This window comes from Balaenoptera acutorostrata, chromosome 20 (genome assembly GCF_949987535.1).
Source record: "Balaenoptera acutorostrata chromosome 20, mBalAcu1.1, whole genome shotgun sequence".
Lineage (NCBI taxonomy): Eukaryota > Metazoa > Chordata > Mammalia > Artiodactyla > Balaenopteridae > Balaenoptera > Balaenoptera acutorostrata.
In genome coordinates this window covers 42,022,692-42,148,047 of record NC_080083.1, presented here as the reverse complement: position 1 = coordinate 42,148,047, position 125,356 = coordinate 42,022,692, and the positions used below count along the sequence as shown (strand labels likewise).

The 125,356-nt window shown below is 48.1% G+C and overlaps 10 protein-coding genes across 16 annotated transcripts; 8 read left to right on the top strand and 2 right to left on the bottom strand.

Moving 5' to 3' along the window:
• Window positions 1–3,742: 3,742 nt before the first annotated feature.
• On the top strand, window positions 3,743–8,632 carry VPS25 (vacuolar protein sorting 25 homolog). Its single transcript, XM_007177706.2, has 6 exons — window positions 3,743–3,846; window positions 4,061–4,206; window positions 4,897–4,950; window positions 5,660–5,748; window positions 6,519–6,594; window positions 8,012–8,632. The coding sequence occupies exons 1-6, from the start codon at window positions 3,794–3,796 to the stop codon at window positions 8,122–8,124; spliced, it is 531 nt and encodes a 176-aa protein (XP_007177768.1). The 5' UTR covers window positions 3,743–3,793; the 3' UTR covers window positions 8,125–8,632.
• A 1,101-nt stretch (window positions 8,633–9,733) lies between these two features.
• On the top strand, window positions 9,734–24,522 carry WNK4 (WNK lysine deficient protein kinase 4). 3 transcript variants are annotated; one of them, XM_007177709.3, is made up of 19 exons: window positions 9,734–10,377; window positions 11,864–12,036; window positions 12,855–13,075; window positions 13,381–13,538; window positions 14,036–14,124; window positions 14,209–14,425; window positions 15,968–16,232; window positions 16,464–16,585; window positions 16,809–16,867; window positions 16,969–17,086; window positions 17,359–17,475; window positions 20,866–21,003; window positions 21,864–21,918; window positions 22,023–22,606; window positions 22,696–22,756; window positions 23,252–23,660; window positions 23,747–23,946; window positions 24,108–24,205; window positions 24,313–24,424. In XM_007177709.3, the coding sequence occupies exons 1-19, from the start codon at window positions 9,766–9,768 to the stop codon at window positions 24,313–24,315; spliced, it is 3,699 nt and encodes a 1,232-aa protein (XP_007177771.2). In that variant the 5' UTR covers window positions 9,734–9,765; the 3' UTR covers window positions 24,316–24,424. The 3 variants fall into 3 exon arrangements, with proteins under 3 accessions (XP_007177771.2, XP_007177769.2, XP_007177772.2); XM_007177710.3 differs by lacking the exon at window positions 24,108–24,205 and adding an exon at window positions 11,404–11,661 and having other exon boundaries at window positions 10,238–10,377; window positions 24,313–24,522; XM_007177707.3 differs by lacking the exon at window positions 24,108–24,205 and having other exon boundaries at window positions 24,313–24,522.
• A 714-nt stretch (window positions 24,523–25,236) lies between these two features.
• LOC103014269 (cytochrome c oxidase assembly factor 3 homolog, mitochondrial) lies at window positions 25,237–26,374 on the bottom strand. The gene is made up of 2 exons (XM_007177766.2): window positions 26,122–26,374; window positions 25,237–25,769 (listed from the first exon to the last, which is right to left on the bottom strand). Exons 1-2 carry the CDS (start codon window positions 26,333–26,335, stop codon window positions 25,663–25,665), a joined length of 321 nt encoding a protein of 106 aa, XP_007177828.1. The 5' UTR covers window positions 26,336–26,374; the 3' UTR covers window positions 25,237–25,662.
• Window positions 26,375–26,556: 182 nt separating this feature from the next.
• On the top strand, window positions 26,557–35,845 carry CNTD1 (cyclin N-terminal domain containing 1). The gene is made up of 7 exons (XM_007177719.3): window positions 26,557–26,885; window positions 30,494–30,569; window positions 30,819–30,987; window positions 32,065–32,227; window positions 32,719–32,863; window positions 33,816–33,912; window positions 34,480–35,845. Exons 1-7 carry the CDS (start codon window positions 26,717–26,719, stop codon window positions 34,672–34,674), a joined length of 1,014 nt encoding a protein of 337 aa, XP_007177781.2. The 5' UTR covers window positions 26,557–26,716; the 3' UTR covers window positions 34,675–35,845.
• On the bottom strand, window positions 34,426–45,631 carry BECN1 (beclin 1). 3 transcript variants are annotated; one of them, XM_007177715.3, is made up of 14 exons: window positions 45,497–45,631; window positions 45,058–45,186; window positions 42,755–42,822; window positions 41,809–41,867; window positions 41,287–41,355; window positions 41,046–41,136; window positions 40,803–40,939; window positions 40,448–40,642; window positions 39,400–39,546; window positions 37,977–38,126; window positions 37,405–37,465; window positions 36,813–36,955; window positions 35,931–36,072; window positions 34,426–34,788 (listed from the first exon to the last, which is right to left on the bottom strand). In XM_007177715.3, exons 2-14 carry the CDS (start codon window positions 45,182–45,184, stop codon window positions 34,762–34,764), a joined length of 1,416 nt encoding a protein of 471 aa, XP_007177777.1. In that variant the 5' UTR covers window positions 45,185–45,186; window positions 45,497–45,631; the 3' UTR covers window positions 34,426–34,761. The 3 variants fall into 3 exon arrangements, with proteins under 3 accessions (XP_007177777.1, XP_007177775.2, XP_007177779.1); XM_007177713.3 differs by lacking the exons at window positions 34,426–34,788; window positions 45,497–45,631 and adding an exon at window positions 45,335–45,487 and having other exon boundaries at window positions 35,267–36,072; XM_007177717.2 differs by lacking the exons at window positions 34,426–34,788; window positions 41,287–41,355 and having other exon boundaries at window positions 35,267–36,072; window positions 45,497–45,630.
• A 6,873-nt stretch (window positions 45,632–52,504) lies between these two features.
• PSME3 (proteasome activator subunit 3) lies at window positions 52,505–59,831 on the top strand. The gene is made up of 11 exons (XM_007177722.3): window positions 52,505–52,775; window positions 53,458–53,490; window positions 53,617–53,679; window positions 53,875–53,979; window positions 55,387–55,435; window positions 55,991–56,103; window positions 56,317–56,385; window positions 56,522–56,589; window positions 56,689–56,743; window positions 56,869–56,955; window positions 57,550–59,831. The coding sequence occupies exons 1-11, from the start codon at window positions 52,734–52,736 to the stop codon at window positions 57,628–57,630; spliced, it is 765 nt and encodes a 254-aa protein (XP_007177784.1). The 5' UTR covers window positions 52,505–52,733; the 3' UTR covers window positions 57,631–59,831.
• A 143-nt stretch (window positions 59,832–59,974) lies between these two features.
• On the top strand, window positions 59,975–65,877 carry AOC2 (amine oxidase copper containing 2). 2 transcript variants are annotated; one of them, XM_007177756.3, is made up of 4 exons: window positions 59,975–62,311; window positions 64,274–64,559; window positions 64,791–64,920; window positions 65,256–65,877. In XM_007177756.3, the coding sequence occupies exons 1-4, from the start codon at window positions 60,724–60,726 to the stop codon at window positions 65,520–65,522; spliced, it is 2,271 nt and encodes a 756-aa protein (XP_007177818.2). In that variant the 5' UTR covers window positions 59,975–60,723; the 3' UTR covers window positions 65,523–65,877. The 2 variants fall into 2 exon arrangements, with proteins under 2 accessions (XP_007177818.2, XP_007177819.2); XM_007177757.3 differs by lacking the exon at window positions 65,256–65,877 and having other exon boundaries at window positions 64,674–64,890.
• A 583-nt stretch (window positions 65,878–66,460) lies between these two features.
• On the top strand, window positions 66,461–73,119 carry LOC103001659 (membrane primary amine oxidase). Its single transcript, XM_007177723.2, has 4 exons — window positions 66,461–68,200; window positions 69,713–69,998; window positions 70,416–70,545; window positions 71,282–73,119. The coding sequence occupies exons 1-4, from the start codon at window positions 66,601–66,603 to the stop codon at window positions 71,555–71,557; spliced, it is 2,292 nt and encodes a 763-aa protein (XP_007177785.2). The 5' UTR covers window positions 66,461–66,600; the 3' UTR covers window positions 71,558–73,119.
• A 5,611-nt stretch (window positions 73,120–78,730) lies between these two features.
• LOC103001918 (primary amine oxidase, liver isozyme-like) lies at window positions 78,731–86,240 on the top strand. Its single transcript, XM_028165347.2, is given in 5 exon segments — window positions 78,731–79,163; window positions 79,166–80,326; window positions 84,526–84,811; window positions 85,524–85,653; window positions 85,896–86,240. Coding segments are annotated over 5 exon segments (2,286 nt in total). The 3' UTR covers window positions 86,172–86,240.
• A 20,750-nt stretch (window positions 86,241–106,990) lies between these two features.
• On the top strand, window positions 106,991–117,988 carry G6PC1 (glucose-6-phosphatase catalytic subunit 1). Of its 2 annotated transcripts, none has more exons than XM_007177724.2 (5): window positions 106,991–107,357; window positions 109,253–109,362; window positions 112,304–112,409; window positions 113,043–113,158; window positions 114,773–117,988. In XM_007177724.2, the coding sequence occupies exons 1-5, from the start codon at window positions 107,128–107,130 to the stop codon at window positions 115,282–115,284; spliced, it is 1,074 nt and encodes a 357-aa protein (XP_007177786.2). In that variant the 5' UTR covers window positions 106,991–107,127; the 3' UTR covers window positions 115,285–117,988. The 2 variants fall into 2 exon arrangements, with proteins under 2 accessions (XP_007177786.2, XP_057393005.1); XM_057537022.1 differs by lacking the exon at window positions 106,991–107,357 and adding an exon at window positions 107,364–107,680.
• The last annotated feature ends 7,368 nt before the right edge of the window (window positions 117,989–125,356 follow it).

Below are 125,356 nucleotides of genomic sequence, written 5' to 3'. Positions count from 1 at the left end.
TGGAGAGCAGCTGGGGAGGTGAGGGGGGGGGGATGAGGGAGGACTCTTTGCTGTGGCTCCTGCAAGAAGGAAGGGGGTGCCACCCAGGAGCCCTTAATTTTCCCTTTCCTCATGCCTCAGTTTCCTCCCAGGGCCTGGGAATAGGAGCTCTGATCTGACCAACAGGAGTCCATCCTTAAGGACCTGAGGATTGAGGGCGAAGGCAGTGGGGGCTTCCTCTACTAGACTCGCCACAGGACTTCCCCTCCAGGTCCTTGGCCCTCATCCTACATTGTCCTGGACCCTGGGTGGGTGTGGCCTACAGCCTGGCCACACACTGCCCCCTGGTGTCCACTAAAGCTAACAACCAGAAGATGGACGTGGCCTGGAAGAAGCTCAAAACTGAACCCTGTGGTCAGAGACCTGTCATTCCCATAGCAACCACTAGTTCTTCACTGGATGCTTCTGTTAGCTTCTTGAGCCATACTTATGCTCCCTTTCCCACTTCTTAGGGACATACCTAAGCGACCCACCATTTCTGTATATGGACACTCCTATATGTTCCCTGGATGGTGAGGCCCAGTTCTCCCCATGGAAACTTCACCTCCAGTTCTCCCTGGGACAAACCTGCCAGGTCATCAAAAACGTCTAGAGAATAACTTGGTTCTTCAAAAAAACACCTGTTTATTCCTTGTGGCACCTGGCACCTCTTTAGGAACTCTCCTTGTTGAAATGTAAGCCTCCCTGAGTACATGCATATCTACTTCCTGGGACATGCCTGTCTATTCCACAGATATATACCTATATGCTTCTAGAACATATCTGTTTATTCTCTGAGACACACTTCTCCTCTCAGGACACATCTGTCTCTCTAGAGACATACCTATTCCCTAGGACATTTAGAGTTTTCACCAGAGAGAAATCTTTGCTCTATTTCCATGAATGCATCTGTCTTCTCCAAGGATATATCTATGCTCTTTTGGACCCATATTTGCCTTCATGCGTTTTACTAATATACATCAAAGGCATGTTGGTGTAAGACACTGTATATTGCATGTTGTGTTGGGAAGATAAGTTAGATAAGGCTTGGTTTCTGCTTTCAATGGCTTTCATCTAGTAGGGGAGCCGACATGTACACAAATAAACAAAAACAGTGGAGTGTGTGATGAGAGTCATGCAAGGGATGCAAGCCAAATGTTTTCTGAGTGCAAAGGAAGGAGGGGCCCATTTAGCTAAGGTGCAATCACAGGAGGTGAGATCACAGGAGGGTGACTGTGGAGTTGGCACCTCACTAGGCCTTAGATGGAGTACATTCCCCTATGGGAGAGAATCGAAAGGGAGGTGAATTAGAAAATTATTGCAATAATCCAGGTTTGAGAGAACAAGGGCATAGACCAAAGGAGTGGTGAATGGGGAAATGGAAAATAATTAAAAAGTAGGGAACTTCCCTGGTGGCGCAGTGGTTAAGAATACTCCTGCCAATGTGGGGGACACGGGTTCGAGCCCTGGTCGGGGAAGATCCCACATGCCGTGGAGCAACTAAGCCCGTGCGCCACAACTACTGAGCCTGCACTCTAGAGCCCGCGTGCTACAACTACTGAAGACCACGTGCCTAGAGCCCGTGCTCCGCAACAAGGGAAGCCACCTCAATGAGAAGCCCGTGCACCGCAACAAAGAGTAGCCCCCAGTCGCCGCAACTAGAGAAAGCCCATGCGTGGCAACAAAGACCCAACGCAGCCAAAAATAAAATATAAATAAATTAATTAAACAAAAAAGAAGTGAGCAGGAAAAAAAAGCAATTAAAAAAATAAAAATTAGGAAAGGTTATTAAAAATAGGGGAAGGATTTGGATATGAAGGTGAAATAGAGGAGCGGTTAGAGCTGACTCTGGCTTTGAACCTGGGTGCCATTAGAAGGAGAAGCTGGCCTGAAGAAAATGGTGTATAATATGAATAACAATGGAACAAGCTGTTATGTACTGTAGAGAGTTAGAAATGGGAGTGGTGGTGGTGCTGCTAGTGGTAGAAAAGGGTTGGAGCTAGAAATATAGGGTTAGGAGTCCCCTGCACAGAAATGCCATGTGAAGCCATGAAAGGGATGAGAGTTCCTGGAGAAAAAGTGTACTGAAAAAGGCTAAGGTCCTTTAGGAAACACACATGTAAACAATGAGGACAAAAGAAGACAAAGGGAAAGATCAAAGAGATAGCAGAACAAGGATAAAGCAGTGCCATGGAAGCAAAGGAGATGGTACCCTTTGAGAGAACTTTTTGTTTTTTTTGATGTGTACCATTTTTAAAGTTTATTGAATTTGTCACAATACTGCTTCTGTTTTATGTTTTGGTTTTTTGGCCACGAGGCATGTCAGATCTTAGCTCCCCAACCAGGGATCGAACCCACACCCCCTGCACTGGAAGGCGAAGTCCCAACCACTGGACCACCAGGGAAGCCCCAAGAGAACATAATCTATTGAATGGTTCATTCATTCATTCATTCAACAAATATTTGTTGGGCACTTCTGTGGACCAGGAACTGTACACAGTAAAGGATGGACTTTGGTGGGGGAGATGTTAGAGATCAGACAGGAAATTGAGAGGGTGGTAGAGTCAAGGAAACTACATATTTTCAAGTAGGGATGACGTCAGCATGTTTGTAGACGAGAGGAGCCAGGGGAAAGGGAAAGAGGGAATATGATACACAGAGAAGTCCTGGAGGAAACTGGAAAGGAGAGGCAATCAGCTGCCAAAGGGTTGACCTTGTAAAGGAAGAGTGATACTTATTCCTTTGAGTCCAAAAGGAAGGAGTAAAAGTGAGAGAAATTTTTGAGAGATGAATCCAGTGTGATGACAGAGAGGAAAGATTAAGAGGTTCACATGCATGGCCTCAATCTCATAAAAATAGAAGGGAAGGGCATTCTGCAGAGATGGAGGAGATGGGAACAGGTGGAATGGCATGATGAGTGTGGAAAAGTTTGAAGAGTTACCTTGAGGGATGTCACAGGGAGCCAATAAAAGACAAAGCATCACTGGGCTGCACTGATTGCCCGGCAATGAGGTCAGTCAGGGAATCTGGGGTTCAGTCAGCAGGTTCCGGTGAATTTTTTTTTTTTTCAGTAATACTCCTGGGCCCAGGCGTGAAAAAAAGAAGGTGGGGGTGGGGTGGGGAGGTGGGCAGGGATCAACGACTCTGGTTTGGAAACTGAGCAGCAGGTAGGCAGGCAAGGGGACAGAATTGAGTAGTCTAGGCTGGGGAAGGAGTCAGATAAGACCAAAAGGGGTCCAGGGACTTGAGGCTAGAAAGGTGAGGACGTGGGAGAGGTGAGAGAGAGGTGGCTGTGCTCAAATACGGCAGCCCTGAATAATGGAAGCAGAGCCATTTCCAGCGATAAAAGCTACAAATGAGCTCCTGGGGAATGATGGAGTCGAACGACACAGGAATTGAGGGCAACTGCGAGGGATTGAAGTTAAATGACACAACTGTTAATATTGAAAGAAGCCTAGTATAGTGGAAACAAGCCTAGGCTGGGTTCTGGAGACCTGGGTTCTATTTGCTGTTCTACTAACTGTGCCCACTTTGGGGGAGTGACTGCCCTTCTCTGGGGTGGAATCAGAAGACTTCTCAGGGCCCTTTCTGCTCTAGACGGTAAGGATTTGGGGATAATAGCAAGGGACGGGTTGACGAGGACGATCCCTCCCGTTGGGCCGCCCCTCTCCCCAGAGGAGCCCGGAACCTTTCTGCTGTGCTTTCTGCCCGGACGTGCCGGAGAGGAGACCGGAAGTCCTTTGCCGGCGGGTTCCGGGTTTCCTGGGCTACTACGATGGCGATGAGTTTCGAGTGGCCGTGGCAGTATCGCTTCCCGCCCTTCTTTACGTGAGGCTCAGACCCCGAGAAGCCCCGCTGGGCCTCCCTTCCCTCCCTCGGACCCCGGGCTCAGCACTGATGCTTCAAATGGGGAGGGGGAGAACGGATCCGGTCGCCGCCACCCTCAGTCCCTCACTTTCTCCCGGGAACGCGCCTCTGGCAAGTGCTGCCGCTCGCCCTCTCACTTCCTCTAATTCTGCGCCCCACCCGCTTCACCCGGCAGGTTGCAGCCGAACGTGGACACTCGGCAGAAGCAGCTGGCCGCCTGGTGCTCGCTAGTCCTGTCCTTCTGTCGCCTGCACAAACAGTCCAGCATGACGGTGATGGAAGCTCAGGAGAGCCCGCTCTTCAACAACGTGAAGCTACAGCGTATCCTCCCTCAGGCTCTTCCACACCCCACACACATGCACTTCCACACTTTCCCACATGCCCAGACTTCACACTCCTCTTCACCCACAGAAGGCAGGTTCCCACCCCAATTGGCCTTGGGAAAGAGCCAGACTGTGTAGCTGACATCCATTGTACCAACAACTCCAACCCGAATGTAGCACCAAGCCCTCTTGTCCGCGGCAGTAATGAGTACCCAGGTGTCATTCAGATCTTAGAATTTCTGCCCTGAAGCCAAGTACCAAGTTTTTCAACCTGAGCCTTTTTGACTCGTTGAAACTTTTGTCCTCTGTATGAGGCTCAAACTCTGGCATTACCTTTAGTAATTTTCTCTGCCTACTCTCCCTGTCCCAGGAAGTAAGGGTTGTTTTCTTTTGCTGCCTGATTCATCCCTAAAATATCTAGAGAATGGCTGGAGGAAGGAGAGAGGACAGAGGGTGAGAAATGATAGTACCTTTCATTCTCTAAAGCTCTTCCTTTTAATTACACTAGTTTCTCTTTACCTTCCTCCCCCCAATATGCAGAAAATGCTAGTTTATATCCTGTTGGGGCATTGCACGTCATTGTGTGTAGGTGGGAGAAGAAGGGTAGTTTGTAGCATGAGCCTGGCTCTGAGAAATTTTATCCCACCCAGTTCATTCCATTAATACCATTCCCTTAACCTTAAACCAGGGAAGCTGCCCGTGGAATCAATCCAGGTTGTATTAGAGGAACTGAGGAAGAAAGGTGGGTTCAGTTCCCCAGATTCCTTATTTTTCATCCTAGTTGGGTTTTCCTGAGGGGAGATTAGCATAAGTCTTTTCTTTCTTTCTTTTTTTTTTAAACCCTTCAGTGGCTTTTTTTTTTTTAATTAATTAGTTAATTTTTATTTTTGGCTGCGTTGAGTCTGTTGCTGCGCGGGGGCTTTCTCTAGTTGTGGCGAGCAGGGGCTACTCTTCGTTGCGGTGCGCGGGCTTCTCATTGTGGTGGCTTCTCTTGTTGCAGAGCACGGGCTCTAGGTGCGCAGGCTTCAGTGGTTGTGGCTCGCGGGCTTTGTTGCTCCGCGGCATGTGGGATCTTCCCGGACCAGGGCTTGAACCCGTGTCCCCTGCATTGGCAGGCGGATTCTCAACCACTGCGCCACAAGCGAAGCCCCCACAAGTCTTTTCTTTTAAGAACTTTTTTTTTTTTCCTCTCCTGGCTTGGAGCCCAGAGTTTTCTCTAGAATAGCTCAATTCCCTGGGTTCTTTTCCCCCATTGGTATACAAAATTGAAATCTCTCCATCTGTGCCCCAAGACCTGAAGAGGAGAATGGATGCCTTGCAGATAGTAATAGTAAAACAATTCTTGAATTTCTCTTTCTGAAAGCTGAATCTCTTACACTCTCTTCCACCTTGGTTTTTGCCTCATTGTCTCTTCTTAGAGCATGGTGCTTTCATAAGTATCTGTTTTGCAGGGAACCTCGAGTGGTTGGATAAGAACAAGTCTAGCTTCCTGATCATGTGGCGGAGGCCAGAAGAATGGGGGAAGCTCATCTATCAGTGGGTGAGACTATTCTGACGCAGTGACCCATGGCAAAGGAGAATGAATCTGTGCTCAGCAAATGCCTGGTGTTTTCAGATCCAGACTGAGCAGAGTGGGAGGGGGCAGAAAGAGGAAGTGTAGGTCTTCCAGGCAAGCCTCTTTCAATGACTCAATTTCCCTGGCTGGAAAGAACTTTCCTTTTTTTGCCTGTAGGAGGCCAGAGGCTATGTGAGGCCATGTTTGGAGAATGCAGTACTGGAAACCACGAGTACTATTGTTGGCTGGAGCCTCTGGCCACAGGAGATAAATGGAGAAAGGAAGGGAAAAAAAACACAAAAACCTGGAGCCCCTCCCCCATTACATCCTTATGGGGCTGTCCACAATATAAATGAGACTTTCTGAACAGTGTGGGTGTGGGGACAGACTCTCTCCCCTGCATTCCCTGTCACCACCAGCCCTAAACATTCCCAAGGGAGAGAGGAGGGGAAGAAGCATCAACAACCCAAATATAACAAACACACACCACCCATTCTTGAACAGGAAAACAACCAGAATGAGAGGTCACTCCTCAGACACGTGAAGGCCTGTGGTTTAGTGGTTCCAAGCATGTGTGTACATGTATAAATATAGCACCTGTAGGGTTTGTGGGTTTTAGGCCACTCCTCTGCTGAGGTGACAGCTCTCATTTGGGAATAAGTATCATTCCTGGGTCAGAGAGGTAGAGCTGGTGAGTTTACCTTCTCCCAGGAAATTCCTGGTTCTTATTCAGTCCCTGTTTTCTGTGTCCATAGGTTTCCAGGAGTGGCCAGAACAACTCCGTGTTCACCTTATACGAACTGACCAATGGGGAAGACACAGAGGATGAGGGTAATGCTTTTCCCTTTCTCCCCAGTTTTGTTATCTGAATCCTCCTCCGTCTAGATAATTTTTGTTTACTTGACATTCAGATTTCCCATTTTTCTGCCTCTAAATTCCAAATACTAAATAATACAAAGGTTCTTAACCCATGTCCAAGATTTCCATAAACCACCTGAATTCACATGCAGAGAACCCACAGATTTTGTTTGTGGGGGTGTATGTGCATTTTTCTCGGCATAGAGTCCATACTATAAGATTTTGAAGGGCATCTGTGACCCATGAAAAGTTAAGAATTATCGGTAGAGATGCCGAATGAGGAACTAGGGTAGGAGATTAAGCCTGAAATTTCATTCCTTGCTAACTCAGGCTTTCTTTCACCCTTTATTCTTATGGAGGGCTCAAGATCTGTGGTTGTCAGCTGAAGGGATTGGGCCAACACCCCCAACCCCACCCCCTGCCCTTTAGAATACTATGGTTTCTGGCCAGACAAGGATTTGTATACTGTTTGATTTTTACATAGTGTAAATACTCTTCTCAGCTCTTTTATCTCTGACTTCATATTCTGATCCCCAGGATCACCAAAAGTACCAATCTGAGCTGGGGAAAAAGGGGCACCTCCCCTTTCTGCCAGGCCTGGCTGCCCCAACAGAGTTTACAGCTCTTGGCTTTCCCCCCCCCTTTCCTGCAGGCCTCTGCTTGCTACTCCCACCATCATGCCATGACTTCAGTGCTGCAGCCTTGCCCAGCCCACCGCTCAGGCCAGGCAAAGCTGGAGGCTTCCTCAGAAAGCAAGCTCCCTGACTCAAGAGCTGGGCCCCCGCAGGGGGTGAGGTGTGCAAGCCTGTTAGGGCTTGCCTCCTGCCTCTCACATCTCCCTGCAGTATCTTGCCATATCTCCAGATACTCAGCTGGCCCTTGGCTCCCAGCCTTGTTCCTTTTCACTAGGAAAGGGCAGATATCTGTGCTGGACCTTAACAGTCTCCTGGCCAGAGGCATGGCTATACCTCTTTGTGTTAGAACAGGTCCTCCCAATGGGTACAGATGCAGTTAGGGTCAGCGTACAGTGACAAGGGACTTGACCTCCCTACACTTGATTGTCAGGGCCCCTTCTTTGTGGCCCACAAGCAAACGGTGTTACTCTTGTATATCAGACACTAATGGGCGGGGGGGTTAGTGCGAGGGTGCGTGTGGGTTGAGTCTGACAGAAGAAATAGGAAGGGGGAATAAGTATGAACTCTCATTTCATGTTGACTCAGGCTTTCTTCCACTCCTTACTCCTAAGGAATACCCAGGAAGGGTGGGTGGGGGCAGCTGTAGCAGTACAGCTGTCCTGGAAAGTTCTCAGTTTCCAGCTGGGCTGCTCCTCTCAGAGGCCTTGAGCCCCAAGGAGCTGAGTGTCCCTGACTACCCATCTCTCCCTGTCCAGAGTTCCACGGGCTGGATGAGGCAACCCTACTGCGGGCTCTGCAGGCCCTACAGCAGGAGCACAAGGCCGAGATCATCACTGTCAGCGATGGCCGAGGCGTCAAGTTCTTCTAGCAGAAACCTGTCTCCCTTTACTTCTTACCTCCCACCCTTCCAGGGCTTTCAAAGGGAGACAGACCAAGTGTCCCCACAGACTGGATCCGTGACTCCACCAGACTCCAAAGGGCTGCAGTCCAGGGGTGGGTTTCCCACTTATCCCATGTGTCTGTCCCTGGGATAGGGTGAGGCTGAGGTGCCAGGGAAAAAAGATGTGCTGCTCCCTGCCTCACCTCCTCTCGTGAGCTGGGGTCTGTAAACCTAAACACAAACTTCATTTGTGTCACACTCGTAAGTACATACACACATGCACCTGCACAAGCTTCTGTTTCTTCCCCCTCCCACCCCTTCAGCTGCTGCTGCTGCCTCCTCTCTCAGGCTGGTGCTGGATCTTTCCTAGGGGATGGGCGAAGCCCTGGCTGCAGGCAGCCTTTCAGGCAATGTGAAGATAGGAGGCCCAGGAAGGGGCCTGGCAATGAGAGGTGGGGCCGGACACTGATTTATGATATTAAAAAGCTTAACCCTACTGCCTGCTGCTGCCGTTATTACTGGAGTGGGCAAAGGGAGGGCTGTGAAGTGTTAACCCCCTGAGTGAATCCCAGCCTAGGAGAGGGGAGAGAAGGCCTATGGCCTTTGAAAAGGTCCTCTCGTGCTGGCGGGCTCCAGTGAGTCTGTGGTTTTACATCTGCTGGGTGGGCTGTGCGGGGGAGTGCCGATGGCACACAGCTTGGGGACAGACTGCTTTCTGTCTCTAAAATGGAGTAGCTTAATGACTTCCCCCTCCCTCACCATCTCCCTGTGGAAGTCCTGAACTACTCTGAAGCCCCTCCCTCCATCCATCTGCTCTGGGTGGGGTAGTTGAGGCCAAGGGGAGCTGAGGGGGGAGTAAACCGGATATGGACTTCGGTTTATTAGAAACTTTGGCAAACAGAGGGGGAGGAAGGAGAGCCCACATAGCAAAAACAGCCACTCTGGCCAGGATGCGGTCAAGGTGGGGAGGTGGAGAGGATGGGTGACCTGGTCCTTGGTTTGGGGGAGGGGCTGGCTTTGGGGTGCACACACCCATCCCTGTGCAGCCTGGAGGGACTGCGACGTTGGAGAAAACCAGATCTTTCCATTGACCTCTGTATTGTCGGCCTGGGGCCATTCCGGACGATTAGGAGGGGGTGGCGCTACCTTATCTGGGTCGTGCAGGCTGGTGGTAGCCTCCTCTTCACCACCCCCCTTTCTAGGGCCGGGGAGCCGCGGTCACTTTTCATCTCCCTGTCCCAGTACCGTGCTCCCCCAGACAGGTTTAAGCACTCGTAGTACGGGAGGACACACCGCCGCCTCGCACCCGGCTCCGGCTTCGGAATGAGACTGAGGGCGGGTGCTTCGAGAGGCCGGGGGGAGGAGGGCCAGCGGCCGGGGGCGGGGCGGTGGCCGAGGTGAGGGGCTGCGCCACGGGCTCCACTGCGCTCGCAGCTCCAAGGGGGCGGCTCGGGGGGGGGGGGGTAGGGCGGGGCGGGGGCGGGGCGGGGGCGGGGCTGCGGGGCAGGCGACCCTGGGCTGGGGCCCCAGTAGCTCAGCCGGAGCGCTGTGCACCCAGCCAGTGCTTCAGTCAGGCCGCCTCCTTTCCAGCCGCCCGGCTTACCGCCCTGCGGCGCCCGGCCCTTCCTCATGCTGGCACCCCCGGCCCCAGAGACCGAGGTCCCTATGTCCCAGGCGGAGGCCGACCTGGCCGTGCGGCCCCCGCCGCCTCTTGGCGCGGTGGGGCCGCCCCGCCTCGGGCCCCCTCGCCGGGCGCGCCGCTTCTCCGGGAAGGCTGAGCCCCGGCCGCGCTCCTCCCGTCTCAGCCGCCGCAGCTCAGTCGACTTGGGGCTGCTGAGCTCTTGGTCCCAGCCAACCTCACCCGTTCCGGAGCCCCCTGCTCCTCCGGACTCCGCTGGTTCCGGCCCCGCAATGAGTCCACCGCCTAGCTCTGAAGAGCCCACTGAGGGCACGTGGACCGCGGGCGCCCCGGTGAAGGCCGCAGACTCCGAGCGTCCGGAACTCGCGGGCTCCGCAGGAGGGTCGGGGTCCCGGGAACCGCCGAGGATCACCGAGGCGGCGGCCCGGGAGCGGCGGCGGGAGCAGGAGGAAAAGGAGGACACGGAAACTCAGGCTGTGGCAACGTCCCCGGACGGCCGATACCTCAAGTTTGACATCGAGATTGGACGTGGCTCGTTCAAGACGGTGTATCGAGGGCTGGACACCGACACCACGGTGGAGGTGGCCTGGTGTGAGCTGCAGGTGCGGCTGGGAGCCCCCTCGGTGACGCCACGGGATGGGACCCTTTGGAGGTCTTGGGATGGGAGACCCAGGGGACAGCAGCAAGAGGGATGTATTTTTCCAGTCAAATATCCAGACACTCTTGTCCCCCTTGTTCTGATGATCCATGGACCTGGCTGATTCCGGGCTGCAGAAGGAGAAACTGAGGCAGGTGGTGTATGGTGGCTCCCCTATGGATTTAGACATTCTCACTTTACGGGCTCTATACTCAACCCTGAGAGGTGGAAAATAGGATGGGAAATTGGGTAGGGAGCCAGTTCAGACCTGAGGGGTGGTTGGCCTCACCACTTTCCTGCAGTGGTTACCTACTATCTCTTCCCTTCCTCTCCCTTCCCCCTAAGTCCTGAGACCCTCAGTGTGACCCTGATCTTCCTGCTCCCTCACTCTGGATCTTTGCAGATTAGGAGGCTGGAATGATGGAGGCCAGCAGCTGAGGCAGGGTCCTCTCCACTTCCAGATGATTTAGGGCTATTGTGGCAGGATGGGGCCCTCGCACGCCCCTTCTGAAGCAGTCAGACTTCTGGACTTCTCCACAGCTGGGGGAGGGAAGACAGGGAGCTCCAACCCTGGCCTGAGTCCAGTCCTGCTCCTCATCCCGCTGCCTACCTGAGCTCTCCTTTCTCAGATCCAAAGGTGCTGAACCCCATAGGCTTTAGGGGTATGCTGGTTTGAAGGACCTTCTTCCCATAGGGGAAGAACCCAGTTAAGTCTGAGCTAGCAGCTTTGGATTCAGACTAGGAGGACAGGGCCTGGGGGAAGGGTCCTCCCCTCCAGCCCTGGCACTGGGCTTGCCCCTTGCGCCTGCCAGTGCTACGCCCCAGGCTCTAAGCCAGGCAAGGCAAGGCGGCCAAACTGGGGTGGGGGGGGGGATGGAGGAGGGAGATGGAGGAGGGAGATGGGGGAGGCGAGACAGCCATGGGGCAGGGGGCAGTCTCCTGGCACCTGGTCCTGGATCCTTTGTCTCTTTCTCTGTACCTCCCTCTGCAGCCCTCCTGCCTCCTGCCTGGATCTAGCAGTTCCCAGTTTCTGAGGCCAATCCCCTTGCCGGCCCCAATTCTCTGCCTGCCGTCTGCCTGCTGCCCGCCTGCTGCCTGCCCGCTGCCAGCCCCTGGGCGTCCCCTCCCACCCCACGGCCGGCCTGGGCGGCTACAAAGGCGCTATTGACTTCAGGGCTCCTGGACAGGGCTGCATAAAAGCGCTTGTGTCCAGGAGGGGGTCCAGGGGGCGGCCCCAGGCCCATGGCGGGTGTGTCCTTGGAGCAGCCCAGGGGGGCACACCGGGAATTAGGGATCTACAATCGGTGGACAAATGATCCCACCCACCCAGCCCCATCCGTTGGCTCCTACCCTCACTTCTCCCTCAGCCCTGCCCCGTGTGCTCCCATCCCCCCCTCTCCGTGGGGGTCCTGGGCCTGATGTGACTGTGACCCCCACCCCCTACCCCACAGACTCGGAAACTGTCTCGAGCGGAGCGGCAGCGATTCTCGGAGGAGGTGGAGATGCTCAAGGGGCTGCAGCACCCCAACATCGTCCGCTTCTACGACTCGTGGAAGTCGGTGCTGAGGGGCCAGGTTTGCATCGTGCTGGTCACCGAACTCATGACCTCGGGCACGCTCAAGACGTGAGCTCTGCGCCTGGTGGTGGGAGTTGGTGGGAGGACTGGTGGTGGGAGGTCTCCACTGCTTCTGGAGGAGCCCAGCCTCCTCAAACGCTGCAGGCAGGTCCAAAACCAGGCTCACTATCTCTCATCCTCCTCTCTTGAGCGTCTGGAGGCCTCAGCTGCCCCCTAAGGAGTCTTCCCCCACGCTGCCTCTCTCCTCTGCAAGCTATCCTATCTTCCTGCAGCCTGCAGAGATCTGGCACTGTCACTTCTTTCCTTAAAATCCTTTCGAGTTTTCCCACTGCCCTCAGGATAAAGTCCACACTCTCTAAGGACTGCTCACAAAGTCCTTATAGGATCCAGCCTGCGTTCCAGACAAACCAAATTCCCAGCAGCTCCTCGCACCCTACCCCATCACTTGCTGTCTCCGTGCCTTTGAGCACGGGTGTCCCTTCTGCCTGGAAAGTCTTCATCCCTTCCCATTTTCACCCTTGAACGCCTACTCAGCCTTCAAGACTCAACATAAAAGTTATTTCCTCTCTGAAGCCCTCCCCCACGCCCGGGGCAGTTAGTTATCCCTTCTGGCGCTTCCACAGCACCTTGGGGGCGGCCCTGTCTGTGCATTTACCGCCCGACCTCCGTTTTGTAACCTCCTGTCTACCTACCACACCCCCGACTGCGTTTCTGCTTGAGGACTGGCGGCGGTCTAGGTTAGGAGAGGCTGGCAAAAGATGCGTAGGCGGGGGAGTGGGTGGGGCTACGGGGAACTTCCCAGTGGTGGTCTCCCTCCCCAGCCTATGTGTCCCCCACCAAGACCGTGGCTATGCGCCCTCCCCCAGATACCTGAGGCGGTTCCGCGAGATGAAGCCCCGAGTCCTTCAGCGCTGGAGCCGCCAAATCCTTCGGGGGCTTCATTTCCTACACTCCCGGGTACCCCCCATCCTGCATCGGGATCTCAAGTGTGACAACGTCTTTATCACGGGCCCTACAGGCTCCGTTAAGATTGGGGACCTGGGCCTGGCCACGCTCAAACGCGCCTCCTTCGCCAAGAGCGTCATCGGTGCGTCCCTCCCGGGGGTCCTTGCCATTCTTGCCCTCCTCATGTCAGGAGAAAGCCTGGGGACCCTCTCCCCCTAGCAGTGTCTTTCGGGATCCATGGAGGTAGAAGCCCACAGGGAAGATGGGGAGACCTATGGCATTCCCTCTTCCCCACACCCCTCCCCCAATCCCCCACCCTCACACACACAGGACGGGGAGGGGTCGGTCACTTGCACTCCAGAACTGCCTAGCCTTTTGTACGCTCAAGGGGAGGGACGAAGCCATAAAGGAGGCACTGCAGCCTGATACCTGCTGTGGATCCTACAGGGACCCCGGAGTTCATGGCCCCGGAGATGTACGAGGAAAAATACGATGAGGCTGTGGACGTGTACGCGTTTGGCATGTGCATGCTGGAGATGGCTACCTCGGAGTACCCTTACTCTGAGTGCCAGAATGCCGCGCAAATCTACCGCAAGGTCACTTCGGTGAGAGGGGGCAGGGAGGAGAGGGAATTACAGGTCCCCTTTACACTTTTCCTGCTCCAGCCACCCCGCGGTCAGTGCCCTTTCCCTTAATGAAAACAGGCTGGACAAAAAGACGCCCTGGTGAACGCTGAAGGATATTGGATGCACACAAGGCCCCTCCAATACAAGCTATTTAGAATAATGTCGTGTGTAGCGCTCTCTAGAGCTTACAAACGATTTCACATCCAATCGATGTGAAATCCTTCCTGCTGCCCCGCGGGGTGAGCAGGGCAAATGTTCTGCCCTGCGTTTTACAAATGAGGACACTGGCTCAGCGAGAGACTTGTTCAAGGTCACACTGTCGATACGTGGGGGGACTGGGATTTGAAATCACATCTTCTAGTAGCAGTCGCGGTGCTTTTGCCTCTGCACGCCCTGCTGCCTCGGGCAGGGGCGGTGCGTAAAGCAGAGAGCTGGGGCGCAGAGGGCGGGAGGCCTCATGCAACCCCATTCCTCAGGGCACAAAGCCGAACAGCTTCTACAAGGTGAAGATGCCCGAGGTGAAGGAGATTATTGAAGGCTGCATCCGCACGGATAAGAACGAGAGGTGGGTGGAGGGGGCAGGATGGGGGTGGGGGCGGTTGGGGGGCGGGCGGCGGTGGGGCTCGGCTCACGGTGGCGCCGCCCTCAGGTTCACCATCCAGGACCTTCTGGCTCACGCCTTCTTCCGCGAGGAGCGCGGCGTCCACGTGGAGCTGGCGGAGGAGGACGACGGAGAGAAGCCGGACCTCAAGCTCTGGCTGCGCATGGAGGACGCGCGGAGAGGGGGGCGCCGCCGGGACAACCAGGCCATTGAGTTCTTGTTCCAGCTGGGCCGGGACGCAGCCGAGGAGGTGGCGCAGGAGATGGTGAGCGGAGGACAGACTGCCTGCCCTGCGGCTGGGCATGTGAGGGGCGTTTGGACTTGGACGTCGACTGGAGGGGCCAGTGCCTCGCTGGAGTGGTGCCTGGGTGGTGGGAGGGGGGCTCAACCCAGCCCTCTCGGCATCTCCTGCAAGGGTCACCCTGCAGCTCCGGCCTTAACGCACCCCACCCGCATGCACACCTAGTGTTCTCCACAAGCTGGAGATTTCCTTTTCCAGCCTTGGGTCCTTCCACCTCCCTGTTTTACTTTCTGCTGATCCGATTTTCCTGAAATGCCCTTCTCTCCAGCTTATCTATTTTTCCCTTTTTCATCCCCCATCCCCCCCATGTCTTTTTCTCCATCTTCCTTCATGCTCAGAACCATCCATTTCAGAAAGCCTGTCCCCTCTAGAGTCAAAATTAAATGTTTTTTTTCCCACTTCAGCAGGTCCTCCATTACTGGAGGGGCCCCCATTGGTCTTGTTTTATACCAGGATACATTCCTGTCTTTCTCTTCCACTAGACTATAAAGTCCTGGGGGCAGGGACTGTGTGTATTGGTTTTTCTATCCCTGACGGTGCTTAGCACGTGGTGGGAGCTTGTTAATCACCCACATCTGTACACAGCTTAGAGCCCTTTCCCATGCATTCGATGGTTGTTACCAACCCTGCATGGAGTGACTTTATCCCGATTTATTGATGAGGAAATAAAAGCTCAGAGAGGTTGAATATCTTGTACAAGGTCCCAAGCAAGTAAGTGGCAGAACTGACTCAGGTTGTTCAGATTTTAGGTCAGATCACCCTGCCCCACCGCCTTTACATGCCCAGCGGAGCTTGCTATTGAAATGAATAAGGACATGATGAACAGAAGCTGGTGGACCAGGAGAGGCATATATGGGAGACAGAAGACGTGGGGCTGGTCTTGGAACGCCTGAGGGGGGAAGGGAAAGAGTATGAAATTCTTGATAGAAAAATGCAGTTGAAAGGGTGGGGATCATCTCTTGGTGGGTCTGGGTCAGGAACCTGAGAATGTGTTTGAAATATGGCATAGGAGCGGGTCTCTGAAGCATAGCTCAAACCTGACCTGAGATCGGATCCTGATCCATTACATACAGAGGTTCTTGATCTTGACACTACTAACATCTTTGTTTGGGAGACTGTACTGTGCATTGTAGGATATTGGGGCATCTACTCAGTAGATGCCAGTGGTACCTACCCCTAAGTTGTGACAACTAAAAATGTCTCCAGATATTGCCAAGTGTCCCCCCCAGCCCCCAAGAGCAATTGACTTACTGTATAACCATGAACTGGTCACTTAGTTTACTTATTTCTAAAATGGGGCTGATAAGACCTACCTCAGAAGGTTGCTGGAAGGATTTAATGTTGATAATGTGAAGAGCTGCCAGTTAATGGACACAGTGGGTAATCAATAAATGTTGGTTCCCTTTCTCCCATGTCCTGGAGGCCTCAAGAAGGTGTCATGATGGGTCTTTGTTGGGGGAGGGGGAATCTCATCTCAAACTGTGTTCCTCACCCTCCCAACTCCAGGTGGCCCTGGGTTTAGTGTGCGAAGCTGATTACCAGCCAGTGGCCCGTGCAGTGCGTGAACGGGTTGCTGCCATCCAGCGAAAGCGTGAGAAGCTGCGCAAAGCGAAGGAGTTGGAGGCCTTCCCCCCAGCGCCAGGGCCTCTACCAGCAGCTGTCCCCATGACTCCTGCTCCCTCCAGTATCTTCCCCCCTGAACCCGAGGAGCCAGAGGCAGACCAGCACCAGCCCTTCCTCTTCCGCCATGCCAGCTACTCATCTACCACCTGTAAGTCACCTCTGACCTTGGGACTCAGGTCCCAGAACCCTTGGCCTCTGCCCCCTACCCAGAAGTTCAAGCCAACAGCATTGTCACTTACCCGGCCTTCCACATCTAGCCATAGCTCCTTCTGGGAAAGAACTCTGCCACAGCTCCAGGCCCCTCCTTGCTCAGGCAGCCTCCCTCCTTGGCCGCCACTCCCCTTTATTTCCACTTTTTGATCCCCTCCCTCCCCACCAGCGGATTGCGAGACTGATGGCTACCTCAGCTCCTCCGGCTTCCTGGATGCCTCAGACCCTGCCCTTCAGCCCCCTAGGGGCGTGCCATCCAGCCCCGCTGAGTCCCATCTCTGCCTGCCCTCGGTGAGAGGGGGTCACATGGGGGGCTCCCAGCCATTCCAATCCTATGACCTATCTCCCATCCTGTAAAACCCAAACCCCTGACATGGCCCCGTGTCCTTGGAAATCCACCCCTCTTGTCCTCTTCTTAATTCCCTCTACCAAGTACCCCAGCACCCTTGACACCATCTCCCTGGAGTCCAGCATTTATCCTCCCCTGACCTCATGAACCCATATCCTATTTCAGGCTTTTGCCCTATCCATTCCACGTTCTGGCCCTGGCAATGACTTTTCCCCTGGAGACAGGTAAGTTCTGGTCTGAGTTGGGGTGTTAGGGTGAAATATATGGAGCTCTGGGCTCCCAGTGTCCACTCTGACACTCCTGTCTTCTTTTCCTTTTTTTCCAGCTATGCCTCAGATGCAGCATCAGGCCTTAGTGACATGGGAGAAGGGATGGAACGGATGAGGAGACCCCCAGGGAAAAACCTCCGGCGCAGACCCCGATCCCGGCTTCGGGTCACAAGTGTAAGGAAGGGGCACAGGTGTTGGGGAATAAGCTACAGGGCCTGGAGGGAACTGTCAGAGGGATAGGGGAAGTCAGCCAGAAAAGGGAAGAAGCAGTGTGCTACTGGTACCCAAGAGTCAGCCAGTCATGTTTTTAATACAAGACTATGGGGGCAGAATCTGCCTCTCTCCAGTTGCAGTCTGGCCACTGTCATTTGGTTGGAGTGGGGTGGGGACACGTGATGAAGACAGAGAGCTTGACCTCCTCCCTCTGCTGACTTTTGACTCTGAAGGTCTCAGACCAGAATGACAGAGTGGTTGAGTGCCAGCTACAGACGCACAACAGCAAGATGGTGACCTTCCGATTTGATCTGGATGGGGACAGCCCGGAAGAGATTGCAGCTGCCATGGTGAGGGGGAGAGAGATGAAGACAGAGTCTTTGGATCTGGGACAAGAGTCTCCTTCCTGATGTCCCCTGTTACTGAACTCCCCCACCCACCCACCCCATCCAACAGCAAGGGTTTTAAAGCTGGTTGGCCCTCAGCACAGTGACACTGAAGACATCTCTGCCCTTGTTTTGGGGGAGGTTTCTGTTTATCCAGTGAGGTTTGGATCCTCAGCTGGAACAATTTGAGACTAACATAGGGTGTACATAAGTGCAGTGAAGTGCACGCTAGACACGTGATACTGTGGCTGTAAGTAAAGGATGGGTTGAGGGCAGCAGGGGAAGAGGTAGGACTTACGTGAGGTCTTGACAGATGGGTCAGAATGGCAGTGAAGAGTGGCAAGGGCATGTCCAGTGGAGGTACGGCAAAGGAAAGGCATGGAAATAGGGAGTGACTTGAAATATGGGGCCAGGAGGGCTTCATGAGGAGACTTTGTCATTGGAAGAGTTCCTATAGGAAGCAACAAGGTCCTACTGTGTAGCACAGAGAACTATATTCAGTGTCCTGTAATAAACCATAATGGAAAAGAATATGAAAAAAAAGAATGTGTATATATGTATAACTGAATCACTTTGCTGTACAGCAAAAATTAACACAACATTGTAAATCAACTATGCTTCAATTTTTAAAAAATCCAAAAAGAAAAGGGTTCCTGTAGGAGAGTTGTGGAAGTGAGGTTGAGCCCAGATCATAGACAGTCTTAAGAGTTAGAGTGTAACATGGTGAGAATAGGTTTTAAGAAGACTGTTCTGCTGTGGGATGTGGGAGAGGGTTGGGGGTAGGGAATCCAGTTGGCAGGTGGATACAAGAAGCTGGATGTGGTCCAAGGAGAGAATGGATTATGGGGGAGGAGGAAGAAAAGGGGTGAATCTGAGGGTCATTTTGGGAAAATAAATTACTCTGTAATCCAGTAATCTATTGACATGGTACAGTGTACATAGTAGATGGTCAATAAATATTTGCTGAGTTGATACGAGAGGGAGTTAGCGAGAGGGGATATCAAGGGCGAGTTGTAGCTTAGAGGAACTAATGGCAATAGGCCATCAAAGGAGAGAGGAAGTTAGAAAATGAAAGTAGGCTTGGTTTTTTTTTAGGGATCATGATGAGCTTGAATGACAGAGAGACAGGCAAGATAAGATCCTCTCGGAGAGAATACGAGTCAGGGCTGGAGAGAGCAGTGGATCTGGGAGTCTCAGCAGAGTTGAGCGTGAGAGAAGGTGGGCCTGCAAAGCCTGAGGCATAGAGGTTTGTCTTGGTGGATACCCCCAGTTTTGGAATGGGGGTGGGGGTGGGGATAGGTCATCGAAGGACAGAGATGGAGCCTGAGAGGTAGGAGGAGCTCCGGAAGATGTTACTAAAAACTGAGTAAGGAGATTGTTTCAAGGAGGCATAGGGTGAAGCCTGAGGCAAGACCACACTGGCTTTTGTCAGGAGGAGGTCTTTGTGGGAGACCAGTTTCAGTGGAGTGGGGGCAGTGGATGCCAGCCTCTGGGATGAAAGAGGGAAGGGAATGGAAGACACGTCAGACTTCAGGAACTCTCTCTAAAGCTTCTCCTCCATCATGTCATTCAGCTTGTGTCGGGGACAAAGACAAACTATCACCTGGTGTGCAGGCTTATCAACTTCTGTCAAGCCACTCAACCCTTCAAGAATCTTTCCTCCAGCCACACTGGTTTCTGAATGGTCCTCTGAAGAGGCCTGGGTGCCTTTCAGCTTCTGGCTCCATCTCCTCGGGGGTCTCGCCCTGGGTGCTTTCTCTACTGGGCTTTCAAGCCCCACTCAGATCCCACACAGCCAAAGGGACCCTGTCCCTGAACCCAGGGTCCATTGCCCTCTTTTCTCTCCTTCCCAGCCCACCCTCCACTCCTCTGCAGCAGAATTCTCCTGAGACTTAGATCTCCTCTTGTTGCTTTTTTGCCCCCAAATCTGTAGAGGCTACCTGTGGTTACAGAGTAACGTCCAAACTCTGGAGCACGGCCTTTAAAATTCACAGCACTCTCAGCTATACTCCAGTCTTCGCTATTTTGTGAATGTGCTGTGAATGTGCTGTGCCCTTTCCTGCCTCAGAACAGCGTGGAACAGAGGAAAGGGTGGACTTTCACGTAAGACCTGCGTTCAAACTTCAGCTCTGTTATCTACTGATTTGGCAAACTTGGGCAAGTTTCTTAACCTCTCGGAACTTCATCAGTAAAACGCAGGGGATAATACTTATTTTGCAAAGATGTTCTGATGTAACATATAATTTATGCGAAGTGATACAGCATGTACAAGAAGTGAAATGATGATAAAAGTATGGGAAGTGTCCACACATGGTAGGTCCTCAATAAAGGGTTGCTTTTCTTACTCATCCTTCAAGCCTCAGCTGTGGAGCCATCCCAGCTTCCCCCTATCCCCTGAGGTGGTATGAACTGCTTTCTTCTTGGAATGGAATTTTTAAAAATTGTGTTAAAAAACGCATAACATAAAATGTACCATCTTAACCATTTTCAAGTATACAGTTCAGTAGTGTTAAGTATATTCACACTGTTGGGCAACAGATCTCTGGAACCTTTTTATCTTGCAAATCTGAATCTCTACCCATTAAACAGCAGCGTTCCTTTTCCCCTTCTGGGAATAGCATTTTTATCTCTACGCCGATCAAAAACGCCTTACCTGCCATGGGCTGACTTGCAGTCTATTGAGTTATGTATGTGTGTGTCTCTTCCACTAGATTTTGGGCTTCTTCAGGACCAGGACCTTGTTTCATACTTCCCTGTTCCCTCAAAGAACCTAGCAAATGCCTGGCACACAGTATGTGCTCAGTAAGCATTTGCGGACTTGAATGTTACATTTACCATTTATTGCCTTATTTTTACTTAACTTTGTGGGGCTGTGTGTGTATGTGGATCTGTGGGGCATACTTTATAAACCCTATGAGAGAAGGAATTGTGTCCAAAAGCATGTGAGGCAACAGTGTAAAGAACTCAGACTTTGGTTTTAGACAGGTCTGGGTGCAAATCCCCTGATCTTGGGCAGACTGAACTTCACCTCGTTGAGCATTGGTTAGCATAACTCTGAAGTGGCTGTGTTAATGTAGACCCCAGAAAGCTGTTGTTGGTGTTAAATGTGATAAGATATGTAAAGATCTGGTATATACATGCACGCTGTGAATGTTACCTCCTTTTCTCTAAGCTGTATTTCTCCTTACGCCACACAGTGCCTGGCACACAATGGATGCTTACTAAATACTTGTTTTAGGTTGGTGGTGAGCACAAGCGGTGGGGTGAAGGGTTGGTTTTTAAAGACTGGGGCCGGGAGAGAGGGATGAGTGGAATAACAGAGCCCTCCTTCCCCTTCCTGCTGACTCTCGCCAGGTGTATAACGAGTTCATTCTGCCCTCGGAGCGAGCTGGATTCCTGAACCGGATTCGGGAGATTATCCAGCGAGTGGAGACCCTGTTGAAGAGAGATACTGGCCCTGTGGAGGCTGCTGAAGACCCCCTGGGCCCCCAGGTCAGACCCCTCTGGGCACCTCTAGGGGGAAGGGACTCTGCTCCAGGTTTCATTAGTCTCTGCACTTACCAGTCCCCTTGGATCTAACTTGTCTTCATCTCTGGGACCCCAAAACAATGGCTCTTCCCCCATTTGAAATCTGATGAAAGCCACAGACTCTTGTTCTAGAAAAATGTGTTCAATGCATACTTTTAGCTCATTATTTTGAAACAATTTCAGACTTACAGAGGGGACTTCCCTGGTGGTCCAGTGGTTAAGACTCCACACTTCCAATGCAGGGGGCGCGGGTTTGATCCCTGGTTGGGGAACTAAGATTCCCACATGCCTTGCGGTGCGGCCAAAAATAAATAAAATTTCAGACTTACAGAGAAGTTGCAAAAATTGAACAAAGAATTCCTAGATACTCTGCCTAGATTTGCCAGTTGTGTTTTGCCACATGAGCTTTACCATTCTCTCTTCCTCTCTCCCCTATCTGTGTGTGTGCATGCATTTTTGGGGGGAACCATTTAAGTAAGATGCAGACATCATGCCCCTTTACCACTACATATTTCTCAAATACAGTTTTTTAAAAATATTTATTTATTTATTTATTTATTTATTTGGCTGCACCAGTCTTAGTTGTGGCACGCAGGATCTTCGTTGTAGCATGCAGGATCCTAGTTGCGGCATGCGGGATCTAGTTCCCTGACCAGGGATCAAACCCGGGCCCCCTTCATTGGGAGCGCGGAATCTTAACCACTGGACCACCAGGGAAGTCCCTCAAATACACTTTTGAATCCCTTGAAACTCATCTGTGGACTCCTAGAGGTTCATGAGTCCTAAGACTCAGCTCTTCCCACTGTGACATTTCTCTCTCTCAGGAGGAGCCAGCACCATTGCCTGCCCTCCCAGGGTACCCCCCAGACCCATCCAGTGGTATGTACTACATTCTGTCCCTACGCATCCCAACCCCTGGGGTTGCTCCTGGGAAGGGCATAGGGAATGGAGGACTGGAATCTCAACATCCGCTCCCTTCCCAGCAGAGTTCCAGAGCAGCACCCTAGAGCAGAGGAGCTGGGCAGCCTTCTCCGCCTCCCCATCCTCTCCTGGAACCCCCTCGTCTCCTGGAAACCCCTTTTCTCCTGGATCCCCTGCTTTCCCAAGTGCCATCTTCCCCATCACTTCTCCCCCATGTCATCCCAGCTCCTCCTCATTCTCTCCAATTTCTCCCCAGGTCCCCTCAGATCTCTCTCCACACCCCCCCAGCTCCTCACTTCCATTCTCCCCCAGTGCATCCCAGTTTCCAGTCCCATCTGCTCAGTTTCCACTGAATTCTCCCCTCCCCAGTTGTTCCCAGGTTACTCTTGCTCCTGCCTCCTTTCCCCCCTGTCCCTCTGCTTCTCCCCTCCCCTCCACCACAGCAGCCCCTCTGCTCTCTCTGGCTAGTGCGTTCTCACTGGCTGTGATGACTGTGGCTCAGTCCCTGCTGTCCCCCTCCCCTGGGCTCCTGTCCCAGTCTCCTCCAGCTCCTCCTGGTCCCCTACCCAGCCTGCCCCCTCCAGCTCCCCTTGCTCCTTGTGGCCAGGAGAGGCCTTCACCTCTGACAGCTGAGATGGAGAGTGAGGTGAGTAGGAACCAAGAGGGATGATTGCGGGGTGTGTGTGTGGGGTCCATTCTGGATCATTTCTCTACTCATGGATCCACACTTTTTAGGCCTCTCCAAATCTTGGTTGGCCACTCCTGGGTGAAGCCAGACTGGCTCCCATCTCTGAAGGTGAGGCCTCTGACCACTGACCTTCCCCTGCCTGTTATCCTCAGTCACTTTTTTTTTTTTAATAAATAAATTTATTTATTTGTTTATTTATTTATTTATGGCTGTGTTGGGTCTTCGTTGCTACGCACAGGCTTTTCTCTAGTTGCGTCGAGCGGGGGCTACTCTTCGTTGTGGCACACGGGCTTCTCATTGTGGTGGCTTCCCTTGTTGCAGAGCACGGGCTCTAGGCGTGCAGGCTTCAGTAGTTGTGGCGTGCAGGCTCAGCAGTTGTGGCTCGTGGGCTCTAGAACGCAGGCTCAGTAGTTGTGGCACATGGGCTCAGTTGCTCCGTGGCATGTGGGATCTTCCCGGACCAGGGCTTGAACCTGTGTCCCCCTGCATTGGCAGGCGGCAGATTCTTAACCACTGCGCCACCAGGGAAGTCCCTCAGTCACTTTATATCCTGCCACTGATTTCTCTTCCTTCTTCCATGACTCCTTCCTTGTCTCACTACAGAGGGAAAGCCCCAGCTTGTTGGGCGCTTCCAAGTGACTTCATCCAAGGAACCAGCTGAGCCTCTTCCCCTGCAACCGACATCCCCCACTCTCTCTGGCTCCCTGAAGGCTCCAACCCCTCAGCTGACCTCGGAGAGCTCAGACACGGAGGATAGTGCTGGAGGCGGGCCAGAGGCCAGGGAGGCTCTGGCTGAAAGTGACCGTGCAGCCGAGGGCCTGGGGGCTGGAGCCGAAGAGGAAGGGGACGATGGGAAGGAACCCAGAGTCGGGGGCAGCCCTCCCCCCCTGAGCCATCCCAGCCCAGTGTGGATGAACTACTCCTACAGCAGCCTGTGTCTGAGCAGTGAGGAATCAGAGAGCAGTGGGGAGGATGAGGAATTCTGGGCTGAGCTGCGGAGTCTTCGGCAGAAGTGAGTCTGGGGAGGATGGAGGTCAAGAGGTGGACTTGGGAGAGCAGTGTTTGGCTAGCCCTCTCACGCTCCTGATGTGTCCTCAGGCACTTGTCAGAGGTGGAGGCACTACAGACACTACAGAAACAGGAAATTGAGGACTTGTACAGCAGGCTCGGGAAGCAGCCCCCGCCGGGTATCGTGGCCCCTGCTGCTATGCTGTCTAGCCGCCAGCGCCGCCTCTCCAAGGGCAGCTTCCCCACCTCCCGGCGCAATAGCCTGCAGCGCTCTGAGCTCCTGGGCCCTGGTGAGACAGCAGTTGCCCCACTCCCATCTTTCTGGAGACCCGTCCCTAGTGATCTTTCTTTCAGGCCCTGGGGGTCTGCCCCTTAGTTTGGGGGGGACTAGCCCCCTCTCCCCATGGCCCCTTCCCTCACTCAGTGCTCTCCCTCCCCATCCTGCACCCAGGCATCATGCGAAGGAACTCCCTGAGTGGCAGCAGCACCGGCTCCCAGGAGCAGCGGGCGAGCAAGGGGGTGACATTCGCCAGGGATGTTGGCAGGATGGTGAGGGCGGGCCCAAGGGAGGGAGAGCCCAGGGAAAGATAACTGGCTGCAGCTTCACCCTCCTCCCACCCTGGAGGTTTCTTCAGTACTTTTTCTTTTCCCTCCAGTGAATTCCGAACAGAAGCCATGTGTCTCATCCACACCAGGGCCCACCGTGGAGCTTGTGCTCTCAGAATCTGCTGACCAACACAACTCTGCAAGGAAGACCTCAACACTGAGGGAGTAGGAGGCCCCAGGGGCATGGAGAGTGCCGTTCCATTATAGGGAAGAGCCAAACATGTGGGAACTGTTTGCTGTGTGTAGAAGGCATAAATTCTGCAGCCTACCATCCTCATCCCTGCCACCTCTCCAGCCAAGAGTGAACCACTAAGCAGTCCCACCCGAGCCCGGATGCTTCTAGAAGGCACACTCCCAGCTGGGCAGGAGGAGGGGGTGTTCTCACACCAGAATTAGTAGCAGCCAATAAAAATGCTGGAACCTAGAACCTGGTGAATTTGTATGTCGGGCCTTAGGAACTGGGGGTAAGGCAGGGGAGGATTTACAAGGAATTCCCGTTTCACAACGGGAGGCAGGGGTGGAGCACAGCCTTCTGGCTTCCTGCCAGCAGTTCATGAGGAAACTGCAAGGTCAATAATCCACCTGACCAAGCTAAGAGTCCACCCAGACCCCACCTTAGGCCTACACAAGCAGGCCCCAGTGGAAGTTAAAAGAATGAAAGCTGCTTGTCCCTCATCCTTCATCTACCTCTCTCTCTCTCGAGATGGGAAAAGGCAGTAAAGTTGGAGTAGTGTGTTCCTCAGGGTAGAGGACAGGAGAGTGAGTGACCTTCCTTCCCCCCAAGACCTGGTTCAGTCTCAAACAGCCCAGTGACCCACCACGATCTCTCCCTTAAATCAGGTGGAAAGATCTCATGGAAAAAGCAATTCTAGTTAAACATTTACGGCTCCCTGGGGCCATGCCACAGCTGCAGCTACTGCCTGTGGAGCGTTCCAGCGTGAAGTGTCAGCCCCAACACACTCATTGGACTCCGAGAGAGATGACTCAGTTTATTGCTCTCAACCTGACCCCATTTTTGCCACTTTAGGCTCCAACACTGCACAGAGCTGCCACCCTCACCCCCATTAAGAGCCCACCTCTTGTCCTCCACCCTCCCAGCCAGACCCTGAACGGGATAAACCACAAAGTCAGAAAGCTTGGGAAAAGCCAAGGTCAGATACCTCGAACAAGGAAACTAGGAAAAGGAGTCAGTGGCCACACACAGTGAGTGCGAGGTGGGCATGTTCCCTTGACAATGGCCAAATGCACAAACCCGTGGTTACTTGGGCTCTATCATCGTCCAAAGTTAGTAAGAAGGAAAGCAATGCTGTGAGCAGGCTTCCATTTCTACAGGGTCGTGGGGCATCATCCATCATGTGAAGGGACTCCAGCAGGTTGGAGATGCAGGATGCCCATCTGGATCAGTGTCCTGATGCCCTTTCCTGAGCTCGGGCTCGAGCAGCTTTGGCCTCATCTTCCAGCTCATCCAGGAAACGCTCCTGGGACACCGAGTAGAAGGTGTAACCATCTGGGGAGGTGGGTTCAGGAAACCACGTGGAAAATGCACATTCCCTTTTCCCAGACTTGCTCAGCCACCCTTGTTGATCTCTCATCCTCCCAAATCAGTGATTCGATCTTCTGCCCTCTGCTCTTCTGAGCCCTGACCCCGACTCCGTTATCATTAATAAATTATATTAAAAGAGCACCTTTAAAATGACAAAGTAAGGTACACTTAAACGCTTGACTCAGCGTTACAAGTAGCCAAGACTTTCACAGCTCGGGCTCTTTCTGCCACCCCCACACTGCACTCCTACACGCCTCTGCTGCCCTTCTCCTGCCCCCAAATGCGGTCTCCCTGAGTCTACAGTCCAGACGGATACAAATTGCTAACACCAGGGCCCCGATGCCCAGGCCGGTCACGATGTTCCGGGTCCGCCGCTGTGGCAGCATCTTCTGCCACTGGGCGAGCTGCACCTGCCGCATGAATTGTAGTTGCGCAGGAGTCAGCTTCTCCCGCGTCGGGTCGATGCGCTGGGCCAGGGGGGCCTTTCCGCTCTTAGCATCCAGAGGGTCTCCAGCTCCCGGCGCCGCCATGTTACCGCTCCGCCCTCCGCAGTTCCCGGGGCGCGGGGCTTGCTGGGAATAGCAGTCCATGGTCGCCGCAGGGAACGCTGGGAGATGTAGTCCGCATTTCCTTTCACAAAGAGTGCGGCTCCCGGCCCAAGGGAAAGGGCGGGGCAGGCGGGAAGAGGCCGTGCTTTCCGATTGGCTGAAGGGTCCGCGTCCGTTGGGGCGGGGAAAAGGCTGTGGAAGGATCGAGGCTGTGCTGGGAAATGAGTCTTCGTCAGACTTGAGGCCAGGAGGACAGGCACACGGAAGGGGACGAAGAATCCAGGGTGTGGCAGAAGACTCTGAAGGGAAGCTAAGGGGGACGGATCCAGCGAGACGTCGGGGGCAACAAACAAGGTTCTGAAAATGGACCGACATGTGAGGCCAAGATTGGCCTCGCTCAGTGACTTTCAGTTTGGAGCTGTTGCCACAGAGACAATCGAAGACGCTCTGCTCCACTTCGCCCAGCAGAATGAGCAAGCCGTGCAGGAGTCTGCGGGCCGGATGGGCAGCTTCAGGGAGACCCGGATCGTGGGTGGGGATGCAGGCCGGGGAGCTGGGCTTATGGGAGACTGGGCCACCTCTCTTTGAGGCACCGACCTTGAGATTCAGTGTCCCTTATTCATTCAAATAAGTTTCGTTAGTACCTACTCTTTGCCAGGCGCTGGGGGTACAGTGATGAGCAAGACTCACCAGCACCCTACCCTTTATTTCAACACGTATAGAGTACTTATTCTCCCTGCTTCCTGGGTTAGAAAGATGAACGAGAGATCTAGTCCCCGCTTTCAAACCATGTGTATAATCTTTGGAGGGTATTAGGACAAATCTGCAAATGACTAGGTACAAGTATGGTTAGATAAGTGACATACCAGATAAAACAAGCTTTTATGGGGATTGAAAGGAGAGATGGAGTGAGGTGGGGGTAGGATGAATTAAGGAGTCCTCCAGGCATCGTGGCATTTGAGGTAGACCCTGAAGGAAGGATAACATTTTGGCTGGTGAAGGTGGTGGATACGGACCGTCTTCCTCCCGTCCTTCTTTCCTTCTTTCCTTCCTTTTTACCGTGTTTCTTTCTCTCTCTCTCTTTTTTTTTTTTTTTTTTTTAGCTGCGCCAGGCGGCTTGTGGGAGTTCCCCACCCAGGGATTGAACCCAGGCCTCTGCAGTGAAAGCGCCAAATGCTAACCACTAGACCACCAGGGAACTCCCAGGACCATGGTTCTACTAAAAGGGGATAACATGAGTCAAGCTATGGAAATAGGGACATTTTGGGTGAATGTGGGTACCATGTCATCCAGGTTGGCCAGAGCCTGTGGAAGAGTAGTTGAAATCCAGACCAGAAAGTGGTTTGGAGACATTCCACGTGGAACTTTGAATGCCAAAGTGAGGAGTTTATACCTGACTTAATAGGAAAACAAGAAGGCACTGAGGGTTTTTGTTTTTGTCTTTTTCTTTTTTTTCATATGGGAGTGATATAACTGTAACCTTTGCCTTAGAAAAAATTATTTTGGCTGTGATGTAAAGGATGGACTGGAGTAAAGAGAGATGGGAGGTAGGAAGACCAGTGTAGTCTTTGTGAGTAGTTTTTTAGGTGATAGGGCAGAGGGAATGACAAGGGAGGTTGGATTAAAAACATTTCAGGGTAAAATCTAGGGTTCTGCAATGGATGAATTTTAAGAAGTGAAGAAGGCGAAGATGACTATGCCAAAGGGTTGAGCCTAGAAATATAGTGGTGCCATTAAGAGAAACACACACATACATTAAAATAAATAAAACGGGAGGAAATGTGACTTGTTTGGGAAAGAAAATAGCTTTTTTTTTTTTTAGTCATTAGAGGGTGCTTGGGTTTTTGTTTTTCTTTTTTTTCAAGATAGTAGTCATCTTTTCTTTTAAAATTTTATTTATTTATTTATTTATTTTTGGCTGTGTTGGGCCTTCGTTTCTGTGCGAGGGCTTTCTATAGTTGCGGCAAGCGGGGGCCACTCTTCATCGCGGTGCGCGGGCCTCTCACTATCACGGCCTCTCTTGTTGCAGAGCATAGGCTCCAGACGCGCAGGCTCAGTAGTTGTGGCTCACAGGCCTAGTTGCTCTGCGGCATGTGGGATCTTCCCAGACCAGGGCCCGAACCCGTGTCCCCTGCATTGGCAGGCGGATTCTCAACCACTGCACCACCAGGGAAGCCCAAGAAAATAGCTTTGATTTGAGACCTACTGAGTCTCAAGTGCTTGTGGGACATCTAGAGGAAGGTTTCTGGCAGGCTGTTTAAAGAGTAAGTCAGAAGAGAGGTCAAACTAGAGATAAGGGTTTGGGAGTTCTCTCCATAATGATACTGTTGAAACTGTGGAAGAGGATGAGCTCCTAGAGGGAGAGAAGAGAAGCGGGTCCAGTACAGTTCCTTGGGAGACATTTTGTGTTCAGAAAAGTGGAGTAGGAGGAAGAGTCATGAAGGAAATAAATGGAATGGTTGGGGAGTTAGGAACAGAACCTAGAGACCTTTGGAAGCAAGAGGAGAGTTTCATGGTCAGCAATTTCAGATACTTCACAGATATGAACACCAGGAATGATGATTGCCAAAGGGCCATGATATTTAACAATTTGGATGTATTTTCTGACCTTTGAGACAATCATTTCAGCAAGTTGTAAAAAATAGAAGCCAAATTGCAGAACATTAGGGAGTGAATGATGAAGTGGAAGCAGCAGGTGTAAGCTAGGCTTTCAAGAAATTTCACAGTCATGGAAGCTAGAGAGATAGAGCCCTAGCTTAAGAGAATAGAAGGGGAGGGTCTTTTAGTTAATAGATCTGAGTATGTTTGTACGGAGGTGGAGCCAGTAGCAGGAGAGAGGTGTAACCCTCATCCATTCCACCTAACCCAAACTGTTTTCTCGGCAAATTAAAATGGAAAATAGAAACAATTGCCCAGGTGATTCAGATCAAAAACAAAATAAAACCAAACAACTACACACACACACACACACACACACACACACACACGAAAACAAAGAAATAAAACCTAAGTTCCAGCAAATAAAAGGACTGGCTAATAACACACATTATGTGTTCTAGGATACTTTGCTTAATTGCTCAAACTAATTATCTTCTTCATTGGACACTGTTAGCAGAGCTTTGGCCGCTGTAATGATAAGGTTTTGTACATGTATCTATGTGTAACCTCTGTCAAGTAGATTGTTAAACTGTCTTGTACTAGCTTAACTTTTACAGATTTTTTTTCCTCTAAGTCAGATTTTCTCTGATGACATATGGTAATGGAAATTTGACTATATGTAATTCTTTGCTGATCAATGCTAGAAGTTCCTAGTTCTGCAGGAGCTTTGAGAACTAACGTTTATCCTTGTTTCCACCCTCTAATGATATTGCTAACTAAATAGAATTCTATCTGGGGCTGTTCTTTCAAAGAGAAACACAGGCAGCCTAAAATCTTGCCAAGGTATCTTACCCTTCCCACCTTCCCAATGACTTCCCCCACCCAAGTTGGGCTATGTTCCCTGATTTAGGGGATGCTGCTTCCAAACAAGCCACTTCAGAGTAACAAGCTTGCTCCTGGGGAGAGGCTCAGCCACCACAGATTTACCCAACAAACTGGTGGTGGATAAGTGGTGTCCAGCTGTAAGGTGAATTGTGTTTGTAAAGCAATGGGAGTTCTCCAGTGGGTGGTTACTAAACAAACAGTGTTATAAAGAATATCAAAGCTCCAGGAGGGACCTTTCTGTTCCTATCAACATTCCACTGAAAACAGAATATAGGGGTTAGGGTTTTTATCCATCCAAGAATCTCTCTTGAAGCTGGAGGTTCCCAGCATGGTGTAAAGGCCAACTAGACCAGCTGGTTTGTTTGTGTGTAGCTGGCCAAGCCTTTTATCAGCTGAGACCCATAGGAAGGCTCAAGGGGCCCTGAGGGGGCTCAGTAAGCCTTTGTTTTTGCACGCAGTCAGCCTCCTTTTCATGCCTCTCATTTGCCTATTGGCAACAAAGGGAAACAGGTTCAGCTTGGGTTGTTTCCGTCTCATCTTTCTCACCTCCTGACCCTCTTCCCTGGGCCCCATCATGGCTTTTACACAACGCCAAGAGTTCACAGAGTCGTTTTGGTTGCACCTTATGAATTAAGGTCTTCTTTCCTGTTTTGGCAGAGTTTGTTTTTCTCCTGTCTGAACAATGGTGTCTGGAGAAATCCGTGAGCTACCAGGCTGTAGAAATCCTAGAAAGGTAAAGCCTTGAGCATAAGGCCTTTGTGAGGGGTACCTCTCAGAATGCCTAATGTACCCAGACCTTTAAAAAAAAAAAAGCTAGTTGCCCCTTACCATGAGACCTGGTTTGCACCCTCTTTTTCTTGCAAATGTAAAATTTTTTAGCCAGCGATTGATATTGGAGAAGATGAGGTGTAACATGGTTTGAAGCACAAACTCCATTTAGTTTGAGTTGGATTGTTTCCCTTCCCCTTTCCCTTCTTTATAGGTTTATGATTAAGCAGGCAGAGAACATCTGCAGGCAAGCCTCAATCCAGCTGAGAGAGAAGACAGAGCCTCAGAATTGGAGGGCTCTGAAAGAGCAGCTTTTCAACAAGTTTATTCTGCGTCTTGTGTCATGTGTTCAGCTGGCAAGCAAACTTTCCTTCCACTACAAAGTAAGGAGCTGGGGTTGCGCGTGGGCACCTGAGTGTTAGAGAGAAACCAGTTCATACAAAGGTGGCTTTGAGAAACCCACTCCTAGGCTAGGTGATACTACTCATGCAGAAATTCCGGAGTGTAATTATGCTTCCTAAGCATACCTCCTAAACACACACACACACACACACACACACACACACACACACGAGTCACACAGAAGCAGTTATTAAATAGTCTGAAGTTCTGTTCCCAAAGTATAATTGCTGGACGGATGCCATCATTCATACAGGTCACCTTTCCTCCCCTTGGACTCAAGGACAGTTAAGGTGCCTGAATTGCCAACATACCTATTAGTATTAAAGGCAAACTATTACATTTATAAAGGATAAAATGTTTCCACATCACTATGCGATGTCTGTATAGTATCATTTATTCAACAAATATTTATTGTCTTCTATGGCCAGATGCTGCACTAGGTGCCATGGCTACAAGAGTAAAAATATTGTCTGTGCTCTCAAAGAATTTATTACCTAATGGGAGAAGACACACAGGCAAATAATGTGAGCAAGTGTTCTGATTAGTGTAAATACAGAGGGCTCTAAATATACCTAATCAGCCTTGGAGAGTCAAGGAAGTGTATTTAGAGAAAATGACTTTTTTTGGGGAACAAACAACAGAATATTTATTATCTTCCACCTGTTGTTAACCACTGCGCCACCAGGCAAGTCCCTGGTACGTGCACTTTAACCAATAGAGAAAAAGACTTCTTGCAGGGGAGGGTGGGGGAGATGGGTGGATCCTAAGGAAAGAGGGAGAAGAGGTAAGGAGAGCAGTGGGGGTGTTGGGGGTGTTGGGGGTGAGGAGGGAGATCCACATACAGGAAAGAGCATGTGTAGAGGCTTGGAGAGCATGTGGGTTTGGGGAGTGCAAGTAATTCTATATGACAAGTGTAGAGTGTAAGGGGGAATTACCAAGAGAGAAGATGAGATAAAGGCATGGACTGGATTGTGAAGGGCTTTGTTTACTATGCCAAGATGTATGACCTCTATTCTGACACCCTGCTCTTTCACTCTGTTTTGGTTTTCTTTGCTCAGAAAATCAGCAACGTTACAGTCCTGAATTTCCTCCAGGCTCTAGGGTATCTACACACTAAAGAAGAACTGCTGGAGTCAGAGCTTGATGTTTTGAAGTCCCTGAACTTCCAAATCAATCTGCCTACTCCCCTGGCATATGTGGAGATGCTCTTGGAGGTTTTAGGTACTTTATTAAGTGTGTCGGGCATGTGGGTTGGAGTCTTCCATAGAAGGCAGTAAGAATGTGCCTAGGGGTTTGAGGGCAGTGGGCAGAACCTGCCAATGAGGAACAGCAGGAAGCGCGCATTGACTGAGGAAAGTAGTTTCCTCTAGTACTTGTCAGGGAAACAAACGCCAGTCTCCGCACGTGGTTTGTATTTGGCCTCATTAAGCACACTCTTATTGTAGCATCAAAGAGTTGACTTTGTAGAGAGGCGTGAGATAAGAGGGGAACAAACAAATACACTCCAGTTGTATATATACTGTAGCTGGAGGTTTTTCTACCTCTCCCTTTGTCCTTTAAAATCGACCTCCAGCTACAGAGGTTTCTTACAGTGGAACACGGCAACCAGGAAGCACATGAGCAGCTCAACAGCTTTGTGTCACATGACAACTGTGATTATGATCAGAGAAGAGGGTACATAATGCTCTTTACCATGCGCATACTCCATCTAGGATACAACGGCTGTTTGGTGCCAGCCACACAGCTGTATGCAACCTGCCTGACCCTACTTGACCTAGTCTATCTTCTCCATGAACCTGTATATGAGAGCCTGCTGAGGGCTTCAATCGAGAACTCCACACCCAGTCAGCTGCAAGGGTAAGGCAACTCCTTTACTGTAGGCTCCTTCCAGAAACAGGGAGTCGGTAACATACCACAAGAACTTGGGAAATGGAATTTACCTAGCAAGGCACCCAGTCCACAGATAACCTGCATGGGTTATCTTGTTCTAATTAATATCCAGTATGTTGTTTGGATGGATGACTGAGCCCAATCAGCAAAACCCCAAAGGCTTTTACTTTTTTTTTTTTTTTTTAAATTATTTTTATTTATTTATTTATGGCTGTATTGGGTCTTCGTTTCTGTGCGAGGGCTTTCTCTAGTTGTGGCAAGTGGGGGCCACTCTTCATCGCGGTGCGCGGGCCTCTCACTATCGCGGCCTCTCTTGTTGCGGAGCACAGGCTCCAGACGCGCAGGCTCAGTAATTGTGGCTCACGGGCCCAGTTGCTCCGCGGCATGTGGGATCTTCCCAGACCAGGGCTCGAACCCGTGTGCCCTGCATTAGCAGGCAGATTCTCAACCACTGCGCCACCAGGGAAGCCCAAGGCTTTTACTTTTAAAATTTAAATGACTTCTAGTAATTAACATACTTTCATTCCTAGTTCTTCTTTTATAGCTGCTTATAATTTTAGATTACTGAACTGCTTTTATAGCCACTTAGGAAAAAAAGCCAGTCACAGGGTTGCAACTTGGACAAAAGTGTTTGATTACTGTAAAGTCAGAATGGTAAAAAGCCTCACAGTTACATTTGTTAGGGAGACAGATGGAACAACAAAAGGTCCGTAAACCATTCAGACAGGAGGCTCATGTTTTAATCCGCTGAGTTGGGGGAGGTTGGAAGAGGGAATCAATTAGCTATTATTTGACCATTTCTTTCCATCTATAAAAATTCCATGATCAACATAACTCATAGTTGAAGTCCCATAACCCTAGGATTTGGAAGATCAAGTGTCATTCTAGCTCCAAAATTAATATGGTTTTAATCACTTAGGGAAAAGTTTACTTCCGTGAAGGAAGACTTCATGCTGTTGGCAGTAGGAATCATTGCAGCAAGTGCTTTCATCCAAAACCATGCGTGCTGGAGCCAGGTATGCACCACTGAGCAGGACCGGCATGGTCAGAATTCATTTAATAGAAAGCATTCTCCCCTCAGTTAAAGGAAAACAGAAGACAAGCTATAAAAGGTAAGTGCCAAGACCCAGGATTAGGATGAATGAGCAGGATTTGGGAGAGAAAAAACTACGGTGGGACTGAAAAATGTTCTCCAGTTTTCCTCTTATGAAACTGGAAATGGAGGCCCAAGTTCAGCTTGTTCATGTCCCATTATGATAATCTGCTACTATGTTAGAGTCCAATAAGTGTATCCTCCCAAATAGAAAAAATGTCAAGACCCAAATATCCCTCTCATATTTCACAAAATTTATCTCCAGCAGAGGGAAATGTCTACCAGAAACTTTCCATGCTAACACTATCAGGGCAAAGGTATCCTAGTGTAATTTGGCCATCGGCAAACACTGGGATCTGGATTTAATCTTCTCTGTAAGCTCAGAGAAATGAAAAAATTTACATTTGGCTTGAGAAAACAGCCCCAGCAATGTGTCTGTGCACTAACACATGTTTATTTAGTAATAAGAAATCCGTCTCTGTTTCTGAAGGTTGCGGGGCATTTGCAAAGCATCACTGGCATTGCCTTGGAGAGCATTGCCGAACTCTCTTATGCAATCCTGACTCACAGCGTGGGAGCCAGCACTCCAGGTCGACAGCGGCCTGTTCCTCCCCACCTGGTGGCCGGAGCACTGAGGGCTGCTACTTCTCCAACACATGAGGCAGGCGGAATCCACCCAAAATAAACAGCCTTCTGTCACTGCACTCATCTCTCCCTTTCCTTACTTTCATACTCAGGGTACAGGAGTTCCAAGTATCTTCTGAGCTGTGTTTTATATTCCAACTTGATGCTTATTTTTCTGCATCAGAGAAAGAGTTAAGGTGAATAAGCATGTCCTTTTCGTCGTACCAGACTGAAAATGTCCAAGAGCTGGGACAAGATATTAGAATTTCAGTGAAATTAGTTTATTTTCGTTTAACAAGATATTTATGGCTTTCCTCTTAACTGTTCATTTTATTAAGGGAGAACATCAGACATGGAGATTAGTATTAACCAGGGGCTCAAAAACTGAGACCATCTGGGTGACCTTGACTGAGCATCAAGGAGGTAGCCTTTATTTCCCCTTAAAGTTAAACATCTCTGTTCTGTTACTGAGAGCTACACAAATAGGGCTTTCTCTACAGCTGTCTACTTTTCATTAAAGTCTTTTTAAAAAACTAACACCCATCTCTAAACATGTTTCAACAGACTTTCCACATACCTGCACTTGAACTCAATTCTCCCAGAATACAAAGTACTCTATTCTAGTTAAAGAAAAACCCAACAGTGCACCTCTGGGCAGTTATCAGACTGCAGTAAACCTTTTATTACAAATAATTAAATCTCTCCATGAGGTCTCAAACAGTATCAAACACAATTTCATATCTCTAACACAGAGCAGAGCAGGCATTCAGTACTAGAATCAAGTGAGAAGTGTTAAATTTCAAGCTTCTGATCACCTCACATGGTGACCAAAGCTTACATGTCATTTTCTCACGTTATCCAACTGTGCATCTCACACATCTTGTAGTCTCAGTGGAGACAAAAGTTTCTATTTCATATTCTAAGTGCAGGAAGTTGAGAGAGATAAAATCCAGTGAAAACACATCAATCTCAATTCAACTCAGTTTAAAAAAAAAAAAAAAGCAAACTTAAATTAGTTGTTTTGCGGGGACAAAGGGAAAGGAAGGCATGGGGTTAAGAGTCAAAACTGTGACAAAGGCCAGTTACTATACATGGCATGTTGTAGCTCTGGAAAGTATCTGTTATATTTTAAAATAAAGTGGCTTTTGTGGATTTTTTTTCTTTTTTGGTATTTGTAAACATGTGCTGTTTAATAGTACCCGAATTTAATTTAACCCTTTTTTTTTTTTTTGCACACAAAACAAAATTTAAAGCCTTTAAGGCAAACAAACCCCTAAGGAAAAAAGAAAGTCATTTGTTATAAAACTGTGAGGATACCCAAGCAAGACCCCACTTAAGATTCGTCAGCATGAACTTGAGAGCTTTTGTCCACTGTTCCTCAGAGTTAAACTGGGTTTTGATGGAATAGGAGCCACCGCTGCCTCCTGTGTCTTCAATCTTGCCTTTCTCCACATCCATCCTGCAAATGAACACAGCAGAACTCATTAGTAACTGAGATCCGAGTTAAGTCAGTTCAGGCAAATGGGCAGGGACTTGATCATGGGACCATTCACGTCATTTTATCTACTAAAGAACTCTTGGCAAGGAATGGTAGTGTATTTTGGATTTGCTTGAAAGCCCAATATCAAGAAGGCTGTCACAAGAGCCTCATTGTCATTGCAGAGTACAGGGACAAGACACACCCCCAAACAGATGAGAAGCCTGGAGCAGAGGGTAAGTGACGGTTACAGTACTCCTCACTGTTTTCCTAGGCATTCCTCACTTATGGGGAGAGAAGGGAGGCAGGAGAAAAGAAATGCTTTGTTTTGGGGTGATGGAAGCAGCTCAGCCTTACTCTCTTAACTAAGGTGTCCATCCATCTCTGGGCTCCTACAAAATTTGATCAAAGGAAGCACTCCTGTATATTTCCAAGGGTGTAAGGGAAAAACCTCCCTGAAATTGGAGAGCAGGCTTGAGCTCTGCACCAAGGAAATCCCCCACACCATCTAAGTCAACATTCTTTTTCTCCAGGGACCAGGTGGTTACATTCTGTCCTGTTTGCAGTGTTGGATCAGTCTCTGCCCATCAGTGTCAATGTGATCTTACTCCATTTTCTGCTTTCCCACTATGTGTACTAGTTTTGCCTCCATCCTTACTGTCCCTTCAATTCTGCTCACTCTGGTCCTGCTCTAGGTTCATTCAGCACCGGGGGATACTGACCTGTAAGGGAGACAAAAACGTGTCTCGCCTTTCTCAACCTCTTCTTTGAACTGCTGCACACAGTCCAGGAAAGCCACCATTGCGTGGTCAAACTTGTTGTCCCAGAAAAACCGCAGCCCCCCAGAACAGTACAGCGGCAGCTCCTGCCCGAGAAAAGAGAACTGGCTATAGGTGTGGCCCTAACACAGGCTACCGGAGATTGTTCCCAATCCTATCAATCTCTCAAGTCATGTTATGTCTGTATTCCACTGGCAACAGTAACCTTGGGCAAATAACAATGCACCTGAAACTGTTTCACCATCAGTGGAAATGTATTAAACATCTACCGCCCAGTGATGCCTTCCCCATCCTGGTGCACACATTCTCCTCTGATCTGCCCATATCCCTTCTCAACAACTGTAAAAATTTAATTTTCTCTACAGGCCCCAAAGAGCTAATCCTGAACTAGATAGGACATTGAACCAGACATTGGCTCAACATGAGATATCTCAGTCTAAGAAAGAAGCTAAATAATGCCATTATCAAAACTAAACCATTCCATTAGGAGGTACAAGGATTCTGTATTCCAGTGAAAGTGGACCTTCCTGGGTACCTTAGATTTGTCTGTCAGAGACTCCAGATACGAATGGTTTCCATAGGGAACAAGTCGATACCTAAAATGGAGATGCAGACAGAGATGGATACAGGACTCCTCCTAAAGTGATTACTGGGACGTTATAACCCAGTGATTTTCAGTCTTCAGCTACCCGAGGACCTCTATTATTATTTCCACTCCTCTCTCACCTCCCCATGGGCTCCATGTTTAAAAGGTTTCGTTTCCCAAACAAACTACATTTATTAGATAATTATCTGGGGGCCTTTTATGGATGCATGTATGTCCTGGTTTAGATTTAGAAACAAAAACTGAAAAACAGCTTTAGGAACACTAAGGTTATGGAGACAGGAAGTTGGGGACCACTGCTGTGGTTGTGCAGTTCGAGGACTGCTCAGTCATTGGAAAGGGCCTGTGGTGAGGGGAAAACCAGAAGCAGACAGTCTCCATGGACAGAATACTCCCAGTTCGTTGGGAGCAAGGGCTCTTGCCATAGTGGACAAGAGTACCAGGTGGGAGATAGAGATTATATCACAGACACACCACACTCAAGAAAGAACTACATTTCTTACCTCTGAAATTTCAGGCCCATCTTATTGGCCAGGGCATGAAGCAGCAACACTGTCTGGCCCCAAGCAGCGTTGATCTCATTCCATTCCACGGGGACACTGGGCAGGCGACCCAGTCTGAAGTTATTGATTGTGCCAAACTGTCCACTGTGCCTACAGGAGAAGGGCAGGGAAAAATACAGACAGAATTTAAAACTTAGCAAATTCTGAAATTTCCTGCTCTCACCTAAAACCTGGCATAAATCTCTCTCCTTATCTCCAGATTCATATATCCAAGCCCTACTTGGTTCTTTAAACACATGTCTAAAACGTGAGTCATCATCTTTCTCCCTGCTGCTCAGACGCCAAAGTAGAAACCTGGGCATCATCCTTGAATGCTCTCTCTCTCAGCTCCCTTCCCCCCAACACCACCAAGCTCTGTTGAGTCTACCTCCTAAACCTCTTAAATCTGCCCACTTCTCTTCAGACTCAATGCTATGACTCTACCCTCTCCTGTTTAGATTCCTACTGACAAGTTTCCTTACCAACAATCTTGCCCTCTTACCCCAAGTCATTTCTCACATTACAGGTAAAGCCATCATTCACAAATGCAACTGTACTCATGTCACTTTCCTGACTAAAATGCTTCAGTGGCTCCCACTGCCTTTTGGACAAAGTCCATATCCCTTAATGAGGCCTACAAGATCCTTTAGGAATTGGTAACGCTCCAGTTTCATATCCTGTCGTTCTCTGCTTCACCCTCAATCTCCAGTCACAATAAGCTCCGTTCAGTTCAGTGGGAGATTACCACTCCCACTTTCCTCTGTTTCTTTGCACGTGATGTTCTCTCTGCCAGGAACAACCCCCCTCCTCTGCAGACTTATACTCCATATCTCAGCTTAAACATCAACCTCCTCTGGGGGAATCGTTCCACGCAGCCTCCTCAAATTGGGTAAAGTGCCCTTATGTGTTCTCACAGCACCCAGGGTTCACCATGACCACACTGCATTACAAGTGCCTGTTACCGAGCCATCTCGCCCAAGCAAAATGGATATTGCTTGCTGTTGCCTTCCTCGTGCTTAGCACAGTGCCACCACACAGTAGATGCTCAAAAGATACCATTTGAAATGGATAAAATGTCAAATAAATGAATAAACAAATGACCCCGGGGGTCAAGAAATCAGCACCAGGCAGATGACCAGATTTTCACGTAGCTGGAGAGCTCCAATCTTTCCCTTTCCTTGGAAGAATGGAAGTCACCAAGCTCTAGAATTCCAATCCCCTGACTGTGCCTATCCCGTCACAAGGAGTGAAAGAAACCTAGATGGGGTGAAAATGACACAGACCCCTATTCCGTGGGAAGTGGGCACCCTGGTGTAGCAGCCAGCAGCTAACGTCCAGGTACGTGGTGCTTCCCAGACGCTCCTCACCCTCCAACCCTCATTACCAAATGTGGAAGGTTGCGTTAAAGACGTTGGTTTTCTTCAGCTTGTCCAGCTGCATCTGGGCGTAACGCATCTGGTTTTCTACACTCTTCAGCTCATCATCCAGTTCTAGCTGTTGTCGTTTAAATTCACTATATTCCCTTTGATACCTGTGAACAGCCAAGGTGACCATGAAAGGCTGTTTGGGGGCTAAAATTTCTCTCCCACCACCCCCCTTAATGATTTCTTCTAGTGTTTATGGTCACTTCTAGTTACAGCATCTTTTACGTTTGGCAAAGATCGCACTCACAGGAACATACTTGCCCTAGATGTTTTGCCTGGGAGGAACAGAAATGTCTCAAATACCAGCTGCCCATATGGAAAACGGGGAGGAAAATAGGACTCTCCCAAACCAGGACCAGACACCTCTTGGATTTCTGATCTTTTCCAGAAACAAGGTGAGTTAGTCAATGGTGGTTTCTTCCCTGAATTGGCCATAATTGAGCGTCTATCACTTCACCTCTATATCCTTATTAACTTTTAAATGGTTAGTATACATCATTTCTAATGGAACTTGTTACACTATCCCATGAAAAAATTAACTTTGTTCAATGTCTTTCACTTGCCCACCCTTAGTTACTGTGGACACTGCCTCCTCCACTAGACAGAGGGTTCTCTCAGGTCAAGAGCACCACTGAAATTCCTGAGCTGGAAAAGAACGAACGTGGGCCAACAGGCTCATCTCTCCAGAGGAGTATGCCGGGTTCAGTGGCTGACTCAGCCAGACGAGCCCAGGTCCCTACAGGACAGAGCTGTGACTACAGGCCTGGTTCTCGGCTCTCTGTTTAACCAACGCTTTTGCCACTTAATCATGCTGACCCTTCATACGTAATCCTCCCAACCAACCTCTAGAAACAGGGCCTGGAAACAATATGCAGGATCCAGAGCAGACATGCTGCTGAATGACAGCTCACTGCAGTTTACAAACTAATCAGACACATTCAGCTGGAAGCCATGTCCGCTCCTGGAGCCTTGAGGGCAGGAAGGTAGAAGAACAGGGTGATCACTCACTGCGCTTCCTCCTGATCCAACCTCTCAGCCTCAGCCTGGACCTTCTCGAGATTTTCTGCCACTATCTGACGGTTCTTTTCCACATCTTCCAGCTCTTGGATCAGCCTCTCCTCCTCTAATGCCAGCTCCTTTAGCTCCATCTGGAGCTGTTCGCTGTCATCTTCATTCATTTGCTCTAAGATTTCCAAGCAGCGTCTGCCAAGGACACAGGCAGGGAAAGCTTATCAGAGGGAAACTGTTATTCCTTTTATCTGTGTGGAGCACAGCTCCTGGGTAAGGGCCACGCAGCCCCAGAGCAGTGAGAGCTCTAAGATTCAGAGCTCCGTTCCCGGGCCCAGGCTCTGGAGGTACTCACTTGTAGTTCTGACACTCATTTTCAGTGACGTTGAGCTGAGTGTCCAGCTGGTCTAAAAGAGTATCTGTGCATTCCTCACACAGTGGGTGATCCACATCTGTCTGGCCTGACATGATGTCGAAAAGGTCCCCAGTGACCTGGAAGTGTGGGAGAGTCAGGGTAGGGCCTGCCCCATGCTACCTGCCCAGGCACCCCCTCTACCAGCCAGGCCCACTGCCTGACACCAGAATGAGGCAGACTTGCCTTCAGTCTTCGGCTGAGGTTCTCCATGGTGCCACCGTCGGATGCCTCCCCGATCAGAGTAAAGCTGTTGGCACTTTCTGTAGACATCATCCTGCAGACAGCCCCCCGCCCACGGGCCTCATGAGGGAGCAGAGAGGCCTCCTCCACCTACTGCAGTGCCAGTGGCAGAGACTCTCAAGCACCGGCTGAGGGCCCTCAAGGCACATACCCACTCCTAGCCCGACTGACCTCCCAAGGGTACCTCTCTCCCAAGGGAAGGCCATGCTGGTCTTCCACAGGGACACTCAGCACGAAGGTTGGCCTGGATGGACTAAGGTGGGGAGACGGGGCATCAAAAACTGATATGTGTGTGTCTATAGCAGAAAAGTAAGGAGAATCAGGAAAGACCATTTCTTAATATTACACCCCTTGCCAGCCACCTTCACATGCATCAATAACTAAGAACCTGAACATCTAACAACATTTGCTACCTTAAAACTTTTCAAGGGCCCATCTCTTTTATTAGTCAATCACGCTCTCAACTTTTCTCAATTCTTCATCATGAGGGATATTGTCCTTTCCCACTGTGTGAATGGCTACAGGAAAAACTCAATCAATACTGGAAAGTGATGGGCCAGGTATAAGGGAATATGTCTTTTCTGGAAGAGCCAGAAGGCTAGGTGATGATTCATCTTCATCACCTGGCTCCAGGTCTCAATTCTGGGTTTAATTAAAATTCTACTGGCCTTTGGCAAGGAACAGGGGGCTGAGGAGTAGTAGGCACCTGGCTGGGGGGATGAATCTGCGAGAGACACCATCCTGGCGAGTTTCAATAAATGGCTCCTGGGGAGGAAATAAGAGAGCATTAGAATCCTGGCAGCTTAGAGATGGAGTCTATTTCCCCAGTGGCCTCAGAACTATTTGGCTTTACCCTTGATTGATAACTACAAGACTTGAGAAACCACAGAGACTTAAGAAATGGGTGTTATATAGCCAATCCTTGGATACTTGCACTAAGAAAGGACGCTTGGTACAGACAAACCCCAAGTCCCATTTGATTTTTTGTGGGGAACAGCATTTCCTAACCATGTGATACTCTATTATATTTGCATTTACCAGTCAAGGTAGGGGAGAGAATGCCCTAAATCATGGCACAAGGAAAAAGCCAGAGCAGACTGCAATGAAGTTTACCATGGCATAGAACAAAGTAGATACTTCGTGTTTTCCATACTTTGATATAACTTATATGTGATCAAAATCTTATGACATTGATCTCTGACAATGAAAATTATCACTCATGTTATCACGTTTAAAAAAATTACACATTCTCTAACACTGACAACCCTTTCTAACTAGTGTAATCACACAATTCAATGTCCAAACCAAGATACTTTTGAGACTAGAGAGGAGTGGATATTAATAATTAGCTAGGACAACACCAGGTAAACCAGGAATGCCCTGGGATGACCTGTGTATCCAGGTCATCCCATCTCCCACCTATAATGGCTTATAATTCCACTTCAAATAAAGAAGAGCCTCTCTTCACATTTTTGAATGGAGGCCTCATTCAGCAACCCTGTGACCTCAGGTGCACTTCTGTGTCCCCAATGATCCACAGTGGCCTGATCATGCAGAACGTCTCATGTTAACCAGAGATCCGAAACATCTGGGGGCTCTAAGAGCACCAAGTACCCTGCAGAAATCCACCTTGCATTCCAGTGTTTTCATACCTCTCCTGAGTTAGCCTCTTCCTCCTGGGTCTCTCCTGGTTTCACCTGGGCTGTGGCAAGTAATGGAGCTAAGAGCAAGGAAAATATCGAAGCTTTCAGAAAGAGTCTTCTCAGAGCAGAAGCATGTACGACAGTATAAGAATCAGAAATATCCTCCACCTTTTTCTTAAAGTACAATTTATACAAAGAAGAATCTGTTGTCTTTTTTCCCTTACACCCATTAAATTGGATTAAGGGATTGTTAAATTTTTTCCAGTATAATGGTATGATTATGTCTTTAAAGAGACACCTTACCTTTCAAAAATACTTACTAAAATATTTATGGTATTTATATGTTTGGGATTTGCTTCTAAATAATTTGGGGTGGGAGGGGAATGGATGGGGCTGTAGATGAAAACATGGTTAAATATGGATGGATAATTTTAATTAATTAATAAATTAATTTTTGGCTGTGTTGGGTCTTCGTTGCTGCACGCGGGCTTTCTCTAGTTGCGGCGAGCGGGGGCTATTCTTTGCTGTGGCACGCGGGCTTCTCATTGCAGTGGTTTCTCTTGTTGCGGAGCACGGGCTCTAGGCACGCGGGCTTCAGTAGCTGTTGCACATGGGCTCAGCAGTTGTGGTTCGCAGGCTCTAGAGCGCAGGCTCAGTAGTTGTGGCACACGGGCTTAGTTGCTCCGTGGCATGTGGGATCTTCCCAGACCAGGGCTCGAACCCGTGTTCCCTACATTGGCAGGCGGATTCTTAACCACTGCGCCACCAGGGAAGTCCTTGTATGGATAATTGTTGAAGATCAGTGATGAGTACATGGGGGTTCATCATAAACTTTGAAGTTTTCCATAACAAAAGTTAATATCCCCTTTCCCTCAGAATAAGTGGGAAGGAACATGAGAGAACTTTCTGGGAAGATGAAAGCTTTCTACATCACAATGGAAATCTAAGTTACATGAGTGCATACACTTGTCAAAAACATACAGCTAAGGGGAATTCCCTGGCGGCCCAGTGGTTAGGACTCCGCGCTCTCACTGCCAAGGGCCCAGATTCAATCCCTGGTTGGGGAACTAAGATCCCACATCCCACAGGCTGTGTGGCATAGCCAAAAAAAAAAAGCTAAGATTTGTAATGTATAAATCTTGACAATTAGGGACTTCCCTGGCGGTCCAGTGGTTAAGACTCCGCACTTCCACTGCAGTGGGCGCGGGTTCCAGCCCTGGTTGGGGTACTAACAACCCACATGCTGCACGGTGTGGCCAAAAACCAAAAAACTTGACAATTAAAAATTGTCAATTCATGACAATTTACCTTAAAAAAAAAAAGGAAGTAAAGAGCAAAGTAACTGAGTGGAGATGGGAGGTGAATGGAGGTATAGAGAAAACAAGAATGGCAGGATGTAGCTAATTGTTGAAGCTGGATGATGGATACAAGGGAGTTCACTATGCTATTCTCTTGACTGTATGTTTGAAATTTTTCATAATAAAAAGTTTAAAATATATTAAAGAGATAATTCCCCTCAGAGAAGAAAAATCAGGTATTAATAATAATAGTTAATATTTACTGAGTACTTTTCCCCAGCATATTCTTAAGTATTTATGGTCTGTCATATTTGATCCTTACAACTACCTTGAGATTGTTTTACATTTTACAGATAAAGAAAACCAAGAGACCAGGGTTAAGAGAGATGAAGTAACTTGCAAAAAGCCATTCAGCTAGTAAATGACAGGATTTAAATCTAAGCAGGTTGACTCTAGACCCATGAGCTTATTTTAACTGTCTATTCAGTCTTTTCTTTTTTTCTAGCTTCATCTCACTTCTTGGGACTTTGAGACTCTGTTCCTCTACTTATCAGCTGTTGGCCACTGGGTGAGTCACTTAACCTCTCTAAGCCTCAATTCCTCATGGATAAAATGATAATTTTACTACTACTCCATAGGGGAGTATAACTGTACTACTCCATAGGGGTTAAAAGTAATGCATGTAACGCACTTGGTATATAAGTCCTCAACAATTGCCGTTTATTTTATTTTATTTATTTTTTGCCGTTTATTTTTAAATGTACATATTCCTTTACTCTGAAACAACAGAAGCAGAAAACTAAGGACCTTTCCTTGCTATAGAAAGCTCTCAGAAGCACACAGTGTCAAAATTCTTTTATGTTCTCGATAAGAAAACAAGAAGCCAGAGAGACGACGCGACTTCTGAGGCTCACAGGGCGTGTCTGTGGCAAGCTATGTGCAGTCTTTAAGACCTTCATCTCCAAAGCTGCCCACTTTCAACGATCTTGACCACCCTCTAAGGGTCTCGCTGACCTGTGAGCTCCTGGATGGTGACACGGTCCAGGATCTTGAAGCTCGTGTCCAGTTTCAGGGGCTGGCTGCAGCGCTGACACACGAAGCTCACCTGCATGGTGCTGCTGGATGTCTTAGACCCCTCCATCCCTACGGCGGTGGAAAGGAGACGATGTTAGGGAGAATCGGCGGCCTTGAACCCCCGGCCCGGGGCTACCACCAGCCTAACTATTACGGTGAAGGGGTAAAATCTCCGCCCGCACCGTTCCCTGTAGGAGCGGTAGGATACCAGGCGGACCTGCTTCCGGGGCAGCCCCGGCAAAGGCAGTTTACAGCTCCAAGTCAGGGAGGGTCTGCAATAGGGGCCGTGAGGGTTCCCAAGTTCCCTTCTAAGGTAGCGGTTCAGCCCCCGACGCTCTTCATCTCGGGACTCGGAGCCCGCCACCCTGGTCCGGCCTACCGCGGGGGCACTGTGGCCTCGGGTCTGTCCGGGTGCGGGGCCTCCAGGACTGCCATCGCCCAGCCTTCAGCTACTTCCCGATCGGCCAGCGGAGGACTTCCGCCGTGACCGGACGTGACGTCACGACGGCTGCAGCTGCTCTGGGAGTCAATCTTGGTCCACTCGCTTCCGACCGGCTGCCATCTCTAGAGGCTGAGCTGGGAATCCCGGCAGGCGTCGGCCGGCGGGCTGATGTTGCGAGGGGAAGTGGAAGGACCGAGTTGGGAGGGAGTCAGGACACTCTCCCGTTTTCTAATGCAGTGACTTTTCTTCAGATTTGTCACTTCAGAGCGGAGCCACTTTCATTATTCACTGCTGTGTTAGTTTTTAAAGTTTCTCGTTGGGAGAGCTGGGCGCCCGAGAGAGTGGTAGACACACTTAGAGGGGAAAGTGAGGAGGTAAACTTTATTGTTTCATTTTATATTTTAAAATTTCAATTATAATTAGGGAAAGCCGAACACTTCAGATATTGAAACGTATTATGAAATTGTAAAACTAAACCATTTTTGTCTTGGTGCAGGAATATCAGTGGAACAGAATAGAGTTCAAAAATAGACCAAGTGTACAGGGGGATTTAGTATGTGATAAAGCTAGTATTTCAAATCAGTGGGGAAATTAACTACTTAGTAAGTGATGGGTGGGGCCAAAGAGCCATGTAAATGGTGGTGAGCTGAATCTTCTACTTCACTTTATACCAAGTTAGTCACAAATTTCAGTGTCAAAAATACAATGATTAAAGGTACTAGATGAAAGCATGAGTGAATATTTTTTATAATCTTGAAGTAAAGAAGGTCTGTCTAAGCATGACATGAAAATCAGAAGCTGAAAAGGAAACTACTGAATTTTACTCAAAAATTAAAACTTTCTGAACTATCAAAGACACTGTAAAAAAAAGTTATGAAAGAAAAATATGGAAAATAGTTGCAGCTCATAAGAAAGAAGGTAAGTTTTCTTAATATACAGAAGTCTATTCAATCAATAAAAATACCGATAGGCCAGTAATGAAATGGGCAAAGAATATGAAAAAGCTCACAGAAAAACAAATGGTTGATTTAAAAAATTAAAAGATATTTCATTTTACTTGTACTTAAGTCAGTGAAAATCAAACAAGTCAGGCAGCATTTCTCATTTATGAGATTGTAAAGGCTGAACCAGTTGATAACATCGAGTGTTGATGAGCAGTTGGGGAACTCCATGCGTAAACTAGCATAATCTTTTTGGAGGTCAATTTGGGAATGTCTTTCAAAAATTCAAATGTTCATAGTCTTTGATTCATAAAATTTCTTTCTAGGAATTTTCCTCATAGATATGCAAGTGATCAAATATAGATGTACAAGAAAGTTCACGGCTAAATTTCCTTCAGTAATAGGGATTGTTTAAATAAATTATGGTATTGTTCATTCAGCAGAATACTATGCAACCATTAGAAAGAATGAAGTAACTTGCTTTTTACTTGGTTCCTTTGACTACTTTGAGAATGGTCTGAAGGAGGGCAAGGGTAGAAGCAGGGAGACCAGTTGGGAGGTTTTGCCTGAATTGAGGCAAGAGATGATTATCAATTGAAATAAGAAAAATTATAGGCAGTAAACATGATACGATTCCATTTGTACAAAAAACAATGTAACATATGTGGTATATAACATGACATGTTAAATGTTATATGAAATGATGTACAGCAAGCAGTGTCCTTCACTGAACAACGGGACAGAGACTTCTACTGCATACAAGTTTGTACTGTTAGATTTTTTTTTAACAACAAGCCTATAATTCATTTACAGCAAAATTAAACTTTTTACAGAAAGAAAATATAACAATACAGGAAGTTAGGGCAATAGTGTCAGGAAATTACCCATAATCTCACCACACTATAATTTTTATGTTTTCCATTACGATGTTTTTTTCCCTATGTATTTTAACAAGGCTGTATTTATGTTTGTAATCTATATGTAGTTTTTGTATCCTGCTTTTAAAATTTAACATTACATAATAAATATTTTCCCATGTTGCTACACAGTTTTTGTAATTGTCATTCTCATGACTGCATTACACTGCATCAAGTGCGCTACCTTAATGTGTTTCTTAGTTGCTGGAAATTTCCATTGCTTCCAGTTTTGGTGATTACAATAATGCTGCAGTGAAGAGCTTACTGTTTCCTAAACGATAGAACCTCACAACTGGGATTACTGAGTTTGGCTATTTCAGGTCTCTTGATTAACATTAGCAATTGTTTTCCAAAGTGGTTGCACATAATTATAGTCTACCTCCAGTAATGTATGAGAGAGCCTATTTCACGATGCCTTGGCCCGTATTCGTCATCATATAGTTGAGGAACGAGGGCAAAAAATGGTACTTCCTTGTTATTTTAGTTGATATATCATTGGTTACTTGTAAATATTGACTCTTTTGTGAAGGTTTTCCTCTTTTGTGAAATTCGTTTGTGTCCTTTGCTCATTTGTCTATTAGGTTCTTAGTATTTTTCTCAGTATGTTTCATTAATTTGTATGAATGGTCTGTTTAACTAAGGTGTTTTCCAGATGTGCAGACGTTTTATGTTTTTATGGATTCAAATCTGCTTTTTTTCTTGATGACTTATATTGCTTAGAAAGTTGTTCCCACTTCCAGAAGTGACTTTGCTATTAATATTTTAAATGTGTACGATCCTCCTATAATTAGCATCACATGTAATATGTGGGACTAGATTGATTTTCTCCTGGTATTGCTAATTAGAGATGGTCTTTACAACCCTTATTCCTCTTGGATCTTTCAGCATGAGACCCCCTCTAGAGGAGACGGGTGGAATCATCCTCAAAGAATTTTCACCTAGGCCTTGTGTGGCGGAGTCATAGTCCTACATTTCTTCCTGTGTGGCTGCCACTAACACCATCTCAGAAAGGCGTGGAGACGTAAAGGGCTTCTAGAGAGGTAGGGCCTATAGAGACGACAACTGTGTGTTTGGAAGTCTGTCTTTGTCATTTACCAACCCTGACCTTGAGCAAGTTCTTCATCTACTCTGTACCTTGTTTTCATATTTGTAAAATGAGATTAGTAGGGAATTCCCTGGTGGTCCAGTGGTTAGGACTCCGTGCTTCCACTTCAGGGGACATGGGTTCGATCCTTGGTTGGGGAACCAAGATCCCACATGCTGCGTGGCATGGCCAAGAAAAGAAAAAAAAAGAGAAAAGATTAAAATAAGAATAATAGTGTACGTCACATAGGGTAGTGTGATGATTAAATGAACTAATAATATGAAGCACAAAGAGCAATGTCCAGCACGTAGTAAACTCTCTGTGTGCTCTGCTGCTTGGAGAATATATGACAATCAGTATGTGTAGTGCCTGAGGGATTGTGAATAATCAACATATTGTCATCAATTCAACAAATATTTATTGAAGACCTGCTATGTGCCAGTCACTCGTCTCGGTCTGGGAGGATACACTGGTGAACTGCTCTAATAGTTTATATTCTTGAGGAGAGAATTTGACAATAAACATGTAAACAAATGAATAAGGTGATTTCAGATAATGGAAGGTGTTATGAGTTGAATTGCGTTCTCCCAGGAGATGCTGAAGTCCTAACCCCCAGTACCTGTGAGTGGGACCTTGTTTGGAAATAGGGTCTTTGCAGATGATCAAGTTAATGAGGTCATTAAGTCATTAATCCAGTATGACTGGTTGTCCTTATAAAAAGGGGCAATTTGGACACAAAAGTGGACATGAACAGAGGGAGGACATGTGAAGAGACACAGGGAGAAGATGGTTGTCTCCAAGCCAAGGAACACCTGAGACTCCCAGGAGCACCCATTTGAATGTTGTGGACCTGAATTTAAAATAAGACCAGTCATCAGTGATCATGTTTGATTCATAAGCACCCAGGAATGAATAGTTTGTTAAATGTAGTGGTGCCCTCAGCAATTGTTCACTGAATAAATAAACAAATGAGTGCACATTACATAAAATACTTGGATAAGGGAGGAGAAAGGGAAATAAAAAAGGAATGTGCATCTGTCTTCTTACAACCCTACTTGAAGAAGCCAAAATACAATTATTTGAGAACAAAGCCATATTTCAACAAGCAGAAACACATTAAGTTTTCAAGCTGAAGTTATTAATTCTGAAAGAAATGCAGGGTAATGGCACACTTAAAATAGGATGTAGTTAATTTGGGAAAGCATTCCTGAAGTTATGTTCCAGATCAGAGTTGAAAAGTTACTAGGGACAAGTGTTAACAGAAAGCAGGGGTAAAAGGGGGAAAACCGTTAGATGTTAATATACAAGATGGGTAGTATGGGCTATGTTGTATGTGGTCTTGAATAAGTGGAAAAGAACTTTGAGTCTGAAAATGGGGCTGATAATAACTATACAGTTTAAGGAGTAACCTTATCATGCTAAGCATGAACAGGTAGCTTATCTGATAATGGCTACTGTTTATCTAGTGCCTGCCTTGTATCCAGGCACTGTGCTAGTTCTTTTACATATATGTGATTTCCAATATTCATAACAACCCTACAAAATTGCATACTATTTATTAATAATAATTAAAATTCCATTTTACAGATGAGGGAACTGAGACTCAGCATTTCAGTAATTTTCCCAAGATATCACAGTTAGTAAGGAGCTGAGGTGGGATTTGAAGGCAGGTTTCTCTGATTCCAGAGGCCATAGTCAGTCACACTTCATTTAACTGTGTATTCCCACCATCTCCCTTGCTTTTTTATATATTTATTTATTTATTTATTTTTGGCTGCATTGGGTCTTCGTTGCTGCGCACAGGCTTCCTCCAGTTGCGGAGAGCAGGGGCCACTCCTTTTTGCAGTGCGCAGGCCTCTCATTGCGGTGGCTTCTCTTGTTGCGGAGCATGGCTCTAGGCACGTGGGCTCTGTAGTTGCGGCTCGTGGGCTCTAGAGCGCAGCCTCAGTAGTTGTGGCGCACAGGCTTTGTTGCTCCGTGGCATGTGGGATCTTCCTGGACCAGGGCTCGTGGCTCCTGCATTGGCAGGCGGATTCCCAACCACTGCGCCACAGGGAAGTCCCTCCCTTGCTCTTAACACAGAGGTGTGCCCAGGATAAAATGTAAATCAGATGACCTGCCTTTGCACTTAATCCAAATTGTTTACTAACAACCCTCCCCAGCCGACTCCCACCCCCAACTAACTAGTCTTTCAGTTTCTTCAACTGGGCCTTCCCTGGTGGTCCAGTAGTTAATACTCCACGCTTCCACTGCAGGAGTCACGGGTTTGATCCCTGGTGGCAGTGCAGCCAATAAATAAATAAATACGCTCTTTAAAAAAATTTCTTCAACTGGACAACCACTTTCCTTCCCCAGGGCATTTGCCTGTGCTGCGCCCATACCTTTGAAGGCTCTTCCCCTCACTCTTCCCAAGCTAACCCTTTTACACCCTTATAGCTTGTCACTTCATCTGAGAGGCCTTTCATGGCCATTTGAACTAAAATAGACCCCTGGCATTCGCTATGTCAATCATTTTTTCCCTAACATTTATCAAATTTTGCAGTTATGTTGTCAGTTTACTTTCTGGTGTCTTTCCCAAGTATTAAGTCCCAAGAGACCAGAGAACTTGAGTCTTGTTTACCTTTGATTTCCCAGAACTGTGCCGTTAACCACATATGGTTACTGAGTACTGCAAATGTGGTTCCTCTGAACTGAGATGTGCAATAAGTGTAAAATTCATACTGGATTTCAAAGACTTGGTATGAGAAAAGAATGTACAAGATCTCATTAATATTTTTTATATTGATTGCATGGTGAAATGATATTTGGTTAAACTGGGTTAAATATATGATTAAAACTAATTTCACCTGTTTCACTTTTTAATGTGGCTGCTAGAAGATTTTAATTTACATAAGTGACATTATTTCTAGCCTCTGAGACACTGCTGTCTCAGAGCCTAGTCCATTTTAGAGAGAAATAACCAATGTTAAGAGACCGTATGAGGGGGCTCCCCTGGTGGCGCACTGGTTGAGAATCTGCCTGCCAGTGCAGGGGACACGGGTTCGAGCCCTAGCTCTGGGAAGATCCCACATGCCGCGGAGCAACTAGGCCCGTGAGCCACAATTACTGAGCCTGCGCGTCTGGAGCCTGTGCTACGCAACAAGAGAGGCCGCGATAGTGAAGAGGCCCGCACACCGCGATGAAGAGTGGCCCCCGCTTGTCGCAACTGGAGAAAGCCCTCGCCCAGAAACGAAGACCCAACACAGCCATAAATAAATAAATAAATGGCGGTGATATGAACAACATATGTACATATCAAACTTTAAAAAAAAAAAGACCATATGAGTGGGTGAATTAAGAGTTAGAGTCTCTGCCTTCCATGAGGAAAATGGATACAGCATCGCCCTAGAAGTTAGGAGATCTGAGTTCTGGTCTTGGGTTTTCTGGAAACACTGTGTAGCCTTGGACAAGCACTACCGGCCTCCAGGCATCAATTTGCCCATCCATCAGGCAGTTGGTCACTGAGGTCTGGAAGTGTACGAGATTAAGTGGCTAAATGGCAGAGAAAGGTGGGGAAGCCTGGTGCAACAGGACTTGTCTTCTGTTAGGCTCCAGCCTAACACTAGAGCTTCGGCCAAGAGGAGGATGCGGCAGAAATCACAGGCTAGACGCCCCAAACCTAGCGCGGGGACCGTCAAGCTTCCTCAGGCCGACGTCACTGGGGCGCGACGGCGTCATCGGTCGGGTCCCCGCTCGAGGCGGCAGCGGCTCCGAAGGTCCCTTCGGAGAAGGCGAGTGCCGGGATAACAGAGAAGCAAGTAAGCCCCGAGTCTCTTTGAGCCTCAGATCTCACGAAACCACCCTTGGCCGCACTCCCTTTTATTTCACCCGTAGAACGCACAGGAACCGGGGTATAAGAATGTCCAGAACCGAACCTCAGCGCGGCTGCGCAACGCATGTGCGCATCCTCGCCGGGCTACCGGCGATTGGCTGTGACGTAACTTCCGGCGTGAGAGGCGAAAGCCGGGAGGGCGAGCGAGAGAGGGAGCAGGCAGCACGCACAGGCAGCAGGCGGGCGGGCGGGCGAACGGACGGCCGGCCGGCGCGAAGGGAGGGAGCGAGAGAGCAGTGAGTGAGCCAGCGAGGGCGGCTGCGTCCCGAAAGCAGCCGACATTCCCGCCTGCCTCTGACGCCCTCCCCGGAGCCCACAGCGCCTCCGGTCTCCAGCGGAGCGGACACGGCCCGGCCCGGCCATGGCCTCGTTGCTGAAGGTGGATCAGGAAGTGAAGCTCAAGGTAACGGCACCGGCCTGGGCCTCCTTACTCCTCGCTTCGATCCCCGAGCAGTCTGACCGGCTACCCACTCCCCATGGCGTCTTTGTCTCCCTGGGGACACCAGCCCTGAGCTTCCGCTCGGCTCAGCCCAGCCCCCCACTCCCGGAACGGCATTGGGGGAGAGGATAATATGGGATGGCCTTCTGAACCCCGTCTAATAGTGGAGAGCCCGGGGAGACCTCCGCGGACACGTGGTGGACTTAAGTTCTTTAGGCCAGTGACAGCTGGAAGTCCCCCAGCCCAGCAGCGTCCCCGCCTCCGGACGCTGCTGCTGCCCCTGCCCTTGGCATCATGCCTGCCTCGTAGATTGGGCCAGGTTTGGGTGGTGGTTGACACGTTTGTGAGCTCACACCTCCCCCACCTACCTGTCTTTTGTCTGCTCTCAAAGTCAGACAGCTTCAGACACAGGGAGGGAGGGAGGGAAGACAGGCGGGTGCTGCCCTCAAGCCCGGCTTCCCTCTCCTGAGATGGAGAAATGGATCCTCAGAAAAAGAAAGTATTTGCAGTCTGGGGGCCTCTCAGCCTCTCATTAAATTACAAGGTGAGGGGAAGACAGTTGGATTTGGGTTTCCCCATCCTGCCCGTACTTCTGTTGCCAGGTACTGACTTACTCTTAGTGAATTGCTTTCTTTATTAATTTTAGGTTGATTCTTTCAGGGAGCGGATCACAAGTGAGGTGAGTGAAATAAATAGAAAAATGAGTGTTGGTTAATAGTCGGGAGTTCCCCAGAGGAGAGATACCTGTAGAGACAGACCTTCCTCCCACAGTTACTAATTCGGTTGTATTTTCCCTCATCTTTAGGCAGAAGACTTGGTGGCAAATTTTTTCCCAAAGAAATTGTTAGAACTTGATAGTTTTTTGAAGGTGAGAGACGCTTTTCTTTTCCTCAGATTCCCCCATTTTTTTGCCCCCGGTCTTTCTGTCAAATGGGACAAATCATGTGTTAATTCTGTTTTGTTTTGTACTGTAAAGCGCTCTCATTTCTTGCCCTTTAAATGAAATACTTCTTTGTTAATCTTGAAAAAACTAATGTTTTGGGGGTGGGCTTCTCCCTTTCAGGAACCAATCCTAAACATCCATGACCTAACTCAGATCCACTCAGACATGAATCTCCCAGTCCCTGACCCCATTCTTCTCACCAATAGCCATGATGGACTGGACGGTGTAAGTGTCCTATATTTATCTTTGTGTTCGGAAGCAATAGGTTCTCTGTTCTTTATTCCCTGCTCAGTTTGAACATATACAGAGGGAACAGTGAGATTTGGATCTGGGAATGAGGATTCTTACAGATGTTATGACTAAAGTACACCCCCTTTAGATCCTGATTTTCATTTGTAGTATGAAGTGAATATGTTAATGCTACTCTGTTAGAGTGAGTTTAAAAATAGGACAAATAGCTGCAGGTTCCCTCAGGTGATCTGGTCTGTCCCCAGGGCTCTAGGCAAGACTTTTCTTACCCGTTTCAGTGTCTTGAGTGTTGTTATGGAATGAACAGTTCTTGCTGTGTAACTGCAGTCCTAGTCTTTGTGTATCTTTAGTGCCTAGTCTTTATCAGCTATATATCCACATTCTGTTATAACAGTGATGACACTGTACTGTATTGTTCTTTGTCTGCATTACTGTCTCATTGATAGAACTTGCAATTCTGGAAAGCAGAAACTATCTTAATTATCTTTGTATCCCCAGCACCTAGCATTGTTCCTAGTACATAGCAGGTGCTAAATACATGTTTGTTGATTGAATATTGCATTTTTTTGTGGAACCAGCGGATTTGTACTTATTCCCTTAATTATCGTAACTCTGCATTCAGTGCTTCATTTTTCCTGTTTTTTATAGTATTCCCCCCTGCCCAATTGCTCAATTTTTAAATTTTTAAAATTTATTTATTTGGCCATGTCACACGGCTTGTGGGATCTTGGTTCCCCAACCAGGAATGGAACCCAGGCCTCTGGCAGTGAAAGTACCAAGCCCTAACCACTGGACCACCAGGGAATTCCCCCTAATTGCTTAATTTGTTATATTTCTTGAAAGGTTGGTCTTCCCAACTAGAGTTTAAGTTGCTTTGTGGCAAGAATCTTTTAAATTAATTAATTAATTAATTAATGGCTGCGTTGGGTCTTCGTTGCTGCACGCGGGCTTTCTTTAGTTGTGCCGAGCGGGGGCTACTCTTCTTTGCAGTGCACGGGCTTCTCATTGCGGTGGCTTCTTTTGTTGCAGAGCATGGGCTCTAGGCGTGTGGGCTTCAGTAGCTGTGGCACGTGGACTCAGTAGCTGTGACTCGCGGGCTCTAGAGTGCAGGAGTTGTGGCGCACAGGCTTAGTTGCTCCGTGGCATGTGGGATCTTCCCGGACCACGGCTGGAACCCGTGTCCCCTGCATTAGCAGGCGGATTCTTAACCACTGCGTCATCAGGGAGGCCCCAAGAATCTTCTCTTAAAGCCTTGTATGTGCTTAGTAAATTGAGTGTAAATTAATAATGGGGTCGAGGAAGGGATTAAACTTGCTCGAAGCGTAGCTTATGATGGAGATGTAGGTGTCGAGCAGGCTAATTCCCATCTTTTTGTATCTTTAGCCCACTTACAAGAAGCGAAGATTGGATGAATGCGAAGAGGCCTTCCAGGGTGAGACCTCCCTTCACTATACCCCACCCCAGTCTTTCCTGGCCTGCAGCCCTGAGATGCAGGATGAATCTTGTGTTCTCCTGGCCAGGAAGCAGGATCTGAATTTATTTCCCAGACGTTAGCATTCCCAAGTCCTCCAAGCATTGTCATTATTTAGCACTGTAAACCTAATTTTCCAGTTAATAGGGAGGGTTTGTCTTAGTGTGGACTGCCAAGGGAGAGAGGTTGGAGGTGGCTACACATCACAGATTTTTCACAGAAGTCACAGTTCCATATCATTTTTTCCTCTTCAGTAATATTGGTACATTAAGTCTATAGAGCATATTTTAATTTCCTTATTCTTCAGAGTTTTGGGATACTTTAGACACCCATTTGTTAATCCATGCGTTCTCTTTTTTTGATTTCGTTGGGGGTGTCAAGGTTTATAGATAGAGTTGTGACAGATAAAAGGCAGAGGTCATAGCATCTCATGGGTCTGGGAAAGAGAGAAAGGGGTGGAGTGCTATGTCCTGCCCTTCCATCCAAATCATTTAACCTTCCTCATGTCCCTGCCAGGAACCAAGGTGTTCGTGATGCCCAATGGGATGCTAAAAAGCAACCAGCAGCTGGTGGACATTATTGAAAAAGTGAAGCCTGAGATCCGGCTGCTGATCGAGAAATGCAACACGGTGAGGCAGGGGCTGACCCCAAATAGCCTGGCTTGAACTATGCAAGATGATGGATATGGGGCTGGAGGCACGGAGATGATGTGGGAATTGGAAGACTATCTTGGCTCCTGTGCTCCTGATATCTGGCCCCAGCAGCATGAATTGTATACTTCATGGCTTCAGTAGAAAAGGCCAAGGTCCTCATATGTATATTTTGGTCCCCTCACTCTCCAGGTCAAAATGTGGGTACAACTTCTGATTCCTAGGATAGAAGATGGGAACAACTTTGGGGTGTCCATTCAGGTAATGTGCTTGCATTAGAAACTGGAGAGGAAGGTTTGGGAGATAATCTCATCTCCCCTGCTTTTCTGTTTTCCCTTTCTCTTTGGTCTGCCTTTGGGTGATATGGAAGTGACTTTTGACTCAGTTGTTTTTTCAGGAGGAGACAGTTGCAGAACTAAGAACTGTTGAGAGTGAAGCTGCATCTTATCTGGACCAGATATCTAGGTAGGGCTGCTTGGGCTTGGCCCAGGAATTGGGGGCTGGTGAGGTGGTAAGCACTGTCTGGGGTCTCCTGCAGCTTCCTCCTCTTCTCTCTCCTTCCAGATATTATATTACAAGAGCCAAATTGGTTTCTAAAATAGCTAAATATCCCCATGTGGTAAGTAAGGGTTTTGTGGGCCGAGGGTGGAAGTGGTAGGGCAGGGAGGAGTGACTGTTCCTGGGAAGAGTCTTGTGGGGACAGTCAGGCTTTGGGAACTAGCCTTTTCTCCGCCCCACTCTCAGGAGGACTATCGCCGCACCGTGACAGAGATTGATGAGAAAGAATATATCAGCCTTCGGCTCATCATATCAGAGCTAAGGAATCAATATGTAAGTAACCTTGGTCCCTGCCCACAGTTGCTCTGGCTTCTCTTAGTTCTGGTGACCATTTTCTTGCCACTCTCTGGGGGTTGAGATGGGGGGAGCGGGGTGGAGGTAAAATGAGTGGAACAAATTCTGCCCATTAGCCGAGTGTTGAGAGCTATGAGGTCATTGAAGGTATCTAGCTGGGCATCTCCCTTCTTTCTACCTGGATGAGAAGGGGCACAACATAGAATAGGGGTGAAGATGTAGACGGTAGAGTCAGGCTTAGGTTTAGAACCAATCCTACCTGTAATGTGTGGCCTTGGGCAAGTTTAACCTCAAACTTCAGTTTCTTCATCTCTAACACGTTAAAGGACCCAGTGCAATTCTTGGTATGTTAAGTGCTCAGTAAATGTTATTTATTAGACTCTTGGGCCCTGGATATACCCAGGTCTGCCTGGGGTATAAGAGAGGTAGTAGGGCAGCCATGCTGAATTCCGATTCAGGTGAGTGAGATCCAGGTTATGTGAGTGATTGCTTGGGAGTTTGTGGCGGTGTCTTATTTTCCTAGTGAGGTAGGGGTACAGCAGACATGTGAGTCCCTGATCCCTCTTCTCCCAGGTCACTCTACATGACATGATCCTGAAAAATATCGAGAAGATCAAACGGCCCCGGAGCAGCAATGCAGAGACACTGTACTGAGGCCAGGGCCAGGGCCAGGGGACTCTGTGAGTCTGGCTCAAGACCGACATTGCCTTGGTTTGTTACATGACTATCGTGATGGGGAAACTGGCTGGAAGTAGTAATCACACCTCTCTCTGTTTTTAGTTAGAGTCTAATGAAACTCTCATGTAGTTCTGTGACGTGTTTACCTCTTTTTTCAGGCCTCAGGAACTCTTCTATTTCCTTCCCTAATACCCCACACCCCCCTGTCCTAATTTCTGGAGACCTCCAGGTTTGTGTGCACAGGATGTTGGCACAAGAATACTTGTGTTTTTTCTCCCTGGCTCCCTCCTGTGTCTTGGGCTTTGTATTTTCTTCCTCTTGATGATTAGTTGGTTAGAAGCTGAGGGAACTGGAAGGAGAGTGCTAGGTGTTTTGTAGGAACTGGGGCGGGGTGGGGGGGACCAGCTCCTTTCTTCCTGATGGGAGGTTAGTGTCCCTTGACACTGTGGGACGTTGCATCCTCCCTGCCACAGTTGACCTGGTGATGACTTTAGGTACACCTTAGACCTTCTGCCAAGTCCCTAGCTGCTTCAGATGTTTTTATAACTAGGATTTTCACATACACATATGTGCGTGATATACACACACGTACACACATGCAGCACACACATGCCTTCCTACTCTGTTACTTGATGCCCTCCCCTCCCCCCAGCCCTGCCCACCCCCCCAAACCCTGTCTCTGTCTCACACTCACTCACTCACACACTCACACACACACACACACACACACACCCTGTTCAGAAGGTGTTAGGTGTCTTAGTCCTCATCCACCAGGGCCCATTGTCTCCTGATACTGTAGCCTCTTGGTGCCCGAGGCTGGTGAGTTGGAGGACAACTGAGAGATGAGAAGCAGGGGTAGTGGGTTCCCCTTCCTCTGTGACTCGGGTCCTTTGGGGCATTTTTGCAAAGGCTGGTCCTCTGAATCCCGGTTTCCTCTTCCCAGGCCAGTTGTAAATTGGGGTGGGGGTGTCTGCAGCTGTGAGGCCAGATGCTGCTGCTCCTACTGGGTTTTCCCTTTGGGAAAAATGTTTTCTTATTTATAGTTTTGTGCTTCCAGGGAAAGCGGTCACTTGTGTGTATATGTGTGTGCATGCACACACATGCATGTACACATTGTGTGTATGTGGAAATCTGCTGGGCAAGTCAAAACCATAGAAGAGTTGCCTCTTATCTCTCAAATCTTCCAGAGATGTCACTTGTTACAGCTTTTGAGTTAACCCTCATCAACCCCCACTTTTATTCTACCACTACTGGAGAGTCTGCTGGTGATTCTCTGTGTCTGTTTCTGACTTTTATTCTACCCCCGTCTCTGTCTTGCAACCCCCAATCATATTTCCATCTGGATGCATCATTTTTCCTCCCAGTATGCTATAGAGAAGGAGTTAGGATGCTGTCTTCCCATGAATAGTACTCAGTAACAAACCAATTGCATTTTAGTTGGGCAATGCCCCTACCCACCCTCAGACCCCTTCCAGCTAAAACTGTTCCGTCCTCCCACCATGTGTTTCTCAGTTTCCCTTTTTGTTTGTTGGATTGTTCCCATGTCCCTCCTCCTCACCTTACCACCCTTGGATCGTAATGTAAAATTCTTTTACCATGTCAAGAAATTATTAAAAATACAGGTACTTTGACCTCTTTCTAAAGCTGCAGACCCTGGTGCGATGCTCTGATGGCCAGGGACATACCCACACTTACGTGTGTGCACATTGGGACACCCACCTCCGCATATACCTCCAGCCACCCTGTTGGGTGTCTATATACCAACTGAGCTGCCTCTTTTCTCTGGAATAATGGAAAGGCTGAGGCTTCTGCCTACCAAGAGGCAAGGGTGGGTCCTTCATTTGTCTTCAGTCTGAATTAAATGAAAGTTAGCTCTTCCCAAACCTAAGCTGCCTTCTACCCTCACAAGATCCCAGCTCCTTCCTTCCTTCCTTCCTTCCCCAGTGATACCCATGAACTGCCAGTAGAGGCTGCTCTAGTTCCGTGTGTGGGGAATTACCTGGTTCAAGGCACACCCGACCCCGTCATTTTCTTTGCTCTATACTAAAAGTTCCATCTGAATAATGTCTTAAGTTTCTTGCGGAGATGCCAGGGACTTCTGGTTTTTGGTTTTCAAATGAATTGGAGGGCTATCTAGGACCTTAGCTCCCTCTGAAATAAAGTTTCCTTAACTTCCACCTTGCAGAGTAGCATTTTGGTATCCAATGATCTGGTATCTGTTGTCTCTGCAAAAAAAGATTTAAGGTCTTGAACAACGGAGGAACATCTGCTCAGTTCTGTTTCAGAGATCAGTACGAGTAGCTGACAATTTTTGAATGCCTACCCCGCGTCAGACTGTTAAGCACTTTACATGCCTGATCGCATTTACTCTCCATGAATCTCTAGGGTAGTTTTATCCCTTCTTTATAGGTGAGGACACTGAGACTTATGATAAGTAACTCCCCTCAGGTCACACAGCTTAGGGACCTGCGATTGGTGTACAAATCTGACTGCTGCGCCCAGGCCTTCACCACTCCTTTCTCACCGATCAGATGGTAGAGGCCTGAGACTACAGATCAAGGGCTTGGTCTTAGGCATCTGGCAGAACACAGTGCTTACTGCTGAACTGGGCAGTGGATCCTGGAAATACTGGGGGGGGGGAGTGCCTGCCAGGAGGTAGGAAAGTGGACAGTGAGAGTGGTTGCACATAGTACATGGGGTTTGATTGGGTGTCTGAGATTTGCATTCTTCCTCAGACCCATTCTGGGTGGAAGGTAGAGTTTAGTGTATATACAAATGCCCTCTAATCTGGTCTAAATGATGGAGATCGGTAGTGGGTACTGACCGTGCTGCCGGGAGGAGTTCAGGGATGGGGAGAGGCTATGCACGTGGAAGTGGTACCTTGAGCCAAACCACAGAACAGAAAATTGGAGCAGAATTATATAAATCAAGGTCAGAAATTTCCCGTCCAGCCCACAGGGTGGAGTTTTCACTGTTCCGATCCATCCTATTGAATATAAACCCTGACTTGATGTCAGTAGCTTGAAGGAGCAGCTGGTGGGACTCTCATTTCGGCTCTCGGCGTTCACCATGAATCTCAAGGTAGTCCTCGTGTTCCTGGCACTGTCCGTCATTACCGTCTTTGCCCTGGCCTATGTCTTGCTGACCAGCCAAGGTAGCTCCAGCCAGCCTCCCCGCTGCCCCTCTGTATCCTACAGTGCCCAGCCCTGGACACACCCTGGCCAGAGCCAGCTGTTTGCAGACCTGAGCCGAGAGGAGCTGACGGCTGTGATGAGCTTTCTGACCCAGAAGCTGGGGCCAGGCCTGGTGGATGCAGCTCAGGCCCACCCCTTCGACAACTGCGTCTTCTCAGTGGAGCTGCAGCTGCCCCCCAAGGCTGCAGCCCTGGCCTACCTGGACAGGGGGAGCCCCCCGCCTGCCCGGGAAGCACTGGCCATCGTTTTCTTTGGTGGACAACCCCAGCCCAATGTGACTGAGCTGGTAGTGGGGCCGCTGCCGCACCCCTCCTACCTGCGGGATGTGACTGTGGAGCGTCACGGGGGCCCCCTGCCCTATCACCGACGCCCCGTGCTGGGAACTGAGTCTGCCCAGATGTGGAAGCATTTGAAAGAGGTGGAGCTCCCCAAGGCACCAGTCTTCCTGGCTTCTGTCTTCAACTACAGTGGCTCCACTTTGGCAGCTCTGCACGCCACCCCTCGTGGCTTGCGCTCAGGGGACCGTGCTACCTGGATAGCCCTCTACCATAACATCTCAGGTGTTGGGATTTTCCTTCACCCTGTGGGGCTCGAGCTACTGCTGGACCACAGGGCCCTGGACCCTGCCCGCTGGGCTGTCCAGCAGGTCTTCTACCTTGGGCGCTACTATGCAGACTTGGGTCAGTTGGAATGGGAGTTTAAGGCTGGCCGGCTGGAAGCGGTTAGGGTTCCTCTACCCCTGCCAGTTGGGGCCTCATCGCTGCGATCGCGGGTCTCCCCAGGTCCTCTTCCCCCTCTTCAGTTCTCACCTCAGGGCTCCCGGTACAGTGTGCAAGGGAACCTAGTGGCGTCCTCCCTTTGGACGTTTACCTTTGGCCATGGGGTGTTCAGTGGCATGAGGATTTTTGATGTTCGGTTCAAGGGTGAGCGAGTGGCCTATGAAGTCAGTGTCCAGGAGTGTGTGTCTGTCTATGGTGCCGATTCACCCAAGACAATGATGACCCGATACCTGGATAGCAGCTATGGACTTGGCCTCCACAGCCGGGGCTTGGTGCGGGGAGTGGACTGCCCCTATCAGTCTACCATGGTGGACATCCACGTATTAGTGGGCAAAGGGGCAGTCCAGCTGCTTCCGGGGGCTGTGTGTGTGTTTGAGGAGGCCCAGGGACTACCCCTCCGCAGGCACCACAATCACCTTCAGAGTCATTTCTATGGTGGTTTGGCTGGCTCGGCCCTTGTAGTCAGGTCTGTGTCCTCTGTAGGCAACTATGACTACATTTGGGACTTTGTATTGCACCCAAATGGGGCGCTTGAAGGGCGGGTCCATGCCACGGGCTACATCAACACAGCTTTCCTGAGCGGGGGCGAGGAGAGCCTCCTCTTTGGGAACCGCGTTGGGGAGCGAGTGCTGGGGGCGGTGCACACGCATGCCTTCCACTTCAAGCTGGACCTGGATGTGGCAGGTGAGTGCCCAGGGAATGAGGATTGAGAGTTGGGGTGGGCCAGAGGGAAGGGAGACCCGCACATCAAGCCAGAAGAGGCAAGGGTGGCATTCCAGCACCACAATTTATTGTGGTAACAACAGGGACTGATCTGAGTGTATTCAACTGCAGTCAGCCTAAATACTGGGCTTACTGGGTATTTGGCAAAAGGTAGAGAGGGTTCCCCCCCCAGCCCCTCTGACCCGCTGCAAGTGTGAAACCAAACGTAATGGCTGCGCTGTACTAGCTGGCTGCCTTAGCCTGTCTGTGGGTGGTGAACTTGCCCTGCCTGTCTGAGGCTGGACATGGCTGGAGTTGGGGCTCTGAGCTCTTCCTAATTCTGAGAGTCAGTGGAGGTGGGGAAAGCAGGGGCCTGAACAGAGATAGGGAGTAGTCTGTCTAAAGAGCTTCTCAGAGTGGAGGTGGTCCTGGGGCCTGAGAAAAGGAGGCGCTAGCTGGGGGCTGCTCCACAGGATTTCAGACAACTGAGGATACAAGACAGGGGCCCCATCCGCCTCCTGGGGAGGACCATCCCACTCCTGCCAGCACATGTCATCACAGTGGGCTCTGGTGACATGGCAGGCATGCAATAGGCTTGCTGCAAGTGTAGAAAGGGATTTCTCAAGTAGGGCTCTAAGCACAAAGGGGACTTAAAGCTCCTGACAGATTTTTGTCCAGGACAGAAAATAATTAACTTATCAAGTTAGACTATTAGGCCCAGAAAGAAAATTAGGAATCCATCAGACCCTCTCCATTTTACAGTTACGGAAACTAAGGAGGGTGGGGGGAGATGGGTCAGGAAGTGGCTGCCCAAGTATAATGCACTGTAATTCAGCATATTTCTTGTGAAACATTTCCATATTCTCTTGAGTATAAAGATGGCGTGTGTGTGCCTCTGTGTGTGTGCGCTGTGCGGGTGGAGGGGAGAGAGCTAAGAAAACAGCATGATTGAAATGCTATTTTAAATCATGCATTTTAACTAGGTTATTCTTTGACATATTTGGAATATGACTATTTTCTGATTTGAAGTTTTCTTTCCAGCATTTTGGCATTGAAGAGCCTTGTCTTAGGACATAAAATCAAATAGCATTTATTGGACCAGCGTGCAGCACAGGCTGGTGCTGTGGGCCAGAGAGTCTGTGTCAGGCCCCTGCACACAGGACAACCGGCAGGGGCACTGGCTTCAGGAGAGTTCCCTGTGTGCCAGCACATTCATATGAGTCATGCCAAAAGGAACTAACAGTCCGAACCTGCAGAAAGAGTATAAGTGTTCCAGGGATCTCCCAGACAATTTAAAGATATAAATCTACTTCCTTTGTAAAAAAGACAAAGTGGTACCTGCCATATTGAGAAAAAAATCAAAGTCTCAGAGCCAGGAGGAGTATGCAGGGCACCACGGAAGGGGATTGGGTTTTTCCAGCCGGCTTCTCCAAGACAAATATCCCTTTCATAGTTAGAAGAATGTTATTAGCCACCTGTGTGTGCTTTTCCATTTATAGAGCTCAGCCACAGAACAGCTTTTCTTATGCACATTGTAGCTGTTCACCAAGTGAGAAATCAGAGAAGCAAATAATTGGTCCAAAGTCTATTGGGTAGACCAGTGCCAATAGAACTTTCTGCAATGATGGAATGTTGTATGTCTGCCTTGTCCAATATGTTAGCCACTAGCCACGTGTAGCTATTGAGCACCTGGAATGTAGCTAGTGTGACTGAGGAACTGAATTTTTAAATTGAAAGAGCCACTTGTGACCGCTGGTAACTGTTGGACAGGGCAGGTTCAAAGAAGGCGGGCTAGCCTTCAAGTCCAGACCCGCCTCCCAGCGCAGAGTGCTCTCTGATGAGCTCTGCTGCCCTTTGTCAGGCCAGTGCAGGGGGCATCACGGAGAAAACAAGGGACCTGTCTCACCTGCTGTGGAACTCCTCTCCCTCCCCTCACCCTGGCAGGGCTGAAAAACTGGGTGGTAGCTGAAGACGTGGTGTTTAAACCTGTGGCAGCCCCTTGGAGTCCGGAGCACCAACTGCAGCGCCCACAGCTGACTCGGCAGGTCCTGGGAAGGGAGGACCTGACAGCTTTTTTCTTGGGGAACCCCCTTCCCCGCTACCTTTACTTGGCTAGCAACCAGACTAATTCCTGGGGTCACCAGCGCGGGTACCGAATCCAGATCCACAGCCCTCTCGGCATACACATGCCCCTGGACAGCGACATGGAGAGGGCCCTCAGCTGGGGGAGGTGAGGAGGGCCCTGGGCACTGGGTGGTAGGGAAGGACTGGTCCCCTCCCCATCCCAGCTCTTGAAGACCCCAACTCACTAACCTCGATCATTCACCCCTGGACCTCTTCTCAGATCCAAGTAGATATGGGACGGGAATGGTCTCACACAGAATCTGATCCAAAGGACTTCTGGGCTGGTAAAGGCCCTTGATGTTTTCTGACACCACCTTCCTACAACATTCCTGGTCAGATACCAGCTTGTGGTGACCCGGAGGAAGGAGGAGGAGTCACAGAGCAGCAGCATCTATTACCAGAATGACATCTGGACACCCACTACGGCCTTTGCTGACTTCATCAACAATGAGACCCTCTTAGGAGAGGTTGGTAGCCCTAGGGGCAGAGGAAAGGAGCTCCCCTAAGCCTGGTGTCTTGGCTGCCCGGCCCCTGGCTGTAGGATGGAGGGAATGGTAGGTTTCCAGTTCTTAGATTAGGGGCCAGGGAGTTCCCTGATGACCAGCATGGGTCATCCCTCCTGGGGGTGAGATTAGCCCTGGGACCACCCTACAGCTTCTCACGTGGATTACCACGCCTGTTATTTGGGCCTGTGGCTGGGCAGAGGTGGAAGCAGGGCTGAGACTGGAGATTGGGGATTGTGGCTGAGGGGGGGTTCTCTGGGTCTCGCCTCCAAAGTCTCCAGCTCTTCCTCTTCCTGCAGGACCTGGTGGCTTGGGTTACAGCCAGCTTCCTGCACATCCCCCACGCTGAGGATGTCCCCAACACAGTGACTCTGGGGAACAGAGTTGGCTTCTTGCTCCGACCCTATAACTTCTTTGATGAGGACCCCTCCATCTTCTCCCCTGGCAGCGTCTACTTTGAGAAGGGCCAGGATGCTGGGCTCTGCAGTGTCAATCATGCGGCCTGCATCCCCCACCTGGCGGCCTGTGTGCCGAACCTGCCCCCTTTCTCTTACCAAGACTTGTAGCGCTGAGTGTGTGGTGGGACATGGGCGGGGCAGAGAGGGGGTGCCGAGACATGTACCTTCCTCTGTGTTCCCACTTTCTGCTCCCCTGACACTCGACCCTTGGGAAACCACCTCCTACCACATAAACCCCCATATATCCTTTGGTTAATTCTTATTTCCAGTTCATTTTTAAAAAATGATGAATTTATACAAATGGCGTTGTTATTAAAATACTCAAGCAAAAACACCACAAATTCTACCACTCAGAGACAGCTAACATTCACATTTGGTGAATGTTATACCAGACATTTCTTTAATGCATGTGCATTGAAATGGAAGAATAGATAGAATTTTGTAAAAACTGATGGTGTGTGTAATTTATAATAAAAAGTATTACAAGACTTTTACTTGAATTTCTTCTCTTTGACTTTTGAAGTATCTAGAATCCCCCAGATAATATTAAGGACGCTGGCCAAGGAAATTAGCCATGGAGGAGAGGGGGCAAGGGGGACAGACCTGGCCAAGAAATGCTGCTTGGGAAGCTGAAGGGCTGGGGGTGGGGTTTCCTTGGAAGGAGGACAATAGTTCCAAGTTGCAGGAAAGGGAACATCTGGCCCTGAGAAATGGGCGCTGGGGAAAGAAGTGGGGTGGAGGGGAAAGAAGTGGGGTGGAGGGGAAAGAGGAGCTGCCTCCTCCCCGGCGTTTCTGCGCATGTCAGTGCATGTCTGTGCTCAGGCTGGTCAGCTGCATTAGTTTGAAATCCCCACCACCCCTTCCTCCTACCCCAGCTCTCCCCTGTTCCAACCCTGACCCAGAGAGCAGAATGTGAGTTGGAGCCTGGAACACAAAGCCATGTAAGGTCTGTGGAAATCACTGCTGCCCTGCCTTAGGCCCGCCTCCCAACCCCAGCCCGCTCCGCCCCCCTCCCCAGCCTTCCCATGCTCTTCCCATCCTCAGTCTCCATTGCGTCGGAATACTGAGAACCTCAGCCAGAGTCTAGGAGCCACCAGTACAGGGAGCAAGAGAGACCCTCTTCTGCTGGCCTGAGAATACAAGTCTCCACTTTGGTTCAATCCTCTGTCTCTATGTTCATGGGACAATGAACCAGAAGACCACCCTGGTGCTCCTCGCTCTGGCTGTCATCACCATCTTTGCCCTGGTGTGTGTCTTACTAGCTGGCAGGGGAGGAGATGGTGGTGAACACAGCCTGCCTTCCCTCTGCCCCTCCGTATCACCAAGTGCCCAGCCCTGGACACACCCTGGCCAGAGCCAGCTGTTTGCAGACCTGAGCCGAGAAGAGCTGACGGCTGTGATGAGCTTTCTGACCCAGAAGCTGGGGCCAGGCCTGGTGGATGCAGCTCAAGCCAAACCGTCAGACAACTGCATCTTCTCGGTAGAGCTGCAGCTGCCCCCCAAGGCTGCAGCCCTGGCCCACCTGGACAGGGGGAGCCCCCCGCCTGCCCGGGAGGCACTGGCCATCGTCTTCTTTGGCGGACAAGCCCAGCCCAATGTGACTGAGCTGCTGGTGGGGCCGCTGCCGCACCCCTCCTACCTGCGGGATGTGACTGTGGAGCGTCACGGGGGCCCCCTGCCCTATCACCGACGCCCCGTGCTCATGCGAGAGTACCTGAACATAGACCAGATGATCTTCAACAGAGAGCTGCCCCAGGCTGCTGGTCTCCTCCACCACTGCTGCTTCTACAAGCACCAAGGAGGGAACCTGGTGACCATGACCACAGTCCCCCGTGGCTTGCAGTCAGGGGACAGGGCCACCTGGTTTGGCCTCTACTACAACATCTCAGGGGCTGGGTTCTTCCTGCACCCCATAGGCTTGGAGCTTCTGGTAGACCACAAGGCTCTGGACCCTGCTCGCTGGACCATCCAGAAGGTGTTCTTTCAAGGCCGCTACTATGAGAGTCTGGCCCATCTGGAGGAGCAGTTTGAGGCCGGCCTGGTGAATGTGGTGGTGATCCCAGACAACGGCACAGGTGGGTCCTGGTCCCTGAAGTCCCAGGCGCCTCCGGGTCCGGCTCCCCCTCTGCAGTTCCATCCCCAGGGCCCCCGCTTCAGTGTCCAGGGGAGTCAAGTGGCCTCCTCACTGTGGACTTTCTCCTTTGGCCTCGGAGCTTTCAGTGGCCCAAGGATCTTTGACATCCGATTCCAGGGAGAACGGCTGGCTTACGAGATCAGCCTCCAAGAGGCCTTGGCTGTCTATGGTGGAAATTCCCCAGCAGCAATGCTGACCCACTATATGGATGGCAGCTTTGGCATGGGCAAGTACTCCACGCCCCTGACCCGTGGGGTGGACTGCCCCTATCTGGCCACCTACGTGGACTGGCACGTCCTTTTGGAGTCCCAAGCCCCCAAGACACTACATGATGCCTTTTGTGTGTTTGAGCAGAACCAGGGCCTGCCCCTGAGGCGACACCACTCAGATTTTCATTCCCACTATTTTGGGGGCCTTTTGGAGACAGTGCTGGTCTTCAGATCTGTGTCGACCTTGCTCAACTACGACTACGTGTGGGATATGGTCTTCCACCCCAATGGGGCCATCGAAGTCAAATTCCACGCCACAGGCTACATCAGCTCAGCGTTCCTCTTTGGTGCTGCCCGAAGATACGGAAACCAGGTTGGGAAGCACACGCTGGGCACCGTCCACACCCACAGTGCCCACTACAAGGTGGATCTGGACGTGGGAGGTAAGACATCCTGGCGGAGGTCAGGATCCCGGATAGAGGGCTGAAGGGTTGTCTCTATTTGCTTTGGGGTTGATGGAGGTTTTCCAGGAAAGGAAGATCTGAGTATGAGTATATGTTTTGGAGTTTCATGCTTCCTCTTTTGCTGGATGGGAGAGAGTTGGCTGCTGAATTTTACTGAGATCTTAGCTCATTGGCTGGGTGCAGAGCTGCCACCCACCCTCCACATGACCTCATCAGAAAATCTTGGGAAACAGCTAAGCTCAGAGAAGAGGCAGGATCCAGGCTAAGGGTCCCCTTTGCCCTCTTCCCTCCCTGGCACTTATATGGGTCCCACTTCAGTGAGGCAGCCATTTGCTTTTCAGCTTATCTGTGTCTAGCCTGCAGTGTAGGTATTGGGGAGGATCTGTTTGCATTCTGCAGAGTCCCTGGCACCTGCAGGCCAATCGTGGAATGCCCCCGGGGTATGCATTTCCCTGGGAGGTGGACCTTTCTCCTCCCTGAGTTTCCATCTCTGGGCACAATACATTTAAGTGTGAGGGGTAGAGTGGATACTGTGGAATATTCCAGATAGTTCCTGCAGTTGGTGGTCACAGAGAGCCAAGGGTTACATGATGCCTCGGAGTCCTGGTCATTTCACTGTCGTTCCCCACATTGAGTTCATCACCAGACTTTTTTCTGCCTCTGAAATATCTCCAACCCCTCGCTTGGCCCTGCTGCCGATCCCCTGTGGGCGCCAGCCCTCTCTTTGCTGCTTCGACTCTTCTTCCTCTCAGATCCATGGTTCACCCTGCGCTCAGAGGAACCTACCAGCCCATGCCAGCCTGCTCCCTTACACGCTTCCCACTTTCCCCATCACCTATAGGATCCTGTCCACAGAAGGACCTACAAGGCCCTTCCCTTCAGAGGACAGCTACTGCCTGCCTTTCCCATTCTTCCCGTGCTGCTTAAGCCACACACCCGCCCATGTCACACCACATGTGACAGTCACGCTTCTTTGCTTTTGCTCCTGTTTTGCCCCTGCCTAGAATGCCCTGCCATGTTATCTCTGCTGGTGACATCCTCTAAGGCCAGGCTGAAAAGTGGCCCAGGAAGGCCTCTCTTCTTGCCTGGACCTGTGTTCCTCTAACCTTCAATCTTGAATGTGCTCCTCTCACACTACAGTCCCTTCAGGGCTTGGCCTCTCTGGGGCTTCTGTGAGAGCAGGAGGGTAAGGACGTTGTTTCATTCATCAGTGTGTCCCCAGCGCTGAGCACAGGCCTCTCCACTAATGAGTGTGAAAGGATGAAGGAATGAAATCCTTGAAGAAATATTTCACAGGTCAACAGGTTTGGCTGAAAGATTGGGACATCTTGGGGAGAGGGGAGAGAAGCAGGGGGCACACTCAGTCTGGCTTTCTCTTTGGCCCCCACTCTGAAGCCAGATAGGGGACAGAGTCCAGAGGGGGCAGAGCAGCTGCATGACCAGCCCTCCCTTTCCCCCCTTCCCCCCACCATCTCCGCTTCACCCTGGCAGGACTGGAGAACTGGGTCTGGGCTGAGGACATGGCTTTTGTCCCTACGGCGGTACCCTGGAGCCCCAAGCACCAGATACAGAGGCTGCAGGTGACCCGGAAGCTGCTGGAGACGGAGGAGCAGGCCGCGTTCCCCCTGGGAGGCCCCTCCCCTCGCTACCTGTACCTGGCCAGCAATCACAGCAACAAGTGGGGGCACCCGAGGGGTTACCGCATCCAGACAGTCAGCTTTGCTGGGGAGCCCCTGCCCCAGAACAGCTCCATGGAGAGAGCCGTCAGCTGGGCGAGGTGGGTGATGGGGTGCGGTATGTGTGTGGGGCGGGGGAGGGGATGAGAGTGGGAAGGGAGTATTGGGAGGGGCAATTGGGAACTCAGTTCAAACTGTACACGAGGTGAGTGAGTGAGGTAAGAGCTCAAAAAGGATTTCCTGGTTATCCAAAGGCCCACGGTGGATACATGGTCCTCTTGGAAGGCTAAAGCCCAGGTGGGAAAAGTCTTTTCTGTTTGGGGGGGGGGCATGTTGTGAAATGGCAAGGGATGAACAGGAGGACATGGAATGATGTTGGGCCACCCACCAGGGTGGCGTCAGAGTGACTGTGTGAACGAGATGGGAATGCTGAGGTCCATGGGCTCGGCTCCCTTCCGTGATGATCAGGCAGCAGGATGGGCTTAGTGACCATGGAGGCCTGACCAGAGCATCTCTAGGTACCAGCTGGCTGTGACCCAGCGGAAGGAGGCAGAGCCCCGCAGCAGCAGCATCTTCAATCAGAATGACCCCTGGGCCCCCACCGTGGACTTCGCTGACTTCATCAACAATGAGACCATAGCTGGAGAGGTCAGCTGGCTGTGGGAGGCTGAGGGAGGGGTTCGGGGACACAGAGATGAGCCCCACCTTCTCTCGGGGAGGTCCCTGAAAACCATCTCCTCAAGGATGGAGCTGACTCCTGCCTTCTGTGCTTTTGTGGATCTGATCATTACCTGCTGAGGGAATCTTCCCAAGCTGGAAGTTCATTTGCAGACAGTGGCCAAGGCTCCAGCCTATCCTCAAGACTCTACAGCTCTCTAAGTCTCAGCGTCGTGGACTGCGTCCTTTAAGGGCCCCAGGACTCAGGAGGGCTGGAAGTGACCAGGGAAGACCACATCTCTTATATCTAAAGCTTCTCTGTTGCTGGCTTGACCATTAAAGCATTAATTTCCAAGTTAATTTCTGCCTCCCAAACCCTGATCTTCCCTCCTCATCCTCCTTCTGTCAGAGTTTGGGAGCTCTCGTTGAGTCAGGGGAAAGGAGCTGAAGTTGCCCGTGGGTGTCATCATTCCTCTGGGGGTGTGTAGGCTGATGGTGATGTCATGGGGAATGTCAGAGATGGAGGGTGCAGGCTGGGATGGGGGGCAGGTGTTGCTCCGAATAGGAAATTGACCATTTATGCGTTGATTTCTGGACTAGTAGGAAAAACGTTTGAAGACTTAAAATCCTCTCGAGCAAAGGTGGGTGGCCAAAGTGAATCCTGGGAGAGGCGGACGTGTCCTTAGCAAAGCCAGACCTCATGATCCTCTTTCTTCGCCCCCATTAGGACTTGGTGGCCTGGGTGACAGCCGGTTTCCTGCACATCCCCCATGCAGAGGACATTCCCAACACAGTGACTGTGGGGAACAGCGTGGGCTTCTTCCTCCGACCCTACAACTTCTTTGACCAGGACCCCTCCTTCGATTCTGCTGACTCCGTCTACTTCCGGGAGGACCAGGATGCTGGGAGCTGTGAGGTCAACCGCCTGGCTTGCCTCCCCGAGGCTGCGGCCTGTGCCCCCCACCTCCCTGCCTTCTCCCACGCGGGCTTCTCCCACAACTAGGTGGATGGGGAATGTGGTTGGGACCCCAGTGCCAGGGAGTGTGGGGAGGGGAGGGGATGGGCACTGGGCAGGGCAGCCTATGTCTTTTCCCTCCTCACATCCCGGGAGTCCTCTTTCTCCCATCGTCCTCCCTTCCCTCCCCCTCCCTTCTGGGAGCATCCTGAGTCTGTGATGCCTGACACAGGGGGCTCTCAGCTCTGTTGACCCCAGACCTACTAAGTTCCTCTTGCAGAGAGGAAAGGAATGGCCAGCCAGGAGCTTGGAGTCATGGTTAAACTTTCCAGAAGACTCCTGTTTTTGGTGTTTTTTGTTTTGTTTCCTTTTATTTTTGCTTTCTGGGTTTCCCAAATCTTCTTAGCCATCCCAGGTTTCTCTTGAGACTCCTCAGTCCTCACTTGGGAGGTGAGGATGGGGGCTCTGCTATAGGGATAACCGCCAGGAGACCCTGGGGCAGGGTTCCTGCCAGGCCCGTGAATCTAGGAATCAAGCTGGAAGGGGCTCTTTGGCCCATGTTTCCACTCATCCTAGTCCTCCTTCTTTCTTTCTCCCCTCTTGCCTAGCCTCCTCCTGTTCCTACCTGTTCTTATGAAATCCTGGGATTTCCCTCCCAGCCCTGAGGGGATGTTACTCAGCCCTCATTTCTCACCTCTGGTCTCCTCTCCTGGTTCTAGACCTCTGGAAGTCTCAAAATGCAAGGGACGTCTAGTTTGAGAGGACAATCCCCGTCTGTGTCCCTGTGTCTGGGAGCTGCCCCTACCCCCAGTCCTGGGGCACAATGTGTTTCCCCACAGTTCTTTCTGCCCATTTGTGTAGGCCTGCCTTGCATTCTCTGGCAGAGGATGGTCATGGAGACAGCAGCAGCTCAAGTTAGCACTTTAGATGGCTTTGCGGGCGCAGTGGTAATGAGGAGTGGGCATTTTGTGCCAAGTCTGTGCGTGACCAGTGCCCTCTGTGCTCTGCAGTAGCCAATATGGGAGGCTGGGTGGGCACCAAGGATGAGAAGCAGGAAGACCAGGGACTCCAGTCATAGGGCCAGGGGTTCAATCACGTGTGAGCATGCAAATGAGCCAAGGCCTCTGGGGGTGGAGCCTCCCTGGCAGGCTGTCCCTGTGGAGGGGTGGGTGGGAGCAGTCTGGATTGGGGGTCCCTCTACAAATAGCCAGGGATGGGAAGCAGCAGAACTGTCGTCCCTAGAAGACTGATTAAATAAATTCTGATGCAGCCTTACAAAGCAATACTACACAGCTGTAAAACTAATTATATCTCTTTATAGGGAATAATCTTCCAATGAACAAGGAAAGGCACAGAAATGTGTATAGGGCACTTCCATTTGTGTTTTACAGGGAAGGATCATATAAATACACATTTTCATATCTTATAGATGCATATTCGGAAGACACGGGTAACACTGGTTGCCTCTGTGGAGGGGAACCAGGAAGTTGAGACAGAGGAGGGAGGAGACTTAGTACTATATACCCTTTTGTACATTTGAATTTTGAACCATGTGACTGTATTACCTATTCATTTATTATTATTCAAATAATAAATGGGCCCAAACAACACCTGGCTTCTTTTTTTAAACTGACTTGTCTTTTAGGAAGGGGTTGGAGTAGGGGGGAAGGGTAGAGTGAGTTAAGAGATAGCCCCAGGGACTCAATTTTCTCAAGTATTTGAGACCCAGAGAAATGGGTGTGGCCTCTGATAACTGCTTTGCCTCCTCTTGCCTGTACATCTCCAAGAAAATGTTAAACCTCAGTCAATGTCTCTTTTGCTCTCTTTCACTCCCTCTCCCTGTCTCTCTCTCTCTCTTAGAAGTGGGGGCAATGAGAAGCACTGGGGAGGGGTGACTTCTGCCTGCTGGAAGCCCAGGCCAGGCTAGGAGGTGAAATGCAGGAAACAGATTTCGGACGCTGCTCAGCTTCTGACCAGAGGGAAATCATATCCAGGGAGCACAGACAACACAGAAGTTTCTGCTACCTTCTGTCCTGCCCCAAGCCCAGGTTCACTTCTGGGTCAGTAGAACAGCGGATAGAGACGAGTTAGTGAGCTGGAGAGAGACTAGGTTCCAAAGAACAGGGAGAAAGACTTCAGTCAGGAGGGAGGGCCAGTGATGGCTGGATGAATTTATAACACAGGCTGGGGTGGAAGCCAGGGTGACAGAGGACAGAGAGAGATTGAGGACAAGGAGAGACTGAAGACTGAGACCGAGGAGAAAAAGGCGTGTTGTGGCCACCGTGGCTCTGATACCGAGTTTATGCTTCTACTTTTTCTGACCTGAGTAATTTCATTTCTCCATTACATGCTTATGATTTTGTCTCCACCTCCTTCTGGCTCCTGTTTATGGTCAGTTGCACAACAGTCAGTGTTGGAGGGAAAAGGAATAAAGGAATGCTGGTGTCCACCCCTCATCCCATCCTGTTTTTACAACATGACACTCACTGCCTTGAAACCCATCTCCAGACCAAGAGTGTGAGTGTTTGCAAGCGGTGAGTGTGCGTGTGAGTGTGTGTGAATGCTCGCTCACAAGCTTTGATCTGAAAAAGGGACTGTGGTGTGCCTCTCAGTCACATCATGGAGATGACATGGAGATGACAACCCTGGCCCAGGCGTCAGTGGACATGTAGATCGTGAGCTCATCAGCCCAGCTGGGGTCAGGAGGGCTGCAAGGTGGACCTCCAGCCCCCTACTCCACCCGCTCTCTTCCTAAACCCCTGAGGCTGGCTGGATTGTTAGCCTCAGACTTCTGGTCAAGCCATAGGAGGGAATAGTAACCCAGGATGTCAGGTTCTGAAAGAACTGGTGTCTCCAAGGCCAAGATCTTTAGGGCTTGGGCCCATTGCCCTAAGCGGAGCTGGACAAGGGGACGCCTGAGGCTTAGGTCAGGGGCATAACTGGGACTTCCAGGAATGTAGACATGGGACGCCCCTGTGAGGAGCTCAAGATGTGCTCGCCTGCCTCTGCTCTCCTCCGGTAGCCCCCGGGAAGGGCTCCCTCTGAGGGTGCAGGAGAAGGATTCCTACATGCATTCAACAAAGATTTCCCCAGTGCCTCCTACATGCCAGGTACCTTGGAAGGCACTAGGATACGTTATGGAATAAGATGCACAATGTCTACCCTCAGGGACGAGAGGGGCCAGTAAAGGGTCCATTGCATCAGGGAATTTTCCAGGGGAGGTAGGAGGAGGACATAGCAGGGGCTCCTAACCTGGACTTAGGGATTGGGGAAGGCTTCCTGAGGGACCTGATGTCTAAGCTGATCCTGGCAGAGGAGTAGTAGTTGGCCGAGGGAGAAGGAAGAGAGCGGAGATAAGGTTCCAGGAAGAGGGAACAGCATGTTCAGAGGCCAGGAGGTGACAAAGTGGCCCCATCCAAGTACCCAAGTTCATTGACATGTGTGTGGGCTGTGAGCAGAGCCTGGAGGGTCAAGCAGGGGGCAGAGGAGGCAGGGCCTTGCAAGCCACAGTTACCATAAGGAAAATGGGGAGCCATGGAAGGATTCTAAGCAAGGGAGTGACAGGGTCAGTGTTACCTTTGAGGACATTGCCTCTGGCCCAGATACAAAGAATAGAGTTGACAGAAGGCTTAGGCACAGGGAGGTGGGTCAGGGGGAAGAAATGATGGTGGCCTGAATTCTGGGTGAGGCTGGGGGAGGACTCCTGTGAGAATGTGGCCCAAGGAATCCCTGTTTGCAGAGTGACCGGATCAGAACCCCATCCTGGATAACCCCCTCCCACCTCCCAACTTCTGCTGAGATCACAGGGAAAGTAAGAAAGGATGCCTGGTCACTGACTCTGGTCCTTGCTTCTGTGCAGCCCCTGACCTCCTGAACGGAGGAACATTGCTATTTTTTTTTTGGCCTGCGGGATTTAGTTCCCCTGCAGCAGAAGCACGGAATCTTAACCACTGGACCGCCAGGGAAGTCCCCTGTATGTCATTCTTCTGAGGAAAGTCTCCCACCATCCCAAGTCACCCAGTGCAACCTTTGTGTCCTTGTGTCACCTAAGAGGCTGTGCCCTTTCTCACTCATCCACCCAATCAGACACCGAGTCCTGTCAACTCCACCCGCCACATCGCTCAGACCCCTCCCTTCCTCTCTGTCTTCAAGGTCACTGGCCTCATCCTGGCCCTTTGTTTCCTGTCCAGTGTCCTCCCCCCTGTCTGTCCCACACCCGAGCCCCACTGCACACTGGAGCCAGAGCCATGTCCCCAGAATGCAGGTCAGAGTGCAGTGACCTGGGTGTCCGGGATGGTCCCGCTGGCCGCACAGGGCCTCTGGGGCAGCAGCCCGACTCAGGCACCACATCCCGGGGCCCAGTCCTCAGCCTGTGGGCTGGGGGGTGCGCTCCGGCTCCCAGGGATAAACGCATCTTCAGCACATTCACAGAGGCAGGGGCCAAGATGGTCCAAATGAAAATAAGACCTAGTGGGGGGAGCAGGACGTGTGGTCCTGTCTCCTGAGTAATTCTCCAAAAGGGACACCTTTTCAACACGTTTTTAGGGTGTTTGACATGATGATTGTGAAGCCTAGGATGAAAAGATATCAGAGGAAGCGATGTGACAGTGAGACACTTAGGGAAGGTGGGCAGAGGGGACACCTTCTTCTGTACCATTTCCCCCAGCAGGCAAGGCAAAGGCTCTCCCTCCCACTCCCTGATCATTACCCACCTCCCATAGGAGAGCCTGGGGATGCTCCACCAGAGTGGACTTTCTTGACCTGTGCTTGGTAGCATGGGTCGGGACATAAAACATTAGCCGTCCTTGTAAAGGTGTGTTCTTAGCTGGGAGGTAAGACCAGCACTTATGAAAGGGCCCAGAATGAAGTTCCCAGGCTGGAAATGCCTGCCTTGTGGCCAGGGCTGGGTTTGACCCTAGATTCTGCTCCCCCTTATTATAAAGTCCACATGGCCCATTTCAAATTGAGACAGGCTGGGACCTGGGACCCTTTACCGGAGTACTTGCACTTGCACCTGGATAAATGCTTCCTGGAGCTACAGAACACAAAGATACTACAAGGGACTAAAAATACCTGCATGCGTGGGCAATCGGGGCAATTATGAACCATAAGATACAAAAAAGCCACAAACCAACTGCCACTTCTGAGGTGCCGGGAGCAAAAGCAGGGTACTGGGCATGACCCCTGCACACAGCACCACCAAGGGGGTGGGCAAAACACCTCAGCCACCCCTCGGGCCCGACCCACTGATCTGCCCCCAACCTCACCCTCACCCTCACCCTCACCCTCAACCCACATAAGGAACCAACCCAACCTCCACAGAGAGCAAACAAGGGAACTTGTGTTTGTTTGTTTTTAATTAATTAATTAATTTATTTTTGGCTGCATTGGGTCTTCGTTGCTGCGCGCGGGTTTTCTCTAGTTGCGGCCAGCAGGGGCTACTCTTCGTTGCGGTGCGTGGGCTTCTCATGGCGGTAGCTTCTCTGGTTGTGGAGTATGGGCTCTAGGAGTGTGGGCTCAGTAGTTGTGGCGCACGGGCTTAGTTGCTCTGCGGCATGTGGGATCTTCCTGGACCAGGGCTCAAACCCGTGTCCCCTGCATTGGCAGGCGGATTCTCAACCACTGCGCCACCATGGAAGTCCTGGGAACTTGTGTTTTGTTCTTACTCCTTCCTGCTGCAGCAAGAGTCCCAGTAAAGCCTTGCCTGAATTCCTCCTCTGGCTTCTTATCAATTCTATTGATTAAAGAGTCCAAGGACACGGGTCAGTAATAAAATGACCCCTTATGTGGAATTCCCATATCAAAATAGAGCTGGTTGCATAACCAGATGATATTTGGAGAATCTGACCTTTCTGGTGTTGATTTCCCTGGTTTCACATGTTCTGAGATTTCTCACTGTCTTCCCGCAATTACTACTTTGCTTAGACACACACCTCACAAGGCTTCCTGACCTGACCTCTTCTGCCTGCCCCCCTCCCGTCCCCACCTCACACCCCATAAGCTGGCCTTGGCCATTCCCTGCCCAGGCCCAGGCTGTTTCAACTTTCTGTACCTTTGCACCTTCTGTTCCCTTCGGCTGGAATGCCCTGTGCAGTCTCCTGCAGGCACACGCACTCTGTCTACAAGGTTGGTCTAACATGGCTTCCTGGGGAAGTGCTCCTGGACATGTCCAGGTTGCAAAGGATTCTCCTCCAGGCTCACGAGGGATGCATGTCCTCTCTCCGGATCCCTCAGTCTCTCCTAGCTCCCCTCAGGACCTGGTTGCACAGAGGATGGCAGTCTCCCACACATCACCTGCCCAAGAATGGAGGCAAATTTGCTCTCTGCCTCTGCAATATTTTGGAGGCGGGTTTCCCGGAAATGAGGGTTGTGGGCAGCTAGGTTATGTTCACAGCCAGTTTCCAGGCACCCTGACCTCTGCCGTGCTCCATCAGTCCTGCTCAAGTGGGGAGGGATCTCTGTTACACTGAAACTCCCCACTCCCTCCAACTTTGGACTGGCTCCACAACCCCCCCATGCTCCCCTCCAGTGATTTAGGGTGCTCAGGGCCTCCAAGATGTTGACCTGGCTCAGCCCTTCAGCCCCCCCAGCTCCTCCCAGGTGCTTTATGTTCTCAGCATGACTCTCCAGTCTCCTGTGGGTGCCAGTAGGATTCTGGTTGATGGGGGAGCCGTAGACTGTGATGAGGGCTTTGTCAGCTAGAGGACGGAAGGAGGGAATCCGGCTGGAGGGGTGTGCACAGGTGAGTTTTGCTTGCGGCCTTGTAGCCAGGAGAAAGGCTGCATCAGGAGAGTGGAGGAAGAGCCCAAGGACAGTCCCTTTCTGTCCCTGTCACTTCTTCCGCTTGCCTCTCTCCAGCTGTATCTCCCAAACTGATCCCTCCCCCACTTCGTTCCCCAACCTTGAACCTGTGTGTTTGTTTTGGAAAAGGAGGACAGAGGCTTACATGGGCCACTTAAAGTCCACGTTCCTACATCAGCCCCACCTCCCGAGCCTGGCCTGACCCCTGCCTGATTCCCCCAACCTCCACCCCCTGCCAACCTTCTGCCCTTGGCTGCTTGTCTTGAATGTACCCATCGTGCCATTGCCCAGAAGCCCCACCCAGAGCCAGGAACCTCCAGAGACTGAAAGGGGCATCCTGCACCCCGGTCCTGTCTATCTGTCTGTCTTTCTATCTTGCATTCCGATTCAAGAGCCTGGAGGCAGCCAGGAGCTTTAGCTATGGCTGTCTTTATTCTTTCATCCCTGTGGAGTGTTCTGGTGATGGGCATGGGTGAAGGTGGTGCTGGGAGTGAGGAAGGAGTTGGGAAGGAGTGTCATCCTGGCCTGCCTCCCTTCTGCCCCTCCGGATCTCCCAGTGCCCAGCCCTGGACACAGCCTGGCCAAAGCCAGCTGTTTGCAGACCTGAGCCGAGAAGAGCTGACGGCTGTGATGAGCTTTCTGACCCAGGAGCTGGGGCCAGGCCTGGTGGATGCAGCTCAGGCCAGACCCTCAGACAACTGCATCTTCTCGGTAGAGCTGGAGCTGCCCCCCAAGGCTGCAGCCCTGGCCCACCTGGACAGGGGGAGCCCCCCGCCTGCCCGGGAGGCACTGGCCATCGTCTTCTTTGGTGGACAAGCCCAGCCCAATGTGACTGAGCTGCTGGTGGGGCCCTGCTGCACCCCTCCTACCTGCAAGATGTGACTGTGGAGCATCACGGGGGCTCCCTGCCCTATCACCGACGCCCCATGCTCATGCGAGAGTACCTGAACATAGACCAGATGATCTTCAACAGAAAGCTGCCCCAGGCTGCTGGTCTCCTCCACCACTGCTGCTTCTACAAACTCCAAGGACAGAACCTGATGACGATGAACTCAGCCCCCCGTGGTTTGCAATCAGGGGACAGGGCCACCTGGTTTGGCCTCTACTACAACATCTCAGGGGCTGGGTTCTTCCTGCACCCCATAGGCTTGGAGCTTCTGGTAGACTACAAGGCTCTGGACCCTGCTCGCTGGACCATCCAGAAAGTGTTCTTTCAAGGCCGCTACTATGAGAGTCTGGCCCATCTGGAGGAGCAGTTTGAGGCCGGCCTGGTGAATGTGGTGGTGATCCCAGACAACGGCACAGGTGGGTCCTGGTCCCTGAAGTCCCAGGCGCCTCCGGGTCCGGCTCCCCCTCTGCAGTTCCATCCCCAGGGCCCCCGCTTCAGTGTCCAGGGGAGTCAAGTGGCCTCCTCACTGTGGACTTTCTCCTTTGGCCTCGGAGCTTTCAGTGGCCCAAGGATCTCTGACATCCGATTCCAGGGAGAACGGCTGGCTTACGAGATCAGCCTCCAAGAGGCCTTGGCTGTCTATGGTGGAAATTCCCCAGCAGCAATGCTGACCCACTATATGGATGGCAGCTTTGGCATGGGCAAGTACTCCACGCCCCTGACCCGTGGGGTGGACTGCCCCTATCTGGCCACCTACGTGGACTGGCACGTCCTTTTGGAGTCCCAAGCCCCCAAGACACTACATGATGCCTTTTGTGTGTTTGAGCAGAACCAGGGCCTGCCCCTGAGGCGACACCACTCAGATTTTCATTCCCACTATTTTGGGGGCCTTTTGGAGACAGTGCTGGTCTTCAGATCTGTGTCGACCTTGCTCAACTACGACTATGTGTGGGATATGGTCTTCCACCCCAATGGGGCCATCGAAGTCAAATTCCACGCCACAGGCTACATCAGCTCAGCGTTCCTCATTGGTGCTGCCCGAAGATACGGAAACCAGGTTGGGAAGCACACGCTGGGCATGGTCCACACCCACAGTGCCCACTACAAGGTGGATCTGGACGCGGGAGGTAAGACATCCTGGCGGAGGCCAGGATTCCAGTAGAGGGGGCTGAAGTCTCCATGCCTAGATTTAAAAATTGTCATTGAAACATTAAAAATGTAAAAGTATAAGAAGTAAATGTGAAAGTCATCAAACTCCTCAGAGATTTTCACCCTTAGATGGTTATTCTCTCATGTTTAAAAAAAGTCTTTCCTTTTTTAAAATCGTGCATCTGCAATCTAGAATATATTACAGTGTATACTATGTATATATGATATACTGATATACATATTTAGGATTTTACCACCAAATTTCAATCATAATGTACATATATTTTGTCACTTCTAATTTCTCACATAACAACATATTACACTCACTCAAGCAACAAATATTTACCAAATGCATATTTGTGCCAAGCACTGCACTAAAACAATGTAACAAAAGAAACAACATCCCTGCTCTCAGTAGGCTTATGTTGTGATGGAGGAGTGGAGAGAACGTGGAGGGCTCCTGGAAAGTGTGAGAGAAACATTTTTTTTTTATTGAAGTTTACTTGACTTAACAATGTTGTGTTAATTTCTGCTGTACAGCAAAGTGATTCAGTTATTCATATATATATTCTTTTTCATATTCTTTTCCATTATGATTTTTTTAATTAATTAATTAATTAATTTTGGGGGGCTGCTTTGGGTCTTCGTTGCTGTGTGCGGGCTTTCTCTAGTTGTTGCAAGCTGGGGCCACTCTTCGTTGCAGTGCGCAGGCTTCTCATTGCGGTGGCTTCTCTTGTTGCTGAGCACGGGCTCTAGGCACACGGGCTTCAGTAGTTGTAGCACGTGGGCTCTGCTGCACAGGCTCAGTAGTTGTGGTGCACGGGCTTTGTTGCTCCGCGGCCTGTGGGATCTTCCCGGACCAGGGCTCAAACCCATGTCCCCTGCATTGGCAGGCGGATTCTTAACCACTGCGCCACCAGGGAAGTCCTCCATTAAGATTTATCACAGGATTTTGAATACAGTTCCCTGTGCTATCCAGTAGGACCTTGTTGTATATCCATTCTATATATAATAGTTTGCATCTGCTAACCTCACACTCCCAATCCATCCCTCCCCCCGGCAACCACAAGTCTGTTCTCTATATCTGTAAGTCTGTTTCTGTTTCATAGATATGTTCATTTGTGTTGCACTTTAGATTCCACATATAAGTGATATCATATGGTATTTACCTTTCTCTTTCTGACTCACTTCACTTAGTATGATAATCACTAGGTCCATTCATGTTGCTATAATGGCATTATTTCATTCTTTTTTATGGCTGAGTAGTATTCCATGTGTGTTTATGTATATGTACATATATATATATGTATGTATGTGTATACCACATCTTCTTAATCTAATCGTCTGTTGATGGACACTTAGGTTGCTTCCAGGTTTTGGCTATTGTAAATAGTACCGCTCTGAACACAGGGATGCATGTATCTTTTTGAATTACGGTTTTGTCCGGCTATACACCCAGGAGTGGAATTTCTGGAACATATGGCAACTCTATTTTTAGTTTTTTAAGGAACCTCCATACTGTTTTCCACAGTGGCTGCACCAATTTACATTCCCACCAACAATGTAAAAGGGTTCCCTTTTCTCCACACCTGAGAGAAATATTTTTATACTTAACCTCTCTGTATCTCAGTTTACTCAAGTGTAAAAATGGTGTAACAGTGCATTCCTCATAGGACTGTTGTGAGAATTAATGATGACTATTTAAAAACATTTTTTTCTTTTGAAATAACTTTAGACTTACAGAAAAGTTGCAGACATTATATAGAGTTCTCATATGCCCGTCACAAGCTCCCCCTAATGTTAACATCTTGCATAACCACAGGACAATCACAACCAGGAAATTAACATTGTTACAATACTATAAACTACAGACTTTATGAGAATTTCATCAGTTCTTTACTGATTTCCTTTCTCTGTTCCGGGATCTAAACCAGCAACCCACATTGCACTTAGATGTCCTATCTCCTTATGGTCTCCTCCAATCTGGCATTTCTTTAGGTTTTCCTTGTCTTCCAGGAACTGACACTTTAGAAGATACTAGTCAATCATTTTGTAGCATGTCTTTCAATTTGGGTTTCTCTGATATTTTCTCATGATTGGGTTGAGCTTGTGTTTTTGTTTCTGTGGAGGTTTTTTTGGTAAGAAAACCACAGAAATGACTTTATACCCTTCTCAGAGCATCATATCAAGGGGTATTTGATGTCCATATGTCTTATTACCAGTGATACTGGCCTCAAGCACGTGGTTAAGGTGGTGTTTTCCAGCTTACTCCATTGCAAAAGTTACTGTTTTTCCATTTTCAATTAAGAAATATTGGGGGGAAAGTTTTGATGCTATGCAAATATACTATTTCTTTTCATCTCAAACTCTTTCTTCTCAAACTCTTGCCCACGAATTTTAGCATCTATTGGTGGATTTTTCCTGCAACAATTATTATTGCTGTGTCATTTACATTTTTTCCTCTTATTCTTTATACATTTATTAGTTGGAATTCTCCGTTAAGAAAGTGTTATCCCTCCTTTTTACTTTATTTATGTATGTAATTATTTATTCATAACTGTATGGACTCATGGATATTTTATTCTAAGGGTTATAACCCCACACTATCATTTATTTCGTTCCTTAAATTGTTTCAGCTTTGGCCATTGGGAGAGCCTTCAGGTTGGTTCCTGTATCTTGCTGACATGCCTCCATCCTTTTTTGAGCACTTCTTTACTTTCTGGCACCGCAAGATGTTCCAGTTCCATCTTGTATTTTCCCTGCTCCAGCCCTGAAATCAACCACTTCTCCAAGAATCTCTGGTTCCTTTTATTGGAGAATAGTATTTAGAAACCAAGATCTGGGTACCAGGTGTGCTCATTATTACTGGGATGTCATTGCTTTTAGGCTCTCTCATCGGACTTAGCTAGAAAATATATGTATGTATTCTAACTGACGCACACATCTCTCTTTATCTCTACATCTAAGCTATGGCAACTCTTAAAGCACTTGGAACGGTGCCTGACACACACACAAAGAAGTATTAGCTATTATTGTTATTATTATCCACATGAGCCTGCTTGTGTGGATGTACCGGAAAGGGAACTCTTGGCCTTTAATTGTCATCTACAAGTAGAAACTGTGGAGTGTGGCCTAGGAGCAGTAATTCACAAAGGGAAACTGAGGGTTTGCTTAATCAGTCTCTGCTCTCTTTGATCTTTGGAAGGTATGGAGGGAGCTTCTGGCATGTTTTGGTTTACTGCTCTTTGGTCTCAGATCACTTAAGTTGAGTCCTAATATGGAACCTAGTTGGACTCCAATAAAATCATTCAAAACTCCAAATATTCAGGCAACAGACTGTGTCTTTGGCCTTGCCCCTTATTCCTTGCCAATCCCCAAGCAATAGAAAACACCGCTAAGCTCCAGCAGTGTTGGGCCTGGGGTCTGACTCTCCTTCCCTCTGACCTGCATGTCTGCTGTCCATGTGTGATGGAGCCCCTTTGTGTTGGTTTCCTCTGGGTACTGATGTGTAGGCAGTGTAGAGCCAGACTGAGACCTGGGTCCCCGGCACTGCCATGAAACTAACCACGTGCCCTTGGTGACAAACCGGGGCACATTATTTAAATTCTCTAAGCCTCAGTTGTCCCATCTGTAAAATGGGGACAATTATAGTTCCTCCTTCATCAGGTTGTTGTGCAAGTAAAGCATCAATCCATGCAAAGCCCTCAACACACTGCCTGTGCAGAGCTCCTCCAAGTTCAACAAATATGAGCTACTGCTGTGATTATTTTCATGAGAAGGCGGTTCTAGTGATGCCAGAGGGCTTCAGATATGAGGTGCAGACCCTTGCCTCAGGTCAGAAAGAACCTGGCCCTGCACGTTGCCTGCTAGACTGCTCCAACCTCAGGTAAACCACCCTCCCTTCAGCTCCTCAGAGGGGGAAGGTCAGTGGAAGCCCAGTCACAAGGCATCTGGGATTATTACCAGAGATGATATCAAGAAGAAAGACCTTCTCCAAATCTCTGGATCAGGGACATCTTGGGGAGAGGGGAGGGAAGAGGGGGCACACTCAGTCTGGCTTTCTCTTTGGCCCCCACTCTGAAGCCAGGTGGGAACAGAGTCCAGAGGGGGCGGAGCAGCTGCATGACCAGACCTCCCTTCCCCGCTTCCCCCCACCATCTCCGCTTCACCCTGGCAGGACTGGAGAACTGGGTCTGGGCTGAGGACATGGCTTTTGTCCCTACGGCGGTACCCTGGAGCCCCAAGCACCAGATACAGAGGCTGCAGGTGACCCGGAAGCTGCTGGAGATGGAGGAGCAGGCCACCTCCCCCCTGGGAGGTCCCTCCCCTCGCTATCTGTACCTGGCCAGCAATCACAGCAACAAGTGGGGGCACCCGAGGGGCTACCGCATCCAGACAGTCAACTTTGCTGGGGAGGCCCTGCCCCAGAACAGCTCCATGGAGAGAGCCTTCAGCTGGGCGAGGTGGGTGATGGGGTGTCAGAGAGGCACTGGGGGAGGCGGACTGTACAAAAGGCTCCATGTTGCTGGGAACACAGGTTCCCCCACCTCCCATGGGTGTGTGTACATATACACACTCACGATCACACATTCACACACACATTCCTGCAGCCACAATCTTAGGCCGCTCAAAATGAAGCCTCCTGCGTGGATGAATGAATGGAAAGATACGTGCTGAATCAAATATGACAAAATGCTCCAGGTAGAATCTAGGATGTGGGTATGTGGGTGTTCACTAGACTATTCTTTTAACTTTTCTGTATGTTTAAAATGTTCACAATCAAGGTTGGAGGGGAAAACAAAGAGAGGAGCACAGATCTGAGGGAATATTCCCTAAAATGCAGGCACATGAGATACTGAAATTCACCTAAGATGGGAATCAGGCCATGTCTGTGCATATGCATCTAGGTCCAGACTCCCATCTGCATGGATGCGTGAGCGACAGTCCCACCTGAAGTCTGAACAATGGGCCGGTAGATGTCTGAGATACGGGATATTGAGCAAATGCGGGAACTTTGTGTGAGAGAGAGAGAGAGGGAAGTGGACAGAGAACGATACAGAGACTGGACAACGTAAGACCTTTATGCTCCTTTCCCCTTTGTGTCCTCTCTTCAGTGCAGCTTCAGGCAGCAGGATGAGTCGATGACCTTGTGGGTCTAATCCAAATCCCCTGCAGGTGCCAGCTGGCTGTGACCCAGCGGAAGGAGGAGGAGCCCAGAAGCATCAGCATCTATAACTTGAATGACCCCTGGACCCCCACCCTGGACTTCACTGACTTCATCAGCAATGAGACCATTGCTGGGCAGGTGAGTTGAGAGGGAGGAGGTGGGCACGAGGGGGGAGGCATGGGGAGCAAAGATGAGCCTCTCACTCTCTCCCAGGCCAGATTCCTCCAGGGGTCTTTAGAGCCCACTAAGGAAGAAAGCGCTATGATTTCACATTTTTCCTGGGCTGCTGAACTCAGTCCTCCCATACAAGGCCACTGGGGGAGGCAGACGTGTCCTTAGCAAAGCCAGACCTCATGATCCTCTTTCTTCACCCCCATTAGGACTTGGTGGCCTGGGTGACAGCCGGTTTCCTGCACATGCCCCATGCAGAGGACATTCCCAACACAGTGACTGTGGAGAACGGCATGGGCTTCTTCCTCTGACCCTACAACTTTTTTGACCAGGACCCCTCCATCGATTCTGCTGACTCTGTCTACTTCCGGGAGGACCAGGATGCTGGGAGCTGTGAGGTCAACCGCCTGGCTTGCCTCCCCGAGGCTGCGGCCTGTGCCCCCCACCTCCCTGCCTTCTCCCACGCGGGCTTCTCCCACAGCTAGGTGGTTCCTGGGATGGGGAATGTGGCTGGGACCCCAGGGCCAGGGAGTGCGGGGAGGGGAGGGTATGGGCACTGGATGGGGCCGCCCTCCCTTCCCTCCCCCTCCCTGCTGGGAGCATCCTGAGTCTGTGATGCCTGACACAGGGGGTTCTCAGCTTTGTTGACCCCAAACCTCCTGGGTTCCTGTCGCAGAGAAGAGAGAAATGGCCAGCCGGGAGTCTAAAGTGATGGCCATACTTTTCCCAGAAGACTCCTGGTTTTTTTTGTTTTTTTTTTTAATAAATTTATTTATTTATTTATTTTATTTATGGCTGTGTCGGGTCTTCATTTCTGTGCGAGGGCTTTCTCCAGTTGCGGCAAGCGGGGGCCACTCTTCATCGCGGTGCGCGGGCCTCTCACTGTCACGGCCTCTCCTGTTGCGGAGCACAGGCTCCAGACACGCAGGCTCAGTAGTTGTGACTCACGGGCTTAGTTGCTCCACGGCATGTGGGATCTTCCCAGACCAGGGCTCGAACCCGTGTCCCCTGCATTGGCAGGCAGATTCTCAACCACTGCACCACCAGGGAAGCCCCTGTTTTTTTAATCTTATTTTTTAAATGAGATGTAATTCATATACCATAAAATTCACCCTTTTAACATGTACAGTTTAATGGGTTTTAATATATTCATAAAGTTGTGCAACCATGACTACTATCTAATTCCAGAACAATTTCATCACCCCAGAAAAAAACTCCAAAATCTGTTAGCAGTCACTTCCTATTTCCCTCCAACCCATTCCCATTTCTAGGTAACCATTAACCTTTCTGTCACTACAGCTTTGCCTAGATTCTGGAAATTTCATATAAATATATTCATACAATAAGTGGTCTTTTGTGGTTGGCTTCTTTCACTCAGTGTAGCGTTTTTGAGGGACATCCATGTTGTAGCATGAATCAGTACTTCATTCCTTTATGGCCGAATAATATTCCATTGTATGGATAGACCATATTTTGTTTCCACTCTTTGGTTGTTACGGATAGTGCTGCTATGAACATCTGTGTACAAGTTTTCATGTGGACAAATGCCTTCATTTCTCTTGGGTATATACCTGGGAGCCGAATTGCTGGGTCATATGGTAATCTATGTTTAACGTCTTGAGGAGCTGCCAGACACCATTCCAAAGTAACTGTACCATTTCCTTTCTTTCTTTTTTTTTTTTTTTTTTTGCATAACATAACATAAAACTTAAACTTTTATGCAACATACTTATACACAACCTAAAATGTACCATTTGGCCGTTTTAAAATGTACAATTCAGTTACCTTAAGTACATTCAGAAGCTTTCTTGGGCCTCCCCAGCTCCTCCTTTGCCCTGGGTCTTGAATATGAAGGTGAGGCATCTAGAGACTAGCTGTTCTCTGGAGCCCCAGGACAGGATCCCCACTAGGCCTGTGTCCCAGATCTTCAGCAGGTGTTTCCCTCAATTCCCTGTCACCCTAGCTTTCTCCTTCTCTCTTCTTTCTTCTCCTCCTCCTTCCCCTCCTCTTGCTACTTCAGCTTTTACTCCCCGGTATTTCCCTCTGAGGTCCTGGGGGGAAGTCTCTGCTGCCTCAGGTCCTATAATCCCCCACCCCAAATCCCCTCAGTTTTGGTGTCCTCCTCTGTCCCTGGGATGGGGAAGCCTTAGGCATGCAGGGCACTGTGGAGCCAGGTGTGTCCCAGTGGGACAGTCCCCACCTAGTCAGGCGACAGCCTCCAGGGCCTCACATCCCTGCTGCCCCTCCTGGGGTGTGGACTTTGGATGGCTATAAATAAGAACTGGGACATTTTCCAGAAAGGAGTGTGGGAGCAGGAGTAGGGTGGGGAGGAGGTAGACCTCAAAGACCGAGTTTTCTCAGGTGCCTCCAGGCTAAAGGAACCCACGTGGCGTGCGGTGTCTACTTCTATAGTTTGACCTATCTTGTCAGTGTCTTTTCTAGAGGGGGCTGTGAGGTCAGGAAGAGAGGGGGTTCCTTCCCCAGCTGGAAGCCCGGGCCACAGACACAGCCCTAGGGGAGGACACTGGGTGGGCAGGCCCTGGCAAGAGGGGAGTTCAGGGCACAGAGATTTGTGTCCAACTCAGCTGGTGACCAGAGGGAAACCGGAAGCTCAGACCACACGGAAGTCCCATCATTTCCTGCAGGAACTGCCTGGACCCAGGCTCAACCAGGTGAGCTGGGAAGGAATTAAGTTCTGGCAAAGGGACCTTCACCTAAAGACTAAAAGCAGTAGGAGACACATTCTCATCGAGACTAGCAGCAGCATATGGTGAAAAGTGCTCAGATGGGGAAGGGGTTAAGGCAGAGCTGGGTGGCTGTTGCTGATTCTTATTTTTATTTTGCTTCTCAGCTCAGTGATTTAACGTCTCTTTATCCTCTCATCCAGATAAATATCATATTTTCACTTTCTTGTGTTTTCTTGTTTAAAGAAATTTGGACCATGGTGGGTGTAAATGCTCTCATCTTGCCCCCCCAACAAATGCTTGGGGTCGGGGGAGGGTCAGGGATGCTTCTCTTGGCTGTTCCACCTCTGCTTGTTCACATGCACGGGTAGAGAGAGGGGACATGTGGTCCTAGGCTGATGTCTGCATCGGGAGCTCTGGTGCTGAGGCTCACTTGCTGACCAACGGGTGTGCGATGGGGTTCCCCACTGGGGTCAAAAGGCATAGCTCGAGCCACCCCAAGGGAGAGTGTGCACAGGGAACGCTCAGGCATAGACCCCGACGTGACCCCGTTGGAAGGCTCTCCTGGGAATATACCCTTCCAGCCACAGAGAGAAGCAAGCACACCCTGAAGAATGCAGCCCTGAGGCATCCAAAGGGTCATAGCAGCAAAGTTCTAGGGGAGCCTGGAGAGCGTGAGGGAAGATTGGGAATGTGGCCCCTCCGGGACTGTTGGACCTACAGCCTCAAGCACCACACACTGCACACAAACACAAGCAGTGTGAGCTCCCTGGCCTGGCCTCTTAGTGGTGCCCGCCTCGTGTCCCCGCCCTGCCACTTGGCCTGTGCCAAGTGTTTGCTCCACTCAGGCCTTGCAGGTGGGTGTCTGCAGCTTCTGTCCCGTCCCTCCTCCCCACACCTTGGACCCTGTGAAGGGAAATAGACTATAGTGTTCTCAGTGGAGCTTGAGTCTCAGACACCTTCCCACTGCAAATTATTTTTCTTTAACCAACTGTCAGTGTACCTCATTAGGAAGGGCTTATATTCCTCTTTTTTTTTAAAAAAAAATTTTATTTATTTATTTTTGGCTGCGTTGGGTCTTTGTTGCTGCGCGCAGGTTTTCTCTAGTTGCAGTGAGCAGGGGCTACTCTTTGTTGCGGTGCGTGGGCTTCTCATTGTGGTGGCTTCTCTTGTTGTGGAGTACGGGCTCTAGGCATGCAGGCTTCAGTAGTTGTGGCACACGGGCTCAGTAGTTGTGGCTTGCGGGCTCTAGAGCGCAGGCTCAGTAGTAGTGGCGCACGGGCTTAGCTGCTCCACGGCATGTGGGATCTCCCCGGACCAGGGCTTGAACCCGTGTCCCCTGCATTGGCAGGTGGATTCTTAACCACTGCGCCACCAGGGAAGCCCAGGGCTTATATTCCTAATTCTGGTACACATATTGTTTAGCATATGAACTACTGTACATAAAATTGATTAGCAGAAGAAAAATGAAATTAACACTATGATTAAAGCCATTCTTGATGTTCATAATTAAAAAAAAAATACTCCTTGGCCATAGTCTGTGGGTCAGGATATGATAGGGGACCCCCCCCGCACTTTCTCAAGGACCCTCAAGGAATATGATGTCTTAGTCTCTCCCACTTCTCGCATTGAAATGGAGCCAGTATGGTGGCGATGACTCTAGGCTAGCTGATTTCCATCTGCTGCCTCGTTAATTCCTCACAACTGCCTTGAGAAGCAGATATTATTATTCCCACTTTATAAATCAGGGCACGAAGATTCAGAGGGATTAGGTAACTTGCCCCAAGTCACCTGGCTGGGAGGCGATGGCGCTGGGATCGAACCCAGGTCTCTGTGGAATTATACCTGACTCCTTCCCTCTGCACCACTGCTCTTCTTCACTGCCTGGCGGGCCGGGTTAAAGAATTAAACAAAGTCATGCTTGAGAAGTACTTGGCACCTGATCCATGGTAAGTGACCCTCTAGGAGAAAAATCAGCATTCAGTGGACCAGAGCAGAGATCTGCAGTTGCCTTAAAGCAAAGGCTCTCAACCTTGACAGGATGTTGAAATCACTGAGGAGCTTGTAAAACTCCACACACCCACGCTGCATTTCAGCCCAATAAAATCAGAATTTCTGGGGGTGAAGCTCAGACATTAGCAGCTTTTAAATTTCCCCCAGTTGATTCTAACATGAAACCAAGGCTGAGAAAACCCTGGGATAGCAGTTCAGTTCCAAACCTGCCAGAGGAGCCTGACCAAGAATCTAAAAAAGAATGTGGCTGTCAGAAGGCACAGAAAAGGGGCATTACAGAGCCTGCCCTGGCACTGACAATCCACCCGTGTCTGCAGCAGGGGACCCGGCCCAAGGCCAGGACTGCCCAGCCCTGGAGGCACAAGAGCCACGTGGATGAGGGCTCCAGGCCCTCTCAAATCTCTCTCATGACTCATGACCAACTGCTGCCTCTGATTCACAGCTCAGTGGGCCAGCTTCCCACCACATCTCAGTCATGGAAAGAAAATGGGCAAGTCCGTTATAGCTCTTGTGTAAATGATTATATAGATATAGATATAGGTATACAACATATATATATATCTTCTGTAAACTGGTATCCTGATAATTGCTTTTGCTTTGACAGTTACTGGAAATGGAGATTAGCCTTCAGGTGTTAACTCTGGTAAATTTACTTATTCACTTTTTGCCCCACCGTGAGGCTTGAGGGATCTTAGTTCCCTGACCATGGATCAAACCTGGGCCCTCGGCAGTGAAAGCACGGAGTCCCAACCACTGGACCGCCAGGGAATTCCCAGGTGTTACTCTGGTAAATTTAGATCTTCCCTAAAAGACCATGCCCCTTGGTGAGCTGACAAATCTGGTTTCTGACTTAGGCCCCTCCCTTGGACTGTGGTGAATTCACCAGGAAACCATCATGGGGTGTCCCGGGGGACATCAGCCAGACTCTCCTGACACAGCACACACCAGCCTCGCCACTGACTGAAACTATATTCCCGAGCCCAGACTCACTGTAAACGAATTCCTACCTTCCTTCCGTCCCCCTCCTATAGTTTTCCTTGGCCAACTGCCCTTTATAAATCTTCAGAGCGTCCCACTCTCTCCAGAGCATATTAGGCCATTCACAGACCAGGTTCAGCAGCTCCTGCCATCCTGATGCCCTGCCCACCAGACGCCCCCAACCATGGGACCTTCCCCAAACAGGCCGTTCCCATCCACTCATGCCTCTGCCCATGTGCTCCCCTCCTTCCTTCCTCTGGTTCCTTCCTCCCTTTTTCATCTGGTGAAGGCTTATTCATCCTCTAAAGCCCAACTCAAATATCATCCCCGTCCCCCTTTCCCTGCTGGTTGCTTTGTTCTCCCTGCATCCTTGGTTCTTTGGAAAGAAACCTGCAATGGAGGTTCACACGCTGAACTCTAGTTCATTATCTACACGTGTCCTCCCCTCGCTTCCCTGGGGCAAGAACCATGTTCTGTTGGCCTTGGTGGCCTGATGCCCAGCATGGTGTCATGCCCATTAGTGCTTAAATACATCTTTGTTGAAACAATGACAGTTGTTATATTCAGGTAATTCTTTGTCTTGTAAAAAAACATTTCATATCCATTTTCTCCTTTGACTACCTCAAAAAGGAAGATCTAAAGAAGCCCAAAGATCCTGAGTGAATGATCACCCTGGCTGCACAGGTTAAGCTGGGACACAGGGCCAAAGGGCAACGCTGACACACTAGCCTGAATATTTCCTTTTCAGATGAGACCTGCACTGCTGGAACCAGCAGCCCAGCCAAGGTTGCAGGAGGGAGGAGTTGGGACAGAAAAGTTTCTGAGTAGGTGGACATTGGCAGGTCTGTAAATCAGTTCCCCACACTGGGTTTTCAGGGACCCGGAGCCTGGGGTATGCCCAAGGGCGCATGGTATGGGAGGGTTTGAAGCATAGACTGGACGTTGGACCCCAAAATGCTATAGAATTTGGCATGTATGTAAGGAAGGGTATTTCTGAGGCAGCAAAGCAATGAGTTAAAGTTTTCCTCATTCTGCAACGTGGTATAGTGTTTTGTAGTATGGTTTCTGGAGCTAGATTGCTGGGGTTTGGGACTGGCAGGTGTGGCCTTGGACAAGTTATATAACCTCTCTGTGCCTCACTTTTCTCACCTGTAAAATGGGAACAGTAATAAAATCTACCTCAGGATTTTTATGAGGATTAAATGAATTAGTTCATGTAATTTTCCAAGACTAGTTCTTGACATACAGTAAATGCTAGTTATTATTTGATATTTTTAATATTTTATTTTGGCCATACCACACGGCCCCCTGCAATGGAAGCTCAGAGTCTTAGCCACTGGACCACCAGGGAATTTTCCCTTATTTGATATTTTATTAACCAGCATCTATTGGGTGTTTCAGTTACTGCACAGCAAGCCACCTTGGAAAATAGTGGCTTAAAACAACAAACCATTTTATTTGCTCATTATTCTGTAGGTCGGCCCTCTGGGCTGGGCTCACTTGGCAGTTCTGCTGGAGTCTCCTGGGATCACTCTTGTGGCTGCAGATACCCGGCAGATGGAGTGGAGCTGGATGGTCTAAGATGGCCTCACTCACAGGTCTGGAGCTGGGGCCAGTTGTCAGACATGCCACACACTACAGCAGTGTGTCTCCAGCACGCCAGCCTGGACTTCTCCTCTTTGTGATCCAGGGTTCCAACTGTAGCCCAAAGAGAACAAATCCTAGTGAGCAAATGCTTTTCAAGCCTCTGCTTACATCACATCTGCTAATGTCTCATTGGCCAAGACACAAGATCAACCCCAGATTCAAAGGATGGAGACATAAACTTCATGTCTTGACAGGAGAAGAGTCAAAGTCACAGTGCAAAGGGATATAGATCAGCAACGGGAGGAACCACTGCAGGCATCTAACCAAGCTACCATACTGGCCCCAGATATGCAAGCAGAATTCTGTTCTGGGTGCTGGAAGGGATGCTTTCTTGGCCCTCAGGGCTCAGGATAGCAGGAAAAGGGTTAAGAAATATGCAAACAACTGTAATGCAAGGTTTGACCATGCTGAGTGACCTAAGGTAGGAATGGCTAAGGACTAGGGGAGTTCAGGTCAGACTGATCCTTTATAGCTGATGAGGGGTGGGCATCAGTGGGTTGGGAAGGCTTTATTAGCTTGGCTTTGAAGTATGTTTAGAATCTGGACATGTGGAGATGGGAGGAATTATATTCCAGATGGAGGAAAGAGCCAGGTTAAGCAAACCAAGGCATGTTTGGGAAATCCAAGACCATTAGTGTATCTGGAATGAGGGGTCCATGAAGGGGAGCTGCAAGACATAAGGCTGAAAAGATAACGTGGGGTCGGATTGTGGGTGAGCTTGAGTTTGAACTTCATTCTGAAGGCAGTGGGGAGCCACGGAATGTTTTCTGGGTGATAAGTGGAAAGAAATGTATTGTAAGAAGGCTCCTTTGGGGGCTTCCCTGGTAGCGCAGTGATTAAGAATCCACCTGCCAATGCAGGGGACATGGGTTCGAGCCCTGGTCTGGAAAGATCCCACATGCTGTGGAGCAACTAAGCCCATGTGCCACAACTACTGAGCCTGTGCTCTAGAGCTCATGAGCCACAACTACTGAAGCCCGTGTGCCTAGAGCCCATGCTCCACCACAGGAGAAGCCACTGCAGTAAGAAATCTGCGCACCTCCACGAAGAGTAGCCCCCACTCACCGCAACTAGAGAAAGCCTGTGCACAGCAACGAAGAACCCACGCAGCCAAAAATAAATAAATAAATAAATAAATAAATAAATTTTTTTAAAAAAGAAGAAGGCTCCTTTGCCTTTGCCAGTGGTCTGTAGGATGGCTCAGGTTGGAGAGTGAGAAGGGGCGTAGGCCATCATTAGGTAACAAAGGGACTTGCAGGTCTAGGCAGAGGGATTGAAGAGTGGCCACCAGAGTAGAAAATCAAACAAGACCTGATAAGGAGGCATCAAGAATGACTCAAAGGTTGCCAGGCTCAGTGCCTGTAGGATGGCAGAGGAGGAAGAGATGCATTTACAAAGCAGGGAAGTCTGGAGGAAGAACTGGTCTGGAAGGAACTCATAGATCTGGGGCATGTATACAGCAGCCAGGTGGTGGCCAAGGGGGGCCTAACATCATGCTGATGGTGGGAGGAGGAAGGGGAGAAAGGAGAGTAGAGCTTGGTGGAGGGACACTGGAAACAGTGAGGGTGAGTGTGAGTGTTTCATCTGTCCAAAGTGTCAGATGTGGCCAAAAGATTAACAAAGAAGAAGGGTGAGAAAAGGTCAACCAGCAGACCTTACAGCGAGAAGGTCATGTTTCCTTCCCAGTAGAGCAGAGGAGGCTGAAGTTGCACAAGGCTGAGGAGGGAGCAACTCACATCCTGCTCTCTGGAATTCAAGGCTGGAGAGATCCCCTGGACTTACATGACCCTGGCACTTCCCTCCTTCCACTTCAAACCTACTAAAGTGAAGAAAATCTTTAAAATCTTAAAAATAAAACAAGCTTTCCTTTCTATCCTAAAGGAGGGAGGCACACTAGGCTCTCCTCGCCCTTCTCCCTGTCTCTCCCATTTGCTGGCTAGAGATCAGACACTGTCAGGACTCGTGTCCAGGGAGACAGGCGTTGGCGGGACAGACAGCTGTTTATTTCCTAGCAGAGCCCTGCTGTGTTTTCATAGCTCAGAATAGTTCCTTGGCGCTCTCCAGCCTTGCAGGGTGAGGAAACCTCACTGTTTGTTTTCATGACAATTCTGGGTCTCACCTCTCCCTCTTTCTCTTCATCACAGTCCACATTTGGGAGCTCTCAGAGGGGGTAAGGTATGGGTTAACAGAGTCCGAGACTACTAATTTCCTAATTATATCCCCCAACTGGAATCCGGAAGAGGGAAGGACTAATAACTGACTATACAACATGGGTGTTTTGGTTGGGATGAAAATTCTGAAAATTAAAGAGTTGATTAAAGGACTACAGGGCAGAGCTGGGGGAGAAAAACAGTAGGTGGAAGAGAAGAGGGTGGAAGGGATGACCCCCTCTCCCAATCTGAATCACAGCTGGATGCCAGGCTCTGTGCAGGGAGCTGACTTCCACTTGAGAATTGTGGGGGGCTTCTCTGACTCCCGGTGTACCTCAGGTCTCAGCTGGGTCTTGGGAGCACCGATGTTTGGAAGATGCCCAGAGGTGGAAGGAAGAACTGACTTCACTGAATGATCTTTCAAACTCTGAATATTTTTTTTTAACCATGTGGATACATTACTTATGAAAATATTTTAATTAAAAAGATATGCAGTGGGCTTCCCTGGTGGCACAGTGGTTGAGAATCTGCCTGCCAATGCAGGGGACACGGGTTCCAGCCCTGGCCCATGAAGATCCCACATGCTGCAGAGCAACTAAGCCCGTGAACCACAACTACTGAAGCCCACGTGCCACAACTACTGAAGCCTGTGCACCTAGAGCCCATGCTCTGCAACAAGAGAAGCCACTGCAATGAGAAGCCCGTGTGCCACAACGAAGAGTAGCCCCCACTCGCCGCAACTAGAGAAAGCCCACTCTCAGCAACAAAGACCCAAGGCAGCCAAAAATAAATAAATAAAATAAATAAATTTATTTTAAAAAAAGATATGCAGATACACACTACTGTATACAAAATAGGTAAACAACAAGGACCTACTGTATAGCACAGGGAACTATATTCAATATCTGGTAATAACCTATAATGGAAGAGAATCTGAAAAAGAATATATATGTATTCTTAACTGAATCACTTTGCTGTACACCTGAAACATTATAAATCAACTGTACTTCAATTTAAAAAAATTTTTTAATTAAAAAGAAAGATATGAACACATTTATCTTTTTCCTTCTGGCAATAATGAATCATTTACTTCTATTAAATCATTAAAAGTCAGGCACCACATCATTGGAGCCACTTTCAAAGGAGCACCCAAAAACTTAAACAATGTTAAAACTGAAAGGCAGGAAAGGGCAGACAGCAGAAGCAAGAAGAACTACAATTCTGCAGCCTGTGGAAGGAAAACCACATTCACAGAAAGATAGATAAAATGAAAAGGCAGAGGACTTTGTACCAGATGAAGGAAAAAGATAAAACCCCAGAAAAACAACTAAATGAAGTGGAGATAGGCAACCTTCCAGAAAAAGAATTCAGAATAATGATAGTGAAGATGATCCAGGACCTCGGAAAAAGAATGGAGGCAAAGATCGAGAAGATGCAAGAAATGTTTAACAAAGACCTAGAAGAATTAAAGAACAAACAGACAGAGATGAACAATACAATAACTGAAACGAAAAATACACTAGAAGGAATCAGTAGCAGAATAACTGAGGCAGAAGAATGGATAAGTGACCTGGAGGACAGAATGGTGGAATTCACTGCCACAGAACAGAATAAAGAAAAAAGAATGAAAAGAAATGAAGACAGCCTTAGAGACCTCTGGAACAACATTAAACTCAACAACATTCACCTTATAGGGGTGCCAGAAGGAGAAGAGAGAGAGAAAGGACCCGAGAAAATATTTGAAGAGATTATAGTCGAAAACTTCCCTAACATGGGAAAGGAAATAGCCACCCAAGTCCAGGAAGCGCAGAGAGTCCCAGGCAGGATAAACCCAAGGAGAAACATGCCAAGACACATAGTAATCAAATTGACAAAAATTAAAGACAAAGAAAAATTATTGAAAGCAACAAGGGAAAAACGACAAATAACATACAAGGGAACTCCCATAAGGCTAACAGCTGATTTCTCAGCAGAAACTCTACAAGCCAGAAAGGAGTGGCATGATATACTTAAAGTGATGAAAGGGAAGAACCTACAACCAAGATTACTCTACCCAGCAAGGATCTCATTCAGATTCAACAGAGAAATCAAAAGCTTTACAGAGAAGCAAAAGTTAAGAGAATTCAGCACCACCCAACCAGCTCTACAACAAATGCTAAAGGAACTTCTCTAAGTGGGAAACACAGAGAAGAAAAGGACCTACAAAAACAAACCCATAACAATTAAGAAAATGGTAATAGAAACATACATATTGATAATTACCTTAAACGTGAATGGATTAAATGCTCCAACCAAAAGACACAGGCTTGCTGAATGGATACAAAAACAAGACCCATATATATGCTGTCTACAAGAGACCCACTTCAGACCTAGGGACACATACAGACTGAAAGTGAGGGGATGGGAAAAGATATTCCATGCAAATGGAAATCAAAAGAAAGCTGGAGTAGCAATACTCATATCAGATAAAATAGACTTTAAAATAAAGAATGTTACAAGAGACAAGGAAGGACACTACATAATGATCAAGATCAATCCAAGAAGAAGATACAATTATAAATATATATGCACCCAACATAGGAACCCCTCAATACATAAGGCAACTGCTAACAGCTATAAAAGAGGAAATCGACAGTAACACAATAATAGTGGGGGACTTTAACACCTCACTTACACCAATGGACAAATCATCCAGACAGAAAATTAATAAGGAAACACAAGCTTTAAATGACACAATAGAGCAGATAGATTTAATTGATATTTATAGGACATTCCACCCAAAAAGAGCAGATTACACTTTCTTCTCAAGTGCACACAGAACATTCTCCAGGATAGATCACATCTTGGGTCACAAATCAAGTCTCGGTAAATTTAAGAAAATTGAAATCATATCAAGCATCTTTTCCGACCACAATGCTATGAGATTAGAAATCAATTACAGGGGGAAAAAAACGTAAAAAAGACAAACACATGGAGGCTAAACAATATGTTACTAAATAACCAAGAGATCACTGAAGAAATCAAAGAGGAAATCAAAAAATACCTAGAGACAAATTACAATGAAAAGCTGATGATTCAAAACCTATGGGATGCAGCAAAAGCAGCTCTAAGAGGGAAATTTATAGCAATACAAGCCTACCTCAAGAAACAAGAAAAATCTCAAATAAACAATCTAAACTTACACCTAAAAGAACTAGAGAAAGAAGAACAAACAAAACCCAAAGTTAGTAGAAGGAAAGAAATCATAAAGATAGAGCAGAAATAAATGAAATAGAAACAAAGAAAACAATAGCAAAGCTCAATAAAACTAAAAGCTGGTTCTTTGAGAAGATAAACAAAATTGATAAATCTTTAGCCAGACTCAAGAAAAAGAGGGAGAGGACTCAAATCAATAAAATTAGAAATGAAAAAGGAGAAGTTACAACAGACACCGCAAAAATACAAAGCATCCTAAGAGACTACTACAAACAACTCTATGCCAATAAAATGGACAACCTGGAAGAAATGGACATATTCTTAGAAAGGTATAACCTTCCAAGACTGAACCAGGAAGAAATAAAAAGTATGAACAGACCAATCACAAGTAATGAAATTGAAACTGTGATTTAAAATCTTCCAACAAACAAAAGTCCAGGACCAGATGGCTTCACAGGTGAATTCTATCAAACATTTAGAGAAGAGCTAACACCCATCCTTCTCAAACTCTTCCAAAAAATTGCAGAGGGAGGAACACTCCCAAACTCATTCTATGAGGCCACCATCACCCTGATACCAAAACCAGACAAAGATACTACAAAAAAAGAAAATTACAGACCAATATCACTGATGAATATAGATGCAAAAATCCTCAACAAAATACTAGCAAACAGAATCCAATAACACATTAAAAGGATCATACACCATGATCAAGTGGGATTTATCCCAGGGATGCAAGGATTCTTCAATATATGCAAATCAGTCAATGTGATACACCATATTAACAAATTGAAGAATAAAAACCATATGATCATCTCAATAGATGTAGAAAAAGCTTTTGACAAAATTCAACACCCATTTATGATAAAAACTTTCCAGGGACTTTCCTGGTGGCACAGTGGTTAAGACTCCGCCTGCCAATGCAGGGGACATGGGTTTGAGCCCTGGTCTGGCAAGATCTCAAATGCCATGGAACAACTAGGCCTGTGCACCACAACTACTGAGCCTGTGCTTTAGAGCCCATGAGCCACAACTACTAAGCCCACGAGCCACAACTACTGAAGCCTGCGTGCCACAACTACTGGGCATGCGTACCTGGAGCCTGTGCTCCTCAACGAGAGAAGCCACTGCAATGAAAAGCCCACGCACCACAACGAAGAGTGGTCCTCGCTCACCGCAGCTAGAGAAAACCTGCGTGCAGCAACAAAGACCCAACACAGCCAAAAAAAAACTCTCCAGAAAGTGGGCATAGAGGGAACCTACCTCAACATAATAAAGGCCATATACAACAAACCCACAGCAAACATCATTCTCAATGGTGAAAAACTGAAAGCATTTCCTCTAAGATCAGGAACAAGACAATGATGTCCACTCTCGCCACTATTATTCAACATAGTTTTGGAAGTCCTAGCCACAACAATCAGAGAAGAAAGAGAAATAAAAGGAATACAAATTGGAAAAGAAGATGTAAAACTGTCACTGTTTGCAGATGACATGATATTATACATAGAGAATCCTAAAGATGCCACCAGAAAACTACTAGAGCTGATCAATGAATTTGGTAAAGTTGCAGAATACAAAATATATGCACAGAAATTTCTTGCATTCCCATACACTAACAATGAAAGATCAGAAAGAGAAATTAAGGAAACAATCCCATTCATCATTGCAACAAAAAGAATAAAATACCTAGGAATAAACCTACCTAAGGAGGTAAAACACCTGTACTCAGAAAACTATAAGACACTGATGAAAGAAATCAAAGATGACACAAACAGGTGGAGAGATATACCATGTTCTTGGTTTGGAAGAATCAATATTGTGAAAATGACGATACTACCCAAAGCAATCTACAGATTCAATGCAATCCCTATCAAATTACCAGTGGCATTTTTTACAGAACTAGAACAAAAAATCTTAAAATTTGTATGTAGACAAAAAAGACCCTGAATAGCCAAAGCAGTCTTGAGGGAAAAAAACAGAGCTGGAGGAATCAGACTCCCTGACTTCAGACTATACTACAAAGCTACAGTAATCAAGGCAATATGGTACTGGCACAAAAACAGAAATATAGATCAATGGAACAAGATAGAAAGCCCAGAGATAAACCCACGCACCTATGGTCAACTAATCTATGACAAAGGAGGCAAAGATATACAATGGAGAAAAGACAGTCTCTTCAATAAGTGATGCTGGGAAAACTGGACAGCTACATGTAAAAGAATGAAATTAGAACACTCCCTAACACCATACACAAAAGTAAACTCAAAATGGATTAGAGACCTAAATGTAAGACCAGACACTATAAAACTCTTACAGGAAAACACAGGAAGAACACTCTTCGACATAAATCACAGCAAGACCTTTTTTGATCCACCTCCTAGAGTAATGGAAATAAAAACAAAAATAAACAAATAGGACCTAATGAAACTTAAAAGTTTTTGCAAAGCAAAGGAAACTACAAACAGGACGAAAAGACAACCCTCAGAATGGGAGAAAATATTTGCAAATGAATCAATGGACAAAGGATTAATTTCCAAAATATATAAACAGCTCACGCAGCTCAATATTAAAAAAAAAAACCCAATCAAAAAATGGACAGAAAACCTAAATAGACATTTCTCCAAAGAAGACATACAGATGGTCAAGAAGCACATGAAAAGCAGCTCAACATCACTAATTTTTAGAGAAATGCAAATCAAAACTACAATGAGGTATCACCTCACACCAGTTAGAATGGGCATCATCAGAAAATCTACGAACAACAAATGCTGAAGAGAGTGTGGAGAAAAGGGAACCCTCCTGCACTACTGGTGGGAATGTAAATTGGTACAGCCACTATGGAGAACAGTATGGAGGTTCCTTAAAAAACTAAAAATAGAATTACCATATGACCCAACAATCCCACTACTGGGCATATACCCGGAGAAAACCATAATTCAAAAAGACACATGCACCCCAATGTTCATTGCAGCACTATTTACAATAGCCAGGTCATGGAAGCAACCTAAATGCCCATCGACAGACGAATGGATAAAGAAGTTGTGGTACATATATACAATGGAATATTACTCAGCCATAAAAAGGAACGAAATTGGGTCATTTGTAGAGACGTGGATGGATCTAGAGACTGTCATACAGGGTGAAGTAAGTCAGAAAGAGAAAAACAAATATTGTATATTAGCGAATATATGTGGAACCTAGAAAAATGGTACAGATGAACCGGTCTGCAGGGCAGAAATAGAGACACAGATGCAGAGAACAAACGTATGGACAGCAAGGGGAGAAAGCGGCTGGGGTGGTGGTGGTGGTGGGATGAATTGGGAGATTGGGATTGACATGTATACACTAATATGTATAAAATAGATAACTAATAAGAACCTGCTGTATAAAAAAATAAAATTCAAAAATTCAAAAAAAAAAAACCCCAAAACCAAAAAACTGAAAGGCGGGTGAGGGTGACCAAGTCTCAGTTTTACAGTTGACAAGAGTAAAACCCAGAGAAGTCTAGTGACTTGGCCAAGGTCACACAGATCTTTAACTTCTTTTTTTTTTTTCTTTTTAATCCTAGTGATGGCAATGCAGGAGGGACAGTCTCCTGGGTTGCCTGCTGGAAGCTTGAGGATGTTTCTGAATCTTCTAAGGAAAACCAAGATGCTCTTCCTGCCCCACACCCACCTCCTACCCAACAATCCCCACCTCACTTCACCCCCCCGATCAGGCTGAGCTAGCGCTGTGCAACTGATGACCCCTCAGTTTCCTCCCATCCTTTAGTTGGTGCCAGTTCTTCCAAAGAATTCATGAGTTGAAGCAAGGAGGAACAGCAGGTCGAGGCTGGACCCTTAGCTTGAGTCACCCTTCCTGTCACTCCTTAGCCAGTGCCTCTTTGTCTCTGGAGTACAGACCAGGACAAAGAAGAAAATGAGCTTTTTCCAAACAGTCCCAAGCACTTTTTTTGGAGGCTTCCTTCCTTTGCCTCTGCCTCTGCCCTGCACCATCAGCAAAGTTAACTCCTGGCAGGAAGGATCAAATTTGACAGCAAGAATGTGTCCCAGCTGCTAGGGTGGTTTGGCACCCCCAAAGGGCTGATGGAGAGTGGGAGAAATGTCTACTCTCTGGTTGTGAGGGAACTGGTTGACCGCCTGTGGAAAGAGGATAATCTCTGGAGGGAACAACAGCTTCTTTGGGGAAGGGGGTTAAGGAAGAGGGAGGAGAGGAAGAAGATGGTCAGTCAGTGCTTCCCACAATGGCTTGGATGATTCATTTGATTTTAGTAGAAGGCAGACCCTGGGGTGACAAGAGGAAGGTAATGAGCCAAGAATTCTTAACGGTTTATGATGAAGCAAATGCCCTCCAGCATTTTTCTGTGGACAAAATGTCCAGCTCAGGCTTCCCTGGTGGTGCAGTGGTTAAGAATCTGCCTGCCAATGCAGGAGACGCGGGTTCGAGCCCTGATCCGGGATGATCCCACATGCCGCAGGCAACTAAGCCCGTGCACCACAACTACTGAGCCTGCGCTCTAGAGCATGTGAGCCACAACTACTGAGGCCGCATGCCGCAACTACTGAAGCCTGAGCACCTAGAGCCAGTGCTCCGCAACAAGAGAAGCCACCGCAATGAGAAGCCTGCGCACAGCAACAAAGAGTAGCCCCTGCTTGCCGCAACTAGAGAAAGCCCGCGTGCAACAATGAAGACCCAATGCAGCCAAAAATTAATTAATTAATTAATTTAAAAAAAGTGTCCAGCTCATCTTGAGACATGCACCACGCTCCTTCCACCTGGTCAACAGATGCACAGTTCAAGGTCCTGCAGCTGAACTTTCCCATCACGCTGGAGATAAATCAGCCATTTTCACTGGCTAACAATGATTAATCCACCTCTCCCTCCACCTATTTTTACCAACATGTTTTTGTAAAAAATGATCTGGGTCACTCACGTCAAAGGTGACAGCAGCTGATCCAGCCAATTTCTGTCTACCCGTAAACACCACCTCCCCACCCCACCACTGATCACTTCGTAGGAAAAAAAAAGCACCCGAAAATAAATTTTTCAAAAAATAAAACTATACATCTTGCAGTTCAGCCTGTCACCCTTGAGAGACATCTATGCTGTTACTCAGACGAAGCCTTGGACTGAAGCTGGGTTTGGCCTCCCTGTTACCTTGTGCAGACAAGACTCTTTCTAGTGATCATCACTGAGCAGAAAGGCAGCTCTTCTCTCAATAGAACCCAGAGCCCCAGTCAGAATAGAGGATTTGGCTGTAGATAAAGTCACAATTTCTTTTTGGTAATAAATGTAATTTTTGGATGAGGTGTATGGTCAGTTATGGCTCCCTCCCTTTTGCTTTCCTGTCAGCAAAGAAGCTTGTCTGATTGAATGAGTCAACCTTGCTCTGGGAAGAAGAAGCTGCCAGATACACTGGAACCAGCTGCACTTAGTTAATGTCAGACCAGACTGTACTTTCTGGAACCTTGCCTTCATGTTCTTCCCAAATCAAGATCCCCAAGCCTCTGAATTTCTGTTTGTGGAGAGAGTGCCCAGCTAATGTGCCTGGTGAAGAGAGACCCATATGATTTTCCATCTTCATTGATTCCGAGACAGCTGTCATTTCCCCAGAGGGCATTAAGAAGTCTTGAGTCATCTACAACTAGGACAAAATAATAGGGAGCTCACTGATATTTGTATAAATGGATTCAGTTTCCATCGAAGGATCCCCCAGTCCTCATAGTTAAGTAAATGGCTTCCCTGCCCAACTAGAGAGGGTGTGGAAATCCCTAAGGACAACTGTGATTTAACTTTGAATTCCTCAGAGAGCCAATCGAGGTGATTTGCTCAAGAAATGTTTGTTGAATTAAACTGGGGAACTTCTTTTTTTTTTTTAATCTTTTTTTAAATTTTATTTTGGCTGCGCGAACTCTTCGCTGTGGTGTGCGGGCTTCTCTAGTTGTGGTGCGTGGCTTCTCTCTACTTGTAGCGCACGGGCTTAGTTGCCCCACAGCATGTGGGATCTTAGTTCCCCCACCAGGGATCGAACCCGCATCCCCTGCTTTGGAAGGCGGATTCTTAACCGCTGGACCACCAGGGAAGTCCCTGGAGAACTTCTTGAAAGGAAAGATGCCAGGAGTTGGAGGGAGATGATGGAATCCCCCTTCCGGAGACAGATTTTTTTTTTTTTTTTTTTTTTTTTGGCTGCATTGGGTCTTTGTTGCCGCGCGCGGGTTTTCTCTAGTTGCGGCGAGCAGGTCTTCGCCGTGGTGTGCAGGCTTCTCATTGTGGTGGCTTCTCTTGTTGCGGAGCACGGGCTCTAGGCGCTCAGGCTTCAGCAGTTGTGGTGCACAGGCTCTAGAGCGCAGGCTCAGTAGTTGTGGTGCACGGGTTTAGTTGCTCCGCGGCATGTGGGATCTTCCCAGACCAGGGCTCAAACCCGTGTCCCCTGCATTGGCAGGCGGATTATTAACCACTGCATCACCAGGGAAGTCCTGGAGATAGTTCTTTAAATGAGAGAATTCTCAACGAAACCTCCAGCAACTCAAATGCTTCTTCCACTGTATTCGCCACAAATATCCATAAGTCCTCTGAGGACTTGAGAGCTCCACAATTTCTCTCTTCAGTCAGTTTTCTAGTAGACTCAAGTCCTTTGGGGCCTCACCTCTTTCCACACATGATAAAATTTTGCTGGAGGCAGCAGGAAGGGGGTGGAAGTTAGAAAAGTAGGAACTGGCAAATATTCTCATGATGTATGCAATTGCCCTGATGAAGAGAGCCCCCCTGCCTGGCAGGCAGCCTGCCCGAGGGACTCCCCCACTGCCCAGTGTGCCCAGAATGGGATATCAGCTCCATCTGGACTCCTTATCGGCACGAGCATGCTCCCTGAGTTTCCTCCAGAAGACAGGGTTTTCCCCTGGCTCCCTGTATGCTGAGCACGTGACGGCACCCCGCCCAACTCAGACACGCTGGCTCCTAGCAGCCCAGGGGAGACCCAGACAGTGGCCTTTGAATATTTTGTCAGAGCATCTGGCCTACTTGCCCTTGACTCACCTCAGACCATAGAAACTTCAGTCCCCAGGGATCACACAGGAGTTACTCAATATGTTCTAGGAAGGCTTATCTGGATAGAGGGAAGGGGTCACCTCTTCTGCGGGGCCCACTACCTGTGGCCAGGCAGTCCCGACGACACAGAACACCCTCCCCCTCAACACTACGAGTACACGTGTCCTTTGCAGCCCACCAGGCCACCACCACCATCATCCCTGCTCTCCAGGTAAGGCATGGCAGGAGAGGGTTGCTTGGACCAGCAGAGACAATGTGGTCAAGGGCAGTTGGATTCTGCTTGAGCTGGGGAGGAGCCCAGCGGGGGAGGTGGGGATGAGACTCCAGATCATACCTCCTGGATGAGGTTTTAATCATTTCCAGCATGGAATGTGGTCAACCTTTGCTACAAACTCATTTGCTCTGAATTTCTTTTCCCTGTCCCCAAACTACCCCTTACAAAGCAATCATGGACTTCCTAATGGGGAATTCGTGTGGGTTTTAACAAGTTTTATTCCCACTGGCTCTTATTCTAGAAAATGCATCAGTCTGTCACCTGAGTCAGCCCCTGCTCCCTTCACAGTCCTAGGTCATCCGAGTGTGGGGTTTTGGTCTCTAGGCTACTGCAGGATGGTTTCTGTTTGTAGGGGTGAGCAGGCAGTATTTCTTCTCATAACTTGGTGTTTGTTACTTTATTCCTTGTCTACATCCATGGTTATAATAACATTGTATTTACTTCCTGGTGATTATTTGTACATATTGATATATCTGTATCTATGTCTATATCTATATCTATATCTAATCTCCAGGTACAAATGAAAGAAAGCTCAAAATACAAAGCCCTTTCCAGAGTCCCCAGTCCCCAGTTTGCTGGTGTTTTTATTTAGAACCACATATTCATCATATTGTTTTTGCATGAACATGCATTCACTCTGTTGCTTAAACTTATGTGTTAAAACCCCAAAGGGGGACTTCCCTGGCTGTCCAGTGGTTAGCGCTCTGCGCTGCCACGGCAGGGGGCACAGGTTCGACCCCTGGTCGGGGAACTAAGATCCCACAAGCCACGTGGCACTGCCAAAAAAAACAAAAAAAATTAATCAGTGCATTCAAAGATGATTATTTTCTGGCCCTAAGAGATACAGAGCCAATACTGTGAAGAGGGTTTGATCTCGCAAATCAGAGGCATTTCCTAGACCCTAATGCAGTTAAGAAATGCCCAGCAACATGACAGTTCCCAGTACAATAGAACTTACTATATTTTAAAATTAATAATTTAAAAGTTGAATAGCTAGAGCACCAAGACTTTTCTTTGTTCCAAAATAAGTGCAGTTGCACACTTAGGAAATCAGGCATCTTTGCAAGAACCATGGCAGATTTAGACTCTGTCCTGTGTCTCTGGCCGGGTTTCGGAACCAGGAGGGCAGCCCATTGCACTGTCAAGCAACAATGCCAAAGTTAATAATTGGCTGTGCCAGCCCATGGACGATCAGGCTGTTTTTGTGTGCCTGTTTTTCTATTTTACGTAAATCACGCTGAACATGTTTGCATCAACCTACTGGTGATGCACCTTTGATCAATAGATTTTAGACAAAAGTGGTTTCTGAGTCCAAAGATCAGGGTTGGGTTGACCTGCAGGCTGGATACAGAGTGTATAAAACAGAGGCAAGGCACAGGCTGATAGCAGAGCAATCACCACCAAGTCTGAAATAACTGCAAGGGCACAGCCGAAGGCTTCCTGAGTGAGGATGGAGGAGGGAATGAATGCTCTGCATGACTTTGGGATCCAGTCAACGCGCTACCTCCAGGTGAATTACCAGAACTCCCAGGATTGGTTCATCTTGGTGTCCGTGATTGCAGACCTCAGGAATGCCTTTTACGTCCTCTTCCCCATCTGGTTCCATCTTCGAGAAGCTGTGGGCATCAAACTCCTCTGGGTAGCTGTGATTGGAGACTGGCTCAACCTCGTCTTTAAGTGGTGAGTAAGAGCCAGACAAAGAGGAGCTCGGCAAGGAAAGAGGCTGACATTCTCTCTGGAAATGTCTGTCCATCAGAAGTTGCCTTCTCCATGTTATTCAAGAAGCCACAGGTTGCTCCCCTCCTGACTTTGGTCCTCTACAGAATGAGGGAAGACAGAGAAAACCCTGTCACTGAGCTGAAGATACAGGAAAGGCTATTTCATATGGATGGAAGGCCAGCTGGACCTTGTGAATTATAGGCTATAAGCAAAGAAACACCGTGTTATTACTTTGAAACAGCACAGGTGACACAAAGATAGATGTACGAAGGAAGAAAAACGAGGTATGAAGAAAGGAAACACATAGGCAATTTCAAAACTTGTTGTGTGGGGTCATGAGAAGTAATCCAGGGAACTCTCTTGTTCAACCACCTACCAGCTGTATGTCCTGGACAACTTGTAGCAACTCTCTGAGTTTCTGTTTTATAATCTGTAAACTTAGATTATCTCTGGGACCTTATTAGTACAGTTATTAACATTTGTTGAACACGTAGTATGTGCCAGGCCATGTGCTAAACACTTTAAGGCACTGAGTTAAACGACTAGAAAAACACAGGTGGTGTCGGAGGCAGGATTGAAGCCCAGGCAGGCTGGTTTCAGAGGCAAGGCTCTTACGAACTATGTTATATCCAGTGTTGGTAAACTGACTCTTGGGGGTAAAAAGCCCTGATTTTAGTATTTGCCAGTTTCTACTGTGTATGTTATCCCACTTTCAAGCTACCGTTGGGTCCAGCTTGCAAAAATCCTGAATATTTTACATTTGTTAGCCAGTACCGGATGACTCTTAACACATTACTTGTTTGGCCTCTATTGCCTCGTCTAGAAACTGAAGAGGTTGGACCAGCTGCCCTCTAAGATCTTTACCATCCCTAAAATTATCTTTGTTCACTGGCAAGTGATTCTTAAGATCTCTTCTAGCTCTAATTTTCTTTGGCCATAAACAAGAAAAGTCCTTTAGGGTAGGAAAGAACATTGTTATTGGGCTCAGAAGCCCAAGGCGTATTGATGGGATTCTGAAATTCCTGTTGAAAAATCGACTTTGTCTGTAACTTCTGGTATTCAATAGCATAACTCTAAAAAATAAAAAGATAAAATGTTATTCCAAACATCTAATTTCATGTAAAGAACCATGGATTTTCTCTGAGTTGGTAGAGGTCAGAGTTAGTGGCTAATTTTAGTGAGAAATCACTCTTCCTCCACCGCAGGGCACAGGAGGCATCCTGACCAACCCTTCACACCTGTTTCCACAATGAAAAACATGCTTTGAAAGGGAAAGCGGTTTGTCTGAGATATTCTGTTTCAAAGCTGAGAGGATACAGAACAAGCCCCTGAAGCTATGTATGTCCTTACAGAGAGTGATTCTGATGGAAACAGAGACCACATCTCCTGGTGGGGCTTGTCTTTGGGGCTGGGGCTCATTCTCTGGTGTCCGGAAGAAACCCAAGACTCTGGAGGCCAGCAGAAAGAGAACCCGTAGAATATGCAAGCCCAAGTTGCAAACTGTAGTTCCTATGCATCCTGCCAGGACAAATTCTTCTTGGGGTTAAAAAAAAAAAGTCACATAGTTGCCGTTAATACGGCTTTGAGGATATTGGATTTATTTATTTATGTTTGAATAAATAATACCTTCAAATAGTGCAAAATTCAAAAGTTATATAATGGGTGCACCATAAAAGTCTCCCTCCCTCGCCCCTCTCCAGCCATCCAGTTCCCCTTCTTGGAGGTGCCCGTGATACCAGTGTTCTGTGTAGGATCACATGGGTCTTCTCCTTGAGCCACTCTCTCTTCTCGAAGGTGTGGCGTTGGGACAAAGTGTTCCTTCAGTAACTCCAGATATCGGTTCTGCTTTCTCACAGGATTCTCTTTGGACAGCGCCCATACTGGTGGGTCCTGGACACCAACTACTACAGCAACACCTCCGTGCCGCTGATAAAGCAGTTCCCGGTCACCTGTGAGACCGGCCCAGGTGAGAGTCACAGCCCTTGTCCAGACAGAAACTGGGTGGACCTTGCTCACAGTGGACACCTGGTAACAATGTTCTGGATGAAGCTGTCTTTGAAGGGGACATGAGCAGAGCCACTCTTGCAAACTTTGGTCATGGTCTTGGATTTGGTACAACTCCATTTATTTTATTTTATTTTATTTATTTATTTTTGGCTGCGTTGGGTCTTTGTTGCTGCGCACAGGTTTCCTCTAGTTGTGGCGAGCAGGAGCTACTCTTCGTTGCGGTGCGTGGGCTTCTCATTGCGGTGGCTTCTCTTGTTGCGGAGCACAGGCTCTAGGCGCGCGGGCTCAGTAGTTGTGGCACACGGGCTCCGTAGTTGTGGCTTGCAGGCTCTAGAGCACAGGCTTAGTAGCTGTGGCGCATGGGCTTAGTTGCCCTGCAACATGTGGGATCTTCCCGGACCAGGGCTCGAACCCATGTCCCCTGCATTGGCAGGCGGATTCTTAACCAGTGCACCACCAAGGAAGTCCAGTACAACTCCATTTGAATTCACTTAAGCAAGGCATTCCTAAATAGCCCATGACTGCCACTTTGGAAATCTGCCTAATGTTTTCTAGAACCGAAATTGCTAGTCCAGAAAGGCAAGGGCTCCCTCACAGGCAAAGGGCTCGGGAGAATAACTGCGCTGTGGCCCTTTGTCCAGGGAAGGGAACATGGTAGAGGCCTGGGCCCCGGGCTGTCCTTCCCAGAGGCCTGGCCCACGAGATGTGGCCTCCCGAGCTGACTGTCCAATCCCACACCCTGTCTGTATTTTACTAGGTACACACAGACAGGCGTTTTTCAGCCTCATGATAGATTCTATTTTTCAGTAAGGAAAGGAATACTCAACCCCATTGCTCACCCGTAGGTCTCAGTGTTAGTGTCCCTTCCTCAGAGACCCTATCACTGACCCCCAGACTAGGGCATGGCCCTTAGTTATTTGTTCTCACAAATCCTTGATTCACTTCAGAGCATATCCATTCATTCAAATGTTATTTATTGGGCTTCCCTGGTGGCGCAGTGGTTGAGAATCTGCCTGCCAATGCAGGGGACACGGGTTCGAGCCCTGGTCTGGGAAGATCCCACATGCCGCGGAGCAACTAGGCCCGTGAGCCACAATTACTGAGCCTGCGCGTCTGGAGCCTGTGCTCCGCAACAAGAGAGGCCGCGATAGTGAGAGGCCCGCGCACCGCGGTGAAGAGTGGCCCCCACTTGCCACAACTAGAGAAAGCCCTCACACAGAAACAAAGACCCAACACAGCCATAAATAAATAAATAAATAAATAATTTTTAAAAATGTTATTTATCTAGCACCTGCGCCAAACACTGTTCTAGGTACTCGAAATGCCTCAGTGAATAAAACAGACAAAGATCCCTACCCGTGGGAACTCCCTGGTGGTCCAGTGGTTAGGACTCGGTGCCTTCACTGTAGTGGCCTGGGTTCAACTCCTGGTCAGGGAACTAAGATCCTGCAAGCCATGCAGTGTGGCAAAAAAAAAAAAGATCCCCCTCTTGTGGAGCTTAAATTTGAATGGGGTGTGTGTGTGTGTGTGTGTGTGTGTGTGTGTGTGTTATAAAAAAAAAATCATAATACACAAGTAAAATATTTAGGATATTAGAGGAAGAAGAAGGAGGAGGAGGAAGAAAGAAAGGCAAGGCTTTACCTATACGGTTCCCTGGAAAGCAGACTCAGATGGAGATCAGCATGCAGGAGGTAAGCTACTCTAGGGAGCAGCATTCATAGAAGAAAGGGACAGAAGCCACCTGGGCAGAAGAAACCTAGTTGCGATTCAGTCTCAGCCAACCCCATAGGAGCTCGGAATTGATTCAAGGAGACCAGGCCCTTATACCCCAATAGAGACCAGTGATTGGGTGCAGGCTCCCCCCAGGGAGAGGGTAGCTGTGATCAAGACAGCTCTTTTCAGCCCAGGGCAAGACTTCCAGGGAAGTCTGAGAGCTGAGGGCCGTCTGCAACCACACTCTCAACAAGAGAAATGGGAAATAAACTCTTCAGTCCAGAAGGGGATCTGAGCGGCACATCTCAGGACCCTCCGTCTTTCAGGGAAGAAGAATCAGGAATGGGAATTGAATGCAGTATTAAATAAGGTGGTCAGGGTAGGACTCATTGAGAAGATGAGATCTGAGCAAAAACTTGAAAGAGGCAAGGGAATTAGCCAGTAAATTTCTGAAGGAAGAGGTGTCTGGTTAGAAAGGCCAACATCACAGGGACACTGAAGTGGGAGTGTGTTTAAAGGAGAGCCATGAGGCCAGCATGGCTGGAGCAGACTGAGCAAAGAGAGTGGAAGAGAGGTAATGGAAGGCAAATCTGTTTGCGATTGTATACCCAGCATGCTGATTCTTTGTGTAATCTCTAGATTGTATATAACCACAAGAGCTATGACCTTCTCTGACTTTGCTCACCACTGTACTCCCAAAGCCTAGCATGGTGCTGGGCACGTAGTAGGAGCTCAATAGATATTTGTTAAATAAATGACTACATGGATAAATGAATGGATGGCAGGATGGGTAGATGGATGAAAGGATGGATGGGTGGATGGAAAGATAGGTTTCAGTCTTTTCCATCAGTAGTTGTTCAGCAGTTAGTTGTGATTTTTGTGTGCTCATGAGAGGAGGTGAGCCCAGGGTCCTTCTACTTCACCACCTTGTAGCTTTTCCATTAAATTTCCTGAATGGAAAGATAGATGGATGGAGGGATAGATGGATGAATGGATGGATGGAAAGATGGATGGATGGAAGGATGGATGGTTGGATGGATGGAAGGGAGGATGGATGGATGGAAAGATGGACAGATGGATGGATGGATAGATGGATGGTTGGATGGATAGATGATGCCCCCTAGCAATCTCCCAGATGGAGACTTTTAACCTTTGGTTCATTCATTCATCTCTTTCTTATCCTTTAGGGAGTCCCTCTGGCCATGCCATGGGTACGGCAGGTGTATACTATGTGATGGTCACATCCACCCTCTCTATCTTTCGGGGAAAGAAAAAGCCAACCTACGGATTTCGGTAAGAACTCAGCTCTGGGTTGTGGGTGGTGGAGGGCAGGAGGTGGCTCTCTGCAGCTGACACACCACTTGCTCTTCTTCACATGCCCCCAGCCCACCCCATGACTTAGGTTGGTACTGATAAGAGTTGTGGCATTTCTGCTGAGAGTGAATATTAGAGTCACAGAATGTTAGGGCTGGAAGGGACCCACTTAATGAATGTTGTGAATGGGCAACACCTAATTTTAGAGATCAGTAAAAAAGGCCTAGCATAGCAGAGGGGTTTCTCGAGATCAGCTAGTGAGCTAGAAACAGGCTTTAAACAAAAACCCATTTCTGTACCAACAATTGAGATGCCCCGTCCAAGTTAAAATAAACAAAGAAGCAGAAGACATTCCTTCTATGGGGAATTCTGGATATGCAGACACTGTGCAAATCCTTAATTATGAAACATAAAATAGGGAGGTTAAAGTTCACATACACAGGGGTTCACCACTTGCCATGGTTATCTTTGAATTTTGAGTACAGTCTTCAATTTACAAAAATTCCACTGATGAAACCTGAGTTTGCCAGGCTCCAACATTCCTGCTGAGGCTGTTCTCTTTGCTGAAGGATCTATATATGGGTTCTCTTATGGCTGCTTCTTCCATTGCAGGTGCTTGAACATCATTTTGTGGTTGGGATTCTGGGCAGTGCAGCTGAACGTCTGTCTTTCACGAATCTACCTTGCTGCTCATTTTCCCCATCAAGTTGTTGCTGGAGTCTTGTCAGGTACCAGCTACTCTGGCTCCCTCCCTCCATCTCCCCACCTATACCATTCCTCCCTCATCAGGACAAAATCCCAGCATTCCTGCCATGTTCTGTGTATAATCAATGCTATTAGCATTTCAGTGGGTTGAAAGTCAAGGGTGAGCAATTTGAAATGACTCATTTCTATAGGAGTGCCCAGATGTACACAATTAAGTATGTTCCAGAAACATGGCAATACAGAAAATTAACTTACCCAGTTGAATTCGCTTGAAATCTCCAAGATATTTACATTCTTTATTTCTTACTGGTCTTCAGCTGGAAGTGGCCCCTAGTTTAGTCTTAAGAAAAGCTACCAAATTTAACAAATTAACACCATGTCCTTGGAAAGCTCTTTATTTAAATAAATTCATTTGCAAACCTAACAGATACCCACAGCTGGTCTTTATTATAGGTTCTGAATTTTGAATATTTTGTTTTCTTGGATCCAGTTAATAAGGGGCAGAAAAGACTTTGGTTAAGTGTAAGAAAGAATTTCTTGACTTTGTGGGAAGCTCTAGAATATAATACCTTAAGGAAAATGTAGAATTTTTCCCCTGGAGACCTGAAAAAGCAGAGCACGGCAGCATTCACAGAAGCATGTTGAGAACAAGGGAAATAATGGCTTCATGGCAACCACGAAATTAACACAGCATTTAGCACGGGGTTCCATGTTTGAGAAAGAGCCTGGAAATCCATGTTACATGAAAGACCCGGGAATGTTTAAGTTAGAGAGGAGAATAACTATCTTTCTTTATTTTATTTTTTGAGTTCCCAATCTGTCTTAGCCTCTTCTTTTTTTCCCCCAGTTTATTATTTTTTTAATTGAAGTATAGTTGATTTACAATATCATGTTAGTTTCAGGTGTACAGCACAGTAATTCAGATATATATACAGGTATATATACCTATATATATACACATACACATATATATATATTCATTTTCAGATTCTTTTCCCTTATAGGTTATTATAAAATATTGAGTATAGTTCCCTGTGCTATAGAGTAGGTCCTTGTTGGTTATCTATTTTATATAGTGTGTATATGTTAATCCCAACCTCCTAATTTATCCCTCACCGCTGAGAATAAATATCTTTAAATGTGCTGACAGAGGCTCTAGATTTACCACTTATTAACGCCTGCGGAAAAAACTGAGACCAATAGACATCATTAGAAGGAGAGAGGTTTTATTTAGCTCAGCACAAGGAAGAACTGTCTAATGATCAAATCCATGCAAAGATGAAATGGGCTCCCTGAGTGGGAGTGAGCTCTCCATCCCTGAGGGTATTCAAGTAGAGACAGGAGGACCACACACACACACACACACACACACACACACACACACACACACACACAGAGGAAACTTGCATGTGGAGGGAGGAAGTATGTGACATGACTCTTCCATCTGAAAGAATCTGTGGCTGAGGACAGGCTGTAATCACATATGGGAAGAAACCAAACGACCCTCTAATCTGGCATCTGTGATTTAACTCCACAATGGTGGGGTGGATGGCATGTCACCCATTGCTCCAAACTGACCTCTAGCTGAAGGGCCAGCGTCTTCCACAGTTCTCACGGTCATTCTTTCTTCCGCTCAGGCATTGCGGTTGCTGAGACTTTCCGCCACATCCGGAGCATCTACAACGCCAGTCTCAAGAAATATTTTCTCATTACCTTCTTCCTGTTCAGTTTTGCCATTGGATTTTACCTGCTGCTAAAGGGGCTGGGGGTCGACCTCCTGTGGACCCTAGAGAAAGCCAAGCGAAGGTGTGAGCGGCCAGAATGGGTCCACATTGACACTACGCCCTTTGCCAGCCTCCTCAAGAACCTGGGGACACTCTTTGGCCTGGGTCTGGCTCTCAACTCCAGCATGTACAGGGAGAGCTGCAAAGGCAAGCTTAGCAAATGGTTCCCGTTCCGCCTCAGCTGCATTGTGGTCTCCCTCGTCCTCCTGCATCTCTTTGACTCTTTGAAACCCCCATCCCAAATCGAGCTGATCTTCTATGTCCTGTCCTTCTGCAAGAGTGCGGCAGTGCCCCTGGCGTCTGTCAGTCTCATCCCCTACTGCCTGGCCCAGGTCCTGGGCCAGCCGAACAAGAAGACTTTGTAAGGGGATGTGGAGTCTTCAGAATTTACAAGTCGATGACTGCACCAAGGATTGAAGGTGGCTAGGGCCTTCTGCCAGCCCATTGTGAGGCCAGAGGTACTATAGAGTCAGCTCAGGCGACACCCCCTTCCCCCTTTGCAATTCTAATTGCATTGGGTGATGTTTTTTTGAAAAGCTAACAAGGCTATTTGAGAAAGCCTTATTGGAGGTTGGGTCGTTCTGGATTTTTTTCCACAAAGATATACTTACTCTTTTGTCCAATATACAAAAGCAAGACTTCTTGGGAGGGCCAGCTCATAACGCCAGGCTGGGGATCACACTGAATTTTCCACTCATGCTCATCCTTACCCAGAAAAGGAGAAAGGAGCAGTGGATTTGATAGGGAAAGAAGGATTGATTAAGGAGGATTTTTAAATATCTTGCATATCACGCAAATTGTATGTCAAACAATATCTTAATGGCTTTGATTATATACGAATCTTTAGGTAAAGGGTTGTCAACGGTGGGGGACCAACTTAAAGTACAATGAATAGGTCCTTAGTGGAGTAATTCTGCTTCTTGTATTTTTCTATTATATATCCATGGTCATTGTATTTACTGGGATTTCTGAATGGCTGCAGTGATCTGGATATTGTACTATGTCAGAATATTCAGGCAAAGTCAGCTTGTCCTCCATAACATTCGATCTTTCTCCTTATTAGCCCAGCTCTGCTTTCCCCAGAATTTTCCACTGATTCCACACCCACCCTGCTGGATCCTCAGATGCCTAAAAGTGACTCTATAGTGGTGCTTTTGTATGTTTCAGTTAAGCTCTGAAATCTTGGGCAAAATGGCAAGGAGAGGGCCAGGATTTCTCTCTCCAGAAGGTCACTCCAATGTTACTTTTAATTCCTGGAGGTAAATATGACTCCTTTCTCTATCCCAAGCCAATCAAGAGTGCATCATTGGAGGAAAAGCCAACTCCTCCTCTTTGCCTATTCTCTAGTCTCAACTGATTTGCAGAATATGTCCTTTAAAAAAAATGTTGCAACCTATTTATTTGAAAGTCCTTGTTTTTTCTACTAATTATATAGCTTACCATATAGTATCGTTCACACCAACCATCCTGGTCATAACATCTTTGCAAAGAGAAATATATACGTGCAGTATTTTATTAAAACATTTTACTTAAGAATGAAGTCTTGTTGATTACTATATTTTAGAGGCAATGTGTTCTGAAGGTTCTAATTCTGGCTTAGCTAAATTTCTAGCTCTTTCTCTATTTCCCTAAACAGATAATTTGGTTTCTATATACTTATGTTTTCTTTTTGCAAAAGGAAGGTGTTTTGTCTTTGGTTGCCCAGGAGTCCCAGTAGGGCTGCGGAGACTTATAAAGTGTCTACAGGGGCACAGGTAGAGTCGAGCATATCAACATAGTCACAATATCGTATTCTAGTTGGCCAAGGCTGAACAATATTTACCAGACCACAGTGCAGCATGAGTTGCTCTATGAAATCAAACTGTTACCGAGTCCAAGCTCTCTCTGCTTGCTGCACGACAGACCAATAAATCGGGAGACGAGGTGCTGAGGCAAGGAATACAAGTTTATTTGGAAAGCTGGCAGACAGAGAAGATGGCAGACTAATGTCTCCAAAAAAACCATCTTATCAGGGTTTGGATGCCAGTTTCTTTTATAGAACAGAGGAGGAGGAGATGAGGAAGTAAAGTAAAAAGGCCATAAGGTTTGCGAATGTCCCTTGGAATGGCCAGCCTTGGGGAGGGGACATGTTAATTTCTTCTTTCTTGCTGCCATCCACAGGTGGACAGGATCAGGATGTTTCCCTGAACAAAGGCACTTTGGTTTAACATTCAAGCAGAGGGGACACGGTTCCCTAAGGCAGGCCACTGTGCATAGACAGTAACCTTTTAATGAACAAAAGCAACCGGAAACAAAGGTTAAAATAAAAGAAACAGATCCAACATGGAGTCAGGATTGGCTCTCTCCTGTTACAAAACTGCAACTTGAGGGCAGACAGGCAAGATCATTACCAAACTAAGCAATCAGGGAATGTAAGTCATAGCAGCAGAACAAGACTGAGCAGGGAATTCCCTGGAGGTCCAGTGGTTAGGACTCTGCACTTGCACTTCAAGGGGCACAGGTTCAATCCCTGGTCCTGGCCAAAAAAAAAACTGAGCAGACTGTGGAATCCAGTAACCCAGTGTCAGCAAGGTTTTGGGTTATAGTTAAAGAAAATCTGAACAGGGCAAGTGATAGCACCGAGGGCTGCTCAAGGGAGCTACTGAAAGTATTTCTGCAGGATTTATTTCATCCTGGGTGCAGGGTCCCACCTCCAGAATCCTTGACTCATCGGCATATCTCTGGATCTACTGAGAGTGAGTCTGATCATTCGCTTCAGAACTTTGGGATGTGAATCTTTAGGGAAAGTTGAGTCCTCCTACGGAATTTTATTTCTTCCGGGGTGGTACCAGGCCCCTCCGAGACACTAATGGTCTCACCAAGAATGAAGGGAAATGGTCTTGTTCTGTCTGAATTGAACCCCACTGCTTGGGCATGGCCTCCATCCTGGATGATTTATTTGCCCTCAGGGACCAAGTCCAGGTTCCTTGCAATAGGATTCTGGCAGAAAGTAAATAATGTCCCTGCCCCCAAGCAGTTGGTGAGGTTAATAAAGACACATAATAAAAGATGAAATTTGTGCTTAATATATACCAGGCTCTGTTCTAAGTATTTTATTTATTTATACAGTGAACTCCATTAATTCTCCCAAGGTTTCTGTGAGGTGGGTGTTAGAATTTATGTTCACATTACATATGAATAGGCACGGAAGGATTAGGTATCTTGCCCAGAATGAAGGAACCAGTTTAAGAGCTAGGCAGTCTGACTCCAAGTTCATCCTCTATCCTCTACCCCACAGATGCCAGTAAGACTAATGGCTGCATCAAACCATCCTTCCAATACCAGATACAACTCTTCATTCAGACCACAGAGATTTTGATTTCTTGTGGCCAAAGGACAAATACCATTGTTGTTGTTTTTCCAATTTTTGGCTGTGTTGGGTCTTCTTGCCGTGCGCGGGCTTTCTCTAGTTGCAGCAAGCAGGGGCTACTCTTTGTTGTGGTGCACGTGCTTCTCATTGCGGTGGTTTCTCTTGTTGTGGAGCGCAGGATCTAGGCATGCGGGCTTCAGTGGTTGCGGCACATGTGCTCGGTAGTTGTGGCTCTTGGGCTCTAGAGTGCAGGCTCAGTAGTTGTGGCACGCGGGCTTCGTTGCTCCACGGCATGTGGGATCTTCCCGGACCAGGGATCGAACCTGTGTTCCCTGCATTGGCAGGCAGATTCTTAACCACTGTGCCACCAGGGAAGTCCCCAAATAATGTGTGTTAATGCATATATGTGGAATCTAGAAAAATGGTATAGATGAAACTATTTGCAGGGCAGGAATAGAAACACAGATGTAGAGAATGGACGTGTGGACACAGTGGGGAAGGGGAGGGTGGGATGAATTGGGAGATTAGGTTTGACATAAATACACTACCATGTGTAAAATAGATAGCTAGTGGGAACCTGCTGTATAGCACAGGGAGCTCAGCTCGGTGCTCTGTGATGACCTAGAGGTGTGGGAAGGGGGCAGGGGAGGGAGGGAGGTCCAAGAGGGGATTCACTTCATCCTACAGCAGAAACTAACACAACACTGTAAAGCAATTATACTCCAATTAAAAAAAAAACACACACAGAGTGATCCTCCCAGCGAGCTAGTATTTGTTTCTAAGTATGAAGATACCGTATTTCAAAGTTAATTTCATAAACTAACTATTGGAACAGGCATGACCATGTTAGATTAACAGCAGTGTCTAAAACAACCTTAGCTATTTCTTTTCTTTCTTTCAAGAAAGAGCTTAAAAGCCATGCTCAGCCTGTCTGGGTCAGACAGTAAGTAACTTACTTCTACAATCGAGATAGCACAAGAAGGTAGAATTACCACAAAGAACTTTTGGTATAAAGCCATATACAGGAGTAGAAAGTAAAGAGACACCGTGGAAGATTATTTAGATCAGAGACTCCACAAATACAGGACTGCTACCTTTCACTGGGACAGGCAAAGTCTAGAAATGGACAGCCCTAAGGGCTAAGAAGTTGTGATGGGTAAAGCCGAGCAGAGTGTCAGGCCATGATCAATTTGTAATATAGCCAATGTATTAGCACATTTTGAACACAGATCTTTTCCCCAAGTTACAGATGTATGTTTGCTTTAGAAATGACTTGTGAATCCTCAGGATGGAAGTAAGTTTAAGTGACCAATGACCGTTTTAAACCAAGGTCCATGTTATATTATAGCACAATTTGATAGATTGGTCTAGCAGTCTATCCGTTTTAGGGAAATAGGTTTGAGGATGACACACACACACACACACACACACACACACACACACACACACTATACAACTGTATTATTGCCCTAGGAAAACAGACCCATTAAGAAAATGCAACTTCTGGGACTTCCCTGGTGGCGCAGTGGTTAAGAATCTGCCTGCCAATGCAGGAGACACAGGTTCGAGCCCTGGTCCAAGAAGATCCCACATACCGTGGAGCAACTAAGCCCATGTGCCACAACTACTGAGCCTGTGCTCTAGAGCCCACGGGCCACAACTACTGAAGCCCATTCGCCTAGAGCCCGTGCTCTGCAACAAGGGAAGCCACTGTAATGAGAAGTCCGTGCACCGCAATGAAGAGTAGCCCCTGCTCCCCGCAACTATAGAAAGCCCCACGCAGCAACGAAGACCCAACGCAGCCAAAAGTAAATAAATAAATAAATAAATTTATTTTTAAAAAAATAAAAGGAAATGCACCGTCTGCTGCCTGGGCCAATGCTGCTTCACTGCAGAGAAACCAAGGGCATAAAATTTTTGTTTTTGCTTTTTTTAACAAAACTTATAATAGCTTAAAAAATTTATAACAATTTTATTGAGATATAATTCACATACTGTACAATTCACTTATTTAAAGTGAACAGTCCAGGGACTTCCCTGGTGGTACAGTGGTTAAGATTTTGCCTTCCAATTCCGGGGGTGGGGTGCAGGTTTGATCCCTGGTTGGGGAGCTAAGATCCCACATGCCTCGAGGCCAAAGAACCAAAACATAAAACAGGAGCAATATTGTAACAAATTCAATAATGACTTTAAAAAAATGGTCCACATCAAAAAAAAATCTTAAAAAAAATAATAAAGTGAACAGTTCAATGGTTTTTAGCATATTCAGAGAACTGTACAACCATTACCACAAATCGATTTTAGAACATTCTTTCTCACTCCGTAAAGAAACCCCACACTCATTAGAAGTCACCTCCATTTCACCCCAACCCACCCAGCCCTCGGCCACCACTAATCTATTTTCTGACTCATAGATCTGCCTATTCTAGACATTTCATATGAATGGAATCACACGACATGTAACCTTTTGGGTCTGGCTTCTTTCACTTATGATGTTTTCAAGGTTCATGTATGTTGTAACATGTATTAGTACTTCATTTCTTCTTATGGCCAAACAATATTTCTTTGTACGGATAAATTTTGTTTATCCATTCATTAGTTGATGGATATTTGGATTGTTCCCACATTGGGGCTATTATGAACAATACTGCTAGGAACACTTGCGTACAAGTTTTCATGTAGATGCATGATTTCATTTCTCTTCAGTATATCCCTAGTTGTGGAACTGCGGGGTCAAATGGTAACTCTATGTTTAAGAAACTAGCAGAAACTAGAAAAAGTTACTAGAAACTTTTAAGGAACTACCAAACTGTTTTCCCAAGGGGTTAGGAAGGAAAAGTTTTACAGTGTTTTTGGTTTTGCCATCTCTTTTGGTTTCCTAGGATCATACCCTATATCAAAATTTTGTCTAATTCTTTGCTTTGGAAGAGTTTCAAAGCAAGATTGATCAGGCGATTAGATTTACATGAAGAAATATCAGTGGGAGCCTCCTTCTTTCGTTGGCAATGGCCTTATTGCTCCAAGAGCATTTCATTTGAAGACACACCTGGATAGTTGAAGTTCCAGTCCTTATCAATTGACTAGTTGTTTGTAACTTGTCAAACTTTGCTGAGTTGTTTTCTGAAAATCATTACGTTAGCTGCTAAATTGTTAATGTTTATTGATTTCACTCTGTAGTAATTGCCAAACTAAGACAGATGCCTTTAAGGCCTATATGTGTAAATCAAATAGCAGAATATAATTTGTATCCAAGAGTTTTTCAAGAGCCTCTTGAGAATAGAAAACACTCTGGCCAAAGAGCCTTCTGATGATGTTGTTAAGGAAAGAACTGACTAGAAACAGTATGAGTAGCAGTCAATAAAAGTTACTTCCATTAGGGAACCAAGAACCTAATTTATCTGGAAGAGAAACTAGCAATAGTCTAGTCCAATGATGGGCAACCCAAAGTCCAAAATCTAATTTCAGAGTGAAAGATAAAAAAGCTGCCTCTGGGTTGCTGGCTTCTTAATAAAAAGAATAAAGCTTTTAATATTTTTTCTTTTTCCTGAATTGGCCCTTTTTTTTTTTAAGTTGTTCACTATTAATTCTATTCAAAAAAATTTTTTTTCATTTCATAGATACAAAAATGAAGACCTAGAGAGGTAAAATAGCTCTTTTAAGTCACATGAGTAACCTGTCCTCAGGTCTCCTGATTCTTAGCAGAGAACTATCTCCCCTTTGCCTGACTCTGGCATTTACCTGGGCAGCGGGGTCAACAGGCAGCTGTTGACACAGAAGTGAAAGACATAAGTGAATAGCAGAGCCAGCTTATTTGAACCAGGACCAGAGTCTGTTAACCAAATTAAGCCACAGCTAGAATAACTGTGTTCTAGGTAGCCTGTTCCTAATTATGTTATGTGCTTCTCTCTTCCTTTGCTTTCGTAAATCTTTCCAGGGCAGGAGTGTAACGACAACAACATGAAACGACTTGATGTTTTTATGGGGTTTGGGGTTTTTTTAGCATGAGAGTATTTTTCCAGTCAGCAAATTTTCAATGTTTTCTTTTCTGCTGTCTTCTGGCTTTCTTCTTTTGATCTTCACATTCCATGCTCATTGCCTTCCGATCAGCTCAACTGCACTTCAACATCTGAAGGCTGGCCAGACTTCTCTCATTCCGTGCCATCACAGAATTGGGGATTCCAGTCTTCAAAAGCTGCAGTTCTTCTCTCCAGAGCAAAAAGAATGAAAATCTAATTCCTTCTCCTCCATGGTGAACCATTTTGGACTCTTTAGCCGAGGACTGCCACCAAAATTCCATCTTTGCTCCTCTGTCTTTCTCTCTAATCTCCTCCTTCAACCCCACCCCACAGGCAACCCTGCCACTGATCCCTACTTGATCCACCCTAGTAATGAACTTAAGTGAGCTTTTGTACAAGTGTGATTTGGCTTCACTAACTTAGAAGTCCAAGTGGCATAAATTATTTTTGTTTATTTTGATCATGTTGTTACCGACCATGTTCTTGGCCTTCCCCAAGCAATAGAAATTGACTAGAGGCGAGACAAGAAATTCAGGCAAGGCTTTACTGGGGCCCCAGCTGCAGCAGAGGGGAGTGAAAACAAGTAACAGTTTCCCTTGCTCACTCCCGGAGGAGGGGAGAGCTGGTTCCTTATATGGGATGAGGGGTAGGGATGTTTCCAGGGGTCGGGCCAGAGGGGCAGCTTAGGTGTTTGCCCACCCCTTTGGTGGTATTGAGTACAGGGGTCATGCCCAGTACCCTGCTTTTGCCCCTGACACCCTGTTTTTGCTCCCCGCTCTTCAGAAGTGGCAGTTGGGTTTTCTTGGACTTTTTGTATCTTTTATATCTTGTTGTCCAGAATTTGCCCCAACTGCAACATGCACGCAGCTTTTTTAGTCCCTTACAGTTTCCTTGTATTTTGTTGCTCAAAGAGACGTTTGTCCAGGTGCAAGCATTGTAGCACTGCAGCAAAGGGTCTCAGGTCCCAGCCCGCCTCAATGTCTTTAGACTACCAATGCCCTCCTTACCAGTCCATTTTGTCCCACACGATGACTGCAATGAAATGACAATGGCATCGCGTCTCCCTATAGACTGCTGTGAAACCACTATGGCCACTGCATTAGAGCCTCCAAAGGGCTGCCTTGCTCTGGGGAGCCTTAGGTGAGGCTCTTGACAGGTATCAGCGCTGATTCAGCAAAGGCTGACGCTGCAGCTCCAGGCTTTTATCTGCCTCCCCAAGCTTCGTCAGCAGCCTCCCTACTTACAGTGGCCGCCAAAGAGTTATCTCCAGAACTCTGCCCTTTCTCGTTTCCTACCTACAAAGCTCCACACAGCTGCGTGATATGCTTCTAAGAAATTCCAAAGGACAAGTGACCCCAAACATAATAACTGTCAGACTGGTGAGTTAATTCCTCAAGTTGCAGGGGGTTGCTGAACTCAATCCATTTTAAGAAAAACAAAAGACCTGGGGAGGATTCTGCTCACTTTGGGCTCTCTCACCTGAAAGAGCTCAAGGTTTCCAAGTAGTTACAGGTTTTTGGGGGGAGGAATGCCTATAATACTCAATCCTTGAGGAAGATTAACTGGGGGAAATGGATTTGAGGAAGAATAAGAAAGCGTTGGAGGGACTTCGCTGGTGGCGCAGTGGTTAAGAATCCGCCTGTCAATGAAGGGGACACGGGTTTGAGCCGTGGTCCAGGAGGATCCCACATTGCTGCGGAGCAGTGAAGCCCGTGTGCCACAACTACTGAGCCTGTGCTCTAGAGCCCACAGGCCACAACTACTGAGCCTGCAAGCCTAGAGCCCGTGCTCCGCAACAAGAGAAGCCCGCGCACCGCCGGGAAGAGTGGCCCCCGCTCTCGGCAACTAGAGAAAGACTGCGTGGAGCAACGAAGACCCAACACAGCCAATAAATAAACAGATTAACTTTTTAAAAAAAGTGTTGGAGAAGAGCTTGATGAGAGGAAGAGTCAAGAATGAAAACAAGTTTTATTTTGGGCTGAGCCAGCTGGGAAGCCAAGGGCAGAGTAGATGAAGTTGGAATGTTCCATTCTTTTCAGAGATGGGGGAGAATCTCACACTATTGCCCAAATACCATCATGTCCGCACAAAATATCTAATCAACCAATAGTTCTCCACTGGATGTGATTTTGCCTCCCAGGTGACATTTGACGATACCTGGAGACGTTTTTGGTTGTCATAACTGGAGGGGGTGCTACTGGCATCTACTACGTAGAAGCCACACAGGCTGTAAACATCCTACAATGCACAGCTCCCCTCTCCCCCCACCCAACAAAGAATTATTCCGCCCCAAATGTTAATAACGCCAGGATTGAGAAACACTATGACAAACCAGAGAAGAAGCGGCTCAATCACAGTTTACTTGAAAGAACTTTCCTCCAGTGAATGTTTTTCAACTCAGCGTCAGAGTACCTCTGTGCCAAGGGGTCATTCTGGTGTGCCAGGCAGCCCCTCTTTCATTTCTGTTCGAGGTGGGAGATTTATCACTCTAAACTCTAAAACCTTTCCCTCCAGCGAGGTCAACTTGTGAAAGTAACAGGAGTCGTTGCAACTGGGTTCCTATAAGTAAAACTACTCTTGACTCCAGGACTTCTGTAGACACCCTGAAGTTGAATGTCTTCCTAGGTATCCATAGATATGGGCATCATTAAACACAGGATAAAATGTGTAGACGGGTTGAGAGTTTCAGCCAGAAAGAGGGGTGGTGTCTTGGCAGGGAGCCACCAATTGCAAGAGTTTGGGAGACAAACCCCACCCCGGCCCCAAAGGCTCTGGATGTACTTAACATTGTTGTTAAATCACCAGGGAGAGGAATGAGTAAAACAAAACACATTCTTAGATGAACAAAGAACTTGGTTAAGACACACTGCATAACACGGGCGCTTAACTCTGCTGATCTTGGACTTGGCTTCTTTGGAGAAGGTAGAAGAGATGGGATACTTTGATGTCTCATCGCTACAAAATTCAGTGTCCAATAGTGTTCGTACAAACTCCTGTTTTAATTTCTGTTAGTGGCTGATGGAAAAAAAAAATCCAAATTTGATTGTGTCTTACTGCCCAAGTTAAGGCTGA

What these genes read in the sequence shown, in the direction of transcription:
- VPS25 (XM_007177706.2), top strand. Translation starts at nt 3,794, where the DNA reads ATGGCGATGAGTTTCGAGTGGCCGTGGCAGTATCGCTTCCCGCCCTTC. An exon ending in AGAGGAACTGAGGAAGAAAG is followed by an intron (nt 4,951 to 5,659) that starts GTGGGTTCAGTT and finishes TCTGTTTTGCAG; the next exon opens with GGAACCTCGAGTGGTTGGAT. An exon ending in GGAAGCTCATCTATCAGTGG is followed by an intron (nt 5,749 to 6,518) that starts GTGAGACTATTC and finishes CTGTGTCCATAG; the next exon opens with GTTTCCAGGAGTGGCCAGAA.
- WNK4 (XM_007177707.3), top strand. Translation starts at nt 9,766, where the DNA reads ATGCTGGCACCCCCGGCCCCAGAGACCGAGGTCCCTATGTCCCAGGCG. An exon ending in CGCACGGATAAGAACGAGAG is followed by an intron (nt 14,125 to 14,208) that starts GTGGGTGGAGGG and finishes CGCCGCCCTCAG; the next exon opens with GTTCACCATCCAGGACCTTC. An exon ending in CAGCTACTCATCTACCACCT is followed by an intron (nt 16,233 to 16,463) that starts GTAAGTCACCTC and finishes CCTCCCCACCAG; the next exon opens with CGGATTGCGAGACTGATGGC.
- LOC103014269 (XM_007177766.2), bottom strand. Translation starts at nt 26,335, where the DNA reads ATGGCGGCGCCGGGAGCTGGAGACCCTCTGGATGCTAAGAGCGGAAAG. An exon ending in GGCCCTGGTGTTAGCAATTT is followed by an intron (nt 25,770 to 26,121) that starts GTATCCGTCTGG and finishes CCACCTCCCCAG; the next exon opens with ATGGTTACACCTTCTACTCG.
- CNTD1 (XM_007177719.3), top strand. Translation starts at nt 26,717, where the DNA reads ATGGACCGACATGTGAGGCCAAGATTGGCCTCGCTCAGTGACTTTCAG. An exon ending in CAGGGAGACCCGGATCGTGG is followed by an intron (nt 26,886 to 30,493) that starts GTGGGGATGCAG and finishes CTGTTTTGGCAG; the next exon opens with AGTTTGTTTTTCTCCTGTCT. An exon ending in ACCATGCGTGCTGGAGCCAG is followed by an intron (nt 33,913 to 34,479) that starts GTATGCACCACT and finishes CTGTTTCTGAAG; the next exon opens with GTTGCGGGGCATTTGCAAAG.
- BECN1 (XM_007177715.3), bottom strand. Translation starts at nt 45,184, where the DNA reads ATGGAGGGGTCTAAGACATCCAGCAGCACCATGCAGGTGAGCTTCGTG. An exon ending in CACCATCCAGGAGCTCACAG is followed by an intron (nt 42,823 to 45,057) that starts GTCAGCGAGACC and finishes CCTTGCTCTTAG; the next exon opens with CTCCATTACTTGCCACAGCC. An exon ending in AACGCAACCTTCCACATTTG is followed by an intron (nt 38,127 to 39,399) that starts GTAATGAGGGTT and finishes CTTCTCCTGTAG; the next exon opens with GCACAGTGGACAGTTTGGCA.
- PSME3 (XM_007177722.3), top strand. Translation starts at nt 52,734, where the DNA reads ATGGCCTCGTTGCTGAAGGTGGATCAGGAAGTGAAGCTCAAG. An exon ending in TGATCGAGAAATGCAACACG is followed by an intron (nt 56,104 to 56,316) that starts GTGAGGCAGGGG and finishes CTCACTCTCCAG; the next exon opens with GTCAAAATGTGGGTACAACT. An exon ending in ACTTTGGGGTGTCCATTCAG is followed by an intron (nt 56,386 to 56,521) that starts GTAATGTGCTTG and finishes TTGTTTTTTCAG; the next exon opens with GAGGAGACAGTTGCAGAACT.
- AOC2 (XM_007177756.3), top strand. Translation starts at nt 60,724, where the DNA reads ATGAATCTCAAGGTAGTCCTCGTGTTCCTGGCACTGTCCGTCATTACC. An exon ending in GCTGGACCTGGATGTGGCAG is followed by an intron (nt 62,312 to 64,273) that starts GTGAGTGCCCAG and finishes TCACCCTGGCAG; the next exon opens with GGCTGAAAAACTGGGTGGTA. An exon ending in AGGGCCCTCAGCTGGGGGAG is followed by an intron (nt 64,560 to 64,790) that starts GTGAGGAGGGCC and finishes ATTCCTGGTCAG; the next exon opens with ATACCAGCTTGTGGTGACCC.
- LOC103001659 (XM_007177723.2), top strand. Translation starts at nt 66,601, where the DNA reads ATGAACCAGAAGACCACCCTGGTGCTCCTCGCTCTGGCTGTCATCACC. An exon ending in GGTGGATCTGGACGTGGGAG is followed by an intron (nt 68,201 to 69,712) that starts GTAAGACATCCT and finishes TCACCCTGGCAG; the next exon opens with GACTGGAGAACTGGGTCTGG. An exon ending in AGAGCCGTCAGCTGGGCGAG is followed by an intron (nt 69,999 to 70,415) that starts GTGGGTGATGGG and finishes GAGCATCTCTAG; the next exon opens with GTACCAGCTGGCTGTGACCC.
- G6PC1 (XM_007177724.2), top strand. Translation starts at nt 107,128, where the DNA reads ATGGAGGAGGGAATGAATGCTCTGCATGACTTTGGGATCCAGTCAACG. An exon ending in CTCAACCTCGTCTTTAAGTG is followed by an intron (nt 107,358 to 109,252) that starts GTGAGTAAGAGC and finishes GCTTTCTCACAG; the next exon opens with GATTCTCTTTGGACAGCGCC. An exon ending in TGTTGCTGGAGTCTTGTCAG is followed by an intron (nt 113,159 to 114,772) that starts GTACCAGCTACT and finishes TCTTCCGCTCAG; the next exon opens with GCATTGCGGTTGCTGAGACT.